The 137,312-nt window shown below is 41.0% G+C and overlaps 6 protein-coding genes across 14 annotated transcripts; 2 read left to right on the forward strand and 4 right to left on the reverse strand.

Annotated features, from left to right (window-relative positions):
* Nucleotides 1–3,932: 3,932 nt before the first annotated feature.
* Nucleotides 3,933–17,465, reverse strand: oprk1 (opioid receptor, kappa 1). 2 transcript variants are annotated; one of them, XM_054741641.2, is made up of 4 exons: nt 15,712–17,465; nt 15,289–15,629; nt 12,737–13,089; nt 3,933–8,194 (listed from the first exon to the last, which is right to left on the reverse strand). In XM_054741641.2, exons 2-4 carry the CDS (start codon nt 15,531–15,533, stop codon nt 7,656–7,658), a joined length of 1,137 nt encoding a protein of 378 aa, XP_054597616.1. In that variant the 5' UTR covers nt 15,534–15,629; nt 15,712–17,465; the 3' UTR covers nt 3,933–7,655. The 2 variants fall into 2 exon arrangements, with proteins under 2 accessions (XP_054597616.1, XP_015812075.1); XM_015956589.3 differs by having other exon boundaries at nt 15,289–17,465.
* A 7,502-nt stretch (nt 17,466–24,967) lies between these two features.
* Nucleotides 24,968–80,608, reverse strand: atp6v1h (ATPase H+ transporting V1 subunit H). Of its 2 annotated transcripts, XM_015956590.3 has the most exons (14): nt 80,469–80,608; nt 79,758–79,904; nt 78,890–78,989; nt 78,519–78,608; nt 78,164–78,277; nt 71,300–71,404; nt 69,274–69,321; nt 68,312–68,409; nt 65,525–65,717; nt 55,113–55,291; nt 54,729–54,854; nt 46,966–47,067; nt 42,876–42,989; nt 24,968–25,342 (listed from the first exon to the last, which is right to left on the reverse strand). In XM_015956590.3, exons 2-14 carry the CDS (start codon nt 79,859–79,861, stop codon nt 25,273–25,275), a joined length of 1,443 nt encoding a protein of 480 aa, XP_015812076.1. In that variant the 5' UTR covers nt 79,862–79,904; nt 80,469–80,608; the 3' UTR covers nt 24,968–25,272. The 2 variants fall into 2 exon arrangements, with proteins under 2 accessions (XP_015812076.1, XP_015812077.1); XM_015956591.3 differs by lacking the exon at nt 69,274–69,321.
* On the reverse strand, nt 47,076–54,722 carry LOC107383792 (uncharacterized). 4 transcript variants are annotated; one of them, XM_070541635.1, is made up of 3 exons: nt 53,558–54,722; nt 53,356–53,425; nt 47,076–50,956 (listed from the first exon to the last, which is right to left on the reverse strand). In XM_070541635.1, the coding sequence occupies exon 3, from the start codon at nt 50,553–50,555 to the stop codon at nt 49,746–49,748; it is 810 nt and encodes a 269-aa protein (XP_070397736.1). In that variant the 5' UTR covers nt 50,556–50,956; nt 53,356–53,425; nt 53,558–54,722; the 3' UTR covers nt 47,076–49,745. The 4 variants fall into 4 exon arrangements, 3 of the variants coding, with proteins under 3 accessions (XP_070397736.1, XP_054597626.1, XP_054597634.1); XR_001572794.3 differs by lacking the exons at nt 53,356–53,425; nt 53,558–54,722 and having other exon boundaries at nt 47,076–49,054; nt 49,306–51,380; XM_054741651.2 differs by having other exon boundaries at nt 53,356–54,722.
* Nucleotides 80,609–81,278: 670 nt separating the features above from the next.
* rgs20 (regulator of G protein signaling 20) lies at nt 81,279–99,438 on the forward strand. 2 transcript variants are annotated; one of them, XM_070541638.1, is made up of 5 exons: nt 81,279–81,581; nt 97,129–97,295; nt 97,910–97,984; nt 98,078–98,312; nt 99,111–99,438. In XM_070541638.1, the coding sequence occupies exons 1-5, from the start codon at nt 81,345–81,347 to the stop codon at nt 99,297–99,299; spliced, it is 903 nt and encodes a 300-aa protein (XP_070397739.1). In that variant the 5' UTR covers nt 81,279–81,344; the 3' UTR covers nt 99,300–99,438. The 2 variants fall into 2 exon arrangements, with proteins under 2 accessions (XP_070397739.1, XP_015812080.1); XM_015956594.3 differs by lacking the exon at nt 81,279–81,581 and adding an exon at nt 95,601–95,737.
* A 5,300-nt stretch (nt 99,439–104,738) lies between these two features.
* Nucleotides 104,739–110,607, reverse strand: tcea1 (transcription elongation factor A (SII), 1). Of its 3 annotated transcripts, none has more exons than XM_015956592.3 (10): nt 110,374–110,607; nt 109,030–109,092; nt 108,839–108,944; nt 108,219–108,321; nt 107,967–108,115; nt 107,819–107,875; nt 107,413–107,567; nt 107,177–107,323; nt 107,028–107,099; nt 104,739–105,149 (listed from the first exon to the last, which is right to left on the reverse strand). In XM_015956592.3, exons 1-10 carry the CDS (start codon nt 110,446–110,448, stop codon nt 105,141–105,143), a joined length of 936 nt encoding a protein of 311 aa, XP_015812078.1. In that variant the 5' UTR covers nt 110,449–110,607; the 3' UTR covers nt 104,739–105,140. The 3 variants fall into 3 exon arrangements, with proteins under 3 accessions (XP_015812078.1, XP_070397738.1, XP_070397737.1); XM_070541637.1 differs by having other exon boundaries at nt 107,413–107,562; nt 107,814–107,875; nt 110,374–110,606; XM_070541636.1 differs by having other exon boundaries at nt 107,413–107,562; nt 107,814–107,875; nt 107,967–108,112; nt 110,374–110,586.
* A 3,379-nt stretch (nt 110,608–113,986) lies between these two features.
* On the forward strand, nt 113,987–122,478 carry LOC107383795 (oxygen-regulated protein 1). Its single transcript, XM_054741626.2, has 3 exons — nt 113,987–114,961; nt 115,607–115,763; nt 116,890–122,478. Exons 1-3 carry the CDS (start codon nt 114,203–114,205, stop codon nt 122,097–122,099), a joined length of 6,126 nt encoding a protein of 2,041 aa, XP_054597601.1. The 5' UTR covers nt 113,987–114,202; the 3' UTR covers nt 122,100–122,478.
* Nucleotides 122,479–137,312: the final 14,834 nt, after the last annotated feature.

Genomic DNA, 137,312 nt, shown 5'->3' on the forward strand with positions numbered 1-137,312 from the left:
ATGTTTTAGAAAATATATTCTGAATTTATTACAGTTATTTTCTTGTATCAAATGACATAATAATATTCTGCAAAGACTATGACATGATTTTCCTGTGGAAAAATGTACTTACCTTCACAATTTTTTGCCAAAACAGTCCATGTGTCCAGAGTGATTTTTTTTGTTTCTGATTTCCTGGTGGGAGCATGGCAGATGAGGCCTGCAATTTCCTGACACAGTGCCATCTAGTGGAATTTTTTTAGTATAACATTACTCAACCAAGTGGTAGAGATGGCTCAATAAGGTTAAGTTAAGTTAAGTAATCCTGTCCATTAAATATGGTGTCTAAAAATATGCTACACCAAATGGTCATTAATACAAAAAAAGCCAACCTTCAAATAATTATGCTCAGTTGCACTCAATACTTGGTCGGGAATCCTTTTGCAGAAATGACTTCTTCAATGCGACGTGGCATGGAGGCAATCAGCCTGTGGCACTGCTGAGGTGTTATGGAGGTCCAGGATGCTTCAATAGCGGCCTTAAACTCATCCAGAGTGTTGGGTCTTGCGTCTCTCAGCTTTCTCTTCACAATATCCCACAGATTCTCTATGGGATTCAGGTCAGGAGAGTTGGTAGGCCAAGTGAGCACAGTAATACCATGGTCAGTAAACCATTTACCAGTGGTTTTGGCACTGTGAGCAGGTGCCAGGTCATGCTGAAAAATGAAATCTTTTCAGCAGATGGAAGCATGAAGTGCTTCAGAATCTCCTGATAGCTAGCTGCATTCACTCTGCCCTTGATAAAACACAGTGGACCAACACCAGCAGCTGAAATGGCACCCCAGACCATCACTGACTGTGGGTACTTGACACTGGACTTCAGGCATTTTGGCATTTCCCTCTGCCCAGTCTTCCTCCAGACTCTGGCACCTTCCGAATGACATGCAAAATTTGCTTTCATCTGAAAAAAGTACTTTGGACTACTGAGCAACAGTCCAGTGCTGCTTCTGCCTCTGTTTCTGGTTCAAAAGTGGCTTGACCTGGGGAATGGGGCACCTGTAGCCCATTTCCTGCACACACCTGTACACGGTGGCTCTGGATGTTTCTACTCCAGACTCAGTCCACTTCTTCCGCAGGTCCCCCAAGGTCTGGAATCAGTCCTTCTCCACAATCTTCCTCAGGGTCCGGTCACCTCTTCTCATTGTGCAGCGTTTTCTGCCACACTTTTTCCTTCCCACAGACTTCCCACTGAGGTGCCCTGATACAGCACTCTGGGAACAATTTGTTCAGAAATTTCTTTCTGTGTCTAAAGCCTGAGTCATGCTTCTGTGTCTGCTTCAGTGCGAAGACACGCACTACACACACACACACACACACACACACACACACACACACACACACACACACACACACACACACACACACACACACATTCTTGACTTCTCTCTCTCTCTCTCTCTCTCTCTCTCTCTCTCTCTCTCTCTCTCTCTCTCTCTCTCTCTCTCTCTCTCTCTCTCTCTCTCTCTCTCTCTCTCTCTCTCTCTCTCTCTCTCTCTCTCTCTCTCTCTCTCTCTCTCTCTCTCTCTCTCAAGAGAGATTGTGTGTGTGTGGGAAGTTAAGAATGTGTGTGTGTGTGTGTGTCTTGAGTGTCATGCAAAGAGGCACAGAGCAACACATTTACATTCAGCTGACTGAGTCCATGATCAAGAATTAATAAACATAAATGTTTCCATAACATTCCCTCCTGTTTATCCGAATAGGATAACCAAACAAAAAGAAGCAACAAAACAAAACCAAGTAAGGAAAATAAAAAATAAGTAAAATAATAAGAAATTTTATCCACTTCCATAATTGTCTATTTGCAGTATATCTCGTAAACCTCTGAATAGATGTGAAACTGTCAGAAAGTCTGATGTACAGCAGAATAACTTTCAGAGTCAACCTCAGCCAAAGCTGATCAACTTTAGCAAACACACAAAATACATTTTAAAGAGCAGGTTCCGTTTTATTTATTACTTTTGAAAATGATCAGTCACTGAGTATTTCTGAACATGAAAATAGTCTCCTACCCCTATTTCCTGCATTACCTTCTGATAGAAAATAGATGGGAAAATGGTCGGTTTTGAAAATCCTGACGAATCGACCTCTCGCTGTCACTTAACATTCAAGGACTCACCCATCTTGAAGGCTGTTGTTGATTTTTCCACAACATGGAGGAACTCCTTCAGGCTTGTGTTATTTGAGGAGCTAAAACATGTTGCAAAGATGGTGGTAGAGTTGCGTTGCTGTTAGCCAATCAGAGCGAGATGTCCAAATATCAGGAAATAAGACTCCAAATCTTGACGTCTTCTGCCACTCCCTCCTCTAGCTGACTTCTACATCCTCTAACAGGAGCATCTGAGCTTTTTCTCCCACAGGACAACATACAAGGCATACTAGAGACCACTGCAAATGTATATAAAATATGAGTAAAGTTGACCTTTAAAGACCTTGAGCTAAAATGAGGTGGCATTAGCGGAGTCCTTCACTACACTTAAGTATTGGTAGATTACATGCACTCTATGGGAGCAGAAGATAAACATTTCTTCATGTAACTGTCAAATATTTCCACCTTTGTGAAAAAGATTCTGTCCCTTGTTCCTAAAGATGCTCTGTCCAGTTATTTTCCCTGTTCTGTTTGTTTATTGAACCAGCCACAGCTGTATTCAATTACTTTCCTTATTATTGAGACCCACAACCAGTTTTAGCCACTTTATATGGAGTCATGATGGTAGACAAACACAGCATGCACATCCAAAACTGAGACCATGCTATGCAAGCTAGAATGCTGTGAAATATGCAAATTAGAGGATAAAACAAGTAAAAAAAATCCTGCAGTTGTAGAGGTAAAAGTAGTTTTTTTTCTGTTTTCATACACCATCGGTTCTTATTATTGGAGATTGCAACAAGAAATGATTTAAATATTGTGACACTGTCATCTGAGTTTTCAAATATTGTAAATATATAAATACAGCAGAACAGAGGGTTTGGAAAGTAAAGAAGCTCTTTAATTTTTCCTTCCATTGAGCAGAAATAAATTACAGTTCAAGTGTTTGAGAAGAATCAAACGTACAAAATCTGGCTGATAGTACGTGTGTTTCTGTGGTGCCAGCAGAAACACCTGTTGTTGAGTCGGTAACGTCTCGGTAAAAGTTATTTTACATAACCTTGAGCTCGTTCCTTCATTGCAAATTCCTCTGCAAGGCCAAATGTTTTACAATTTGTACAACGAGCCTTGGACATCTGCTGTTCATTCAAGACCCTCACCATGGAAACGCTGTTATAAAAGGAGACGAAAAACAGAATCTGCGGTGAGGTGGGTTACAATTTCATGGCTGATTTGCAAAATGCACTTCTCTTATTGGAACTCTCGTGGATATGATTAAGAATGGAGCTGAAATGAAATCCTCTGTGCTGTCTGGCTGATAAAGCAACCAATTTACAAGTTTTGCAGCTTTTTATTGTGACTCAGTTGTACGTTTATGAAGCATTCATTGACATCCAGATACATTAAAATATGAAAGAGGTTCAGGAGCACACGCACACACACACACACACACACACACACACACACACACACACACACACACACACACACACACACACACACACACACACACACACACACACACACACACACACAGTGTGGGTCAAAACTGAGTTTTTAGCAGATATTTTGTTCATGATTAAGTTAAAATATTATGGTACTAAATATGACGCAAGCTAAGTGGAATATCCTCACAGAGGCTTTGATATTTTGCTGAAACAACCTTACACACTTTGAAGCGAATACCCAAAAACATTCAAAATGGCTGTGGCTAATTGCTGAATATATGGAAGGCACACAAACAAGGCACAAGAACACCTTTGAGCTCTAACTACTGAGTTAACATCAGATTTAAGCAGATAAATATGTAAACTCAACCAAATTTTAAAGTTTATTTCAACAAATCCAGTTGAACTGGTCACTGATTTTACAGTTTTCAGAAAAAAAAGTCACATTTATTTTGCAAGAGTAAACATTTACATTGAAGTTGTGTAAATTCAAATTTTGTCACCAAAACAGCAATTTTCATCTGAAAATGCAGCCAAACATTACGTAGATAGCTGGACTTCATCTGCTGTCACAAAGCAGTATTTTCAGCATGAAAGCCAGAATAATGAGCATAAATGTACAGTTACGGATTTAACATTGAGACAAGCTGCTTAGATACATCTTATAATACATGCTTGTTATTGCCACAATGGCTTTAACCTTGGAGCCCTCTGCCCGTGTAGTTTCAGAGTTAAAATTTGAAATATGTAAAATGTTCTGCACTAGAAAATAAAACCAAATGACGCTACAGAAAATGAATACATATAAATCGTTTTTTAATGGGAAATATTATTTAGCTGGTAAAGGGAGTCTGTCACGCCCATCTACTTCCAGACCATGGGCCCCTGGAAGAATGAAAAAATTAACACAAGTCAATGGAGCTAAAAATGCTGTTTTCTAACTCTGCTTATTATGTGCCATGGATTTCATGTATGATGCCCGAGAAGAAAGCGCTGATTTTTGCTATTTTAGGTTTTGTGTGAAAAGACATGTAGAACTACAAATGCTCGTCTCACCATAATGACGTCATCGAACCAGACATGAAGCAGAACAGAGGGAAAAGGGCTGTAAGTTCAGCGAACTTCAAATCCTTCCTTCAGGAGGAAAGAACGACTATAAATTCGGCCATTTGGTAAATAGCAGCTACGCTAGAGGAGAGGAGATTCTGTGGTGATGTCATATATGTGACGTGCCGATGTCGGATTTGTAGTCATGCTAATTACAAACTTTTACAAGATGATAAATCTCAAAGTATGAGACTGGCCTGGTGGAAACACAGATAATTACTTTTCATTTAAATATAAGTATGACATGTGTGATCCAGGGTCTAAAGCAACACAGATTAGAAAATAGCTCTTTTAGCCCCGTTGACTTGCACTCATTTTTTTTGATCTTCCGGGGACCCATGAGTCGACCGCACAGGGAGGAGAATGACTCCCTATTATTTGAAGTCATTAAAACCTTTTTTCCTCACGTCATCTTGGTGTGCTTGGGGGGCCCCCTGGTGGTGTGGGAGCCCAAAGCAGTTGCTTAATTCTCATCTGCCTTGGGCTGGCTCTGACCATCCAATCATAAAAAAATTCCCTCCTGTAATTCAGCTGCAATTCACAGAGAATAATCCCTGAGAGGGGCTTGGATATTCTACCTTTTTAAAGAGCAAATACACAGCAGCATGTAAAAATGCTTAATGGAGTTAAAATGCAAGTCTTTTAAATAAATCCTTAGGGACATTTTTTTCATTCCTTTGCCTGAAGCTGCAGTTGATCTTTTGTGCACGAGAACAAAAATAATTTACCTTAGTGTGACAGCCTCTCAGGTAATACACAGGTCAGACAAACAAACAAAAAAACTTGTTTGTTTTAGTCAACATGATGATCTTCACGTCCAGCTTCCTAAAATATGAAATTATATACAAACATTTAGGATCTTCTTATCTTCTCGTAAAGTCATATTTACACTGAAATATCTCACAGCCATGAAATTGACTAATTAAATTAAATGTAACTAAATGTTTATTTAATACAAACTGATCCCACAAAAAGAACTAAACCAACAATGTTAGTCTGTCTTTTTTTTAAACATTTTAATTAATAAAATTTTGGTGAAATTTTAGTGATATGTCATGAATACTCTAATATTTAACACTGTTTATGTTTAAGGAAATAAGTGAAATGCTGGCTTAAATTTGTTGGTATGCATTAATATTTTATTGAAATTATTTTGTGTTATTTTTAATTAATACAGATAAATGTGATAACTTAACCTTAGATTAAACTTCTTAAATCTTTCTTATCTTTAGGGGTAAGGTAAAGGAACACAGAGAAGTTTCTTGCTCCTACTCCCTGCTGGTTGAAAATGGAATTACAACTGTCCTAAACAACCCTGCTGCAGCCTGCTCTCGCTAGCACTAACACCAAGCTAACACTAACATGAGTCAACTAATACTACAATAAATCACAAAGTAAAAAGATCCACACTGATGGACAAACATTTTTTATCCTTACAAGTCCAGCAGCAACAAAGCCAGGTCACCACCTGTCCATGATTTTGTAGCCTCCTTAAGCTCCCGTAAACTAGCATTGGCCGCATCAATGTTCACTCTGGTTTTAGCTCTTGGCTTCACCTCCAAAGAATTTACTCTCTTATGTTTACTTCCAGGCTCCACCATTATGCCAACAGAAAAAGCTAACTTCACGTTTTACTTTATCTTCTGCTTTTTATTGACAGTCAGTGAACTGAAAAGGCTAACTGCTAGCCTTACAGCCAACACGCATTAAGCAGGTAAAGTGCAGTATTTGGTCAGCAGAATGGTTTCAGTTATGAAACTGGTAAAGTTTCTCACTCAACCATTACTGGGTCAACGTTAAAGCTCTAGCTGAAACTTAAAAAAAATTCTAGCGTTAGTTTAGCGACAATTTCTATTGTTTCATTTTTCTTTAGCATCACAAACCAATTTTGTAAACAACAACATTTAAGGAGGCCAACGACTGTTATCACACGGATATCATCATGCAGTAAAGTGCAAAGTGCAATACTTAATTTTTATATCTCAAACATATATATAATTAACGTGCACTTTATTTCTATCACTGTCACACTGTAAATTCAATAATTGTTGTAATATTACAAACTAAACTAAACTGCAGACTATTAGATGTTAAATTAACTGTTTTGTAGGACACATTTCTGGTTTTCCAGACCTTTTAAAATGCTTTATACACATTCAACTCCCACACATATTCAATGTCTGGCCCAAGGACACCTTATGGGGGGCAAAGTCGGGGATTGAGCTACTAACCTTCTGATTGGCAGCTGATTGCTGTACCCACTGATCCACAGCTGTGCTATCAGAAAAGCCAATTATGTGTAGTTGTAGCAAAAACATGGTGGTTTTACAATATGAGTAGGACTGAAAACATTAATGTAAGGCTTTGGTGGCGGATAAAATGTTAAGCCACATGGGAGTTTATTAGAAGGATGATCTCTGTACGTCTGTTATTCTATTATTAATCAATTAATATCTGTTAATAAAACATAATAGATCACTGTTTAAAACTGCTATTTGTCTGATTAAAAAGTCTATATATGTAGGCACTGTACCTTTAGAGGGGTGCCAACTCCTGGTCCAGGAGGGATGGTATCCTGCATGTTTTAGATGTTTTCCTACTTCAACACAGATGATTTGCTTCAGCAGCTTCTGCAGAGTTTGATGAGCTGCTGAGCAGGTGATTGAACCACTGAATCAACTAAAACATGTTGGACACCGGCCCGCCTGGACCCCTGCTTTAGAGCATTAACCCACAGCTACATGACGATCAAATTATTCTAGAGTTAAAACGGTCAATAAATCATTGTTGGTTTTGGTCATTTCCTGGGATTTATCGAAACTAGGCAATCTGACTCAAATCGTTGGTTTTGGTCATTTCCTGGGATTTATCGAAACTAGGCAATCTGACTCAAATCGTTGTGGTGATTTGAGTCAAACACAGATCAATGGAGTCCTCCCAGCTTTGATAAGCCATGGAGGACATGTTCATGGCTAGTCATACCGGCCTAGGTTGTCTCATGTCCCCACGACCTTCGGTGGGGCAGGTGTGATCTCTCAGTGTGCTTCTCACCCTGCTCACCCCCTGACAGTCCACGTGTCCACGCCCTCCGGGGCAGCAGAAGTCCCTGAAGCAGCGTTTAAAGTTCTCATCCAGGAAAGCATAGAGGATGGGGTTGAGGCTGCTGTTGGTGTAGCCCAACGCCACACAGAAGAAGTAGGCCGCCATGACAGCGGTGGTCTCGGGCACATGGGAGGACAGCGCTTTGACCAGGATGAAGATGTGGATGGGCGTCCAGCAGACCACAAACACCGCCACCACCACCAGCACCAGGCGGGTGATCCGACGGAGGTTGCGGTCCTTCTCACGGGAGCCAGAGAGTAGGCGTACACTTTTCAGTCGCAGGACCATCAGCGTGTAGCAGACCGAGATGATGATAAGGGGCGCCACAAAGGCAAAGATGAAGACGCAAATCTTCATCAAGGTGTCCCAGTAGGCGTAGGGGTCGGGAAACTGCAAAGCACATTCTGTGGTACCTGTTGGTCATGGAGAAGTTACAGAAGCGTTAGAGAAGGTTTGGGCTTCAAGAGGATAAATGGAGCAAAATGTGAAAACGTGTTTTGAGACCAATGAAAACCTGACTTTAATCACACATTTAAAGGTGTGGTTCACTCGTTTAAACAATGCATTTGCGGTGGTCTCTAGTTGTAAGTTGTGTGAGCTGTACTCAGGGTGGGGGATTATAGCGGTGCATCATTTCCAGGAATTAGCAGTGACCCACATCACAGCTGAGCTTCAGAAGGCAGGATTTGGAGTCTTATTTCCTGATTTTTTGGAAATCTCAACTCGGATTGGATAACAGCAACACGACTCTACCACTGACTTGCAACACTGATGTTTTTTCTCCACAAATAACACAAGCCTGGAGGAGTACTGCTGTGTGCTGAAGTTGCTAATGCTAACTGTTAGCTTAAACAAGTCAGGACGTTCTCTGCTGTTTCCAGAATGCTAAACCGACAACAGTCTTCCTCTTCGTGAGTCAAGATGGGTGAGTCCATGAATGTTAAGTGACAGTGTGATGTAGATCTGTCAGGCTTTTCAAATCCCAGCATTTCACAATCTAGTTTCTATCAGAAGCTAATGCAGGAGATAGGTGTAGGAGACTATTGTCATGTTCAGCCTGCATGAACACTCAGAGCGACTGATTATAATCAAAAATAACCATCAGAAATTGGTTTTCAGTGATCCACACCGTTAAATTTGAAAACATTCAATGCATCTATACAACAGGTGTTCCCAAACGTACAGACGACCTCACTACTCCACACATACAAACACGCTATGTAAAAACATAATAGATATAAACTACTTTGGCCCATTCATGGCTATTATTGTCATCAGTAACAGTATAAATGTTCCATAAGGACTCATTTTTCTTTTTTCCTTTTTTTTTTGGTTTATGGAGATAATCTCAGGACCTCAAATGAAATCTTTCATCACCCAATTAGTTTGGATGGATTGCTGTTGTCTTAAAACGACTCCATTCTTCTATATTTTGCATCAGTTCATTCGAACGTTATTTTAAAAACACCTTAAATTGCATTTTTATGAGACATAATAATAAATGTCTGTTATTCTATGTGTAACATCCAGCAATGGTCAGTTTTCACCTAAAAGCTGACCTACATGCCACCGGTCACCGGCAGACATAAATTCCATTCTCTAAGGTGGATTTTACATTCTACCTTCCAACAAGCAACAAGGTTCGCAGAACCTTGTTGACATTTCAGGAGGAACACGATGTCAGCCTGTGTTCCTAAACAAAGCCTTCATTTGATAACACCGCAGGATTCCTCATGTCTCTGAATAAAGCTCATATGAGTTAATCAATCGTGAAATGGAATGAACAAATGTTATATGAAATGATCAATAATGTTTTGATTAATCTGTGCTTAAATTAATAAGGTTGATTCATCTGTGCTTGAATTGCTGAAGTTTGAAATGAATATTATTATGGTATGATCAGTAATTGTAGATTTAACAAGTGAATCATTATCTACACTCAGACACAAGGTTCATTAGAGATAAATTAAAATTAAGTTAAACGTCATGACACATAGATATTTTCTTAGCCACAAATCAGAACATCCTGCATCTGAAAGAGGTGCGACATTCTGAGGTTTGCTTGTTAACACCCCTTAACATGGCACGTCCCGGTTGGCCAAGAAATCATAATATGAGAATAATAAAATAGAGCTCACTAGACGGTGAGTCAGTTCTAGAGAAAGCTACGGAAAGGCCATCCGGAGCGAGCCCTCTTCAACCCAAAGCTTTCGACAAGCTAAAAGCTGCCTACAGCTGACACAGCAAAATGGTTCCTTCAGCTATTCAGAAACAGCTGCTCTAGACGCAAATGATTTCATCTATCTGTTGTGATCCGGGAGATGACTGGACCGACCAGGTCATACTGCGGTCTTTTCTACAACTTCGGTACCTTGGGGTAAACCCCCCACCCCCACCCCCGACATCTCGGATCCATAAGGGAGTATCCTCAGGAGTATGTTGAACGCAGCCAGATTGCGTCTGACGCCGTTTTGAAAAGAACCAACTTCATAGTTTAATGCAAACCAAATTCTTTTCACCCAGAACTCACTTTCTTCTAGATACAAGGTTCTGATAAACACACACCATTAAATCACCATACATAACATCACATCCACTTAGATTCATCCATCACAGTCGTCCTATTTAACTTGTCTTGTTTTTAATTTGTTTAGAAAATACATTTCTTATCTTTTATAAACCTGACTGTCTGAATTGAGATGAAGTGTGTTTGATCCCTGAAAAAGCAAAGAATCCTAGAATCTTCTGATTAAACATCCAAAGACCAAGCAGATTGATATTCTATATTTATATAGAATATCACAGCTTATTGGTCATAAGTAAAGGTTAAAAGCAACAACATTTACCACTCTACATTGGCCTCTGGTGACATTTGCTCTCATAAATAACTACAGAGAGAAAGTAAACATTTGACGACCACTAACGATTTTAAAGTGGGACACACATGTATTATAAAATTCATGCACATAGTAGCAATTGTGTTAGATTTAGGTTGACAAACCAAGCACGGTTCTTTGGATAGATCCTGAAATTCTCTAAAATTCTACTGTTGTGGATCACAAAGGTCTGCTAATCTTCCTGCCAAATCAGTTTGAAGCAGAACTTCTGTGCTATGAATGCAAAATCCCGTCAGGATGAGAGTTCTTCATCCATAAATCTTAAGGTCAAACTCATTTCATGAACTAACCGTTTAATAGCCATTCATACGACGAATTACCAATTTTCCTGTCAAGGAGCTCGTGCGCTTTTGTTAAATTTATAGAACATCTTGTTCATTGAATTGAGAGATAATTCAGCGATTATTCTTGAGTACACACACCATTTTATCTAGTCTGGCAACGCTCCATTGACAATTCTCGGTCGTGGGGCGGGTTCTACTGTTGTCTTTCTAACAATCTCCGCATGCTACTGGACAACAAACAATGCGACATACTCACCGCAATGGATGTCGTAAACGAGGCCGTCCGCTGTTAAAGAAGGCCAAAATACATCCTTTTTGTAAGTAAAGGACTTAAACACATCTATCTGCTACTGATTCTAAAAAATCCAAATAGTCCAAAATTGATGTAAACGAGCTGTTGCCATCTTGTTCCACTCTGTTGCATCATCCCACCCACCAGACATATAGAGGGCCCTGATTGGCCCACAAAGCTAATAGAGTGCTGTGACTGGCCCACCATTGAGGACCAATCACAGCACTCTATCAGTTTGAAACCCGTATAGAGAGCAGTGATTGGCCTGCCATAGTGCTACTGGGGTCCGCAGAAGTTCCAACGGGGCGTTCCTAGAACAAAGTTTGCAAAGCAAGAATTTGGTCTAGTTCACTACGCTATCTTTTATCAATTTGAAAAGAAAAACTTTTTGTAGACGATGAAGGTCTCTGCATCAGATGTAAATAAACCCATGAATTGGAAGAAAAGTTCAGTTTCACATATTCTGTGGACCCGGATACTTGAAATTTTCCAGGTAATCCGTTGCCTTAAATATTTTGAGTAAGAAGCACGCAGGAAAACAAGTTCAATGTACTTGAGTCCATAAGTTGAATGTACTAATAACCGAGTTACAGTAACTAAAGATACTTAGCTGGAACATTTATTAAACATCCATTTATTTAAGTCAGCTTGTTTATTAAGTATTACTGTTTTTCCAATTGGGCCAGATTGTAGATTTAAACCGACACCAAATAACGCCGGCAAACTCGTGCTTCACATGATTGCAGACAGTCAGTGAGTGTTGAACACAAGGAGCTGAGACCAATGCCTTAAGGATGAACCACTAATTTAATATTAACAGTAGAACAGCACAGTGGTCCCATTCCTCCAACCACCCTCCTCACTTTTGGTGCCACCATGACAACAACAAATAACTCCACGTTTGCAACACTGAACTAATAAATAACTAAGAACAAAACTACACAACCACCTCCCCACAATAAATACCCCAAAATAGAAAAAAAAAATAACTACGAAGATGAATTCCCACTATGGGGTTATTTTTTCTATAAATTGCAGTTTTAAGTTGACTAAACTCTGGTCATTTGAATAATGCTTCAAACATGGGGTGGAAAACTTGCTTGTTAGAACTTCAGTACATCTGAGTTAATCCTCTTAGTTCTGTGCTTCTCCGTTCTGCCTCTCAAGAGTCAGAGCTCCTCAATGACACCTGGTCCAAACTGGTGTGGACCAGGTTCTTAATGGGTGCAACCAAGCAAACTTGATTATTTTAAGTAGTTTGAGCTCAAACATATAGGTACAATAAGCTAGGCTATTAAAAAGTATAGTTTACTCAAATTTATAAGGGGTATTAAAAATTACACGTTTGTAAGTAATATGAACTCAGTTTGTATAAGTAGAGAGTAAAGATTGAACTTAAATCTCAATTACAATAAGAAAGGAAACGAAACAGCTCAGCTGACTCAGAATTAACAAGTAATGCTAACAATAGGGTAAAAGTACCGTTATTGGTGTTGGTGCTTCCCAGCACCATGGCAGGTATCCCAGCAGCTGACGACAGCACCCAGATGATCACATTTATGATTTTGGCTTTCACAGGTGTGCGGAAGTCCAGCGCCTTGACTGGGTGGCACACAGCCACGTAGCGATCCACGCTCATCATGGTCAAGGTGAAGATGCTGGTGAACATGTTGTAGTAATCGATAGAAATGAAGACCTTGCACGCCACCTCGCCAAATGGCCAGGAGCTGAGCAGGTAGTCGGTGCTCTGGAAAGGCATGGTGGTGGTGACCAGCGCATCAGCCACAGCCAGGTTGAAGATGTAGATGTTAGTGGCTGTTTTCATTTTGGTGTATCTGGAAAGGTGGGCGAGAAAAATCCCAGTGTGTGAAAAAAGTCATTTGTCTTGCTGAAATGAGCAAATCTTGTCCTAAAACATCTGCCACAGATGGCTCAAGTAGCTGAGTATCGTTCAGCGATATCACCCATGTTGTTCATCCCTAAATGATGACTGATATTCACCTTGGATTACTCAGGTTAAACCCTGGTGCAAATGTCCATTTTTTGCAATATTTCAGCTTAGACTGAGAGACCATCGAAAGCAGGGGTAATCAATTTCTGGCCTGGAGGACCGGTATCCAGCATGATTTAGTTTTAACTCTGTTTCAACACACCTGGTTTCAATCAGCAGGTATAATTAGCAGGCTTCTGCAGAGCCTGATGAGCTGCTGCAGGTGATTCAACCACTGAGTCAAGTGTGTTAGAGCAGAGAAACCATTAAAACATGCTGGATTTGGCCCTCCAGGACCAGAATTGAATAGCCCTGAGCTAAAGGCTCAGGAAGCTTCTATAGGAGTGTTGCATTCATTAGCTGTGCTCGAGTGTTTTGAATGTGCGGTTTCCATAAGCTGAAAGCCACATCCATCACAGTTATAACAAACAAAGGCTTGACAAATCTGGCTTTGCATGTTATGAGTCTAGCTCGTATACTAATTAAGTTGAATTAGACTTAAAATGAACTTTGGAACCATATTTGAATATTTTGAGTCTCACCTGTAGATGGTCATGTCTTGTCACAGAAACAACATTTGCCAAGCTTCATTTAGACTCACTCACCCTTAATTTATTTGGAAAAATGCTTTTTAAAATGTAATTGAAAGATCTAAAACCCACATTTTTTCCAGTTCTTTCAAAGAGAAAGATTTTCTGAATCTGCTGATAATCTACAATTCCAATCAGAAAATACTAAATAAACGCCAAAATAGTAGTGCTTGGTTGATTATTCCTTTGTTGAACGATGACCGCACTTTTCCCACAATAATAAAAACACTAACAAATATAAATAAACAGAAAAACACCCCACATGATGGCTTTTTTTTAACCTTGACTTATACTGTCAGGTGCATCATTAGCATGGAGAAGATGCACACTGAGCCACAACATAGTGGCTCTTCCTTCTCCTCATGCTGGTCATCAGTCAGACCCCAATCCTCAACCAGAATATGGTGAAGGTCAGCCAGCATGGTGGTGACAGTCCCTCTGGCTGCCAATCAGAGACCAGTCATGCAAACCTGACCGAAGCACACCTGGCACCACTCAAAGCTCAAAGCAGGAGAACATCACCTTGAATTTTAGCATTTGCTCATTCCATTGATGCGCAATCCTTACACAAGAAGTCTTATAAAAAATTAAGAAATAATTAACCAAACACTAATTGACCTCATTTGACCAAATTTTTATTTTATTTGTATAAATATTTGTTCATTATGAGGTTTCTTTGTTGTTGCTATACAATGTAATTAATTCATTTTCACATTTAATTAAAAAAATAAAATTATTTTATAATAACTCTTCTCTTTTGTGGTCTTCGCATCAACTTTTCAAAACATTTTGCTTAAATATAAGAATTTTTTTTCATAAACAGACTTTATCCTTTTATTCATATCATTTAATTGTTAATTATTGTAAAACATCAGAATAATTATTGTGGTAAACAAAGCAAAATGTTGTTTTTTGGGTAAGAGTTTTCTTCTCATGAAATAATCTTTTTAAATCGGCATTTAGTCTGAAAAAATAAATGTTCACAAAGTAAATACGTCACAAAATGAACTGAACTCAGGATGATGATCAGAATTTTTAAATATGATCAGACATTTTAAATCAGCACTGAACGATCTGAGTGAATCTTTTAACTGCATGAAGCAGAGCAGGTGACCTTTCAGAGGAGGAAACAGACACTCCAGTTGCTTTAACTCAGGGTGGCCAAGAAGAAAATAAGAGTCAAAGCAAAGAGAGGTAATGTTTCTAATACAAAAACAAAGAAACGCCCTCTAAAAGCAGAAAAATCCAATATATATGTAAATAAAGGCAATTTTCGCACAGAGCAGGCTTCTGGCCACACACATTTATGAAAGCAAAACAATCCTCACGCGCAATCACACATACGCACCAATTTCCCACATGCTGTTTGCACGCGCTCACCCTTTCTACCCCTCTTTTTTTACACACACACACGCACACGCACACCCACACACACATCAAAGAGCAAAACTCACCTGATGATGACATACATCACCAAACAATTACCCACCAAGCCCACCACGAACACCACCGAGTACACTGCGACTATGATGGGGATGATGGGCGACATAGGCTCGGGCTCGGAGTCCCAGGTCCCGTTCGGAGTGTAGTTGAAGACGTCAGATAAGCCAGGCTGCCAAGTGAAGTTCGGCACGCACTCACCGGACTGACCCGAAGGACACCGGTCCTCTTTGAAGATGTGCACCACGCCGCTCTCCATGGTGCTGAACACCGCTGCTCCTCCCGCCGCCGCTGCTGCGGAGCGCGCACTGACCGCTCAACTTCACCTTCCCCCCCAAAAAATACAGCCGACAATCTGACAAAATAAAAGTTACGTTTGTTGCAAAGGAAAAACGAAGCGCAAAAGACACACAGTGACATTAACTAATGCATCTCACCTCTTTTAATTCGAAAGTATTTTCAAAAAGTCCATTCAAAGAACTCAAGCGCGGTGGAGAGACGTTTTTAAGGCGCACAACCACAAAAATGAAAGTGGAAACAGAGAAATTTAGCAGGAACAGCTGGTTTCTGGGTAAGGAGTGAAGGAGGAGGGAAAATTCGCAGCTTGTGCCACCGCTGCGCGCCCGAAGGTGCGCACTGGAAGCCCGCACTGCTCATTCAGTGACATCAGAGGCTGAGCCCATGATATGACAGCCAGCAGAAGGGTTCAAGCCACAAGAATCACCATCAGCTGGAAGTGTGCTCTAACGTTTGGGAGATTCTTGCATTATTCTCACCCCTAAGAGTCCTAAATGTGACCTCTAGAACACCTTCACGCTGATTTGATCCCACTAATGTTTAGGTATTGGTTCAATAAGTTGCTAAGAGTAGAACAGGAAACATCCCTATAGGGAACTCAAGTTGCGAGAATTCTGAAAATATCTGCTCTTATATGGTCCTTGGAAGTTCTTGAACTTGGCGATGCAAAAAAGCTGGTTTGAAGGTTTCAGGTGGAACCTTCAGCTGGGGGCATCAGATAATTTCCAAGAACACAACAACTAAAGTAATTTTTAAAGTAACCAAAACAAACACTCAAAGGGAGGAATTCAGAGAAAACTCTTATCTTATAACTCATTCTTAAATTTAATTAATTAATTTCACTGAAAACAATGAAAAGCCCCAATTTAACCATAGATAGACAACCTCTTTCATGTCCCATCTTCTCTCCACCTCACCACCCTGCAGTAACCTCATCAACAAAAACACACCGTGGGTCTAGATGAAGAGAGCCCCTCTTGACTGAAACCCCGCTCCACTTGAACATTTTTTTAATTCCCTGCGACAGACATGAGACAGGTTCCAACCAGGCGTCATTAGGTATGTGCTTTTTCCTTCTCCTCCACTCATGCAGTTGCTTAGAGACCCACCATGGCCAGATGTTGTTTGAGTGACAAAGCCTTGCTGTCAGTGTGTTCCCCTCTTCAGCCTGCGTCCGCCAGAGCAAATATTTGATAGAAACTCTCTCCGAGGTCCTGCTTGAACCTTGAACCACATTGCTTCTTCGCCGTGCGAGAGCGACTCAGAGGACAGTAACGGTGTTTACCTTGAATGTTAATAATGGAGCGCCAAAGGTTTGTTTATGCACAGATACAATCAGCTCTGCTTCTTCTGGCACTCGAAGCAGCACTTTTTAAATCTAAATTCCAAGGGAGGAGAAGAATTGTAGCCCCCAGCAAACAAGGTCAAGGATTAGTACGCTTTTGTTTTGAAATTATTTTGTGTTAACAAAGTAAACTCCAGGTACTGTGGATGTAACTCGTGCTTTTGCTAAAATATAATAGAAAATCCACTTTTTGGAGTGCATGTGATACAATTTTCTCATGAAAAATACCCCAAACCCGTTTCTGGCTGCAGTCATGCATTTTCCAGTCTCAGCTGCAAGTTTTCAGATGTTTTGGAAAAGCCTCAAAGGAAACCAAGTGCGTCATCAGGCATTGCTCCTCCTGATTTTGATGTGACAGATGACTGCTTTACGCCTCCACCGGTACCAGAGTGGATATTCTGACAAATTACTTCTGCATTGGGGACAAAACGCCTCCGCAAAAACCACGAGTCCTGTCTACAAAAACACACGCAACGGTCAGCACAGGATACGTGTGTTAGGCGACCAACTACCTGTAAGAGACTAGGCAGCCCAGTGTTTAGAGTAATTACCTGGCATGCTGTCTTGCAATGACCTCACACTGGTTCAAGTCCCAGTTGCAGCAGCCACTTTTGTTCTTTTAGCTATGCTTACAGTATTGTTTTCAATCCTTTATCGGTAAATTGGCAAAAAAAAGACTAATCTTTCTTTTTTTCCTCACATTCATGCATTCATTAGCCTATGAATGCTGCACCTTCTGCACTGTAACTTCTCACCCTTTATCTTTGCCTTTTATCTGATTTTTTTAATCTGAATTGAATTTGTGTTTAATGTGTCCTAAATATATATGTGTATTTTAATTATGCTGTCACATTGATTTTGCTGTTCCAGCAAGTTACCATTTTATCAAGTTTCCTCTAACTTTAAAAGTTTTTTTTTTCAGAATGAGAAAACGCTCCATTTTGGAGCAGAAAATGATAAATTCAAAATCATCATCAATAAACTGTTTATATGTTTAAAAAGTCGTGATTTCCCTAACAGAAATGCTGCAGAATTAGGAAAAATAATGACCTAAAAAAGAATATATCAAACCTGCAATGTGTTTTCACAAAAACTAGAAAGGATCGGCCGTAAAAAGCTTTCTACTGCATTTGTGGTGAAGAGCAAAGACGCTCTCAACTTATGGTTTAATGGTTCTGATGTTTTTTTTAAACAAACAACAGCAAAAAAATAAATAAATAAAAATAGTTGGCTGCTGGAAATAACGCAAGCAGGAAATCTACTTAAATAAAGCTGAATGATGCACTGCCAGACATTAATAATCATTCCAGAGTTCAATGGGACTCCTGATGCGGGCAGTCAGCCTCCAAATCAAACGTCAAACCATTTATTTTATTGTATCAATTTGATTTTAACATGAAAGGTCAGGATGCACCCTCCTTTCAAATTATATTTCATTTTTAATAAACTGAAACAATAATCCAAAAAGTCTAAAATGTTGTTGGAAAATCAACTTAAAATCGTGATCTCAGGCTTTCAGCTGATAACGTAAATAACTGACCAAAAAGAGCACCAAACTGAACTCTCACTGAGGTTTGTCAGCATCTCTTGAGATCTGACAAAAGTATTCCATAAAAGGGGAAATACAAATATGATGTTCAGATAAAACGTCATCCCAAACCACTTTCCTGATAAAGCTCAGAGCGTTTCTGCAGCGCCCATCTGGGAGGACAAAATTGCATGCCATTTCATACCATTAGCACGGCCTTAATGTGTCACATGTGTTGGAGTGTTGGAGAGGTGTTGCTCACAGGACAGAAGGTGTGTTTTAATGCACTAAAACCAAAGCTGACTGTAAAACCGCTTCCTGAAATGAAAGTACATTCACAGGAACAAAACTTTGTTTTTCGCAGCATCTTGCAAATGCTGCACAAATGTTTGGGGAAGTCTTTGTAGGTTTTGTGCATCTGCATTAGGTCACATTCTCTCATCCTTCTAGTAGAATCCCATAAACGTGTGTGTGTGTGTGTGTGTGTGTGTGCGCGCGCATGCTTTTGATGTTCAGCACCTCAAAGCTGAAACGCAGTCAGAGACCAATTCACTGTTGTGCTTAAAAGTGAGTCATTGCCGAACTATTTGTATTCGGCACAGTCATCCATCAGATCACGGATCCTCGGGGCATGACACAGATTTCAGGGCTTTAGCAGATGTTAACAGGGCACCTGAGCAGGACAGGCTTGTGTGTGGACTTCTGGTCAAGGAGTTCGATTTTTAGTTTTATAAATCTCAGCGCGGAAACACTTTTCCTCTTTTGTGTTTTGATGAGTTTACAACAAAACAAGCACTGAATGAAACAGAAAAGCCTCTTGTTGCCAATTTATCATCAAATTTTGAGGTAGCTTAAATCAGTGAAGGTTTCTCTGTGACAAAATGAAGAGGAAGGTCTCTGGTTTGGGGAAATCAGACATCTAGACCAACTGTAGCAGTAGAATAAGATTTTTCGCTGCAGGTTCATCTAGCCATGCTCCATTGTAGCCTCAGAAGGTCTACCAATGCCTCAAACTGTTTTAGACTGGGCCAATCACAGCGCTCTGTAGAGAGATGTTGGGTGATCTTAGCTACAGACATATACCCCTGTATATGTAAACGCCCTGTGGACTGGCGCTGCCTATTGGAGCTGCCGTAGTGGCCAGCTACCGTCTTCGATGGGTGTCCATTTACTCCCAGTGCATTTATTCCTACTGAGGAAGGTTCTTACCCGACTAAAAAAAAACTAATTTTATTAAACCTTTTCGCAAAATCAGACATACAGTCTGGCATGATAGTTAAGATGTAATAAAAAAAAATAGTAATACAAATAAAAATAATCTCCCAACAGGTAGGCTACAAAAGTCCCATGTGATCTGTTTTCAACAAGTTGTTGCAACTGTAAGCTGCACAAAAAACAAGCACAGTTGCTCATCATGCATTCCTTCCAGCTCAAGAGAGGAATCCATCCAATATGGTGGTGATGCTGTTACGCTCCCCAGCGCCCAATGGGGCGTCTACGTATTAATGTCTATGGCCGTAGCACCAGAGCTGCAACGGACAAAAACTACAAAGATGACATCAGCCCTAGACGAGTGCTCACTTGAAAGTCTTTGGCATAAACTTTGGACGATTAAGATTTGGAATTTTCTGAGACATCAGCAGATAGAGGCACTTAAGTCCTTTATTTTGTAAAAGTATTTACTTCTTTTCCTTCATATGGAAACTGCCTCATTGACTGATTTCCATAAAAATGGATGAAGCCTAGTTTCTGCTTCTGCATCAGCTCCACAAGGGAGACACACACACTGACGGATGTTTTGCTCTCCGACTTCTCCGTCTCCTGGGGAGTGTTGCAAAGCAATTTCCCATGAGGGCAACAAAGGGTGTAGCCCTGTTCTGTGGTGTCCTCCTGTCATGTATCCAGTCCAAGATAGTTTATTTACTATTGTGTTTTTTTGTATTTCAGAGACTTTTTAACAGGGACAAATTTATCCCTCATTCTCCTCAACCCCCTGATGCACTCGCCACCTCTAAACCCACGTTTTCCGTAATCTCCATCTTTGAATAAAACACTTGTTGCGTATCTTTTAATTCCTCCAGTCACGGGTGAATAAGCGTTCATATGTTTAGAGTTTTTCCACGAGATATTCTTAAAGCTGCTCCGTGTCTGTCGCTAGATATTTTCAGCTCTTTGTTTTGAGGGCGCGATGGGGGTGATGTTGGCGAAAGTGCTATCCTGACCAATCCCAAGCCTTTGTTCTCTGTCTCGTTGGACAAATGTTTAGAAAACTGGGCTCGGCTCGCAGGGACGGATAATGGTGTTGCGTGTCTCCGCACCAACGCAGAAGCTTAAACTAGGCTTTAGTCACATTGTCCGTTGCTCTGATTGATCCTAGCATTATCTGATGTGTACAGAGACCATTTGAAAGCCAACTGTAGGCTCCCCCCTTACTAAACTCTGTCTATGGGTCGAGGCCAGATTACATACTTACATATAAGACCCGACTCATCTCTAATGGTTTGCTGATGATGCGGCTCTGTGTGCATCTTCAAGGGTCAGCTCCTCCAAGTTTGGGGTCATGGTTCTTAACCTGATGAATTTAGAATGCGTGGAGGAGGTCAAGCACTGTTTTTATTCACAAGTGACCTATAAGGATTAAGCAAAAACGTGCTCAGTGATAATCTGCAGTCATTGTGGAGAAGAAGTTTACAAAATATCACAACATCTGGATCGCAGCCTAATGAATCAAGAGGATCTTCGTCATTTGGGGAGAACCCGGACTAGAGCAGCAATTCCTCCACATGTAAGGAGTTAGCGGAGGTGGTTCGGTCATCTGATTAGGATACCTTCTTCTCATCACCTTCCTCTTCTCATCACCTTCCTCTGTAGAAAAGGAACAAGAGGCAGGCCCAGAACTATCTGGAGGAATCTCTGGCCTGGGTATATAGGGAGAACGAGGACTAGGTTTCGGTTCAGGATTTGTTATGTTCATGACCCACCTGTGAATAAGCAAAAGGCACCATTGTGTGTCAAATTCTTGCACAGTTATCAGCCTGTTCTGTATAAAAGTCAAACCCACCTCAGCTGCATGCTGACACGTTTGAGTGAAAGAGCTTTGGTATGCAGACATCGTTCTGCCTCACAGAGATCATCACCTTCATGTCCAGGTATCCAGATGGCCGGTCAATGCAGGTCACCCCATCCCAGTCTGACTTTAGCTTGTTTAATATGGGATTGGCACGATGTCAGTGGCAGTTTTGCTGTTGATGTTGTCACCAGAACAGTTTGTTGCTAAATGTTCCCAAAAAATATGGCTGCGAATGAACTTACCAGCATGGCTGAAACCCAGAGGATCCAAACAAACTGGGTCAAAAGCAGCCACGTATTTAGCGAGCAGCACATTATGTACTCAGATCCGTTTGGATGCTCTTGTAAACTCACTTGAGCGCATTTGTGGAGAACACTTTCTGCATCTCGACACCCCAGTTCTAATTAGCCGTTGCTGTCATCGTCATAGTCACACAGTCTGGTGACAAAAACAACACAGTCAAGTATACTCATCACTTTTTAGTTAGTGCATGCATAAATAGTCAATAGTGTGTTTTTAATTCACGCTGGAGGCTTTTCATTTGCTTTGGGCGAGGTGACGTCCTTCCAGATTAAATGATGGGCCTGTTGCTTCACTTTGCTTGGGGATGATTCACACATAGAGATGGTGTGTGAGACCCTGCTCACTTTTTACCCCTACGTTTATTCACTCACACCAATGTTGATGCTGCATGGTGGAAAAATCTAATGTTTAGTTTGTCTGCATTAAAATAAAGAATAAATGAGGCTTGATTTGTATTTGTATGTGTTATTAGCAGTTATTGTCTTTTTAAAGGTATCTAAAACCCATCTTCTGAAACAGCATTAAGCAAATAATGACAAGGACATTAAGACTTCCTACTGCGTAATATGAGAACCCATAAACGAGCAACCACTCAGCACTAAACCGGCTGATTATCTTTATCAGCAGCGATCTGATTGTGTCCAGAATCTTTAAAAAAAAACTCTCTTAAAGTCACATTTTTACTAATTCCACTTAACCGATCGGTTGCTTAAGAGGAGGGAGTTGATTCAATGCGGTCTGAAATGCTAACCTGGAGTGAAAGAACACAGCCCAGCAGGAAGGTAATTATAGTGCACCTTCGCTTGGCCGTGAGCTATTTGGAAAGAAGCTTTCAGATGAGGTAATTCCAGTGTCCACAAAACACCGCTGATTTCACAGCGTGACACAGAAGCTATCCGCATACATACCATGCCACGGAGGTGCAAAGCAAGAACACACACGGCGACTCCCCTTAGATGCAGGATTAAATGGAGCTTCACACTGACAGCAGAGTCTTGTTTTGATCGTCACTATGGGAACGGACAGTGTCTGACCCATGCTTGCAAGAGCAAAGGGATTTGATCGATTGGCCGAGGCAACAATGGTCTTCTTCAGACAGACAAAGATGTCAAATGCCTTAGAGGCTTGTTTGATTTTTCGTTTCTTCTTTAAGACTTTCCGGAAAACTTTCACATCCACTCTCTTGATGAAAAAACAAGCAAACTTCGTCATCTCTGGGCCAAACCGAGGCTGAATGTGCAGCACTGCCAGCACAAACTCCTTTTCTAGTCTGTTCCTCAGCCCCAGAGGGAAAATGTGAATGGAATAACAAAAGCAGCAGAAAGGGATTTAAAGTGTTTGCTTCAGGGTCTGGAGTTCACTCGGCTGGTACAGGTTACGCACCGGGAGCATCGCGTGCCAGCCTCGGTAAAGCCGTGTTTGGAGAGCAAAGCAAGGCCAGGCAGCTACAGCCAGATGTGATGAACCTCTACACAAATATTGACTTTACATGCGTCCCCATCCTCCCCAGCTCTTAGACACACAAAAACACAGATGAGTGGTTGCAGAGATGAGCTTGATTTGGATGATGGCCTGGTGAATGCTCCAGAGGCCATGAGGGTTACCACTGAATGGGTGGTCTTTATTTACCGAGGTTGAAACCCAGAACAAAGAGGAATAACAACTTGTCTGCTGGAAAGTTAAATCAGCCGTGAGAATTTAAGCACAAGTTTAGTTCTCGAGAACATTAGGACTCCCTGCTTGTGTAGCTTGATTTCTACAGAGGATTCCGAGTCGGGAAAAACAAGTCCAGGTTCCTCGTGGTGTTTAAACTTCGGCGATAGAGGCATCTGGAAACAGATTTCCCTCAGGCACGCTGCTGCCAGCCTCCGTGTCTGGCTTCCTGGTGCAAAACAGACAGTGGCTGCTGCAAATTCTAATAGAGTCCATGGAAAACGGTGCACCCCGGGGCAAACACCACACTTCGTTGATATTTGAAGTGGAAATATGAAAACAACATCAACAGCTGACAAATATTACCAATTCACATTTTAGTTTCCATTCCTGCTCATACAGCTGCATGCAAATGTTCTTCTATTTAACATTTCTAATTAACTGAACTACTGGTGTCGTTTTATAATTAAACATGTAGTCACCTACTCTTTGCTTTTAAAAAGTTCTTTCAGATCCTCAAACTCTGTTTTTGAAGGGGAATTGTGGCTGATTTAAAGAACGCCCCTACAACTACTTTACACGTTTACAGGCTCTGATGTAGAGTGGGTGACTAGCATTGTTGCCTCACAAAAAGAAGCTCTCAGGGTTGAATCTCAGGCTTTTCTGCATATTCACTTCACGCACACAAAATCAGCACTTGAACTTGGCCTAACGAGCGCAAAGAGCGACAGCAACGGCTGTTTCTTGGTTTAATAAAAAATCCATTCATGTCCTTTATAAAGCACTTATTATACAAAACCAGAAAAGGTTTGAAGCTGACTTTAGAGCTTTAGAAAGTCAAACTTCATATTGATTTAACAGCAGTCCGGATTTTAGTCAGGCCAATGCGGCATCTGTGAATCTGTCTGTGATCAAGTCTCAATGACATGCGAGCGACTCGTAAAAACTCATGGAAAGCTAGCTTAAGTGTAACCTGCTTCTCAAAGGTCCTGCTAAGATGAGAGCAATGACGGGACATAACCAGATTCCCTGAGGGTCTGCTTTACGGGGCTGGGTGACCCTCGCCTGGTTTCATCTGTGAAATACTGATGGTGAGAAGAGCTGGAGCTAAAGTCAAAGTGATCTGCATCCATCCGACCAACGGTAGGCATTGGATTAAAATAACACACGATGAAACAAATACTCCAGCACGTTTTCCAGAAAAGCCTTTGATGTAGCTGATTACTTGTACTTTAGGTACAGAGGAGACGAGCGTTAAATGAGCTACAAAACAGCTGTTTTGAATGTTCTTCTATATAAATTCAAATTCATCCCAAAGGCAGATGTGCACAAATATGACATCAAATGAACAAATAGAAAAATCTTCCATTAGAACTTTTCATTGTTGATTAAATTTGGTCTGATTTACATTAAATAAGTAGTCTTTGAATTCATTTGACTTGTTTTTGGCTTTTCCGCCTTCATGATTTCAAAAACTGAGACGCATCACATCAAAACCACGATAAACATCTTTATTGGAATTCAAACATTTTACAAGTAAGACTTAAATATCCTGCAGTTTTGTACATTTTCACAGACACAAAGAGCAACTTGAACCTCAACACGTCACAAAGCGCACATGAAACACGACAAATAAATCAGGTAACATCCGGGATCATTTGGGGGGTTGGGGTTGCTGGAGGCGGGAATAACGTCGTTTGATTTTGAATTCATTACACAAACCGATGCGCTGATTTCAGCACCGCTCCGAAGATCATCCACACATTAAGTCACAAACATAGAAGCAGAAGCAGAGGAAGAGCTCAGCTTCGAGCTGCCACAGTGGGAGCCTGCTGCTGGTCGGTGGACTGGAGCTGTCTGCCCAGATACTCCCTGGAAAAAAAACCAAACAACAGTTAAACAAACATCATTAAAAATGGCTGCACGTTTGCTCATGTAATATAAAACTTTTCTGAACTTTGAGGGATCATAAATTGAAAGTTAAACTGAGTTGTCATCAACTGTACCCCTCCAGCTTTGTTTTGTCATGTATTATATAAATAGAGTGACGCTGAAATAGGTCACCATGCGTTGTTGACTTGAGCCAGCATCTATAAAATTGATGGAGCATGAAGTCCCCAGTTTGCTGTGACTTTCTCATCCATTTACACTTCAGTTGCTCAATCTGAACAGAAAACACGCTGAACATAAGTTGGGGTGTCGCGTCATTCTTAAAAATTCACTACAATCAACCGACAGACCAACCAACGTATGTTTGTATGTATATATATTTATATACAGTTGTGGTCAGAAGTTTACATACACTTGTAAAAAATATAATATAATGGCTCTACTGAGTGTCCCGTTATTTCTAAAACTCTGATTTTTCTCTGATAGAGTGATTGGAACAGATACTTCTTTGTCACAAAAAACATTCATGAAGTTTGGTTCTTTAATGTCTTTATTATGGGTTAACAGAGAAAAGTGATCACATTTGCTGGGTCACAAATATACATACAGCAACATGAACTAGCAATTTTGGTGACTTAGAAACGTGTCAGTGAACTGAGCTTCATAGCATGGCCTCTTAACTTCTTGTGAGTGATTATGAGTGACTACAGCTGGTGACTTCTCTTAGGCCAGGTAAATAGGGCTCATTGGATACAAACGCCCACAAACGCTACAATGGGAAAGTCAAAGGAGCTCAGCATGGATCTGAAAAAGCAAATTATTGACTTGAACAAGTCAGGAAAGTCACTTGGGGCCATTTCAAAGCAGCTGCAGGTCCCAAGAGCAACAGTGCAAACAATTGTTTGTAAGTATAAGGTGCATGGCACTGTTTCATCACTGCCAAGATCAGGAAGAAAACGCAAGCTATCACCTGCTGCTGAGAGAAAATTGGTCAGGAGGGTAAAGAGTGAACCAAGAATCACCAAAAAGCAGATCTGCCAAGAATTAGAAGCTGCTGGAACACAGGTGTCATTGTCCACAGTCAAACGTGTTTTGCATCTCCATGGACTGAGAGGCTGCCGTGCAAGAAGGAAGCCCTTGCTCCAAAAGCGGCACCTTAAGGCTCGACTGAAGTTTGCTGCTGATCACATGGACAAAGATAAGACCTTCTGGAGGAAAGTTCTGTGGTCAGACGAAACAAAAATCGAGCTTTTTGGCCACAATGCCCAGCAATATGTTTGGAGGAGAAAAGGTGAGGTCTTTAACCCCAAGAACACCATGCCTACAGTCATGCATGGTGGTGGGAATATTATGCTGTGGGGCTGTTTTGCTGCCAATGGAACTGGTGCTTTACAGAGAGTAAATGGGATAATGAAGAAGGAGGATTACCTTCACATTCTTCAACATAACCTAAAATCATCAGCACGAAGGTTGGGTCTTGGGCGCAGTTGGGTGTTCCAACAGGACAATGACCCCAAACACACATCAAAAGTGGTAAAGGAATGGCTAAATCAGGCTAGAATAAGGGTTTTAGAATGGCCTTCCCAAAGTCCTGACTTAAACCCCATTGAAAACATGTGGACAGTGCGGAAGAAACAAGTCCATGTCAGAAAGCCATCAAATTTAACTGAACTTCACCAATTCTGTCAAGAGGAGTGGTCAAAGATTCAACCAGAAGCTTGTGGATGGCTACCAAAAGCGCCTAACTGAAGTGAAAATGGCTAAGGGACATGTAACCAAATATTAGCACTGCTGTATGTATATTTGTGACCCAGCAAATGTGATCACTTTTCTCTGTTAACCCATAATAAAGACATTAAAGAACCAAACTTCATGAATGTTTTTTGTGACAAAGAAGTATCTGTTCCAGTCACTCTATCAGAGAAAAATCAGAGTTTTAGAAATAACGGGACACTCAGTAGAGCCATTATATTATATTTTTTACAAGTGTATGTAAACTTCTGACCACAACTGTATACACATACACATACACACATACGTACATATACACATACACACTAGGGCTGGGCAATACGGCCTAAAATCAATGTCACGATATGTTGAAGATTTCACCACGAAAACGATAAATGGACGACAACTGCAGGTATGTCCAGAAACCAAAGTTGTCCACTAGATGGGGCTGTCCCATGTATTAAGGTGATTCAAGGTGTTACAGCTTCTTAACCCTCCCACCGTCTTTTAGAGGTGTGAATCTTCACTTGTCTCCCAATTCGATTACGATTATTGGGTCAACGATTCAATTCGATTCGATATCCCGATGCATCACGATTATTTCATATTGATTTGTTTTCATCGATAAATAGAAGATGTCAGATAATTGCCTTTTATTTACTTTTTTTTAATCAAAAATTTAATTGACACAACCTGCCATCCCTCAAAAGCTCTCCATTCACAACAGATTAGGACAAAACATTTTAAACATTTAAGAAGATTTAACAAAGTAAAACAATCTGTTTCCCCGTTCAACACCACACCTCAGGCTGAGAAAAACACGCTTTGCAAAAGCTCAACAAAATCTGAAAAAATACTGAGAACCTACAGGACACATAATGTAATAATAAAATCCGTAATGGGTTCATATATGAGTGTTTGATGTCTCTGAGCAGCTCTAGAGTCAAATATTTATGCCACAGTTCAAGTCTGTCAGAAATAACACCAAATGAAATGTTTGACTTAGTTATTTTATTTGAAGCCAGTGGTTAATTTCTGAAATGTTGGAGAATGAATCAAGTTATGTTTGATGCAGAAAATAATAAAACATAAAACAAATTCTACACTTCCAATAATATTTAAGATGTGTGTTTTATTCTTTCTGATAATAACAACAGCAGAAGGCTGTGGGCTGGATTAGGATTAAATTACCCAGCTGATGGATCTCCTTCACTAACCAGCTAACTATAAACCTTTCCACTAACCTGTCCTGTGTGACCCTCACCATGTGACCCTCATGTCCATGCTGTCTCTGGAGGAGCAGATAGGAAACAAGATTTCCTGTAACTTAAAATGGACCAAAGCTTCCTCCCAGCTTCTCTTTAAGCTGAATTTAACATCAGTTTATCTTCATGAAACAAAAGAATAAAGTGGAACAAGAACTTCTATCAAATGTAGAGTCCCGCCCGGGCCCTCATTTGTCCACCTTGCCACATTCTATTTCTCTCTCCTTTTAACTTCTCCGTGTCCCTAAATAAAAGAGACAGACGATCACGCTGCAGCTGCCATCATTGACCCCGCCCCCTCCCCAAGACCAGATCTCCCGGCATCACAACACTCTGTCTGACTGAGCGCTTCCATTAAATTATGAAAATAATGCATGTTTGGAGCATCGGTTTGGAGGAGCATCCTCCGATCCTCTCTCTTGTGTGAGCAGACAATGTCTCTCTCTCTCTCTCTCTCTCTTTCTCAGATGCTGTGCGAGCGAGCGGAGCGGGCCGCGTGACAACCAACTCAATTAACATAATTCACGGCCCAAATCCAACAGAACAAGTCGGGCTGATTTGGTTCCGGTTCGGTCTCAGGTTACAACTCCAGCGCTCAACCCTGCAGCACCACATTAAGGTGGAACCACTTGGTAAATGTGGAGGACACTCACTCTGACAGATTTGGATGCTGCGCTGGTGCCACCGTTAAAAAAACAAAACTACATTCCACTATAATCGATTATGGCGTACTCTTCTACGATGCGGAATCGTTTATGTCCGCATCCCGATGCATCGATTATTTGATCATTTTCCTCAGCTCTGGTGTCTTTATGGGTGACCCCGAGGAAGGTTGACCATTGAGCAGGATTGATGGTTTATCCCTCGAGGTCCACGTGGCAGGGGTGAGGTGGTGCTCACTCCTCAACCCTGCCACATGGACCAAAGGGATAAACCATCAGCCCTGCTCAATGGTCAACTTTCCTTGCAGGGTCACGCCCATTAGGACAGTGGGAGGGTTAAAGGAACATGAATGTTGCCAACCTACACAAATCTTTTAATTTTTTCATTATTAAAATTATTGTCATGGAAAAAAATTTTCTCGATAAGAGACAGAAATTTCAATAATGATACATTTTCAATTCATTGCTCAGCTGTAACACACACACACACACACACACACACACACACACACACACACACACACACACACACACACACACACACACACACACACACACACACACGCACGCACACACACACACACACACACACACACACACACACACACACACACACACACACACACACACACAGTTCGTTTATTATTCAAGGTTCGTTCAATATATTCTTGGTTCCGACATAAATATATAATAATTTTCAAAGATGAGTCAAGCAAAGTGTTTAAATATAAAATCCATTAGGGAAAAAAACTGCTTTTCTCTGGTTTCAAATATTCTTTGTAACATTAAGCTTACTTTCTAGAGCACTCATGAATAAAGACATGATGCATCTATGAGGGAAAAAAACAATTAAATGACTCATTTTTCTACACTTTGTAGACCATCTGTTGTCCAGGAGCAGTGCTTCCTGCCATTCCGTTAAAAACCTGTGCTTAATGAGCTGTAGAGTTACTGATAAGAGTGTAATAACGGCCAACTGCAGTTTGATTTGGCTATCTTCAGTCCACCTTAATATGAAAGCGAGTTTCGGAGAGGCAAGAACATGAGCACGTCTATGTCATTTGGACCAGGCTTCTGTGCATGGCTGAAATCTAATGAAAGTATTTAGAAAGGTCACAGCTCTCCTTCAGGTTTCTTCTTGACAGAAACATTTTTGGTCCAGACACTCAGCTTGTTGGAGCCAGAATTATCAAGGGCCTCTCAGGAGTCTAATAAAGGTAAAAGCGGGCCAATTCCTCTGATAAGGGGGAGCACTTTCACCTTAAAAAGCTTCACTCATCTCCTATTTTCCCGCTGGGGTTTTCCTGCTATTTTTCCCGGGATGGCACGTTGCTATGTTTACACCAAATATGAATCACAGTAGTGATGGAGGAACCGTCACAGCAAACAGTAGAACAGCTTTCCCTAAATCCTTCTTCCTTCTACTTTCTCAGATTCCTAAAACACTGACCTGAATTTAATCAACAGAAGATGTTTCCTTTAGAAAAGCACATGGCTGTACACCATGTGGCTTCACAGTTAATTAACAACAAAAAATGTGTTTGTGGTCGATCTAAAAGTCCGCCGTCCTCATCAGAAATGCTGCAGATCAATCCAAACCCATCTCAGATCAGGCTGGATGCTTTTGATCGTTATGTGACCTGTTCATGAGCAGTGCTGTGGTAATAGCTGAAGTTAAGGTGCAAAAAGCAGAAGGCTGCTAGGTGAGTGTTGTCACTGCGTTATTAACAGCAGATGGAAATAATTAGAGTCTAAAAGCGACTCGTGAAGCTTTTGCTGGCAGTCAGGGTGATGAATGTTCCTGCAGGCTTGGCAGGGGTGAATTGACTTGTGGACTTAAAACGCTGCAAGACATTCAGACGTATTTAAAGGAGATAGTGGAATTAAACGGCAGCAGCACCAGATTTCTCAATATGCATCAGAGAGAGTCAGAGCCTGGAATTAACTCCTGATACATTCCCATTTGTTTCAATAATGATAAAAGAATAAACACATCTAAGCCTTCTCTAGCCAGTTCATTTGCACATTGCTTGAAGGCACATAATTAAATGAGTTTTCCCTGATAAAATCTTTTACTTCATTACTTATGGGGGGGGGGGGGGGCATTTTCCTCCCAAGTGAATTTTATTAAGAGATAAAAAGAGGAAAGCTACATAACGTTACAGCGACCCAACCAAGCTGACAGATTAGTGGAATTAATGTTTAAAGTTAAAAGCTAAACATGCCAAAAAATAAAGCCTCAGTAAAAACTTTCCGTTTAGCTTCATGTATTCAGCAGACACTTTTATCCAAAGTGACTTACAAAAGCAACATGACAGTTATCCTAAGGTGAAACTGGAGGATTAGAATATGGTGCAAATGTTCATTTTGTTTCAGCAATTCAAAATAGACTGAGAGACCATCTATAGGCTCAGGAACCCAAAGCAGGTGTTTTGGATTCATTAGCTGATTTAGAGTCATACTATTCTAATTCTCTGACGGGTTTTTCCTGCATTCAAATTTGTGTGGCGGCCGCCTCCAGCTAATTTTGTGCCACCCCAGCCTGATTTCACTCTGCCCCAGCTCGGCCGGGCCGATTCGCCGAAGACAAAGGTACAGTTGCAGAGCTGGAGACCGCCGATGTACGTCTGCTGCTGCTGCAGGCTCACACTTCTACTAGAGAAAGCGCAGGCGTCAACCTGCGATCTCTGGTTCTGCAGCCATCAGACACTTTGGTTTTTCCTGCATTTGGCAAATAAAGTAAGTTTCAACTACCATCCCCTTTTACACACGCAGCTCTGTGGCTCATCTGAATTGCTTTCAGTGACACAGGGATGGTTATACTATGAGACATCCGCTCCTTTTTGCTCGGTGCATAGTTATCGTCACGACGGAGAGAATACACAACAGAGAAGTTAAGAAACTAGGAGGTGTAAAAAAACCTGCTTTTTAGGAAAATGTCTGTGAGAATGAGGAGAGCAGGTCTGAGTTATATCCTACAACAGCACTGTTTGGATCACCACACCATATCTGTCTTAATGCCACTTTATTGATACTTTTGGAATTTATTGTACATATCAAAGCAATTTGGGCCATTTTAATCATACTAATTAATAACTTTAACATATAACAGTTTGTTATTTTCCTCCCTTTTAGTCATATATATATATATATATATATATATATATATATATATATATATATACACATACATATATATATATACATACATATATATACATATATATACATACATACAGTCGGGCAAAAAAGTATTTAGTCAGCCACCGATTGTGCAAGTTCTCCCACTTAAAATGATGACAGAGGTCAGTAATCTTCATCATAGGTACACTTCAACTGTGAGAGACAGAATGTGAAAAAAAATCCATGAATTCACATGGCAGGGTTTTTAAAGAATTTATTTGTAAATCAGGGTGGAAAATAAGTATTTGGTCAATAACAAAAATTCAACTCATTACTTTGTAACATAACCTTTGTTGGCAATAACAGAGGTCAAACGATTACTATAGGTCTTTACCAGGTTTGCACACACAGTAGCTGGTATTTTGGCCCATTCCTCCATGCAGATCTTCTCGAGAGCAGTGATGTTTTGGGGCTGTTGCCGAGCAACACGGACTTTCAACTCCCTCCACAGATTTTCTATGGGGTTGAGGTCTGGAGACTGGCTAGGCCACTCCAGGACTTTCAAATGCTTCTTACGGAGCCACTCCTTTGTTGCCTGGGCGGTGTGTTTGGGATCATTGTCGTGTTGGAAGGCCCAGCCACGTTTCATCTTCAAAGCTCTCACTGATGGAAGGAGGTTTTGGCTCAGAATCTCGCGATACATGGCCCCATTCATTCTGTCCTTAACACGGATCAGTCGTCCCGTCCCCTTAGCAGAAAAACAGCCCCAAAGCATGATGTTCCCACCCCCATGCTTCACAGTAGTTATGGTGTTCTTGGGATGCAACTCAGTATTCTTCTTCCTCCAAACACGACGAGTTGAGTTTATACCAAAAAGTTATACTTTGGTTTCATCTGACCACATGACATTCTCCCAATCCTCTGCTGTATCATCCATGTGCTCTCTGGCAAACTTCAGACGGGCCTGGACATGCACTGGCTTCAGCAGCGGAACACGTCTGGCACTGCAGGATTTGATTCCCTGCCGTTGTAGTGCGTTACTGATGGTGACCTTTGTTACTGTGGTCCCAGCTCTCTGCAGGTCATTCACCAGCCCCCCACCCCACCCCCGTGTGGTTCTGGGATTCTTGCTCACTGTTCTCATGATCATTTTGACCCCACGGGATGAGATCTTGCATGGAGCCCCAGATCGAGGGAGATTATCAGTGGTCTTGTATGTCTTTCATTTTCTGATAATTGCTCCCACAGTTGATTTTTTCACACCAAGCTGCTTGCCTATTGTAGATTCACTCTTCCCAGTCTGGTGCAGGTCTACAATTCTTTTCCTGGTGTCCTTCGAAAGCTCTTTGGTCTTGGTCATAGTGGAGTTTGGAGTCTGACTGTTTGAGGCTGTGGACAGGTGTCTTTTATACAGATAATGAGTTCAAACAGGTGCCATTAATACAGGTAACAAGTGGAGGACATAAATGCTTCTTAAAGACGACGTTACAGGTCTGTGAGAGCCAGAGATTTTCCTTGTTTGAAGTGACCAAATACTGATTTTCCACCCTGATTTACAAATAAATTCTTTAAAAATCCTGCCATGTGAATTCATGGACTTTTTTTCACATTCTGTCTCTCACAGTTGAAGTGTACCTATGATGTAAATTACTGACCTCTGTCATCATTTTAAGTGGGAGAACTTGCACAATCGGTGGCTGACTAAGGCCCTGTCCACACGTAGCCGGGGATCTGCCAAAACGTAGATATTTTTCTACGTTTTGGCCTGTCATCCACACGAAAACGGAGTTTTTTTCACACGAAAACGGATCTTTTTAAAAACTCCGGCCAAAGTGAAGATCTGTGTTTTCTCCGTTTTGGGTGTCTGCGTGTGGACAGATAAAACCGGAGTTTTAAGGTCTGCAACGTCACTTTCCGTGACAAAAAAATGCTGACATCACGTGTGCGACCTGTGTTTACACTAGCCGACAGCATGGATGCCCTCAGAGCTGCGCTCGCTTTATCAATAGTCCAAGCGCTTTTTGCTTGTTTGTTTTTTTAAGCGGAATTACTGCTCCTTGCGGAAGACCACAGACGAAGGACGAGGTTAAGAACGGGGGAAGTACTGCCGCCTACAGGTCTGGCATGTCCTTAACAACGTATTTATCCGGGTACGTGTGGACAGAGTTTTTTTTTTTAAAATGAGGTGGTGTGGATGCAAGTTTTTGGAGGGGCGGATATTCGTTTAAAAAAAAACCCGGCTACGTGTGGACTAGGCCTAAATACTTTTTTGCTCCACTGTAACAGTTTACACCATCACCCTTATGAATCCACGCCAAACGGAAACCCACCAAATAAACACCTTCTATATGGTTTGTTTATATAGTTGATTTTATTTCATAAAGCATGTTTAAATATTGGACCCAAAACTTCTTTACACAAGTTCATTCCCGTTTAGAAAAACTTTGGTTGTTGCTTTTAGGTTCTGGGCTCTGATGTCTCAACATGGAAATTATTGTATCGTATTTGAAATAAAACTAATAATAGAGCCTAATTTTGGATTTTAAAGGTGCAATATGTAAGAATATAGGAGAATTTTACCCCAACAGTTTCTAATGTTTTTAATCACTTTGGAAGGAAAGTCACGCCGGGCACACACCGGCCGCGGAAGCGCCGCGAAAATGGGACCGCCTTCATTCGGCACCCTTGTTAAGCTATTCTATAGACCACATGGGCCGCCGAAGCGCCGCGAATCGCCTCGCGCCGTGCAGCGATCATTTCGGCATCAGCTCTATTTTTTTCGCCAGCCGCGGCTGACCTCTGTCTGGCAGGAAGTCAAACCTAGACATAAGAGGCAGGCAAGTAAATTTAACAAAATAAAGCATTTCAAAATAAAATTCCACAATAGTCAAATGTGTTCGTAATCAGACACTGCAGAAAAACCACACGAACACACATACACACACATCGAACTTGTGTGCGTGTGACCACGTGAAGGGGTGTGTGGTTTTGGGTGTCTTTTCACTGGAGCAAACAGGACAGAGAGGCAAAAAGTCTGAGGCAAGCAGTTAAGATGGATGACTTTAAATTAATTATGGAAGAAGAAGAAGAAGAAGAAGAAGAAGAAGAAGAAGAAGAAAAAAATATCATTTCTATAGCGCCTCTCAAGATAAAAATCATGAGGCGCTAAAGCTCAAAGTTGAGAAACACAAGGAGCTGTACGACCCCCGAAAAACATGGTTATTTACGTACCCATTTTGGAAGAAACTGCTAGGATACAGCTGCAGAATTGGAGCGGGTTCCAAGAGATTCAACTGGCAGAAACAACTCATCGCACGCACGCACGCACGCACGCACGCACGCACGCACGCACGCACGCACGCACGCACACACACACACACACACACACACACACACACACACACACACACACACACACACACACACGGCAAGTTAATACAGCAGTGCCGAAAATTGTAATTCGATGACGGCCGGCAAAAAGCTCCAGAGTTGATAAAAGTGGTTGCAGAAACTGAATTTTACCACAGGATGTCAATTTTACTTCATTACTACATAATGCACCTTTAAAAAAATAGATGGAAACATAAACAATGATCTGTTTAAGCTTTGGAGACAAAGTATACTCAGCAGAAAGTATTTAAAAGTTTATTTGCATCTTAGAAAACAGCTGCAATCTTCAGAAAAAGGCCAGCAAGACTTATTATATTTAGTTATATTTATATTATTCCATAAGTTGTATTATACATGTTAATATAAATTGGTTTATTTTGGTAAAAAACACAAACATGATATTTTTTTTACCTTTTAACATTTCCCTGGATGTAAAATTTGTTGTAATGAAAATAAAAAATATTTATTTACTTTTTTTTGATGGATTTTATAACATATTTAAATCAGCTGTCTTGTTTGGCAAAGAAAAAAACTGAAATGTAATATTAAAACTTATAGTCAAGGACGTAAAATTTGCTTTAACAAAATTTAAAATGACTTTTTTTTAATATATATATTTCTTTTTTTTTTTAATTGTCTTGATTCCGTTTTTTCATTTCTGGTTTTTATTTGGTTTCTCTGCCAGAACTTAGTTTACCCAAAAAAAAAAAAAACCTCCTTTATGAAATAATTTTGTTGATTCTGTTGAAGTGCAGTACTTTGAAAAAGAAGTGAATTTAGATTTTTTTTGTTTCTCTCACTCATGGTCTTGCTATTATAGAATCACAATGAGGTCAATTAGACCGACCTTATTGAATAACTTTTCAAAGCCTCTTAAAGGGCATGGACACATAACCGTGCACATATTCATCTCTGCTGTTGTCATGACAGCAGGAGCCTTCGATAAATAGGGATAAGAAGAACTCCTCATGAAGGCAACAAGGCAACCCACTCAAGGTGACAGGGCTGAGGTGAGCTGCTTTGAAAATATCTCGACTCTATAAAAGACCGTCATTGAAACGGAGCTCAGACATTTATTTCCTTCCTTCCAAAGAACCATTCATACGTTTGTTTTCACTGAGGCAATCAGTGTAGGCAGTAGATCATTTTATGTGACAACACAACTTTGAGACATGATCCACCCCCTCTGTCACATTACATATCCCCACAAACATAGACTTAATTAGCGGCACGCTAAATAATGAGAGTATGCGTGAATAACTTTGCATTGCTGTGATTGTTTTCTCCTTCAAACTCATCATGAGAACACAAAAGCCACTGTACCACTGCGCCAGAGCGGCGTGTCGCCCTCTCAGTTTGGGTTGGCAACAGGAGGTGTGGGTGAGTTAATATCTCACCCATGGTAATCTCTGTATCTTTTGTTCATTTTCGTTGATAAAATGTACGCTGATGTCATATAAACGGTAATCTATGATAGTAGGGCTGCTCCAATCTGATCACATGATCAGAAACTGGGCCCGATGATGTGATTTTCAAAGGGTCGGAATCGGGTGGAAAAGATCGGGTTGTAACTTGTAAAACAACAAATATGAGGTTTTTTTTAAAACTCATCCTGAGATTTTCAAACAGAATAACAATGGCTTGTTTTACTTTCAACAAGTTCCTCTACATCAGTAATCTTTGTTTCTTGGATGAACAACACCGTAGAGTCATTCAATTAAGGACAGACAGGGATTTCAGACACCATAGCATGCAGCTGTTAGCTAGCAAGCTAATGCAGAGCTAACATGTATCCTCAAGAGAGCTGAGATGTCTTTACATTCTGTATTTTGGTGTTATTTTAAACCGGACAGCAAAGGTAGAGCAACAGACTACTTTCGCTTTCAGTTTTTCCTGTCAGGCGTCGCCAAAGAGGCTCAACGACCTCCATTAACAGCACAAGTTCACAGCGTCAACTCGGATAAAAACACTGAGCCTGCCGACAGTGAAAGACATGCTAATGAAGAGAAATTATCCAAAAGACAATAAAACGTCTGGTTTTCTCAGCTGCCTGCAGCACCTGAGCTGACCGCAGTAGCTACAGGTGTTGTGCAGAGAACAGTGAGCCTGGCAGCCATGGCGCCACGTGCCCGCTCCGTCACAAAAATGCACATCAATCAATAACGAGGATGTAAATAATTTGAAATATAAGCAACAGCAATACATTTAAATTATATTCACATTTTTAACACGTTTATGTTTTATCAAAGTACTTTCTCAACAAAACGCTTCGTAGCAGATATAGGAAATAACAAATAGCTACAGAAAAAACTAAATATATAAATTAGGATAACTTGGATGGGTTTTCCTTTTGTGTTCTCAGACTCAGATCGAGAGGTGAGAAATCGGAACATCTAAGAGACAGCACTCTACTCCAAATCCTGTAACTCTTTCTTTATCTAAAGCTTCCTTTATGCAAAGCTTTTCTGTGTTATGATGCAAATAATAAAAAGGAGATATATACCTTACTGATGGAACTGAGCAGGGAATGCACACCTTTCTTTAAATCAACGTCCTGATAATAAACATCCATTTCTTCTTGTTAACCAAAACAAGACAGAAAACATTTTATGCTCCTGCTTATGAATTTATGTCCTCACTTTGGTGATTACGTTGTTTACGGGGCACATTACTTAGATGGATAAGTTGCACACAGAGGCTCGGGAACCTGCATGTTTTCAATAATGGCACACACACGCACACACACACGCACACAACACACACACGCACACACACACACACACACCTTTCCATCAGTCGCTTGTTTATTTCCTAGCATTTTGTGAGTGTCTAGACTGTGAAAATATAAAAGGAGTTTTCATGAGGCTGAAGTGAAATAGATCACCTGGAGCTCAGAGTCATGATGCTGCCAAATCTGAACAGATGATCACCAGCTGAGAAATGAAATCTCGACACCACAAAAGTCAAGTGGCCAGCCAAGGAAATCTGGAAGGAGTTACTGCTGTTTGATAATTAAATAAACGGTTGAACTTAAGAAAATGATGAAAGGTGTTGATCTAATCTGACGTGGTCCAAGACTGGCAACATTTTTGATCATAAATCAGGTCTGTCTGATGATTTTGTTTCTATTTTGAAAAAAGAGTTCTTCCTTAAGACCCCATAAACAACAACAAATGAACAATAACTCAATTTGATCGAACTTTCAACATGTTTGTGTTTTTTTATCCTTCTTAAAGCTGCAATAGCAAATCTGATAAACACAAACATGGCCATGGAACTCTTACCTCTCCCGTCGGCTATCATGCAAATGTTTTGTTTTACATGACTTTAAATGGTGTGTTTCGTTTTGGGACTCTAGTTTGTTTTAAAGTTGAAGTGGTAGCAGCCGGCTGTTTCTCGTTCTGTCACACTTGGGTTCAAGAGAACCACGTCATAAATTTTATTAGTTATTTTTTTTATCTCCACACAATATTTATATTTGTACGATGTTAGAACATTAACGTTTTGTTTTTCTTTTCAACAGCTGTGAAAAGTGTTTTAAGCCAGCCTGTTGGCGATTTGCCATTTTAGCTTTACATCTTTAGTTGTCGTCTTCGTGATTCACAAATCTTTAATGCCAATAAAAGAATAAAAGAATATTGCTATTTTGGATTTTTTATTGGAGAAATGCAAGACTTAAGCAGAATGTGAGTTTATTTCAGAAAAACCTCAAGATTTAGGGAGATGTTTGGAAATATAGTTTAGATTTTAGAAAACGTTCTTTCAATAAATCTGTAATCTACAAGGATTAAAAGAATATAGTCAACAGCTATTTCCTCATAAAACACAATATTCCAGTAGGTTTTGTGGTTTAGACGTGAAATATTTGGCTCAAATTAAGCCTAACTGAACATGTTTAGTAAATGTTTGGAGGTAACCACTACTGGTCACTTTGCAGACAGCAAGTAGTTTCCAAACCAGTTGCTATTGCGTGTTTTAGACAGTTTCTCAAAGGAAAAACGCTGTTCAGATACTGTTTGTGAGAAACATATAAGTCTGAAAATCTAACTCCTCGCTGATAGGTGCCGACTCTTAAAGGTGCAACATGTCCTTTATTTATATAAAGTAAAAATTCTACAATGAATCTCAAAACTGTCTATGGTCTCAATCATGTTGGATGGAAGGTTATACTGCAACATAATACATCCCCAGTCAGCTGGTGATGGGGTGAGGGGGTCTCCTTTCAAAATAAAGGAAGGAGGGACATAGCTACTGCTTACCATCAGTGAGTGTGGGGTTGTCGCGTCTCCTGCGAGCTAACACTGCTAATGTGAGCTAGCGCTGCAGCGCTGGAATTTGTAATTCAGCTTTGGCAAAAAGCTCCAGAGTTGTTTGAAGAAACAAAGCCAATAACAAGAGTAGGGCTGCAGCTATCGAGTATTTTAGTGTAACGTCCAGCAACGGTCAGTTTTTAGGTACTGTTTGACCATCCAACATCTGGTCAAAAAGGAGACACGAGACTGCATGTGTTCCCTTTGAATCAGCCTGCCTTCATCCCACCAGCTGGAGCTCAGAGCCTGCAGCTCTGACAGAGATAGTGAAATCATAACAATAAACATTCTCTCCTCACAGAGCACCCTTCTTATCTAAGTCTCTTTGCTCAAAGAAGAAAAGAAGATTTTAAAATTAAAGATGAACTTCCACAACTAATAAAGTGAAATAATCATTAAATGAACATTTGTTTATTGCTACATTTAATAATTATAAAATAATGAAATATTTCATGAATCTGTGCTCAATGAAATATGTTTCAGCATGTTTATTTGACCAGGTCATAACAATTGCACTCACACAAGAACAATGTAAGGTAAAGTTAAATCCCATGACACACAAATAACCTTTACCTCAGTTCAGAGCCTCCGGTGTCAAAGAGGGCGTGTGTTTCTGAGATTCTTGGTAATATCCCTCAAACTTGTCAACCTCTGGTTGACTACACGATCATACCATGAGAACATTAAACCAGATTACTGGGGCTTCCCCCCAGTGCTAGAGAAAGCTTCAGACCGGCCACCTGAAGCAAAACCCTCTTTAACCACCAAAGCTTTTGACACGTCGTCAAAATCTTTTCGCACCTGCAAAGCTGATAAAGCAAATGGTTCCTGCAGAACAAGCTGAGATTGTTTAGACTCCTTAAGAGTCCACCAGAGACCTGACTCTTTTCTGAATCAAAACAAAGTGTTTACAATCCCCTAATAAATAAAGAATCCTAGAATATTCTGATTAAAGTAGAATAAAGACCAGGCAGGGTGATATTCTATATTTAGATTGAGTATCACAGCTTATTGGTCAAAAGTAGAGGTAATATATTTATTTAGCTCTTAAAGCACTCAATTTACCAAACTCTACATTAGTATTTGAGTACTCTATCAAATTGTCTATTGATTAATCGAGTATTCTATTAGACGACGTTTCAAGTGAAACAAGACTGTGGTCTGCTGCTAAAATTATGAAAAAAAAAATTATAAAGAGATCAACAATATGTTTTAAATTGATGTTGTCTAGGTCTCTTTCCCACCTGATATTTACAGTTAATAATTATTTTATGGAACAAAATTTGACTTACATTTAATTAAAATATTAAGTTTAATATCACTCATCTTAGTCTAAACATATCTAAATATATCCATATATGATCAGGAGAATTAAATTATTTCAGTAACATGTTCAATAGTAATCTACTGGAAACTATATTAACATTTAATATCTACTAGTAACAATGTAATGTTTTTTAGTTATTATGTATGGGTTGGCAACATAATCCAGTCTAAATAGTATTCAAATACAGAAGCGTTTGCGAATTACATGCTACAGCGGCTTGCCGCAGTCCTATTGCTGTGTGTGGATCAGACTCGCTAACGCTCAGTAACAACAGCAGACTCCAGGTAGCTGCTGCAGCAGCTCTGCCCCACACTGCTGCAGAGATCCACAAATAAACAGGATGGTGGGATCTTTCCTTCTGCTTCTGGAGTTTAGTCATTCACAATCATCACCTTTTTTTCTGAACTCCACTTGATTGTGATTTGTGAGCGTGCCAAGCACTAGCTTAGCATTAGCCAATCTACCCATAGTTTAACTCTTGATCCCAAACTTTGGACCCTTTCTGCCATTTACAATAGTTTCCGTCTTTGCAGGTCCCTCTATTTTCCTCCACTAAACCTAGATTACAACACTGTGCACCAGTAAAATGTGTTGAGACTGTGGTGCGCACATTTAGCGAACCTTTGAATCAGTAAAAAAAAAAAAAGAATCGAGGAATTTGATAAATCGAATCATTTGATGATTCATTTCAGCCCTAAACAAGAGTGACCTAGAAGTTATTTCTTGTACCCCTAAGAAGCCACAGCATTGTTTTGTTTTACTCTACTCTAGTATCAGGTAAAGAAGTCTAGAACCTAGTCTTGAGCTAACAATGCTAACAGTAAAATAGAAGCAAAAAGTCAGCTCTAAAAACATCTCAAGCTACGTTTCCAACTACCAAAAACTTGATATTACAGTGACATGTGTGTGTGTGTGAAGTGAATAACGAGTCGATCGTGCCATTTTACTTCATTAAATCAGTCATTAAGAACAATAACAGCAATATACAACCACACTTCCTTTATGCCAGAGGAATATTACTGCAATAATTGTAGTAAATGCACCCTACCATAAAACACTCAAGAGTGCTAGCACCAGCTATGACGATGTATTTGTCTACTTACTGTGTATGACTCGTCTTTGCTTGTTATCTAGAATCTATTGTAACTGACAACAGTCATGAAACTCCCGGAACAAGAGACAAAGAGGTTGCAGTAACCAAATCTGACCACAGGATGTCACTTTTACTTCATTCCTACATATTGCACCTTTATGTAAGAAGTCAGATTAAACCTTCCTCTGATTTCTGCAAGAACCAACCAGCAATCATTTAAAATTGCATTTAGCTTTTGTGCATCTCCACATTTCTTGACCTTATGTGAAAGTGTGAGTGTCCTGTCACAGTGTACCGATTGATCATGCGCCCTGGCTACTTGGCCAAGGGGATGTCCCTTTGGCTGACTGGTTAGAGCGTATGACTCTCACCCGGGAGTCTGGGGATCGAATCCCGCCCGGGCCCTCGTTTCTCCACCTTGCCACACTTAAATCACTTCAAACACATCTCTGACCTCCAACATAAGCAGATGTCTAATCAGCCAGAAGAAATTAAAATATGCATGAGGGCCATTTGTGTGCAGATTTCCATCAAATAAAAACCAGAAATTCTAGTTTAGATAAAAGTTTAGGCACTTGTAGAAATGATCAATGATGCTACAGGTTTGTTCGTACCAGTTATGGACCATCAGCTTCTGCACAGCAAGCAGGGCGTTGTAACGAACTAGCTGGTCCTCGTGGTGCATGTGATTCATCACCAGCTGCTTTCCACCCAGCTGCTCGATCACCCTGAGATGGGAGATAATGGGAGAGGAAGAGAGAGGGGGAGAGGGAGAGATTTTATAGATACAAACAACACACGTGATATTTTTCATGTTTCAGGCCATTCAATGATCCATCATGTAATCTAATCCAGTCCAACAGAAAAATTCAGTGCATCTTATAATGGGCCTGCAGCCTTGTGAGAGGACATGATGTCCTGAAATGAAAAACAGAGCTATACAATGTTTGTGGAAATGAAGAATTAGATCTCAACAGGATAAGAAAAGCATAAAAAACTATGCGCATGTGCAGATATCAGCTTTGTTGCATGATCCCACAGGTGTTTAGTTACCTAATGAAGACTGAAAAATAAGACTGTGACCAAACCACATGATATTGGCAGAAAAAACACAAATAATCCCTCAGTTTGCTTTTCCTTACTCAAAATGTAAAACTAAATGATTCAATCTTCCTTTATTTTATTCAGATTATTGCAAAAGTTCATCTATTAGCAGGTTTTTCATCTGATAAATCACATTTTATTTGTGCAAATTGTGTAAAAACTGATGCATCTTTAATTTTGCACACATCTGAATGTTTTACATAGCAATGCATCAACATCTTGTATGCACTTTTCCTAAAACACAAGGTATCACCTCTAAAAGCATGTCTAGAACTCTGCAAGGCAAAGAGTGGAAATAGTTGACCAGTTTTGGTGTCTTTAGAATAAAAACATTGAGAAAATCTCAGCAAAGTAGACAGTCGACCAAAGAGGGATGAAAAAAAAAAAAAAACCCTAATGAAAAGATGACCAACAGAGGAAGTTTTTGTATAGAAGTCATTAAGGACAAAAGGTGAACTTATGGACTAGACCTTTCCATTTTTTCTTTGTTTCATAGTTGCTGTTCACACATACACTTCACAGCAGGAGCTTTTCTCTTGGAGATGTGCTCTCACAGCATGAACCAGGACAGAGGAACACCTGTCTAAAGCACCCAGAAGGTACAACGGGGAAATTGATGGTCTCATTTTCCCTCCACAAAACCCAACACCAAATATATTACAGCTAAATCAAAAACATGCAGATCAGCAGAGGAAAAGGTGGAACTGCAACTTTCACCAAATTACCGGTACCTCTCTGAGTAAATGGTGTGGAAAAGGACCTGCACACGCGTTTTTTCTTAGCCGCTGGACTTCCAGGAGTTTTACTTAGATGGGTGGTTATTTTTTCTAAAAATGATCAAAACAAAAACTACCAAAAAGAACCAAAATAAAAAGTAGAATGTGTGTGCCAATTTAAACAACTTGTTAAATCTAATGTTTTCCATAATATCTGACCGAATGTATAGTTTGGCAAAACGGAGAAGAGAAAATCACACTACGGTACAGTTTTTTAAAGCGGAGGTTCACTGAGAAAAATGGACTGGTTCCTTTTGGAATATAATTAGTCACTCGGAGTTTCACATGCTGGCTGGATGTGAAAATAGACTTCAACCCTTATTTCCTGTATTTCCTGCAAAACAAAACAAAACAAAATAATAAAATAAAATATAAAATAATATAAAATAAAATAAAATAAAACAAAAGACGAAATGCTCGAGTCAGAAAAAGCCAGGCAGATCTACGTCACACTGTAAAATTGGAATTCATGGATTTACCAACATTACCTTGCAGCTGCAGAAGGCTGTTTTTGCTTTAGCATCCAGGAGAGAGTAGAGCACGTAGCAGCTAGACAGAGCTAACTGTTAGCATTAGCAGCTCCACAACATGGCAGAACTCCTTCAGGCTTGTGTCATAAATGTTTCAGAGCGAATGGAGGTGATGGAAGAGTAGCGTTGCTGTTAGCCAATCAGAAGTGAGATGTTTGCATATCATGAAAACTAATGAGTAACCCCTTCTTTCCACTGGACGTGAAATTGGTGTGTAACGTAATAGCAGCGTTTTACCCGCAAGCTTATTGCCAACTTAGAGCTTTTCAGATGTGAAACGGGGCGAAAGCGTTCCACACCACTGGTCTCACAGTCACAAAATCACATGAGAATTGCTCTGATGTTCTACTTACATCAGCTATAAGGGTTTCAAAGGAAATGACATACATTCAGTTGCATATCACTTTTATTTTGAAAGTTTCCAGGTGTTCTGCATTGCTTTCCTGTTAGACTTCCTGTCTGGCCCAATCTAACATGCAGAATTTGACGTCTTTTGGAAGTGTAGTTTATCAACAATTGACTCGAAACCCAATGATGTCATCCCTTCGCTTCTGAGATGCATCCAAAACGTTACACTCACCCTGGATTCTCATGTCAGTTCTCTTCTTCGCTCTTCCTTCTACCATCTCAGGAATGTTGCTAAGCTGAGTCCCATTCTGTCCCGCTCTGAACTTGAGACAGTTATCCACACCTTCATCTCCTCACGCTTAGACTACTGAAACTCTCTTTTCACGTGTCTGAGCAGAACCTCCCTGAACCGTCTACAGGTGGTTCAGAATGCCTGTGCTCGGCTTCTGACCAAGTCCTCCAAACACACCCACATCACCCCGCTTCTCCTCCAGCTTCACTGGCTGCCAGTCAACTTCAAGGTTCATTTCAAGATCCTGGTTCTGGTCTATAGGGCCTTACATGGACAAGCACCATCTTACATTGGGGATCTTCTTAGTCCCTACACCCCCAGCAGGTCCCTGAGGTCCAGTGATCAAAGCCTAATGGTTGTGCAGCACCAGGCTAAAGACCAAAGGTGACAGATCATTTGCTGCTGTGGCCCCCAGACTCTGGAACTCTCTCCCCCTGAGCCTGAGATCAGTGGACTCCTTCAAAAAGCAGCTGAAGACTCACTTGTTCAAGCTGGCTTTTGTATGACCTTCTTCACCACTCTCTCTTTATTCTGCTCTCCCCACCTATTCCACCTTCCTCAGGATCCACTGATTTCCCTCTTTCCTGTTCACTCTCTCTCTTTCTTAACATTTTTTCTTTTAAATCGCAATTGCTTATTTTTGCTCATTTTACATATATTTTTAAACATTTTCTAAATGCTTTTTTATATTTTTACATTTTAATTTTTTGTTTTCGTGAAGCGCCTCGTGTGAGAGGCGCTATAGAAATGATATTTTCTTCTTCTTTTCTGCTGGTGGGAAAGAACCTGTCCACTATAACAGCAGCCAATTATCGCATAGTATGTTTCACGGCCATTTTATGGCGCTTCCGCATCCAGTAAGAATCAAAATCTCACTCACTCACTCACTCACTCACTCACTCACTCACTCACATTTCCTGAAACAGGAGCGCCAGAGCTTTTTTCTCACAGAAAAATCACCTACAAGGCATCCATTTACACTAGAAACCACTGCAAATGTGTTGAAAAAACCAGTGAATGAGAGCTTTAAAGAAAATGAACCATTCCTGTCAAAAATAGACAGATATACTTGTTGCCTTCACCTTTCATAATAAAAGCACACATCTCTCTTCATTTGTCTGTTAAATGTGTGGCAAAGTAAACAGACCTTCGCTTAATCCATGCTGATAACTCACTCGTGTTCTCATGTGATGATCGTTGCCATGAGAACACCTGTGTGTGTGCGTGTGTGTTTAAGGACTGAAGGTTTATTTTTGTTGCCATCTTCAGATCATACTACTCTGATTTCCCTCTGTATTTTTATGACATAAACATGAAGTCTGAGGCTTTTATTATTCTACAGGAACATAACTATGGTTTTACAGATTGCTTTAATGCTTCAGGTTTCCATTCATTTACATTCATTCTCGCCTCATATGTAGTTAGGGAATAAAAATGTGTTTTCTGATTGAAATATTGAATATTAACTCGTGTTTCTGGGTAGTTGTGATGGATTCTTTCTACACAGGCTTGATAACAGACTAAAAATAAACCCCGTTATTCTGGGGGTTTTGCAGCAAGGTTGTTTAAACACGACATGTTTTAACTAATTCACAACAGACAAATCAGACGGGTTTGGCTGAGATTTGAACAGTTTGAAAGGAAAGAACCTTACCGTTTACCACGTGGATAATGTCGCACATATTCTCCAACGTCGTGAGCTGCCACTGCGATAACTTGAGGGTCATCGGAAACCTCTAACAGCCTGGTCAAGATCCTTTTAAATAAAAGACACAGAAAGGACGTAGGTTAAAATAGTAACTTTAGTCTTAATTATTCTTTTAGCTTCTTTAGCTTTCAGAGAAACAAAAACAAAACATCAGTTATATCTGAAGGGACAGTTAGTTATTCCCAGATGTGGGCACTTTTCTGAGAAAGTTTAAATTAAGATGAAATGCAATCAAGATTCAGGAGAAACAAGACAAACAAAATGGGGGTAATTTAATCCCAGATGATGCTGAGATAACAGAGCAGACAGTGATGAGACAAAGATGAGCACATCAGAGTGTGTGACTGGACTGAGAAGGAACACAAATCGATTCTTTTATCTCTTGTGGTCCGAGTCTCTCGATTGGAAACAAAACCTACCAAACAAGGTGCCATTGTTGTTAGAAAAATTCCCAAAAAACAAGTGCTTAGGGAGGACAAAATGAGGTAAATGCTCTAAATTACAACTTTGTCACAGCCATGACTGGCTGCAGGGCAATCGAGTAACAGCTCCCCACCGAGCACAAGTGCTTTCAGGAGGAAGTTATTCGTAGTTTTCATGACGAATAGAAGGAGACGTGTTTTTTTTAAGTTACAGGCGAGCAGGATTGAAATCAGACTCAAGAATTTAAGTTTTTTCATCAAAACATTTTTTAAATGTTACAGAACTGGCTTAGAGACGATGTGTAGTTTTTACCTTTAATCTCTGGAAATATCCATCAAAATGCTGAAAATGAATAAAATGATGTTAAGTCGCTGAAAAACATTGGTGGCTTCATAACATGTAACTATAAATGTTGAATCTAAAGTACATAGGGTGCGGGTCTAGCATCTTTGGGCGATGCCATGTTTTCTCCTAGACAGTTTGGGGTCCTGTACCTGTTGATGATGTCACACAAGATGACTGGCTGGATGTACGACTTATGAAAGTTACATTACCATGTTCAAAAACATTTAGAGAGTAAGCAACACACATTTAATAACAAAACTGTTAAACTCTTTCCAAAACGTGTAAAAGAACAGAATAAAAAAAGAGATGCAATATATTTTAGCCAAGCGGTATTGCCGTAGTAATGATGACATCATCGGCAAGCGCAGGACCCCGAGCAGATGAAAAAACTAGCATCAGCATTGCTTTCTCTCATGGAATTAACTGAAGGGCCATCAAAGTCTGAGGAGTCACGCCGAGGTCGCATGCTTTCTGCTCCACAGGTAACATTTACCGTAATGATTTTAACCTAGCGACCGTAGTGTTGTAGTCAAGACCACACTACCCGAGATCAAGACTTTACAAGATCAGAGGCACCGAGACCGAGACAAGACCAACAAGACCATTTATATGAAAGAAAAATTATAATAAAACAAAAATATATATTTTTAGTTGTTTTTTATTTTTGTTAACAAATTGGTCTTTTCTGCATGGAATTACACCATTAATTAAATAATGAAATCACACCATTAATTAAATCAGCAATAATTGAACTAAAAAGTATGTCATGCCAAGCCTGAACATCATGTGATAAAACTTGTTGCTGACGACCTGAAAGTCCAGTTTCTTTCCATGAAAGCTAAGATTTAAGGAGAGCTTGGTTACATTTTTGAAACAAGAGGACTTCCAGCATTCTGTGACCTAAACTTGCACGGTGGGATCTCATGATGATGCCTCCTCTAATGAAAACCCTCTCAACTGGAGCAGAGGTTGCAGGAACTGACAGAACCTTCAGTGCCAAGTTGTGGTAATCTGACTTGGTTTTGGTACCAGAAGACCAGTGCATCATCAGTGTCAGTGTCCTGTGTGGCATCAAAGTATTTGCTTGTCTGTGTTCTGATGCTTGAAACCTGGCTTGAGCTGCACTTTTTGAGAGCTTTGTAGCAAGAAAGAAGACATGAGCGCTTCACTGGAGGTGAATCAGTTGATGGATCACTAGCTGCAGTTGCGGCTCCAAATTCTTCACCTTCACTGTCGATCAAGTCTTCAACCTCAGAGATCAAAGTGTCTGAAAAATACAACAAAATGGAAGAAAATGACTCAATTCGATAGAAAGACATGTAGTGAAAATGTTTGCAGGTTTGAAATAATTAACTTAACAATAAGTTGTTCAGAACAAGCTTATTTCCTAAAGGTGAATTACAAAGTCGGTATCAGAGGTTTAAAATTTGAAATTAAAATCTAATAAATACCAGTACAAGGCTAAATGAAATAAAATCAGTTTTGTTCTCTTGATGTAAATGTACCCATATATGCTACCTCTGAGTTTTTTCTTCAGGTCTTCTCTGAAGGTCTTGGAGATTGTTTCATTTTGCCCATGGGGCGACGGTGGCACAGGAGTTAAGTGCTCGCCCTGTAATCGGAAAGTTGCAGGTTCGAGCCCCACTCAGTCTGTCGCTGTCGTTGTGTCCTTGGGCAAGACACTTAACCCACGTTGCCTGCTGGTGGTGGTCGGAGGGACCGGTGGCGCCAGTGCTAGGCAGCCTCGCCTCTGTCAGTGTGCCTCAGGGCAGCTGTGGCTACATTGTAGCTCATCCCCACCAGTGTGTGAATGTGTGTGTGAATGGGTGAATGACTGATTGTGTTGTAAAGCGCCTTGAGGGGTTCCAGGACTCTAGAAGGCGCTATATCAAATACAGGCCATTTATCATTTACCATTTGAAACATCCAGATCAACCCAGTTTAATCCAAACTGTGGGTTAAGCATTGTGGCTGAACGGTTTCTGCCCCCCACTGTCTTTGGTCAGTTCTGTCTTGGCAAAGATTCCACTGAATCTTTTCATCAAAGACTGATGAAGGGCTTTTATTATAGGCCGACACTGTATTTGTGTCTCCTCCATCTTCAGAAGATGAGTGTTCAGGTCCAGAACAGTCGGTACCACCATGCTAATGGTAACAGCCTTTTCTCCCTCTGTCAGATCTGTCGCCTCTGAGAATGGGGCAAGAATTGAAGTCAGTTCCTTGAGCTGGTTCCACTCACGGGTGCTGAATACCACTTCTTCATAATCCTTGCTACACATTTCTGTCAGAGCTTTATGGTCCAGAGCTGTGAGGGCCTGCACTTGTTTGAAAGTGCTAATCCAGCGAGTGTTGTTTGCAGCTGGAATAGTCTTAGAAAAGCCTAATGCAGCCTCAAGCTCGTCTTTGAACAGTGAGCTGCTGTGAGTTGAAAAGTGTGACGTTTTGGCTATGGCGAGAGAAATGGCTTTAACTTCCTTCATGCCGCCATTCATAACTACTTGCAGGGAGTGAGCAAAACAAGAAAGACATTCACCTGATAACCAGGTAGGCTCTGTGTCTTCCCCAGGATTCATGTCTTCCCAGATGTGCTCATCATCACGGTTTTCCTCCTCACTCTCGCTGTCATCTGACTGCTGTTGCGGCATGTGAACTTTAAAAGCACACTTCATATTAGCAGCATTGTCTGTAAAAATATAACTGATCTTCAGACGGTCCACTATGTTCGCCTGAGAAACATCTACAGTCCAACAAGTAGGATTCATGGACATAGCAATCCCCTGACTTGCTGCACATATGAGCAGTTACTCCGAGGAAGGATTGAAGCCTGGGATCAGACCAAATGTCAGTAGTTAAGGACACTGCTGATGTTTTCTTCAGTTTCTCCACAACAGTCTCCTTAACTTGTTTTTCAAAACTTGGTATATATTTCTCAGTAATTGTTCTTTTTGAGATTGGTGTGTACTTGTAATCCACCGTATCAAGATCAAGAAAGTGTTTAAAATGTTCACTTTCCACAAGGGGCAGCGGCAGACAGCACCCATTTATCAAATCTTTGATAATGGTCTCAATGATTGCTTGCTGCTGTGGGGAATGTTGACTGTAGATTTCCACTTTCTGGGCAAAGGATGGGATAGCTGGCTGTATAGCATCTGCCTCGTAGTCCAGGAACCTTAAATTCAGGGAAAAATAAAATGAGGTGAAACAAACACCAAGAGAGCAGTAAAAAATAGTCATCACTCATCAGGCACATTCCAATGGATGGAGTGCAGATGATGGCTCTCTTTACAAATGAAAGGCAGCTAATCTCTGTTGTTTCCATTGCAACAATATAGACAATCTGCATCACTGATTAAATTAACTTCTGTTCACAAAGGAACATTTTGTTGCTTCCAACAATAAATCCTAACCTAAGACATTAAAACCACAATTAACAAGAAATCTAAGATTGCAGAGGGAAAAATGTGGGCCTGAAACAAGAGAGGTGTTGGAATAGAGGGAGATGTGGAATGTGCAAACAACCTAAACGGAGTTGACTCACCTACATCTACTCCCCTCATGCTTAGCTCTTCTCACCTTCACTGTACCCCCCCCCCCCCCCCACACACACACACACACAACTCGTCTCTCCCTGTCCCTCTCAGCTGATGACATCAGAAGTGAGTAAACTCCATCCCCAGACTTTCCACTCAGTGATTTTGGCCCTTATCTTTAAAAGTTTTTGTACACTCTTCCAATATAGACTATGAAGCATGCACAACTTAAACGCTTATGTAAAGCTTTCACAAAAGAAGTCTGTCATAAATCCTGTTGGGTGGACAAGTCTAGCTAACTAGATTCAACAGAGAGAACACATGAGGAAGCAAGCCTAAAGCTGGGCGGACACTGTGCGACTTTTTCACTCGTAGCACTCAGCTTCAGCTCAAACTGTACGACTTCCTCGCAGGGCAAATCTCACGAGTCAAGTGCTCACACTGTACGTCCCAGTTCTCGGATGAGACCTGACTGCTCACACTGTACGTCCCAGTTCTCGGATGAGACCTGACTGCTCACACTGTACGTCTGGTAGCAACATGTCGGCCCTAAAAATATGCTAAAAATAGCAGTTTTTACTCAGCACGTCAGACTGTTTTGTCTTGTTTTTCCTGTTGTCCTTCAGGAGTGCTGCAGGAGGACACACAGGGATTTATGGGGGTTGGATGAGGAAAACGAAATAAAGAAAGTAAATCTGTGTTTTGTGATCAGTTTCATTTGACATGAACACGACAAACACGCTTTCTTGACAATCTTTGTGAGTAAAAAAAATGTGCAGAAATAAAAACGAACAACGTGTGTTATTAGGGAAATAGCGGGCGAGAAGTGTTGATGCAGGATTGCGCATGCGCCGTGAGCGGTTCTGGTACGTTTTGGGTCGCAGCCGCTTGCAGCGCCACTTCAACTGTGCGATACCCTCACGAGGAACGAGCAAAATATCAAACACGCCAGAAGTCCGTGAGAGCTCACGATTGCTGATCGGTAGCTGGTCACTTGGTGTTAATTGCCTCTCGTAACCCCCTGTACACTACACGACGCTCAGCGCAAAACTCGCCCCGATCTCGTGGATTCTCGCACGAGTGGAAAATCGGCTCAAAAAAGTGAAAAAGTTGCACAGTGTACGCCCGGCTTAAAGGACATCTATCAAGCACATTCCAAACACGATGGCTATATTTACAAATGAAAGGCAGTTAATTGTCAGTGACTGGGTTATTAGTTTCAAACCAAGCAGCCGTAGCAGCCGGCCGCCATTTTAGATGGGTTTCCATTTGCCCCCAGTGCATTTATTTCTACTGAGGAAGGTGCTTAACCTCCAAACACACCCACATCACCCCGCTTCTCCTCCAGCTTCACTGGCTGCCAGTCAACTTCAGGGTTCATTTCAAGATCCTGGTTCTGGTCTATAGGGCCTTACATGGACAAGCACCATCTTACATCGGTGATCTTCTCAGTCCCTACACCCCCAGCAGGTCCCTGAGGTCCAGTGATCAAAGCCTACTGGTTGTGCAGCACACCAGGCTAAAGACCAAAGGTGACAGATCATTTGCTGCTGTGGCCCCCAGACTCTGGAACTCTCTCCCCCTGAGCCTGAGATCAGTGGACTCAGTGGTCTCCTTTAAAACGCAGCTGAAGACTCACTTGTTCAAGCTGGTTTTGGTGTAACCTTCTTCACCACTCTCTTTATTCTGCTCTCCCCACCTATTCCACCTTCCTCAGGATCCACTGATTTCCCTCTTTCCTATTCACTCTCTCTCTTTCTTTACATTTTTAATCACAATTGTCAACTTTTTTATTGCTCATTTTAAATATATTTTTAATCATTTTCTAAATTCTTTTTTTACATTTTTTGTTTTTGTGAAGCACCTCGTGATTTTTATCTTGAGGCGCTATAAAAAAGATCTTTTCTTCTTCTTCCTCTCGAACAACTAAAAATTATGTTAACCTCTGTACACAAAGAAAATGTATGTAATGTTTGTTGCGTCCACAACAATAAATCCTGGGTAACCTTAGTAGAGTTTGGAGTGTGTGGAGACCCACCAAATATGGCGGTGACATCCTTATGTTCTCCAGCCCCCAATGGGGCGTCTACGTATTCATGTCTATTTGCCTGAAACGACAATGGAAAGAAAAAGTTAAGCTTATTTTTCACTTATTGTCTCTATATGGGATAGTTGAAATTTACCAAGTCTTTTTATATGTCTCATTAATATTAAACACTGTATGGTAACTGTTAGCTTACCTGTCTTTGTGCTTCCTTTCGAGGTGACGGTAAAAAGTTGACGTCATTCCAGCTGTTTCGGTGAGCAGAGCATTGCAGAATTTGCACTCTGCCGAGTGTTTTCGTTTACCAAGTTCACACAGCTGCTGGTTTTCTTCCTGTTGTCTCTCCCCCCGAGGGCTTTAACACTAACTAAATACTCAGGGGGTGTGTCAGTTCGGTGTTACAGCATGCATATGGCAGCTGGGGGAAATTGTTACACTACCAATGACTTAAAATTACTATTAAGGTCTCGAGCGGTCTCGGACCCCCCACCCCCACCCACGGAGAACTCGTTCCCTCCAGAGAGCATGATCTGTTAAATTCTCAAATAACACAGACCAGCCATGATGCAAAGTCAGATTCCCGTCGGGCACAGGTGTCTTCAGAATTTGTGGATGAGGAACACGCTGAATGACTGTGGACTAGTTTCCATCTAAGATTTGATCAAAATCTAGCTGATACATGTGGTTATAGTATCTAAATAAAAGATTAGACTCAATTGGAAAATTCTAATCGACAGGAGATTAGGGGTGATGCATCCTCACAAATTGTAGGAAAATGACATATATGAACAAGAACCCAAAACATTTTTTCTGCAACTGCAGCTTGCAGCAATTGTTAACACCAGGGACCACCTTTAACTTTCTATAATCCATTGTTACCGGACATTGTGAATCTATTGAAACAACCCTCTGCACAATACAACGTCCACTGATAAATTATTGGAATGTAAATGCATCACAACATAATTTACATCATTTCATCACATGATGTAAATTATACCCGTTTTGTCATGAATGTGATACTGAAATAATCAAACATGCAAAACCTAATTTCAATCCCTCAAATGTAAAGACGTGGAAGAGTTTAGAGTTTATAGCAGCAGCGAAGACATCAAAGCTCTTGACAATCAAGACAATCCGCTCTGGGAAATTCGCACTATAATGTAAAAACGTACAGAAATGGTTTCTTTTCCTGCCAGTATCTCCCATCAGCCTGCAGCGAAGCCTAATTTGAGTCCTTCAGTGACTCAAGCCACTGCTTTCAGCAGCATTGTTGTTCTGTTCTTGCTAAAGTGTCGAGGTAGTAATAAATCAAGTTTTCAAAGGCCAAAGAGGAAATGAACACTGCACAACAGCCTATATCTTACTTGAGGAGCTCATAGTTCTTCTCGTTCAGCCTGATGGCGTTTTCACGCCAGAACTTCTCAGATTTGTGCACAGGACTCCACTCCAGGCGGCCGGACTTGAGCTCTGAGCTATACTCGTCGAACGAGCTGTTGGAACAAAACCAAATTAATAAAGAGGGAGGTCTTCTGTTCATTATTTTAAAAATGCAGAAGATACTTTTATCTAATCCTGAAGAGAGAAGTTAAAAGGGACACATTCATGTAATCATATCAGCATTCACTATTTAATGAAGTATTTATACACAAAAGCACAGAGTCCTCAGTTCTTAAGAATGTTTAAATATGCTGAACGATTCCTCCTCAAAATATGTCATATAAGTTCATATGTTGAGGTCCAGTGAGTACCTGAGATCCTGGACGCTCTCTCCCAGCCGCTCCAGCAGGAACTTGATGTCATCAGTGATGTCCTCATCGTCGTACTTCTGCTGCTCAAGATTTTCCAGCTGCTTCAGCACCTTGCACTGAATCATGGCCAGGGCGTACTCTTGGCGAGTCTCCCTCTCTGCAGACTTCTCCAGCAGATTCTGTCAAAAGCGTTGAAAGGTCGGAAAGAAGCTATCAGAACTGGTCCAAGGTGATGCAGAATTTATAGGTGACACTTTATCACACAAAACTGGAGCAATTTGTCAATTAATGCAGCAATTGACAATGTTTGCCTTGAGGTAGATGGTAGGTAGATTTTTTTTAGGATTCAATTTCCGATGTTATGAGTGCGAGAAAGAAATGAAACAGAGCTGCTTGTTGTTCAAGGTCTGAAAACCCTGTTTCTGAAGGAGAAAGTTTTTTCTTTCAGCTTTGATCAAAGCTGAAAGAAAAAACTAACGACAACATAAATCCTTCTGATGGCATTTTCAGCATTTTAAAAAGAGCAAAAACATAAAAACAAATTACAGCCTAATAAGATTCCAAAGTGGGTCAACCCCAAAACTAGCATCTGAAGAAGTTTTCTGACAGAAACTCCTGCTGAAGGTAAACAGATGTTAGAAATGTCCTTTGTAAAAAATAATTAACACACTTTCTAAAGATTTTGTCACCAGTTTAGTTGCAGGGAATGCAGCACTTCCTCTGCAGAGCTACATTTGAAGATGTGTTCAAGGACAACCAGATGGTGTGGATGATTTAAGTCACTCTGCTAGTCCCATGTGGTGAGCAGAATCATTTGCATAATGAGGACATTTGGGAAAACAAAAACACGAGGAATAATGTTGATTATATTTTTAAAAAAGCATGAAACTTTTACAAGTGATAATCCCAACTTCCTGCAAATTTACTGTGACACATGGGGACCCATTGGGTCTCAACATGACAATCCAATCCTCAAATAATCGTTGAACAGCTGTTCTGTCAAGAGAATCTAGTGTAAAATAAGGAAATTTTTAAAATCAAAAACCACTTGTCTCTTATTGTTAGTGGACGTCGAAAACTATTTTTGCACCAATTAAAGGGACTTTTCGGACTTTTGAGTTTTTATGCTCGCGATTGCACCCTCAGGCCAAAAGTGTAATGGCAGCTTAAATAGCAGGCTCGTGCATGAGATGCGCATGCTGTACGTGCACACTCCTTAACAAAAATAACAGCTGAGACAGTCCCGTGTATGTGTGTGTGTGTGTGTGTGTGTGTGTGTGTGTGTGTGTGTGTTTGTGTGTCCCGGAGGACAGAAGAACACAGCAAATTAATAAAAATAATGTGCCTCTGTCTCTGCAGCTGCACTTTCTTGTCGGCCGGTCGAACGTGTAGTGTGTGTGTGTGTGTGTGTGTGTGTGTGTGGGGGGGGGGGGTGACCCAGGGGACAACACGCAGCTAATTAATTAAATAATTTGGTTCCGCACCTTTCTCTTCAGCACAGCCGACAAACGTTTATGATGGGTCAGTCCTCCTCAGATCATTCCCTTCCCTTGCTTGAAAAATAGTTCCGAAATGAAAGTTGAACCCACATCTTTTTTATCCGTGAATTCAATGCCTTTCGGCGAGTCTCAAATAAAAATTTGGGCATCTTATTAGTGTGAAAAAATTGTCATTAATGTAAAAAAAACTCCAAATAACAAACTTTATTCACACCCGGAATCGAAACCAGGTCTCCTACATGAGAGTCAGACATCTCACTAAGTGAGCTAAAGCGCCAGTGACGTTCTTTGTATCTGTAACATTTATATCCTTGATGACAGCTGAAACAACGTCAATCCAAAGAACGGTTCGGAGCGAAAATGGCTATTTTGTTGCTAATTTGCAGGAAATATCTAGAAGAAAGTAGCTAAGGTCCTTAGAAATGTAGCGAAATTTGTCACTTGGCGTTAGGAACAGCAACAGTCGCCGAGTTGGCACTACCTCTCTCTCTCTGCTGCTAAAGCTATGGATAGCAAATGCTACAGGCTATGCCTGAGCGTAAACCAGGCCCCCACAATGGAGAGTAAATCTGACAATCGTCGGCATAGAGATGGAACACGAGGCAATTTTTACGAAAGATTGACCCCAGAGATCAAATAAATGGCAAACAAACGAGGACCAAAGATCGATCCCTGCGGGACCCCCCAGTGGAGCCCCTCCCAAGAAGAAAAAACATCACCTAGTTTAACCAAGCCCCCACAATGCGGCTCAAAAATTGAAGCAATCCCGGAAGTACCAAAATTGCAGTTCCACCCTCATCCGCTGGGGGCTGGTGTCAGAAACGAGCAAATCCTCATCGACTCCCATGTTAAAAATACCAATTTCACAGCAGAAATAAACATGTTTACAGCCTGGTTCCAAAACACAGTTTTGGTTTAAATTATCTAGTTTACACTCATGACAACTCTGAGTGGGGGTGAATTTTTTTCTCACCCTTCTGTTTAAGTGTATTAAAAGCCTAAAATTCTGTATAATTAATGAGCATCAGACCCACGTGACCACAGAGCTAGCTCCGTGGAAAGGCCTCAGTAGAGCCTCGGTCTGGCCTGGAAACTGCTCCGGGATTTTGAGTCTCTGTGTTTGTGTATTCTGTTTTGGATATTATTTGTGCAATTGTTGGACAAAATGACTTGCTGTGGCATTAATTGCACTAATAGAGCGCCCAAGGAGTCTCCACTTCATTTTTTTCGCTAAGTAAAATTATATTTATGTATTTTAGGTCACTGCCGAGCTGAGCTTAGATTTTAACATGTACTGTTTAACCAAGAAATTTAAATGTAATAGGGTAAAACCCAGTGCATTTAACATAATGCTGCACTTTAGAAAATGGGTTGAAATATAACATGCTGGTGGAGCTGGGTTCCGACTATCGGCTTGTAGAGCTCTCGGAGACCGATGTTTTCCACCTGTTCTCCCCTCCCCGCAGCTCAGCGCATCTCTGTCTGATCACGGCTTCTGTCTGCTGCGTGGGCTACCGGCTTGTGGAGCTCTGGGATGGAAACCTTTCCACCCGGTTCTCCCCAGCGGCAGCTCTGCACATCTCAGATCGCAGCGGCGCTTGTCTGCTGTGCGGCTGCCGGCTTGTGGAGGTCTCGGAGATCTCTGTGTTCCACCCGGTTTTACCCAGCGGTCAGCCCGGCGTATATCTGACTCAGAAGCTCTGGTGTTGTGCACAGTTAACTCCGGTTGTAGCTAGGTTGCTACCTCTGTTAGCTTAGTTCCCACCTCCACGTTAGCTTTGGGTTAGCTTCAGGTTAGCTTGTAGCTAGTTTGACCGGGTGTCGTCAGTTGATCCCAGCCTTACAGCCCCACTCTCAGCTCCACCTCTCTTCCCTTTTGTGGAATTGTCTGGGCTTGACGGAACCTGTGACACGGTCAAAATGGCGGTGGTGGCCACCTCCCATTTCTCCTCAAAAATGTGTTATTGGAGCCTATGGAAACCCATCGTCCAATATTTATATGTCGATGGCGTGAACGCACATGAAGCAGCCTGCTCGACCCGAGCATCTCTCTTTTTCTGTGATTTTACAGAAAAACAGGCAATCACAGTAAAAATGCCAGGGCTCATTCTCCAGGACCAGGGCATTGAAGGAGAATGTATGAAGAAGAAATTTATTATTTATATACATGTTTTGACTGTCAAACTTCCATAATGCCCCTTTAAAGAAAAACTAGGCAGTTTTGGCTTGTTTTAGCACCTCCTAGTGTCCATTTAGTAGAAGCAAATGCAAAACTTGTCTTCTCGCTGTGTGTTTGATGTTAATCTAACAGCTGAAATGTCTCCTCAGCCTTCATTAGTGTCCACAGGAGCGGTTCATCCTTAAATAAAAAACTCAGTTGATCTAAAACATGCAGGAAACGTGCTGCATCAGACCACAGTGCCAGTATGTCAAATCCATTTTTTTTTTCAAATCAAACAGATTGGACAGGTGTCGAGCCAAAAGTAGCATGCCTCTTGAAATTTGCATCCACTGTTGAGGAAAGGCGGAGTAGCCAGGTAACTTCTAAATAAATGTACAAGGGCCTGGCGACAGGGCTTAAATAAATTTCACAACCTATTTAGGATTTCACCTTGATGATGATAAATGGACGATAACTACAGGAATACGCAGGAATAAAAGTGGTCCACTAGATGGGGCCGTCACATGTATTATGTTACGTGACTCAAGGTGGTACAGCTTCTCAAAGGAACGTTGCCAACCTACAGCATCTTTTTATGTTTTCATTATCAAATTTATTGACATGGGGAAAATTATCTCGATAAGAGTCCGAAATTTCGATAATGATAACTTTTCAATTAATATCCCAGCCCTAAAATGTACTATTAACATGTTTGTCATCTGCGTGCTTCCTTACAAAATGATTGTTTATGGGTCACATTGATGCTTCTTTTAAACCAACAGCAAAATAGTTTAAGCACAAAAAAAAAATAAAACTCACTAAACCATTAGCCCCCCAAACGTGTTAAAAACATTTAATCACATTTGTAGTAAAAACAAAACCTTTTCAGGAGAAGCACAGATTAGAAACGTGTTCACATTCTGACTGTATTAAAAACAGCCTCATCACTCATTTGCAATCTGAGGTTGTTTCGACAGGGAATGCAAATTTCAGCAGACACGCTCTTTTCGACACAACACAAGCAACTCTGGCATTGCATGTAGAATATTCTGGCCACAGGGGGAGATGGGGCTGAGTGGCCTTTCGTTATCATGAAAGCACACAGCGGCTCAAGAAAATGATTTAAAAATAAGAAAAAGTTGATTTGTGTCTCTTTAAAGACAGAGACTCCTTATGGGTGCTTTACTAAAAGTCTTCAAAAGTCACAAGAGGTAAGCTGAACAAAGCCTAGTGTGAAACTAAAACAAGACACATTCCACGATATAAAGGAAAAAAATACAGTTTATAATGTGATTAATTTACTGAAGCAAGTAACCACTGCAGCTGTGAAATGCTGATGGAGACTCATAGAAAAAGAGGCCAGTAATTCAAGGAAAAAAAAATCCTATGAAATGGGTTTGAAAATCAGCGTACTTCCAGCTCATGTTTCAAACATGTAATCAAAGCCATTTATTACACCACTGTACTTGGACCAAAAAACCTACCGGAGCAAGACCGTCTGATGCAGCCGGGTCAGACAAACCCACCTTTCGTTAAAACATGTCATTAAAACGCCCGTATTCCCTCCAGCCCCAATGACTCCAGATGAATATATTTGAAACAGTAATGAAGATATAGCACATGTTGTATTAAGCATGTGTGTAATCATTTCCACAATGTCCCAGGGTGCAGTATCCCCCCTTCTGCAGGGCTGGGAATAATCTGAGGTGAGTTTCTAAACATATTCTTACACACGTGCAGCGAGGCTCCGTCGGACTCATAAGCATCTCCTAACCAGAAAGCATGCAGAGATAAATGGAGCTTTTATTTTTAAATGGATCAAATTTAATCAAAACAAGGTAAAACAGCCAACCTACGACCACAAACACAAGTCTTTGGACACTAACACCCACCACATGTTTTGAGAAATCTCAACATGTGGCATAAATATAAAATCCCTCATTTATAGTGTTCACTTGTCTAAAGAGCTCTTGTTTCTGTTTTCTCTTGTGGTCTCTTATTTGAAATGTTGTGAGTACACTTTAAAACACAAACGGTCAATTTTCGCATCAACAAGGTGATAGTTCAATCTGAACGCATGCATGCATTTAGAAGGGGTGAACAATTTGTGCTCAATAAGCTTTATTGAATGTAACAGGTTACAGTGGTTGTATTTGTGTCACCAGATGCAAAAAGAAAAAAAATGCTGAATAAGTAAAGATGCAACCATTTAACTCCACCCGTATTCTTCTGCTCTTTTCCCCTCCAAGCAGACAGCTCCACAAGGCAAAAGAGCAAAGGCACTGCCAGAGAAACTAAAACCCTTTTCAGATGGACATTCTGGAATATGTGCGGACAATTCAGTCCGGTTTCAGCTGCCTTCACACAGCAGGGAAAAGTTCCAGATGTCTTGGGGGGGGGGGGCAGTGCGGCGGGCGAACATGAGTCATTTACCCAAACAAAGCCATTCAGTCAAACATGGCAGACGAAGAGATAGAATTCTTCTCACTGATCGGACTTATGTTAAGCATAATTCTGCGCACACGATGACGCATAAGAGACCTGGATGATGAAGCTCAGTGGTTAAAAGGAATCATGGAAGAGGTGTGATGCGCTCCGTCGCGCGTCTAGGAGATGGTACCGTAGGAGGTGAGCTGCCATGGTTCGCCGCATGCTACAGCAGCGGGCTATCTAGGTGCACACAGAGTCCCCCGGTCCCCTCCTCCTCCCCCTCCTCCCTGTCCGGAACTCGACCTCACCAGTCTGAAACAGCCACCCTGTCCGTGACAAGTCCGGACCTGTTACCAGGGGCGTCGTCCGGTTTAATTACGGAAAACGTTATCCGGATGTTTGTATTCAGACAGAAAGGTCTTACGGACAGAGTCCTGAACATTTCCGTTTTTCATGGCCTGCCTGAAGGGGGCTTAGATGTTTCTGGAACACAAAAGAACCCATAACCATTGCAGCTGTTAACATTCCTGGTGTAAGCCGTTAAAGTGACAATGTGTAGTTTTAACCATTAATCTATGGAAATATCCATAAAAGTGTTGTAAGTGAATTAAAAGATGCCAAGTTGATGAAAAATATTGGCAGTTTCATAACATATAACTATAAAAAATCTGTTCTAAAATGCATGGGAGCGGGTCTAAGTCTCTGGAAAACGCCATATTGGGTGTCATGTTTCCTTCTACGGAAGCCGGTGAGGACAAAATGCATTACTGATTTGTAAACTTTCACCAATAATAAACATTGTTGTTTTACACATTTACCTCTTCACTTATTGCCAGTGATGAAAGGGAGTCTGATGTGTTTGTTATTTTGCTGGAAGTTGCACTCCCAGGGATTTTTGACCCTAATGGCCATCCGTTGGTAAGGTATTACTTGAACACAAAAGTAAAGCTTGTTTGCAATGATTAAGGTATGTACTGCCCCCTCTCATCAGGGAAAACGCACACTGTCACCTTAAACTAGCATTGCTTTGGCATTTGGTGCTGGAATATTCAGTCAAGCTGTTTTTATTCAAGACAATGTGACCTTAGGTTACCATAACAACTACACCTTGCTGTGTTCACAAGACAGTGCTGACAACATGAACGTATGCCTTACGTATACGTATGTTTTATACGTATGCCTCTGCGCTAGGGCTGCAACAACGAATCGATAAATTCGATGAAAATCGATTACTAAAAGCGTTGGCAACGAATTGCGTCATCGATTCGTTGTGTCGCACAACTCTTCCAAAGAGCCGTTTCAAGACATTTTGGGGGCCAAGGCAAAATGCCCCCCCCCCCCCCCCCCCAATAACTGGGCTCCCCAGAAGCCTCTGTGTAATTCATACCCTCTCCAGGAGTGTTAGTTATACAGTGTTTATAAAAGCCCCTCAGACATTACTGACATGTTCTAATATTATCAGATGAAAAACTAAATTATCAGACATGCTGTCTCATCTGCTGCTTTTCTAAACTTGCTAAAAGTAACAAAACTATTTGAAAGCCACTATTTGTGGATTCTCTGAAAGTTTCCATGGAGTGTGTGACAACTTATTTTTTTATTGATCCTATCGTCTAATCTCACAGCTGAAACAAGCATCCTTAATGATCTGTACAGGAAGCTTACAGATGCTGTAGTAAAACAAAAGGTATAATAATTTATTATTAATAAAACCTTGTTGCAGCACTAAAGCATAAAAATGAGATTTTGCATTAAATATGCAAAATATTTACATATGAATTGTTTTAGAGCCCTTTTATTGGCAGAATCTGATATTAATTTAGTTCTTACAAAAAATGGGTCCCAACGTGGTTTGTGTGGCGTTGCCATAGTGTGACGTCATAGGCACAGATCCCCTGTCCTCTTGTTTGGAAATGGAAATATGATCACCCTACATTAAACAAACTGTCCACCTGGGCTTTTGCGCTGCACAGAGACGCTTCGCTGCCTATGACTGAACGTCAGTTGAGAGTCAGTCTCATGCAGACTGACCAATGAAGAGAGGGCCTCAAGTTAAGACCCTCTCCTCATTGGTCAGTCCACACGAGGTGGGTCAAAGTTTACTCTGGGTGGGTTACGTGTTGTCAGGCATTCAAGTACTGAGTATATTTACTGCATATTACAGTAAAATATTCTGTATGTGACCACATATGGTGATCCTCGGGTCGTGATGATGGAGCCCTTGAATATTGTTGCCCAGGGTACAACAAAGTGTTAATCTGGCCCTGGTTCCGCCGTCACATTCCCGCAGAAACTGGTTGATCACACCGGGGCCAGACTACTAGCATGTGGTTTTACAACCACAATGTCCTCGGAAGAAAAACGCTTTTAAAAGGGAGGGAGGAGTCCTAACTGTTGCTGCAGGCGTGTTGTATGAGAGTGCAGTTATATACTGGTTAATATATTTTTGGGTTCAGTTGATTTCATGTGGCCTAATGTGAGTCTATTTGGGATCATTGGAATGATCAGCAGCATTTCTTGATGTGACTTTATGGCAGTTGCCCAGGGCATCATCACAAGGAGGATGGCATTCATTTACTTTTGTTTTATTTGGTATTTTTTCAGTCATTTTTGGAAATAGTGATCAATTTTGATTAATTCACAGCCTGTGTTTAATTACATTTAAAATAAATGTTGTAAGGTTATGAAGTTCATGGTTTTCAACTCCATACAGCTGGCCCTGGGCACAATAACACCGTGTAGAAAAACCAAGGTCGGGTTGTTCCTCAGACTGTTTACATTCCAGGAGAAGAGTCCGAAGGAGAAGAAGAAGCTTTACTTAATCAAAGTACTTTAATTGTGATTAAAATTATTAAGCAAAACAGATGTTGATCAACAATAATCAAGTGAATGATCTGTGAAATAAATATGTCATGAATTATGTTTAATGAAACCAGGACTACGGTGCAGACATACTGATCCTCATCTCCATAGAAACGCATGACACATGGTTCCAACCAATCAGAGCTTTCGGCTGCCGCAGGAGAATCTGGTGTTGACTTCAAGTGTCCAATCTACTTTACTGAAACTTATCAACAATTCAGAGATATAAAACAAGGCAACGCCATTTTAAGTCAGTTCCATTTTGACTTCAGTTCTATTCACCATCATCCTAAAGACAAGCGCAACCTGGCCGGATGCGTTTTCTTTAAACTAAGAACTGTGAAACGGGATATTTTCGTCGTTTAACAACCAGACGACGTCCTTTCAAAATAAGAGCACCGGCTGACGCCGCTGAACGGTACCGGGTCGACCCTCCAGACGGGCTTTGAAACGTTGTGATCGCTGCACCGACAGCTCCACCGTACATCCGAGGTTTCCAGACCTGGCAATTCCTGATCTACTTGGGAGACCCCACTGGGTACGTACACGGCAAAATAGCGGCTCATGTCATCACTTTATAAGCCTCGTGATATCTAGTCATAACAAAGACGACCAGATTCGATTACGTCATCCTAGAGAATCTGAACCAGACACACAGACTCACACACACGCACCAACACAACATCCGAATCCATTCTCATCCATCACAGAGTAGTCCTGGTAGATTGTTTAGAATTTATAATTCAGAAATTAAAGATTCTCAAACGATCCCATATCTCCCTCTTTTCTTGTCTCAAAGTCAATACAGAGTGTTTAATTAAACTCCCTGATGATAAAAACAGCCTATTCTTCTGTTTATAAAAGTGAACTACTAACAGTGTATTAAAATACAACTTTGGCTAGTTACATCACTTTGATTCCGTTACAATGTCAACAGATGAGATCAAACAAAACAGATGAGAATTGCCCTTAAGCTGTTTAACTTGGACCAAGCACTTTAGGTCACAGATAGATGTAGCTTAGGGTCTCTGTCTATACACCTTATAAGACAATTTAGGTGATGGCATGTTGTTTTTCTGCTATTGAACTGTTTTCTAATAATGTTGTGTTAAATAAAGTGAAGGAAGGAGAGAAATAACGTTTCCCTAGCAGTTTTTAAAAATTTCCCCATTTAATCCGATTAATCGTGTCGAGACCCCATCCGATTAATCGATTATCCAAATAATCGTTTGTTGCAGCCCTACTCTGCGCCACAATCGACATATAAAAGGATGTACATCTCACTTGCCTTCGCAGCTATTTTAAAAAGAAGAAAATGAAAGTGAGGGAGTATGAACCCCCAAACACACTGCATTCGTGTGTAGGGGAGGGGCACACAAAAAAAACAACAAACACACACAAAAACAAGCAGACCATTTGATGTCTGCAGATGGAACATGTGAATACATCTCACTACTGACCCTGAAGGCAGCCAGAATGATCCGTGTGACCTTCTCCTTGACAGACTCCTGGAGGATGTCGGACAGGGCCGGCACCACGTTGTAACGTCTCAGCTGTTCACAGAGCTGAGGACTGAAGGCCAGGAGCCAGATGCAGAAGATCATCTGGTACTGGAGCTGGAAGCCACACTTGTTGCTCAGCACAGCTGTGATACTACAACAGAGGGGGAAAAATCACATGGGTAAAAACTAAAATGGATAAAATAACCACTAAGTGGTTAGAAAAGGACTCACATTTATATCTAACACATGTTTACTCAGAGGAGCTTTCCCAGCTGTGTACCTACATGCTTCACTTCCATTATCTCCGATAATAGCCGAGGAAGAAATATTCAGTCTTCAGATAATGGATGAGCTGCTTTAAACATTAAATTACTGAAGTCCACAACCAGACACAGACCCACACATTTGCAGCAATAGCTTTTAAGTGCTGAGATGTGGACTTTGTAGATGGCCAATAATTATCTCAAAAGTTATGCAGCAAGGCTGCTTCTACAATCTGATCAGCATAAGAAACAAGTCAAAGATGGTGGGAATCATTTCTACTGAATATTTTTGTGACAGCATCAACATTAAAGCCTCTTATTACTCCTCAGGCTCAACTAGCTTCAACTTCTCTCTGCTTCTGGAAATGCGGCTCGATTACAACCATAAAGCGTATCGCTCATATGAAAAAGGATTTTCTTTTACCTCATCAGAATGGTTCTCCTTTACTTGTTTATCTTCAGCATTTATAATACGTTTTATTGTGTTTGACTTTTTTAACCGAATTTTGATGAGTTAAAGGTCAACTTTACTCGTGTTTTCAATACATTTGGAGTGGTCTCTGGTAGGAATGAAAGGCTTGTAAAGCCTGGGGCACACAGAAGACAAATGCACTGCGCCTCGGAAGCGCCGTGGTCTTGAGAAGCTGCTGCACGCTTCTTGAAAATCGCACGATAGTCACAACATCACGCGGGACATAAAACAGGAAGCGGAATGTTACTCCTTTACTTATGCATGATCAGACTTTCCATTGAGACTAAATAAAAATGGGTAAGTTTGCCATTTTATTGGAATATTTTAATATCAATAGTACTTTAAAGTTGCTAATGCTGTAATCAAGTAGCATTTATAAGCTCCTCGTCCAAGTTTTGGTGGTTGGGTTTGTGCTGTAAAGCCGTTGCGCGTTATAACGCCTGTTGTAAAGTACTCCACAATGTCGTAAACAGTTGCTCCACAGCACTTAAAACAGAAATGAGGCCTGTGTTAAGCGCCTCCGTGCGGACCGGCATTTCTGGGATATGGCTTTGTACTCAGTCTTCTGTGCTCCCCAGGCTTAAGTTGTTCTCTGGGGATAAAGGGTCCGATGCTGGTTGAGAACATATGAGCAGGAGGAGAAAGTGGCATAAGACGGCAGGATTTAGTCTTATTTCCTGATTATTGAACATCTTGCCTCTGAGTGGACTTTACCACCGACACCATTTGCTTTGCTATGTTGATGTTTTACCTCCACAAATAACACAAGCCTGGAAGATTCCTGCAGTGTTGTGGAGTTGCTAATGCTAATGGTTAGCTTCTACTCGCTAAACCAACAACAGCCTTCAAGATGGGCGAGTCCATGAATGTTGAGTGACAGTGACGTAGATCTGTCAGGCTTTTCTGAACCGAGCATTTTTCTGTCTATTTTCTATTTATTTATTTATTTAAACATAATTTTATACGGAGGAATAACCGCTTGAGATGAAACCTCTCGTTTTCGAGTGGGTCCTCGTTTACAACAAAAAGAACAAAAAAAGAGCAACAATCAAAAATCAAAATCAAAACATTACAACAATCATTTACAGACAGACACACACACACACACACACACACACACCCTCAAGGGCTCACAATACTTCACCCCACACCACACGACCCCAACTAACAAAGACAAAACTAAAGCAACAGCCAGTTGAACAAATACAATTAGTAACATATAGACAATATGTCTATCAGAAGCTAATGCAGGAAATAGGGGTAGGAGACTATGTTTATTTAGAAGACTATTTTCAAGTTCAGTCTGCATGTTAAATTCAGACTGATCATAAAAAATGGTTTCTCAGTCAACCTGCTCTTTAAATATTTTGCAAATTACAGATATTGTTCTATCATAAACTTTTTTCTTAGCATTAAATATGTAATTCAGCTTCAGCGGTCATCTTCTCCCAGCTCCTTCCTGTTTTTACAAGTTCTAATAGAACAGCAGCAGGTCCTTTTCCAGGAAAATGATGAGAAATGTCTCACCTCAGGTAATGAGACAAAGTATTAATAGCTGCTGTGAGTTTATCGGTACACACATCAAGACAATTATCCATGAGAGCATCTTGACCCAAGATCAGAATGTGATCAAACACGTAATCCGTCCTACGCGGTGAAGACAAGCCACTAAACTGTGGAGCTACCTGGTTCTTTCTCACCTTCGTGGCCATCATGCCAGCGTGCTGCTGGTACTCACTGTGCATGCACCCACGTGGTTCTGTGGTGACTAATGCCATCATCATAATGAGAAGTTTTGTTGTTTTAGATAACGGATGTCTTGTAAAAATATTTTTAATCAAATACTATTAAAAATAACTCCTATCCCAATCTGTACATTCATTCCAAACCACGAGGAGGACAGCAGAACAAACTTCAAAAATGACAAACTCTTGGTGACCTCTAGGGTGGAATTCCTGCTGACAGTGAAAAACGGCTGCAACCTTGAACAAAGAAGAAACCATCACTCACCAGGTGACTCCATCAGCTTCCACCCAGGCAAACCTATATTCATTGACCCTCAGCATCAGCTGAAGACACCCAGCAACACACTGGACGTACTGAGAGCTCTGAAAAAAAGACAAAAGCGATTCCAAACAGGAGAATGGGTTCTGGCTGCACAAGAAAGACAAGTACGTTTAAGGAGTCAGGTTGATGAGGAGAAAGTACAAAACAAACCTGCAGTCCACATGCAGTCTACTGTATGTGCACATCAACACATGCTAAAAATCACACAAAACAACAGCAGGGAAGAGTCCAATCACACCTGAGCAGAATGTAAAGAGAGATTGGAGAGCAGGAAGCTGAGAGGAAGAAATATTTCACATTAATCTGTTAATTAAGAGCAGCTCAATCACAGTTTAAGTCCAGCAAGAGATTCAGGCAGCAATGAGGACAGAAGAGCAGCTGAGCACAGGAGCACGTTACCTGGTTGAAAATGCACAGGAAAAGGAAATGATACGTTATTAGATGGCTTCCACGGACTCGTTTCTGAGCACACTTCTCAGAATAAGTGCTTGGAAAAGTACGGGAACACAAGATGGTGGGATGCTGCTGCGGTGCAAATGCCATTTCAATTTTCTCTAGTTAGTCTAATGGTCAAGGAGAGCGGGTTGGTCATGCGCCTTCAGCAGTAGAGGGAACTGGCCTCTGGCATGCAGTTTTCACTCGTACATTTACGATGAGCCCGTGGCAGCAAACACCACGCTGACTAAATGAAGAGTTTGTTCTGATCATATCGACAGGGTCCAAGTATCTGGAGTTATTCATGAGAAACAGGAGTGCAACAACAAGATGGGGAGAAAAATGGAGGACAGGAAAGATGCGAGTCCAGAGGCTGTTAATAAATGTCAGCTTCGACAAGCTCTGCTGGTTTCCCTTCTTTTTTGTTTTTGGTGCTAGAGTGACTACATATCCACTGCACTCATACTCACTTCACCGGGGGAAATAGTTCCTGCTCCTGTTTCTGTACCGTGTAGATTCTAATGGGAGATAAACAAAATAGGTGCAAAATCGTTCAAAAGCCATGATTGTGAGCTGAGTTTCAGTGGCAGAGCCACACAGAAAGGTGCTCGGCTGCAGGATTCAGGAGCAGCTCACCGATTTATCTCCATGATCGTAGGGGGAAATGAGCTGGCAACAAATGCAACTTCTAGTCGGTTAAGAGACAAAACTTACTTAAGTCAGCAGAAAGTTTAAAATGAAAAAAGGCTGTAAAAAGTGAGGATTTTAGAATAATTGTAAATCTGAGTTCAACACTGTTGCATTCAAGGTGATTTAAGAGACAATAAATCAATATTCATTTAATTTACCACCTGATCTTTAGTGCATGCATCACCCAAAGCCAAGCCAGCACTTAATGAGCAGTAATTAGACCATCATAAGATCTGACAAGCCTGCTGAAACCAAACATTAATGTATGCAACACATTCATTTAGATAATTGTTTAACTTTGAATCCAAACCACAGAACAAAATGACAAGAAATGAATAGAAATGATGAATTCTTATGACTAGTTAAAAAAAACAGTAAAAAAAAAAAAAGAAGAAATCTAAACTCAAGACTCTTAAAGCAGCTTTATTAACTTGAGTAGGGGTGGGTGGGCCCCCAGGCTCTGGAAGGCGCTGCCTTTGAGCATTAGGTCTGCCTTCACTGTCTGGTTTTAAATCTCTTTTGAAATCCCATTTTTATGACTTGTTTTTTAACTCAGCATGAGTCTCTTCAGTGTTTGTTCTTAAGCTTTAGTTTTTATGCATTTTTATGTTTTGTATTGTTTTTAATGTTTTTAAATTCTGTGAAGCACTTTGGTCGGTTTTATGCTATTGTAAGGTGCTATACAAATAAAGCTGCCTTGCCTTTACCGTTTTCTCTACATCTGCTGATATCTGTTCTTAGTAAAGCTGATTTAAAGTCAGGCACATCCTCTGGAAGCTCGGTGCTGTAGCAGAATTTAATTTAAAGGTATTTTTACTTTCACTAATAACGTCTGCATAATAAATACTCTAACTTAACTTTAGGTGTCTGACTTTAACACAAAGTTAAGATTGAACAGTTGGCTAAATTCAGAGTTCTAAAACTGATTCAGCTTCAGAAATGTTGTGCATCAATTGATGTTATTAGTGCATTTTAGCATGAACATGAGGTGGAAAATGTCTAGATATCAACCCGTTTAACCCTAACGCCCCCCAATGTCCCAAACATCTACAACCGTCCACATTCTCCAAACACAACTAAAACCACAATCAAACAGCCCAGATGGGAAACAAGGCCATTTTAAATTGTAATACATTAAGATACAATGATACTTTAACTTTATTTTAAAAGAGCATCTGGCCTTCACTGATGCCTGCTGGGAAAAAAAAAAACCTTGAACAAATTTAGTTGAGGACCCCTGGAATAAATAAAACAATAGACTCAATTTCCTAAATAGAATTTGAACTCACAACCTCCATCCTGTCAGTACTTTCTCACAGGGCTGCTCTTCTAAAATAAAGTTCAAGTATTATTTTAATGTATCAAAATCTAAAAATTGCTTTGTTTACAATCTAAACTGTTTGGATTGTAGCTGTAGCTGTGCTCGGGGAATGCATACAATCACTGACACTTGGGACATGAAACGCCAAAGGCCTCCAATTGGGAGGCGCCAGGGACCAAAGAAAAAAGGCCTAGGGCCTAAAGGGTCATGGCCCATAAAAACTGGCAATACACATTAACATTCGGCTAACCATGTATCTCCTACATAGCGGTATCAGCAATAGAAAAACCACATTTGTCGACCTCTAAACTAAAGCTTTCCAAATATATCTATGTAATGTAAGCGTACATGAAAGTAATAAGATTAATCTGTAACGACTGGTGTTATTTGTGTTTACAAATGCTATGCAAACAAAGCCACTGAGACTAAACTATGCTCTTGGTAGACTATTTCAAACCTTTTAAATAAAGTTGTCATTTCCATACCTGTGAACTGAGTTGACTTTTGATCCAGTTAAAGTAATAGTTCAGATCACTTCCCTCCATCAGGTCACGGCCCCAAGCCGCCAGTTTAGCGATGATCCTCGCCGCCTAAAACGATCAAAGAGAGCATTTCGTATTCAGGCTGCTTATGTCTGCCAACTACAGATATTTAAATCTTCCATAAAATGCAACAAGATCAATCCATAACAACTCCGTTTAACCATCACTAGTGCACATGTCAAATGAAACCCCACTGGTTTGAGCTAATGCCAATTATAATCATTTTGCATTACAGTTTTTTCTGAGGATGAGGATAACATAACTTTGGTTTGGCACTCTACACGATGAGGTCATTTTAGCTTCCAGGAACAAAAAGAAAAGATAAGTGTGCTCATGTCTGGAAGCACACACACACAGATAATAATGGCTTTTGTTTAGAAGAGATAGTCAAGAAAAAGAAAACAAAAAAAGATCCCAACAAAGATCATAGATTAACTTTTTCTAAAACAAAAATGGCAGATGATACATCTGATATCTAATAAACAATTTCAGCTTGGTAATCGCACCCTGTGATTAAACAGGAACAAAATCTGGCCTCTAATTTCCTCCTAGCCAGAGGAGGATGTGAGGAAACACTGGAGGCTGAAATTTAAAAGCCCGACTCAGCACGACACTTGGATCGAGTTAAGTGGCGTGTCACACACCTGGGGTCACATTCCGCCCACCTGCTGGACACCGTCTGGATGGCATTATTAATTAGACTGTGTGTGTTCTTTCACAGGTGTGTCCACTGAATGGTCATTCTTGAGTTGAAAAGAGCAGACGGGTCATTACTGGAAGGTTGTTTTGTGCGGAATTATTGATGCTGAGCTAAGATTAGAGAGAAAAACATCTGATGAAACATTTATAGCAGTAAACTAATACATCAAGTTAAACTATAGGTTTTATTTTTATATTCAGTGCACTTCCTCACTTCATCTTCTAGTGTCCTTTCCAGAAAAGACCTTCCTGTGGGTAAGTTTTAATGTCAAACTATAGATATTTATAGATCACAACTCACCGTGTACACAAACTATTTACAGCGCTGAGCTGCGGTCAGATTTATGCATAAAACCAAAACAAGAGCATGCTTGTATTGGGTGTGTTTATGTTTACAGAAAACATGTTTCTCACTGACGGACAGCTGCTGAGGAACTGTAAATAGCTTGAATAGCAGAATGTTTTTTTTAAATAGGTTGAAATAAGTGATGTTGGATTTTGTGTTTCATCTAGTGCCAAGCTTTTCTTTAGTCGCCATCTGAAACAACAACAGGCCAAAACATCAGACCACCCTGGGGAAATGTTCACCAGTAATTGATGATAACGAGGAATCATTATCTGTTAGTAAGATAATCAACCAACTGCTGCCAAGTTCCTAGAAAGCTGATTTCTATTTGCTACCTGATCTGTATGGACTGTTCTGTCCTGAGATGCTTCACTGACATTTACTTGTTTGTTTGTGGCCACAGCAAAGTCTAGTTTCAAAAGTGTTCATCTTTGGAGCGAAATGAAATGCTTAAAGGTGCAATGTGTGAGAATAAAGTACGAGTTCTATAATAAAATAATCCCAAAAAAGTCTAATGACGAAACATTTCCTTCTCATCTGGCAGCAGGGGTTGTCAGTTTATCTCCTTTGAAAGTATAAGGAGGAAGGGCATAGCTACTGTTTACCATGAGTGAGTGTGAGGTTGCTGTGTCTCCTGCGAGCTAATTCTGCAACGCCAGGATGAAAGAAGCTAACATTGAGCTCACATCGAGCTAACAATGTGAACGGTGAATTAGGAAAAAATAGACATCTCTAAAAATATCTCGAAATTACTTTTTCAATTAATAACAACTCAATATTACAGTGAAATGTTGGTGTTTCCTCTTGAAATGTTAGCCAGTGGGGGATGTGGGTGTGCTCCGTTTAGCTGCCATGGGTCTCCCGCAGGGAGATTTCGTAGCCGTGGCGCTGAAATTTCAACAGTGGCGCAATGCCACGCCTGAGCCTATGCAAGAGAAACACTGAATGTATGTGTCAAGTGAATATTGACTCCATCGTGGCGTTTTACTTCCTTTTATGAGTCATTCAGAACTATAACAGCAAGACGATAAACAACCATACTTTCTCAATGCCGGCGGCATATTATTGTAATAAGTGTAGTAAGTGCACCCTACTTGTTGTATGGAGTATAATCAGACTTGTTAATGTATGGAATTAAGTCTGGATTATGTCTCTCATTATGTGAAATCAATTCTAGGCTCTATAAGGTGTATCCGTGTGTGTGTGAAACCAAGCTAAAGGCCTGTTACCTTCTCTTATCATGTTTGTGTGTGTGTCCAGGCAGCCATCTAGCCCCCTGAACTGTGATGTCGTAAATTAGTGATGTACCTTCACTCTGCTGATATGGTCAAACGATTCATGTTGTGAATGTAACCTGTTTTGACGTGAACATATGTTGGGAGTAAGCTATCTTTTATCCTCTGTGGAGTTGGTCAAGATGCTATAACCATATAAATAAGAAATCTCGTCCAGCTAATGTTGGAGATGACCATTTGATCCTGGGCAGAGGAAGAAAAGGGAGGGGTAACCACACGTCCCCCCTATTGACCAATGGCTACGAGAGGAGGTGATGTAATCCCAAAGGAGAAGAAAGGAAAGCCTGCAGGAGGCACTGAGAAGAAGAAACAAGTGAACGGATGAAGACTGGGAGAAGAAAAGGTGACATTATGACATCCAAGATTTATGGTCTCTTTGGGGCCGTTGGAGAAGTAACAAGAAGAAGAGGAACACGTGACCATGAAGTCTGAAGCAGCAAACAAAGACATTACTGTGAGGGAGGGGACAGAGTGAATAAAATGAAGATATTGGGTCTGTTCAAGAGTTGAGCTTGATGGGATGAGTGAGAGTCAGTCAGTCATGGACTGAGCTTTTTGGAGAAAGGCTTTTCGGAATTTTTAGGAGAGTTGGCCTTTGATGGGAAGTGTATGTGAGGTACAGAGATGGAAAGAAGGAAGCTTTTGCTTTGAGCTTTTTGTCTGTGATAATCTGACCTAGTGTCGTTTTTTGGAGAGCTTATTCAGCTCAACTTTGCTATACCTCGGTTTATTGGCAAAGAGTTGTTCACTTTTTAACCCGCGTTGTCTGGGTTTTGTTTGGATTATTCTTCTTCTTTTCATCTGTGTGAAATAAAACCTAGTTCCTTGGATTCGTGGAACGAATAAAGGATTTACGAGTGGGGTCTCCTCCAATCGGTAACCGAGCAAAGGTGAGATGCTGGTTGTAAATGCCATCCCAAGGTGTAATTGATATAAGCCGTTTCCTCCATCCTAGGCTACAAGTAAAGTCAGTTGTCTCCTAAACATAAAAGGAACAGCTGGCAAGGGTCTTAATCTGAAGTGTACATAAGCTTCATGGACTGAGGGTGTGTTGTGAGTAAACTGAGTCTCCCTTGAGCTGCATAAAGTTGGTTTTGCCAGAATCAGAGTCTAGGTTAGCGGTGATTGCTAATCACCTTCTACAAAGTGCAGGCATTTTAAAGAGTGGCTGGTGTCACGCCCACGCAAATAGAAATACAAGTCAACCCTGAGACGTTAACATCTTTAGAAGAGTGAGGCTAGCTTGGGATGATGGCTTGTAACACTACCGTAAAACACTCGAGTGTTAACACCAGATATGACAATGTATTTATCTACTAATCAACTTACTGTGTATGACTCGTCTTTGTCATCTAGAACCTTCTGGTGCCAATTTGTATCGGGCAACAACCACGAAACTCACGGAACAGGAGTGAGCGTGTGATTGCAGTAAAAACATTTGACACAGGATGTCACTTTAAATTCATTCCTACATAATGCACCTTTAACATCCCATTTAAAAAGCAAAAATGTGCAAAATTCAAACAATATTCTTCAATTTTGTTTTGTACAACATAAAGCCTGTCCTAGAAGTTGCCTACAAACAGGACTGAAGGTTTTCTGGAGGAATGTTTGCCTTTCTCCAACAGCGCTTCCATGCTACTGCTTTCTTTTCTCAACTTAAACAACAAACACAACTAGCCGTCCATTCCATGTAGGGCTGAAAGATGTTAGGAAAAGGTTGAACAGCAATTTTCCTAACAGAAATTGCCATTTCGGTTCAATTCACGATTTTCTACAAACAAAGGTCCAACACTATAGCCTGTCAAGCCATGCTGTAGATTAAGTGAAAAGATGGTCTAGATTCTAATCTAGTACAACAAATCATTCACATTAATATTAACTATTTAATCATGCAATAAAAACAGTTAAAGCCATTAATATTTTCTCCCATTATTATCATATATATATATATATATATATATATATATATATATATATATATATATATATATATATATACACACACACACACACAACAAAAATATAAACACAACACCTTTGTTTCTGCTATGATTTTTCATGAGATGGACTTAAAGATCTAAAATTCATTCCAGATACACATATTACCATTTCTTTCAAACTTTGCTCACAAATCAGTCTAAAAGTGTGATAGTGAGCACCTGTGCTTTGCTGAGATAATCCACCCCACTTCACAGGTGTGCCACATCAAGATGCTGATCTGACATCATGATTAGTGCACAGGTGTACCTTATACTGCCCACAATAAAAGGTCACCCTGAAATGTGCAGTTTTTTGCTTTATTGGAGGTCTGGGGACTCAGAACCGGTCAGTATCTGGTGTGACCACCATTAACCTCATGCAGTGCAACACATCTTCTTCGCATAGAGTTGATCAGATTGTCAATTGTGGCCTGTGGAATGTTGGTCCACTCCTCTTCAATGGCTGTGCAAAGTTGTTGGATATTAGTGGGAACTGGTACACGCTGTCGTATACGCCGGTCAAGCACATCCCAAACATGCCATGTTTGTTCACACACAGGTGAAAACAAGCGGGGCACTAATATATTACTATGACTCACTCTGATTGGTTAAGGGTCAAACAAAGGCGTGTCATTCGCCTGAGGTAAGTTCCCTTTTCATTCAGAGGCAGAATTTCAACAGCAGAGCTGTGAATCGTGATAAAAAGGTCTCTCAAAAATGACAGACCGTCAGATGTGTAGATCGTAAAACGGTCTAAAATCGTCATATCGCCCAGTAGGGCTGTCGCGGTAACCGCAAAAATGAAATATCGCAATATGAAGAAGCCCACCGCGCTGCATCATGGGCCACCGCGATTACTGAACTTGGTTCAACTCAATGATGCATGTTGAGAAGGATGGCTGCACTGGTATCAAAACGAAACGTTACTTCGCTCCTTTGGGAGCACTTTGGTTTTCAGTACGTCAGCACTGCGCAGCCAGGGTCCTTGGCCGAGACAGAGCTGCCACCAGCGGCAAAAAAATAATAATATACGCTCGAAGACCTGCTGAAGTCCCGGACAAGCACTGCTTCTGCAGCCGTCCGAAGAGAGTTTGAGCCGAGCTGGAGCTCACTCGCTACCTGCAGGAGGAATGCATCCACCCTAAAGAAACCCCCCTGACATGGTGGAGCAACAACCGGGAGAGATTCCCTTTGCTCGCCAGAGTCGCACGCAAGTACGTGTGCGTTAGTGCAACGAGCGCACCATCCGAGAGGGTTTTCAGTGTTGCTGGAAATGTTGCCACCCCTCTCAGATCCTCTCTCAAACCGTATATAGTTATCATGCTGGTTTTGCTTGTGGGTAACAAGGACGTGACCGAGCTATAAATCACCGTCATTCGTGTGTGTGAAAGTGAAATGATAGTGCGCCCGCCCCCCCGCGCGCGCGCGCCCGGTACATGTAATTTTTTATGCTTGATTTTAAACAACTAAACAAAATGAGGACTTGTTTCTTATTTGTTAGATGCTGCAGCCAAATTTGCATTTAAAAGTTTAACCTCCTGAATTTTGTTGTTTTTAAGTTCAGTCGGACTCCGACTGTCGGAGAAACAAACGTTACTGCGATCTGTGTTGTTACTGCCCTTTGATCTGCATTCAGTAAAGTGTTATAAAAGAAGGCACGGCAATTTTTAACCTTTTTTAAATGTGTAAACATTATGTTTAGATAGTACTGCAATAAAAAAAGGGCTGCAATAATATCGCACACCGCAATATTAAGCCACCCTGAATCACCGCAGGAGGAATTCCTCAACCGCGACAGCCCTATCGCCCAGCCCTAGCTGTGTGTGGAAACATAAAACAGGAAAAATAACCTGAACATGCAGCTCTGTCAGCTGTGGAGTTCGGCTCTACTCTGGATGGTACACCCCACCCCCCTCCCCCGTGCTGGCTTTTGCCGCAGCCATAACACGGGGGAAAAACCCTGGATGTAAAAAAAAAAGTTACACAACTGATCCTGGATCAGTCGAAACCGCTAAAACCGCAGCTTTGATGGTCACGTAATCGTGCAGTGTTAAAATCACAATTACGGTCCAAAAACGATAGATCGTTCAGCCCCAATTCCATGCAACTAAAAGCATGAATCCTCAAAACAAGACCACTTTATTTTACAGCTCTAAGCTAGGAGCTAGGGTTGGTGGAGTACAGAACTGGTTTGCTGCTATGCTCTGAAATCTTGTCAAAAAAAGCCAGAATTAATGTTTTCAAACCAGTTGTGCTGCAACAGAATCACAGTCCAATGGGACAACAGGGGATTTGCTTGCTTACAGCCAGCTGACTAAACACAAGATTGACTTACTAATTCAACAAAGATACCTAAAGCTATCTATTTAATCTCTCCTGGAACTTTAACGTGTGATCAATGCACCTGATACACAGAATTATCTGTCTTGGTCACAGGTTTCCAAACTAACATTTGTGTTTTTCCAAATTCAAAAATCTCACTCACCATGTGGACAGTAAAGAGGTCCTGACGGTTCAGCATTGGAAGGAAGTAGGACCAGGGGGTATTTTTTGTCTTCTTGGCATAATCAAAGAAGATGATCACCCTCTGATGATTCTCCTAAATGACAATCAAGAGTTAAATTATTTTTTGGGGAGTGTAACACTAATAAGCTAATTAAATGAAAGGGAGAAATGTTTTTGGTTTAAACAATTAATGCAGTTTAATTTAATATTTTATTATTTAAAGATAAAATTAGTAAATCATTATTTAAATTAATTTAGAAGTTATCAAGACTGAAAATCCACCATAATTTAGGGATTTGTGTAAAATCCAAAACCCAGTGTTTCTGTCTGTGTACCTGCAGAGTGTCATCAATCAGAGTCAGGATGTACTGGACTGTCTGCTCCTTGGAGATGTGAGCCATCAAGTTTAGGAATGTCTTTGCACACTAAAAAAAAAAGATAAAACACAACCCTGTGAGTCCTTTGAAACCCTCAACAAAGTGTCTTTATTTAGCTGTCAGGCACTTGTTTTAGAAGTTTGTGTCAGCAACACTTGTTTTCAAGGTGAAATTTTAATGGTTTCTTTTGACATCAAGCAACAATTTTATAGCTTTATTGATGATTCAAACACTTAATGATCCATCAAGCACCACCATTTTCACGTTAAATGAGCAAAATATATCAATTAACTCTGATAATGTTCAGCTAGTGTACGAGAACTGTTTACCTGATGTCCCTCCTTGGTCAAGATCATTTGTTTCTCCTCCGAGTTGGCCTTTTCAAACTTCTTGATGAATTCACAGTCCTCTGTAGAGATCATCTGACTCCTACAAGCAAATAAATCATGACAATGTTATTTTAGAACATAGCTAAAATGATGTTTGTAAAATGTTGGCGTCAGCACATACTCCTTGTGACATTGATTTGTTGCTGGCATGCTGAAAATTGAAAGAGAGAGCTTGAAAAATGGTGGCAATTCACACAGACATGTGATCTGCTCTAGTAAAGGCAGCAAGGACGGTAACAGCTGGAGGTTGCAGTAAATCATGCTTACGAAAACCAGAATAAAAATGTTAAAGTGCAAATAAAAATGCACCATGTTCTAAAAAAGATTCTAGATAAAAAGGGAAGTAGGACTCAAGACAGTGAATCACAATCCAGGAAATACACAACAGCTACTTTGACATGTTGCAACGTAAAATATACAATATGCCATCAATTCAGGTTAATTTTTCAACCGAAAATAATAAATTGCAGCCAATGTGCACTTTCAAAATATGGACTTCTGTCGGATGCAAAATGAAAAATGTTGCACTGCATACTTTGGACATTTATCTTCACAAATTGAAAACTACAAATGGTCCTCACTAATCAACATCTCCACCCAAACTGGATTTTTCATAGATCAAGTTTAAAAAGGTAAATATTCTGTTAATTTTCATGTATATATTCCATAACTCAGTCAATACAATGCTGCTTAAATTAGTATTGAAATATAATGAAAGAATCAAACAATAAAAAGATCAAGGTAGAATAAAACTCTGATTAAACTATTTAACCAAAGTAGATCTTTAAAACTGTTTTAATGAACTTACTGAAGATAGGACTGCCAGTTGACCAGATTAGCCCGAACCTCTGCTGCCTTTGCAGCAATGATGTTGGTGGGGACTGCAGCGTCCACAGCCCCGCGGATATCCATCGTGTTCAGGATTTTCTGCAGTTTATCTGATAAAAGATTGCACCTGGAGAGAAGACATAAACGTTTATACAATCACAGACCCCGACAGAGGAAAAAACAACAGATTTTAGCTTTGTTTAGCATGAAACGCTCACAGTTGTAAAAACAGCTGCAGTGAAATAACTTAGTCTGATCCCAAATTAATATTAAGCTTTAAATAACAGTTTTACTTCATTTATTCTACTTAGTAAGATGACAAAACGTTCAGTAGCTGAAGCTAGTTAGCATCAGCAGGTCATGTTAGCTAGCCCAATGAATGTCACGACTATTTAATGGATTCTCCGTCGACTGAAATAAGATATTATAATACTCAAATAGCGACATTACTATATAATAAGATCGTAACATTATTTTAAACGTGCGACATATTCTAATTCAGCTGTTTCCGGACACAAAAGGACCGTTAGCTCAAAGCCAGCTCGAAACAAGTAGAAAGAAGCCTACAGATGCTAGCCGAAAGTAGCTTTGCTAATTTAGCATTCCGCAGACTGTCAAAATATGGTAAAATTTCAGAAATAAGGCATTGGTCCAAATTTGATCTGTTTAAAAACCGTGTTGAGGTACTTACCCAGCAGCTATGTTGTGCTAACAGCTGACACTAAGGACACAATGTCTGTCATGTGACAGTCATGCAGTCACGTGCTCTCCAATCTGCCTGCAGCCTGCCTGCCTGTATGTACAGTCTATTCTGGCCTGCAGGAGCAGTAAAATGAGAAGTTCTGATGTTCATTCACATTTTGAACGAGTTTTATCCATGCAAACACGTTTGTAAGATATGTTTTGTTTCTTCACCAAGTTTCTGCTTTAGATTTATAGAAGCAGCAGCAAACATCTATTTGTTATTAAAATGTAGTCAATTTTCACAATAAAATTGTGCTTAATTTTTAATTAAAAACTACAACTTTTTTAATTAGGGAGCAGTGTGGATTGATAAATGTCAATTTTAGTAATATATTTTAGACACCTTTAGAATTAAACCAACAAGCAAGGAGTTGGAAAATATTCTGGGATAACCTCAAAATATTTCTGAAGTGTATAAATATTGATCTTAATTTGCACGATAAATATTAAATATTTGGTGAGAATCCTAACAGTCGATTTGGTAATGAAAATTTGGTCAATAATTTAATCTGTTATGATACAAGAGAATCCGGAGCATAAACAAGCCCAAGTCTCACTAGCTTTCCTCTCTGTCCATCTAGTTGAGAGATTAGGACCTCCAGGCTTAATCTGGCCTAAACTGGTGATACGCAGTGAAGAGAGGAATCAGGATTGCAACTAGTGAGAACACACACCTAATCCCCTTATGCCTTCTCCCTTGTAAACACTCTTTGCTTCGCGAGAGTCGCAGATGCTGTCCCCCCTCGTGTTTGTCCTCTTGTCATTATGTCTTGTAGATCAGACAACACTGGAGCTATAAGAAGAAAGGAAGCGTGGATTTCTCATGGTTCCAAACAGACTTGGGCTTCATGCAGTGAGTGAGGCTCCCAGGTTAGAGCATGCCATGTGCTTGAGGCAGTGGGAGATCAGGCCCACGTCTGTGCTGCGGGGGATCAAACGGACCAGGGTCCTGATGTGGCGGTGCGTACAGGGATTTGCACGGGCCTGTCGCCAGAGTGTGGGCCTCCGAGTCAGCTACAATGCCCCGGACCAAGAAGAACAGGAAATGGTATGTCCAGAGGTATGGACTTTTATTATTTATCATGATAATCAATTTCAAATTGAAACGAGACAAGGCAGCTTTATTGGTTAAGCACATTTCATACACAGAAGCAATTCACTGTGCTTTCCATTAGTGAGAAGCAAGAACACTAAAACCATGTGATAGCACAATTAAAATGCACATAAAAATTTAGATCTAATTAAATACCCAAATTAATTGGTTCAGAATTAAGAAACAGAGAAAAGACAATTTTAAAGGGTGAGCAGTTACAGTGCAGAAGGTGCAGCATAAGAAATATTTCATAGTTAAAAAATGATTGCATTTGAAAACATGTTTTACTTTTATGTCTTTTTTCCTTTAACCCTTGTATTGTGTTAGAAAGCTGTTTACACCTGTGGTGTTAGTGGGTCCATTTGAAGCCATGATTTAAAAATGCTTGAAAATGCTTAAAATCACCAGTTTTCTTCAAATGTCGTTTTTCAGCTAATTGCTGGCTTAGTCCTCTCCCTGGGCTGCCACCTTACCGTGGTGGAGGAGTTTGAGTGTCCCGGTGATCCTAGGAGCTAAGTTGTCTGAGGCTTTATGCCTCTGGTAGGGTTACCCATGGCAAACAGGTCCTAGGTGAGGGATCAGACAAAGAGCAGCTCGAAAACCTCTTATGATGAATTATATAAATGGAAACCGTGTTCCCTCGCCCGGACGTGGCTCACCGGGGCCCCCTCTGGAGCCAGGCCTAGAGGTGGGGCACATTGGCTAGCGCCTGGTGGCCGGGCTTTCACCCATCGAGCCCGGCCGGGCACAGCCCGAAGAGGAAATGTGGGTCCCCCTTCCCATGGGCTCGCCACTCGTAGGAGGGGACAAAGGGGTCAGGTGCAGTGTGTGACGGGTGGTAGTCGAGGGCGGGGACCTTGGCGGTCTGATCCTCGGCTACAGAAGCTGGCTCTTGGCACATGGAATGTCACCTCTCTGGTGGAGAAGGAGCCTGAGTTGGTGTGTGAGGTTGAGAGATTCCGACTAGATATAGTCGGACTCACCTCAATGCATGGCTCTGGCTCTGGAACCAGTTTCCTTGAGAGGGGTTGGACTTTCTACCACTCCGGAGGTGATCCCATTGAGAGGCGCCAAGCAGGGGTGGGCATACTAGTTGCCCCCCATCTTGGTGCCTGTATGTTGGGGTTTACCCTGGTGAATGAGAGGGTAGCCTCCCTCCGCCTACGTGTGGGGGGATGGGTTCTGACTGTGGTCTGTGCTTATGCACCAAACTACAGTTCAGACTACCCACCCTTTTTGGAGACCTTGGAGGGGGTGCTGGAGAGTGCTCCTTCCGGTGACTCCCTCGTTCTGCTGGGGGACTTTAACGCTCACGTGGGCAACAGAAGTGAGACCTGGAGAGGTGTGGTTGGGAGGAACGTGCCCCCGATCTGAATTCGAAAGGTGTTTTGTTATTGGACTTGTGTGCTAGTCATGGATTGTCCATATTGAAAACCATGTTCAAGCATAAAGGTGTCCATATGTGCTCTTGGCACCAGGATACCTTAGGCCGCAGCTCGATGATCAACTTTGTTGTTGTTTCATCTGACCTGCGGCTGCATGTCTTGGACACTTGGGTGAAGAGAGGGGCTGACCTGTCAACTGACCACTACCTGGTGGTGAGTATGCTCAGATGGTGGGGGAGGATGCCGGTCAGACCAGGCAGGCCCAAACGTGTTGCAACGGTCTGCTGGGAACGTCTGGCAGAGTCTCCTGTCAGAAGGAGCTTCAATTCCCACCTCCGACAGAACTTCCAAAATGTTCCGGAGGAGGCGGGGGACATTGAGTCTGAATGGACCCTGTTCCATGCCTCCATTGTTGAGGCAGCCGACCGGAGCTGTGGTTGCAGGATCGTCAGTGCCTGTCGTGGTGACAACCCCCATACTGTCAAGCTGAAGAAAGAGTCCTATCAGGTCTTTTTGGCCTGTGGGACTCCAGAGGCAGCTGACGGGTACCGGCATTCCAAGTGGAACGCAGCTCAGGTGGTCGCTGAGGCAAAAACCCGGGCATGGCAGGAGTTCGGTGACACCATGGAGCAAGACTTCCGTATGGCTTCGAGGAGTTTCTGGTACACCATCCGGCGCCTCGGGGGGGGGAAAGCAGTGCACTTCCAACACTATCTATAGTGGGGGCAGGATGCTGCTGACCTCTACTCAGGATGTTGTGGATCGGTGGGCAGAATACTTCAAAGACCTCCTTAATCCCACTGACACGTCTTCCAGTGAGGAAGCAGAGTCTGGGAACTTTGAGTTGGGCTCTCAAATCTCTGGTGCTGAGGTCACTGAGGTGGTTAAAAAGCTCCTCTGTGGCAAGGCTCCAGGGGTGGATGAGATCCGCCCGGAGTTCCTTAAGGCTCTGGATGTTGTGGGGCTGTGTTGGCTGACGTGGCTCTGCAATATCGCGTGGACATCGGGGGCAATCCCACTGGACTGGCAGACCGGGGTCGGGGTGGTGGTCCCCTTATTTAAAAAGGGGGACCGCAGGGTGTGTTCCAACTATGGAGGGATCACACTCCTGAGCCTTCCTGGTAAGGTCTATTCAGGGGTTCTGGATAGGAGGGTCCGTCGGATTGTTGAACCTCAGATTCAGGAGGAGCAATGTGTTTATCGTCCTGGCCGTGGAACACTGGACCAGCTCTATACCCTTAGGGGGATCCTTGAGGGTACGTGGGAATTTGCCCAACCAGTCTACATGTGTTTTGTGGATTTGGAGAAGGCGTTTGACCACATCCCTCGGGGGTCCTGTGGGGGGTACTCCGGGAGTATGGGGTACCAGGCCCTCTGATGCGGGCTGTTAGGTCCCTGTATGACCGGTGTCAGAGCTTGGTCAGCATTGCCAGCAGTAAGTCGGGCTCGTTCCCAGTGAGAGTTGGACTCCGCCAAAGCTGCCCTTTGTCACAGATTCTGTTCATAACCTTTATGGACAGGATTTCTAGGCACAGCCAAGGTGTGGAGGGCATCTGTTTTGGTGGCCTGAGGATCAGGTCTCTGCTTTTTGCACATGATGTGGTCCTGTTGGCTTCATCAAAACGTGATCTTCAGCTTTCGCTGGAGCGGTTTGCAGCCGAGTGTGAAGCAGCTGGGATGAGAATCAGCTCCTCTAAATCTGAGACCATGGTCTTGATTCGGAAAAGGGTAGATTGCCTTATTCGGGTCAGGGATGAGGTCCTGCTCCAAGTGGAGGAGTTACAGTATCTCGGGGTCTTGTTCACGAGTGAGGGAAAACTGGAGCGTGAGATCGATTGGCGGATTGGTGCTGAATCTGCAGTGATGCTGTCACGTTAAGGGGATGGTTAAGACCCAAAAATGCAGATACCCAGGATGACTCGAGGCAGGAGTTGATGTAAAGAATAAATCCCTTTATTTGTAGGATGACAACAAAAATAAATCCAAAAGGCTGCGAGCCAAAAATCCAAAAGTCCTGGAGCACAGGACACCGAAAGCTCACCTAGAGCACAAAGTCTGGGGACGAGACAAAAGGCTCACACAGAGCACCAGAAAACGCTGACATACAAAACAACAATGGACCGACAAGACACTGAGACAAGACAGGGCTTAAATACACTGGGGCATAATGGGAGGATGATGAGCTGCATGTGTGAGGGGAGAGAACCAGGTGAAAGTGATAACTAATCAGGGAGGAGGAGCAGGAGATGACACCAGACCTAACTGGGAAAGGACACACACACACACACACACACACACACACACACACACACACACACACACACACACACACACACACACCACACACAAAACTGGAATAATAGACATATGGAAATTATGGTGGGGAGACTGAAGGAACACAAGACCTGAGAGGGAATATCTGGAGGGCTGAAGACCAGGGGACACAAGAGGAACACAAAGAGACACAGACACAGACACAGACCATGACAGCTGCGGGCATTGTACCGGTTTGTCGTGGTGAAGAGAGAGCAGAGTCAGAAGGCAAAGCTCTCAATTTACCAGTCGATCTACGTTCCTACCCTCACCTATCATCCATACCATACCATACCATACCATACCATACCATACCATAGTTTATTTATATAGCACGTTTAAAACGCAGCATGGGAGCTGCCCAAAGTGCTTCACAGGCTAAAACAAAACACGACCATTCGAAGGAACTAAAACAGAAGATAAAAATACCAGTCAAAGCAGATAAAACATGATGAATACTAAGAACACATTAAAACCGTGACACAATAAAACACTAAAACGAGTCACTGTCTAAAAGCCAAATCATAAAAGTGGGTCTCTAAACGAGATTTAAAAACTGCCAGTGATGGAGCCTGCCGAACTCCAATTGGCAACGAGTTCCACAGCTTTGGGGCAGCATGGACAAATGCTCGTTCACCCCGCGATTTGTATCGCATCCGCGGCGTACACAGCAGCAAAAGGTCAGCCGACCTCAACATGCGTGTGAGTACATATGGAGTGAGCAGGGCAGAAAGATAGTCAATAACTTAAACTGTACTCTTAAAATGACAGGGAGCCAGTGAAGATGTGCCAGGACAGGGGTAATATGGCTACGTCGGTGTGTATTTGCCAAGAACCTGGCAGCAGCATTCTGGACGACCTGCAGCCGATTCAGGGCAGAGACCGGAACACCAACTAGGAGGGCATTTGCGTAGTCAAGGCGAGAGGTAATGAAGGCATGGATGACTGACTCCAAATGCCTCCGTTTCAGGATTTGTCTGAGGCGAGTCAGGCGGCGAAGCTGATGAAAGCAAGACCTCACTACGGAGTTTATCTGTGGGGCCATTGTGAGTTCATCATCCAGCTTTACACTGAGACTTGACACACACTGTTTGGGGTTGAGGGTTAAAAGGTCACAAACAGGGTGAGAGCCATGGTGGTTGCGGGGGTCAAAAACAATAAACTCAGACTTCTCTTCAGTTAACTTTAAGAAGTTGGATGCCAGCCAGCCCTTCACGTCATTTAAACATGCAGCCAATCGCAAGCCCGCATGAACTTTGGGTATTGACCGAAAGAACGAGATCGCGGATACAAGTGGCCGAAATGAGTTTTCTCTGCAGAGTGGCTGGGCTCTCTCTTAGAGATAGGGTGAGAAGCTCAGTCATCCGGGAGGGGCTTGGAGCAGACCCGCTGCTCCTCCACATCGAGAGGAGCCAGTTGAGGTGGCTCGGGCATCTGGTCAGGATGCCTCCTGGATGCCTCCCTGGTGAGGTTTTCCAAAACAGACCCGCATAGATAAATGGTGGAATAAAGATAGCAAGTCATTATTTTTTTCACAAAACAAAATTTTGTTTAACCAGACCAATTAACCAAAATATTTAACCATAAAATGAACAATGATAAACAACACTGTGTGTGTGGTTGTGTGCGAGCACATGCACCTGCAATGACCATAAACTGAACATTGAAAATAATTTGGTGTTAACGCAGGTATGTTGTTCTGAATTAACCAAAATCTAAACAATGGAAACAATGAAAACAAACCATAATTTGAACTGTGTGTGTGTGTGTGTGTGTGTGTGTGTGTGTGTGTGTGTGTGTGTGTGCGTGTGTGTGTGTGTGTGTGAGTGATGTGGGCCATAACTGTGCACATTGGGCCACAATTGATCATCAGAGCAACCCATAGCTTTTAACCCTCTGGAGGCAGGCGTTGCAGACGTGCAACGTTAAAACCTGCCTACCTGGTTACTCCACATACGTATTTCATGAGCATTTTTTTTTAACTCAGAAGTACCCCTGAAGGACTTAGTCGTTCGTCCTTTTTTCAAAACTTATTTTGAGCCCGAGAGGGTTAAGTGACGCACACAGCAGCAAGTTTTCTCTGCCGGGTCATTTTAGACCCGTAATTTTTTTTTTCTGAGACATTTAGAACTGAATAAAATTGTGAAAATTGATTTTGCTGCATTTAAATTGTTGTGTCTGAGGATTAGATGACGTCTCATTCCAGGACAAAAAAGGAAACTGTACGTTTTACACACTTAAACTTGAAAACGGGTCAATTTTGACCCTAACACAACAGAAGGGTTAAAACCATCATTCAGGCAGCTCGATGGAACGATTTGGCTTTGTGGCTCCAAAAATAAGCTGTGATAACTCATTGTAGGTCCGTAGCATTAATATATTTAATTATGTCTGTTAACACCAGTGTAGCAACATGTCCCCACTCCTCAAACATCTTGATTTTTTAAAAATAAATACTGAAACTAAAATCAGTTGATGCACATGTCTTCCTTCTAGCTCCAGACTGAGCTTCGCGGGCCCATTTTTGCTTCTCTCTATTTACAGACGTACTTCCAGCCTAAACAAGACTTAAGGAGATTAAAAGAAGATAGTGTGTCTAGAAATAGTGTGACTCAAGCTGCTAGAATTCTAAAAAGACATGCAGCTTTAAAAAGCGCACAAAGGCTTCCATTTGCATCCGTGTGACTTTCATTAAGACGCATCGAAGAAACTGATTGTGAGAAGTTTGACAAGAAATCCTGATAAATGGATGATTAAAGATTTCCAAATGCTTTCAGCTGCTATTCACACGCAGGAAGGGCTTGGAAGGACCAGGAACTGCTCTCGGATGTGACTGGGAGGTCAAAGCAAGAGAAGACTCTGCTTGGGTCATCAGCATAGTTTACACACATTCCTGTGGCCAGACGCCTGAAGCTATTCCTTTCCAAAGTCAACCATAAAAGAAACATGCAAATCTATTAAACAAAATGTACCCTAATAAATGTTAATGCATGGGTTTAACAAGTAAAATTTCCAATCTGAATTAGTGAAGATGTCTTTTCATAACATGTTAGTCTGTAATGGAGGGGGAAAGCACAAGAGTCCTTAATAACGCTAACGAAGGTCCCTCATCTCTTCACAGGTGTTTTCACTCCTTCTCTCTGATTAAACCTTCATTCACACTGATTTTAAGAGGCTCTCAGCCCGCAGATTACGAATCATCAGGGTCTGTGAGCAAAGTCGATGTTGTCAGTTGCTGAGTATCTTGTCTTTCTCTCAACTCACACCCCAGATATTGAATGATTAGGTCAGTTTGTGTCTGAGTTTGCATTAAGTGTTCCATCTCATCTGTTGCATTCAGCTTCTAATATCACAGATAACATGGCCGTTATAATGGAACTATAAATGACAGGTTCTGAAATAGCACACATGTTCACCTTATTTTTAGAAAACTAATTTGTCTGAAGTAGATTAAACCACCTTCTTTTAATAAACTTGTGAATATGTTGATAAAAATAACTGCTTAAATCCTCTCAATGGGATGAAAAAAGCTCAGACGAGACATAAGTTAGATAAGAAGTGCACATTTAAGAATCCATCCAAGTTCATTCATCCATTTTCAGTCTCTTATCTGTGGTCGGGTCACGGGGCAGCAGCCTAAGTGAGGCATAGACATCCCTCTCCCCAGCCACTTGGGCCAGCTCCTCCAGGGGAATCCTAAAGTGTTCCCTGGCCAGACGAGAGACAGTCTCTCCAGTGTGTCCTGGGTATTCCTTTAGGTCTTCTCCCAGTTGGATGTGCCTGGAAAACCTCACCAGGTAGGCATCCAGGAGGCACCCAGATGCCACCTCAACTAGTTCCTCTCGATGTGGAGGTGCGGCAGATCTACTCCTATCTCCTATTCCAGATGGCTGAGCTTCTCACCCTATCTCAAAGGGAGAGCCCAGCCACCCTGCAGAGAAAACTCATTTAGGCCGTTTGTATCCCTGATCTCGTTCTTTTAGTCATGACCCAAAGCTCATGACCATAGGAGAGGGTAGGAACTTAGATTGACCGGTAAATCGAGAGCTTTGCCTTGCGGCTCAGCTCTCTCTTCACTACGACAGATCGGTCCAACGCCCGCATCACTGCTGACGCAGCATCAATCCACCTATCGAACTCACGCTCCATCTTTCCCTCACTCGTGAACAAGACTCTGAGATACTTAAACTACTCCACTTGAGGCAGGACCTCATTCCTGACCTGGAGAAGGCATTCTACCCTTTTTCTGATGTCAAGACTATGGCCTCGGATTTAGAAAAGCTGATTCTCGTCCCAGCTGCTTCACATCCAGCTGCAAACCACTTCAGCAAAAGCTGGAGATCACGTTCTGATGCCTCAGAAGTTAGACTCCAAATTTCCTGAGATTCAAACATAAAAATCTACTAACAAAGACTTCCACATCCTGCATCTGCACTTTTCAGGAACACGTCCAGGAAGAATAAAGCGAAAGTTTCCAGGGTGAAACTCTGCGAGGCTCTAGAACAGTTGGTCCTGTATGGTACTAAAATGTATTTAAATGAGCTCTTGATTGCTGTATTTATTTCTAAACGATTGCGCTAAAGTTTGGAGTCATTTTGCATTAAAACTTGTTGCTTCAAGTTATGATACTGATGTGTTCTTAGAAGTTAAACTCAACCGTTTATGAATGTGATCACAATGATTTAGATACTGATTGCACACTATTAAAGTGAGTCTGACATTTACTGTCAAGAGTGCACCTTGATCATCACACCCTAAGGAAACAGCAATATTCATTAGCATAGCATGAATGGCAGGGGAAAACACCCTACCTATAATTTAAGATCACGTTTGCAGCTGTGACTCAACAATCTTCATCTTTAAAGTTGTTACATGCACCATATACGGTGTGTTGATGTGTAAATGCTGCAGCAGTGATTGGATACAAAGTAAATCCTCTCTTCCTTCAAGTTAGGTGGTGTTTTGAATCATATTAATCACATATAGAAAATATTTTATCCTCCTTGTCATACAGCTCTAATCTATCTCACCTGTGTGCTCAGATAAAGTCTCTTCTTTACTCTGCATTGTGACCTCAGTGCATTTTAGGTCATACATTGCTTTGCATGCACTGCTCTCACAGACTTTTATTGTTTTGGGATCTTTATATAAATGACGAGGGGGTAAAGATGTGTTGATTATTTGGACACTTCCTAAGTAAATGCCTCTGAGAATTATTAATTTGAAAAGAAAGTAAATATGATCTCTATCCTTGTTTTGAAAAAGAGCAGATTCATGTCTAAGTGAGTCTATTACAAGGCAGTAATAGACTCGTGCAGAAAGTAAAAGGGACGGGATTCCGTTGAGGCTGATTCTTGTGCTTCATCTTGACCTGATGTACAGCTGGGGTGACTGCTGGGGTGATTGATTTTTCTGCTGCATCAGGAGTTATCTTAACTGAGTCTCATGAATGCACAAGGTGTAAATAAAGTAGATAAAATGGGGTGTCACAGTAGAGCTTACAACAGGCAGGTACTGAGCGCACAGCGCCATCTTGTGATTATATGATGCACAGCAGCACACAGTGAGCTGAAAGAAAAATCTGTGATACGAGAATGAAAGATGGTGAGAAAACATAAAAGCAAATTTGATCTTAAAAGCTTCCACACGCTGTAAGATTCCTAAAATACGTAAATTTGAAAGGCAGTGTGTTAAAAATGATCTTTGCCACTAAAGATTCTCAGAAAATTTGAGGCATCCTTAGTCAGTACTTGATGATTTAACCCAAAATTATGTTAGTACTTCAGTTACCGCTGCCTTCAGGTGGCAGTGTTGTCTTTTACATTATTACAGGTCACAGGTAGTGTGGATTGATAACAGCATGTAGAAGAACCAGATAACCACAGGGAGATATGGGAGCAGATTGAGGAGAAGCTGAGCGAGAGGAAGAAATGCTGAGGCTTTCTTATTTTATTGGTTCTGACTTGGAGCAAAATCTGGTGACACTTTAATAAGGGTCCTTTTATTAACATTAGTTAATTATTAAGCATTAATAAACTATAAAATCAATATAAGTAATGCTTTACTAAGCAGGCTGCATGGTGGAGCAGTTGTTAGCACTGTTGCCTCGCAGCACGAAGGTTGCAGGTTCAAAACTCTGTTGCGGCCTTTCTGCGTGGAGTTGCGTGTTCTCCTCATGCATGCGTGGGTTTCTTCCGGGTACTCCGGCTTTCCCCACAGATCACAACATGCGCTATAGGTTATAACTTTTACGTCGCTTTGGATAAAAGCGTCTGCTAAATAAATAAACATAAACATAAGCAGCCCTTTGTCCTTAACTTATTGACACTTAAAAGTTAGAAATGTTGAGAACATTAATAAAGGGACCCCTTATTTATTAATGTTTAATAATGCACTAACTACGTTCAAGAGATGCTATGAAACTTTTTCATATTTTAAATAACTTTCTTCAGCCAGCATGTGCTGAAATGTCACTCAGACCCCCACTACCCTCTGTGGCCAGAATACCGCATTTGCCACTTCAGAGTGCCGGTCTGGTCTGTCTGACTAGAGCTGACACACTTGGTGTGGTATTCTGCTTCCACCACGTTTGCTGCATGTTTTAGACATTGAAAAAACAAAAGATCAACGTACAGCAAGGAAAGGAATTTCACTTTTAGTTCTCCTACACGGACACTAGGAGGTGCTAAAAGCAAGCAAAACTGCCAAGTTTGCCTGCAATAAAAGGACCCTTATTGTAAAGTATTACCCAAAATCTATATTAGAACATTTTACAGGAAACTGCTGTGCAGTGGATGCTGTCTTGAAAACAGGAATTAGTAAAAGACCACCAGTTTCACCCTAAATACATTAGCCTTCAAAAGTCAAGCCTTGAAAAAGAACAAAAAGTTATTTCATCTATTTCTCATAGATGAATATGTAAACATATTTAAATTAGAAGCAGCAATTTTGTGATCATTTCATAAATTCCTGTTAATTAATCCCCCTGGCTTTCAAATGTAATGTTTCTTTTTCCACACCTACCCAGCCACAGGCTAGTAAACATGCCCAAATATCCTGATTAAAAAGAGATATTTGCTAAATTCAATCAATCAATCAATCAATCAATCAATCAAAGCTATATTTATAAAGCGCCTTCCGCGACCCTGTCGGGAAGCCCAAGGCGCTGAACATGGTACATGAGAGAAAGAGGTAAAAACATTAACGTAGAAAGCAAATGGGTAAAACAAGAGATAAAGAGACCGATGAAAATTAGGGAATTAAAATCAGCATAAATGAAGTCCTAACTCATACACATTCAGGGAACGCCAAGCGGAGTAGGTGCGTTTTTAGGCGACTCTTAAAGGCTGGCAGAGATGGGGATAGCCTGACTGAGGGTGGCAACTGGTTCCAGAGTGACGGGGCTAGGACTGAGAAAGCTCGGTCCCCACGAGTAAGACACCTAGAACGAGGGACAGCGAGCAGGCCTTGGTCAGAGGAGCGTAGAGTGCGTGATGGGGAATGTCTGTTCAGGAGCGTGACCAGATAGGGGGGAGCACTACCCTGGAAGAAATTGTAAACAAAGACGAGTAATTTAAAGTGTGAAAGATAACAGCAAGCCAGTGCCAGTGCAGGGAGGCCGGAACCGGACTGATGTGGTCCCGTTTCCTGGTCCCAGTCAGAAACCTGACTGTGCTGTTCTGCACATCCTGTAGGTGATGACTGACACAGCCCTGCATATAGAGAGTTGCAGTAATCAAGCCTAGAAATTACAAAAGCATGGAGTACCCGCACCAGGAGGGCTGTCGACAGCATAGGCTTGATTTTTGCAAGGTGTCTCAGATGAAAGAAACTGGACCGGATCACAGAGTTGATGTGAGCATCAAATTGAAGCCCAGCGTCAGTTTTCACCCCCAAACTGGTGACAACTGGTTTTGAGTAGGGAGAAAGAGGGCCAAGATCAACGTAACAACCCACAGCCCTGCTGTTGGGGTGAAAAACAATGAGCTCTGTCTTTCCCTCATTCAGATGCAGATAGTTGGTCATTAGCCAAGACTACATCTCGTTAAGACAGGACACAAAGGACTGGATAGAGACCTTTCTCCTGACACAATGGAGAGTAAATCTGACAATCGTCGGCATAGAGATGGAACATGAGGCAATTTTTACGAAAGATTGACCCCAGAGATCAAATAAATGGCAAACAAACGAGGACCAAAGATCGATCCCTGCGGGACCCCCCAGTGGAGCCCCTCCCAAGAAGAAAAAACATCACCTAGTTTAACCAAGCCCCCACAATGCGGCTCAAAAATTGAAGCAATCCTGGAAGTACCAAAAATTGCAGTTCCACCCTCATCCGCTGGGGGCTGGTGTCAGAAACGAGCAAATCCTCATCGACTCCCATGTTAAAAATACCAATTTCACAGCAGAAACAAACATATTTACAGCCTGGTTCCAAAACATGGTTTTGGTTTAAATTATCTAGTTTACATTCATGACAACTCTGAGGGGGGGTGATTTTTTTCTCTCGCTCTTCTGTTTAAGTGTATTAAAAGCCAAAAATTCTGTATAATTAATGAGCATCAGACCCACGTGACCACAGAGCTAGCTCCGTGGAAAGGCCTCAGTAGAGCCTTGGTCTGGCCTGGAAACTGCTCCGGGATTTTGAGTCTCTGTGTTTGTGAATTCTTTTTTGGATATTATTTGTGCAATTGTTGGACAAAATGACTTGCTGTAGCATTACTTGCACTAATAGAGCGTCCAAGGAGTCTCCACTTCATTTTTTTTTTGGTAAGTAAAATTATATTTATGTATTTTAGGTCACTGCCGAGCTGAGCTTAGATTTTAACATGTACTGTTTAACCATGAAATTTAAATGTAATAGGGTAAACCCCAGTGCATTTAACATAATGCTGCACTTTAGAAAATGGGTGTAAATATAACATGTTGGTGGAGCTGGGTTCCGACTATCGGCTTGTGGAGCTCTCGGGAGACCGATGTTTTCCACCCGGTTCTCCCCTCCCCGCAGCTCGGCGCATCTCTGTCTGATCACGGCTTCTGTGTGCTGCCGGCTTGTGGAGCTCTGGGATGGAAACCTTACCACCCGGTTCTCCCTAGCGGCAGCTCTGCACATCTCAGATCGCAGCGGCGCTTGTCTGCTGTGCGGCTGCCGGCTTGTGGAGCTCTCGGAGACCTCTGTGTTCCACCCGGTTTTACCCAGCGGTCAGCCCGACGTATCTCTGACTCAGAAGCTCTGGTGTTGTGCACAGTTAACTCCGGTAGTAGCTTGGTTGCTACCTCCATTAGCTTAGCTCCCACCTCTGCGTTAGCTTTGGGTTAGCTTCAGGTTAGCTTGTAGCTAGTTAGACCGGGTGTTGTCAGTTGATCCCAGCCTTACAGCCCCACCCTCAGCTCCTCCTCTCTTCCCTTTTGTGGAATTGTCTGGGCTTGACGGAACCTGTGACACGGTCAAAATGGCGGTGGTGGCCACCTCCCATTTCTCCTCAAAAATGTGTTATTGGAGCCTATGGAAACCCATTGTCCAATTTATATGTCGATGAGTTTAACACAGAATGTCCTGTTGTGGAGATACGATCTAAACCAATCCAGAGCAGACCCTTTGATCCCAACCCATTGTTCCAAGCGATCAAGCAGAATCACGTGGTCAACCGTGTCAAAAGCTGGCGTCAGATCTAACAACAGAAGCATCTGAAATTATCTGATGTGTGTAGCAACACTGGTCTGACTCACAGGTCAGATTTAAATTACTTCACAGACAAACAGATATTCCTCTTAAGATAGTCATGTACTGGACGGAACAAGGAACTGCAGTGTCTGCAAGAAAATATTAAATGATCATCAAAATAAAAGACGGAGAGCTATCATTTGGTTTCTGTAGATTTGATGTTTTTAGCACAGAAAGGGACACCAAAAGAATCTGATGCGGGGATTAAAACGCAGTGGTTCATTTATTGCACTTAAATCTACAGATTGAATTTAACTAAGTCAATATGTGCCTCCTCTGTGTTTAGCTGAATTCGGTGATCTTTTTGGTGGTGCTGGTTTCAGCACCACGGACAGCGACTTCTTTCAAAGCCAAAATCAGGAACGATTTTTTTTCTCAAACACCTGGATAACATTTGTAGATGATCTCAGCTGGATTTGTGTAAAGAACCCAACAACTCTCAGACCACTTTTCTGTTTAATCATGCTCTCAAATTTAGTTTTTGGCCCATTTCTTCACAGGAAACGGACAGAATTCAGACGCTATCTGTATTTTCCGCTGTGTGGGTTGGGTTCACTCATCACAGGGCTACTACGAGTTGAAGGAAAGACGCATGCGTACTGACTCGAGGCAGCCGGTCGGAGGAAAAAAAGCCTTATGTTCCATCGGATGTAATCAAGGCAAAGATTTACCTTTTGTCGCTGTGCATACATGCTGAAATTGTAAGTACTGGTAACAAACAGATGTCTGATTGAACGCGCTTATTGAGAGCGAGCGTTTCAGCACGTTTCCTGGTATATATTTGATGGCATGTCACTATGTAGCTGGCTTTGAACAGATCTAGGCTGTGTCTTTTCGGTGGTTGTCCAGGGCGATGAAGCTCCACGGTCCTCGGAGGGTCTCAAACGCGAGGCGGCCAAACGAGTTGGAGCCATTTGGCATACCCAGAGCTGCTGTTGGTTTTAGTGATGGGGGTTATTATCAAGATTTATTCTCTGAATGGATACGACCACCCCCACCACCCATTTCATCGTCTATCGTTGAGCCAAACCAATGCGCGCTGCATCTGTGTCATGCTTTGAATTAAATGCGCGATATTTCGTAGCATTTTGGCAAAAAATTAAAATAAATAAAAAAGACGCGCAAAGATCCGGGGCTGAATTCCAGCTGGGAGTGTGAGCGAATCTGCGGATCCATTTTAGAAATGACCAAATGTGTTCATTGATGGGATGTGATGGAACAAGAGCGATGCGCTTATAGATTTGGAAGCTGTGCCTCCAGGCCCCCTCTCCCCTCCAGAAAATGTACCCAGTAATTATTTATTCATTCATTTTTGCATGGCATCGTGGTGTCAGGTAGTAACCGGATGGTGCCGTGGGTTGGAAGTGACAGCTTATTACATAAATGATCTGACAGGATTTGGCAGAGTCTGACCTGGTGATGACACATTTGCTAGAAGTCATTCTGTGAGCTTAGCCTGTCTATTCGCATGGGCCTTCAATCCACCAGGGATTTATTCTGAAACTGCATATTCCACCCTGGTGTGGTGGGAGTTTAAATCCTATAAATAGTCATATAATTACATGATGTTCAATTCCTTGTTCCTGAATCCAGGCTTGGAATTCCTGCTTACTATCAGCAGTTTTGCATACATAAAAACCCATGATGAAAAAAGCATGCAGAGCCGATATTGCCTGGAATATAGACATTTATTTTTTGCAAAGGGATTGAAACAGAACAAAACTCTGCACACCCCCCCCCCAGCAGCATTCCTTTAGAGTGGCATGCCAGCACATGAGCATCAGGTGCACCACACATAACAGACATGTGTCAGATGTGAGAATAATTTAAATCAACAGATTTGTCTCTCAGTAAAAGAAATGAGGTAGGGATGGACTGATCGTCAGGATTTCTTGATGCCATCACCTCTGCTGTTACAGCACACCCAGTGCTCCCCCTTGCCACACTCGTCGCTCTGGCAGTGATTCCCATCACACTGATGCATCACAGGCCGAGAGCTTTTCTTATGAGACAAAATCTCAGTTACATACTATTCCTGACATCAACACGCTAAACTCATCGCCTCCCTCTCCCCCTTCTCCACTGTCTATAGCCCATGGGATCAGAGCGGATGGAGATGCGAAAGAGGCAGATGTCGGTGCAGCAGGAGTCGGCAACGGGGGGAACTGCACCAGCCCAGCAGGACCAGCTGGGCCAGGCCAACCCACGAACCTCCAACGCATGTTGCTTCTGCTGGTGCTGCTGCTGTAGCTGCTCTTGGTAGGCCTTCTCCAACCGTGAAACTCGTTTGTTCACTATAGGCTTAGCATGGCCGACATCACTGCATGCAAGGCAGCACAGCCTGAGCCACTCTGTCTCAACAGCAGGCCCTCAGCTTCTGTCTCACACTCTCAACAGATTAGCATGTGAGCCGCGGACGTTAGTTTAGCAACAGCCACATTACATTCATGAAAGATCGAACACCACCCTTGCTTTGCATGCAAGCTCCCACAGTTCTGTAGTTCTGTTCTGCTTGTATGTTGTTTGCATGGTGGATATATATATATATATATATATATATATATATATATATATATATATATATATATATATATATATATACATATATACATATATAGTTCAAAATAAAGAAAGCAGTCAGGAAGCCGCATTCCTGTGAAAATACTCTGTCAACTTAAACCTGCACAAGACACCAAGATATTGATGCTGCAAATGTGTTTCTTACATTCACAATGAACTGTAATATCATGTGATAAAAGATTAATGAATAGAATATGTCTCTTTTGAAGGTTTGCATTGCTTGTTGGCTTCTTAATCGTTTTCCGTAATGGCCTTAGATGTAAAAGCTTTATGTGTTTGTCTCTGTCCATTAGGAATGAAGACCGGGATGATAAGAATCGAAAAGCATCATATGACATCAAGGAAGGGACCTCAGACTGTGAAGAATGGTTAGCTCAGATCGCAACAGAAAATCACTTCCTGATATAAATGTTTTTTCACATGTAAATAACTGAATCCATTGTTTCCTATTGTCTGTGCAGCCCTAAGCCCACGCTGGAGGACGTGTGCTCATGGGGGCAGTCGTTTGATAAGCTAATGAGTTGTCCAGGCGGGAGGAACTCTTTCCGACAGTTTCTTTGCACCGAGTTCAGCGAGGAGAACATGCTCTTCTGGCTGGCATGCCAGGAGTTTTGCAACGAGACCAACAAAAGTGTGATAGAAGAGAAGGCCCGGGTCATCTACGAGGACTACATCTCCATCCTCTCACCTAAAGAGGTGTGGCAGCTTTGTTTTGGTATTTGTTTAAGGATGAAGCTCCGTATTATTAGATGAATGTCGTGATGCATGAATAAATGGAAGTTTTCTAGGCAGTTATAACTTTTCACTAAGAAAAAATGTACTTAGTTTTGTGTACAAGTTTAACATTTAGCCAAAAGAACTGTGTCCCCAACTTCCTTTGGGGTACATCAAGGCTCTGGTTTAAGACTCATTCCCCTTATTTAAGACCAAAATATTGAGTAATTAGAGCTGCCGAGACATAAGATTATTAAAAACCACAGTGAATTTTATTCCTAGAATAGCAGGATATCTTGGCTCAACTTTGTAATCACATTTGTATGTATTTATCTTTGTTATGTCTGTACTGTGTTGGTTATCCAATTTAATTTTTTTGTGGTACACAGAGTGATTTATTTTTCATATAATTCATAATTTATTTAATGTTTTAAAGCTTTCCTATTCATTTTTGAAAATGTTTGATTTTCTACCTTAAAATGAAACATATTAAAATGTATACCGTTTACATGTCTTATTCTATAAAATGTATGTAGCTCTCTTTTTTAAATAAGAATTTTAAAACAACTTTGACTGGTTAAAGCCATAAAAAAGGAAGCAGGAACTTCAGTTTTTAACTGTGCCTTGACAAAGCTAAGCTTTTTTTTCTTTTTCTAACCATATTTTATCCTAATGTAGATTTAAGATATTTTCTCATAAACATTAATTAAAAAAAATGAAACATTACTGTCTTTGAAAAAGATACTGTTCACTGTAATGTTTTACCCTCTCCACCTCCAGGTGAGCCTCGACTCCCGTGTGCGTGAGGCGATTAACCGGAACATGCTGGAGCCCACCTCGCACACGTTTGACGATGCCCAGTTGCAAATCTACACACTAATGCAAAGAGACTCGTATCCCCGCTACTTGAACTCCCCAGCCTATAAAAACCTGCTCAACACTCTGTCAGAGCAGTCCCCTGAATCTTAGGGTGGTGATGACCTGTGATCTTTTAACTCTCTCTCTCCCTCAATCCACGCCTCCTCCTTTGTCAAGAAGAAAAGCTTCTTTAGATGCTCAGTGTAGGATTACATGAGCCAGGTCCCAGACCTGGCCCCTCCCAGGGATCTCAGCACTATTGCGATCTGCACCTGACCGAAGACACTCAGGTCTTAAAATCTCCCGAGGGCTCGACATCACAAGTACTGCTACAGATCAACATAGCAAAACACTCCAAAGGAATATGAATACACTTTAATTCTGGTTTCTTTCTTTTGATAGAAATAATCTATTTTATTTGTGTTCAGAGTTTTTTATGGTCTGTTGTTTTTTTGTATTATTGATTGGGAAGAGGGAAATGATTACTACTGTAGACTAAATACATTATAAATAACTATATATATTATAGTGGGGCAAAGATTATCTGTCAGCCACTGACTGGACAAGTTGTCCCAGTTAAAAAGACAAGAGTTCTGTAACTTTCATCATACTTACACTTCAACTGTGGGAGACAGAATGTATAAAAGTTCTAGTAATTACATTGTATGATTTTAGTAACGAAAGATCACCTCAATACTTTGGTTGGCAATGACAAAGTCAAACCTTTCTTGTATGTCTTCACAGACTTCTCCCTCCAAAGTTCTGCTATTGGATTGAGGTTTGGAGACTGACTAAGCCTCTACAGAACCTTGGAATGCTTTTTGTGCAGCCACCCCTTCGTTGCCTGGGTGATTTGTTTGGTATCATTGTCGTGCAGGAAGATCAAATCAGGTTTCATCGCTGATGGAAGGAGATTTTTTTCCACAAAATCGGACGATACACGATGGCTAAAGTCATCCTTTCCTCAACACGGGTCATCCTATCCCCTTTGCAGAAAAGCAGCCCCAAATCATATAGTTCCACCCTCATGCTTCACACTGGGTGTTCTTGGGATGCAACTCCACATTCTTCCCCCTCCAATTATGGCGAAAGGGGTTTGTATTCTAGAGTTTTACTTTGGTCTCATCTGACCTCATGACATTCTCCCAATGCTCATCTGAATCATCCATGTGGTCTCTGACAAATTTCAGTTGGGCCCAGACATCTGCTGGTTTAAGCAGGGGGACCCTTCAAGTGCTGCAGGATTTTAATCCATGACAACATAGTGTGTTACTAATAGTAGCCTTTGTTATTGTGGTCCTAGTGATGTTACGCTTGAGCGGGTGGATTGATTCTTTTATAGCTTTATTAAAGCGGAAGTGTCGCTGTAGACATCTTGATGGCTTGCTTTTCGAGAGTAAGATCACTAACTTTCCAAAGCTTCCTGACATCAGGCATGTATTACGGGTACTTTGCGCCAATCTTGATTTCAGGGCGGGGTCGTTAGAAATATTGTCGCGACCAGGAACGTTTTTCTGCAGAAGCTTTACCATAGACGTTGTCTACATGGCTTTTGAGGCAATAGTCACAATATGCTTCACAAAAACAAATAAAAGCAGAACAAGTGAAAATATAATTCATGTCAATGAGCTTTACAGTTGCTTGGTGAGTGTAAGGATCTGCAAATCCAAAGCAAAATGTCCCCCTGGTCTTTGGGAATATTTGCTTCATATGGGTTCAGCGGTTTGGAAAGCTTTGGTTTCTCCATGACTTTGTGGTTCCATCCCTCTTCAGGTTATTTACCCCCCCCCCCCCCCCCCCCCCACTGGGCTGGATACTCACTGTTATCAAGGTCATATGTACTCCACAAGGTGAGATCTTGCATGGAGCCCCAGGTCGAGGGGGATTGTCAGTGATTTTGCATTCATTCCATCTTCAAATAACTGCTCCAGATGTTGATCTCTTCTCACTTCACTGGTTCCCTTTTGTAATAGCTCCTCTTAGTCTTGTACAGGTGTACAATCTTGTCCCTAGTGTCCTTAGACGGCTCTCTGGTCTTGGCCATGATGGAAGTTGGAGTCTGACTGTTTGAAGGTGTGGTCAGGTGTCTTTTACACAGGTGACAAGTTCAAACGGACTCCATTAATACAGGTAACAAGTGGAGGATACGACTTCTTAAAATTCATACAATGTGACTTCCTAAACTTTGAACATTCTGTCTCTTACAGTTGAATGAAAATTACAGACATCTCCCGTCTTTTTAAATGGGACAACTTGCACAATCAGCGGTTGCCAAATGCTCTGTTGCCCCACTGTATGTGTTTGTAAATAGTTTAAATGACATTGTGGGTATTTTACGTGGAAACGCCTGGATCTATTTACTGCGTATGAAAATCAAAGCTCGAGTCAAAGCTACGAGTTAGCTCTACTTGCAGGAAGCTTTGTGGGGTACTGTTTAATCTTACCTTGGTTTTTACATCGTTTGATTTATTTTTTGTTACCCAACTTCACACTTCAGCACCTGTGGCAGCGACTTGGCAACTCCAATTCCCGTACCTGCGTGTGATTGTAATTACTACAAGTGTGGAGAAGCTAGAATGGCTCTTATCACAGGATGCAACTTGCTTCCATGAGAAATCAGCGATAGAGGAGAGTTTTGACTTTTATGACTCAGTGTTAATCACAGACGATTGCATGTTTAGGACAAAATTAGCTTTTTCATGCCTCAAAGGTTTACTGCTACCAGAGAAAGTATTTTTATTTTGTATTATTTGTTTAAATACAGCAAAAATACATATATAAGAATTATATCCAGATGTATTGATGGAGTAAACAATATTACACTGTCACGAAATGTATGAAATATTATTACAAATATTTTATCTTAAACTTTATTTCATATGTCTGCAATTTTCCTGTAAGGTTTCTCTTCTTTGGGTGCTAAAAATGGCAAAAAAATGAGAACCACAGGCAAATACTATATTGATTTTAATTCTTATTATCTTCATATATCTATAGACTTTCAAATGCAGTTGAACATTATTATATGATTGATGATGTTGTCATACTAAGTGGATTTAGAGTGAGTGGATACCACTTTTTTCATTATCCTGCCACAAACAAGTGTTCTTCACAAGCTGTCATGCTTTTGTTGTCATTCTCCATTTGCACTTAAATGTCTTTTTAGTTCCGTCAATCTGACGGAGTTTTAGCTTTTGGGAAGCAATTAACAGATTAAACAAAAAAGCAGCAATTAAACCCTCAAGTTTAGCAATAATTACTACAAAGTTTGAAAGAACGTAGTAAGAAATTACAGACCTGTTAAATAAAGCAAAACATTAGACATTTATAATAAAACAATACATGAATGGGAGTTATTTTGGTCAGGACAGGTTAGCGGGAACACCAAAGCTACCATATAAACTGTGTTTTTGTGTCTGATGAAAGCGTTTCCATGAAGTAAAATTGGAGTTGCCATGCGTTAAATACTTGTAGTATATAGTTTTATTTGAATTACTATGTTGCCTCACAAACGTGTCACTCAAAGACAAGATCCTCACATGGGGAAGTGCCTTGACATTCAGTTTTCTGACATCTTTCTCATGGGCAGCGGTTGTTACTGGAAAATCGTCTCTGTCATTGGCCAAATTAACACTCAAGTTTCGTCCTGATGCTTTAGTCTTGAGTACACCAGTGCTCTGTAAGTGGTAACAGCACGCCTTTTTGATTTAATATTTGTTTGAGAACAGAGATCTGTGAACAGGGCTTGTTGATCGGACTTTTGCCAACGTGTGCGCTCTTCACGGTGGCATTCAGTTAACTTCGTATGTGCAATCTGAGATGACGGCTTTGCCGAGCCTCACAACAACAATCTAAGCCGATGGTTTGGAGTGATGCCTAGAAATGTTGTTTCTTCTTTTGTTTACTATTCAAAACGTGTCGTTTTGCTCTGAGTTTACTCAAGAATACATTTTTCAAAAGACAAATAATGTGAATGTTTACAGTATATGGTTTAGGTTTTTTTTTCTGCTACTCTCCCAAGAAAATAAAGACTTGTGGGCATTTTAATTAAGATAAAATAAAGCACAATAATTTTACTTATTCTGGAGTGATCTTGTCATTAACAATAAAAGTATCTCTTACATCTTGGTAAGATAAGTTTAGGCCAAAATTAATGGAAGATTTTGATCAGAACTGGCAATAAAATCACCTGATGACAGAGGAAATGCTGGCAAATCTGGTATTTTATGTACACTTTAATAAACAAAGGGCCCCTTTATTAACATTACCATTGTACTATTACTATTCAGTGTCCTTAAGGTTAGGACAAAGGGCAGAGAAGGGGGTGTCTGCTTAGTAATGCCATACATAATATGGTTCACCAGTTGTTAATACATTATTTCCTAGTTTATTAATGCTTTATAATGCACTAAGTAACATTAATAAAGGGACCCTTATTGTAAAGTGTTACCTATGTATTTTAAATGTGATTTTTACCTGAAGTTAGGACATCAGTTAAGCCAATAATGTTAAATATTGGACAATTATCTATTTTTTATCTATAAAACACACATAATTCAATTCCACTGCCATGAATACATCACCATTGCGACATTTAGTGCAACATTAGAATAAAATTTGAGGCCACTTTTCTGTCCCTCATGGACTAAGGTGATTTTTAATATATGCATGCTCCTAACAAATATCTGTATCAATTAGATTCAGTTTATCATGAAGCACTGGGATTTATTTATTACAGGGTGTAAAGGTCGTACACATTGTTGCACTCTGTTTAATCTAGTCCAGTGGCCCTCATTAGCTCAGCGCAGGCTAACCAGGTGGCGACTATTTATATATATAGCCATCATCAGGATGTTGCCTCCTTATTTATGTAGGCTTGGTTGAACTCCTGTAATGTTAAAATTTTATGTTTTTACTTTCATTGTTTTAACTAACTGTATTTTTTATATGGAATTTTTATGGCGGCCTTCTTGGCCAAGGCACCTTTGCACAAGAGACTTGTTCTCAAAGGATTTCCCTGGTTAAATAAGGGTTAAATAAAAAAAATAAACGTATCAAACACAAATGTGTTGTAAAGTAGTGAAACACAGTGTGACTTTTTCCAGCTGAGCAGCACAATAAAAGCAGTTTTCCATCATGCTGGCAACATCAAAAACGTTTCTCTTTGGGCTTTTTTGTATTTTTGGTCACTGGTCTTTCCTCTAATGACACAACAAATGAAATCCCTTGTTCTTGTGTGACTGGTCTGGGCTCAGTTTGGGTCGTAAAAGGTGGTGCAGCAGCATGTCAGTACCGAGTGTTTGCACCTGGAAAATTACAAAAGCCTCAGAGAAAAGGCGGAACAACTGCGCTGCTTCCGTGATCCGGCCAAGGACATGATGGTGTCTGTAGACGGCTTCATATGCATACATCAGCATTCCCTTTGATGTGATGAATATTCCATCAATTACAAAAGTAAAACACCCACACACACAATCTCACATCCTCCAGGCATTAAAACCACGTTACAGACTGAAGGTGCATCTGGAAAGGTGACTCAATTAAAAGCCCTTCTTTGTAATCAAATGGATTATGTTTTATTGGGGAATTAAATAAAAACATTGCTGTGTCAGGAAAGCAAAAAACATTATGCAAAATCTTAAAACTACATATAAAAACGCAGATAAAAGACAATGAGACAAGAGTCCTGGGATATATGACAGTGATAAACAACTAATAACAGTAAACGGGCTTCAGAGAGGGCATTAGGGCACGTTACAATAAGCTTAATCTATAAACAATATATTTATTTCAACGGTAACCGCAGTGGTGCCTTTGTATAGGAAGTTGAATACAATGCACCACAGGAAGAAAAAAAAAAAAAAAAAAAAAAAAGCTCCAATCCATCGCAGGAGGACAGAAAACCTGGTCCAGGAATTTTGCTACTTGTTGGAGTGGATGATGGCAGCAGATTCAGCAGAACTAGGGCACGAAAAAAAAAAAAGATTTACTCATTTAATGACTCCTACATTCACCAGACAGAAATGTCAAAAGGCTTTACCAAAGTTGAGATCAGTTTTAAACATTTTGCTTCTGCATTTTCAAAAAGATCTAATTGAGTTTTTGAAATAGAAATCAGATTTTTTTTATTTTACAGTCTGACGACTTCCCGTCTTTGTTTTATTTTCGTCTAATCTTACGGGAAACAACTAAAATAAATACTAGCTGGATACTTTCATCATAGGAACTTTTGCCATGTTCTGAAATGATAAACAGAAATGTAAAAATCCACTACAAAAATCTCAGATCTTAAAACCTGAGAATCAATTCTGCTTTGTGAACGACTACGTTCCAGTTGTTGGTGGCTGCTGTCTGCAAATTCACAGCAAACGTTCAGAAGTACACGACTTACTTTCATACATTTCTAAAAGTCCATTTGCTTCAAGCGTCTAGGCGTGTTTCCACTGTCTGAACTTCAGGGTAAATTTACTGGATCTTTCAGGCACCTTTATTTCACCAGGCCAGCCTAACAGCTGTTTTCCGGCCTGTTTTCAGAGTACCCGGTCAGGGGTAGGTACTCAGAATGGCTCGGTTGAGTTTCTTGTGAAGTAGAATGACTGCGAAAGAAAATAAGCACCGATCACGCAGCTTTAAAACCGTCTTTACTAGGGATGTTCCGATCACGTTTTTTTTGCTCCCGATCCGATTCCGAGTCACTTGATTTTGAGTCTCTGCCGATACCGAGTCCCAATCTGATGCTTTTCAGAAAAGCATTAAAATAAGAAGAAAAAACAAAAAATGTTTTAGCAAAGCATTAAAATAAGAAAAAAACACATCCAAAATGTCCTTTAAGTTTCACTTTCATTTTTTTAGGAAGTACACCAATTAAAAACTTGTTTATATTGTGAATATACTTAAAAGTAGCAGGGTTGCTTTCATCTTAAGTTGTTTACTCCCTCAATATGCAGCGGTGAACCGTGTTCACGAGACGGAGCAGGGAAACACCAACAACGCAGTTGGCTTGTTTGAAGGCAGCGAATCATGAAGCTGTCCAGTATGTACGCACACATTACAAGTGTCTGTATCTCTGCCTTTGCTGTCCGGTTTAAAATACCACCAAGCTGCAGATATTTTAGCTCTCCTGAGGAGACACGTTAGCTCTGTGTTAACAGACTTGCTAACAGCGGAACTTGGTGTCTGAGTCCTTGCCAGCCGTAAATTGTTAAGATGTTACTGTGTTGTTTTCGTACGAGAAACAACTATTATTGATGTAGAGGAACTTATTGAAATGAAAACTAAGCCATTTTTATTTAATTTGAAAATCTATCTCAGGATAAATTTAAAAAGCCATGTTTGTTGTTTCAAAAGGTTAAATCTGATTTATTTCTCCTGATTCCGATCCTTTCAAAAACACGAGATCTGGCCTGATTTCCGATCACGTGATCGAATCGGAGCATTCCTAGTCTTTACTAAACTCCCACCATACCCAAAAACATGGCAAATTTCCCCCACGATGATGTAATTCACAAGGCATTATTCTGGTCATTGAACGCCACATTTTACATCACGCAGCTGCTCTCGTCCTCAGAATGGATTAAATCATGATTGACAGAATAAAACTTTACTGTTATTAATGTTACTGCGGACACTTTTTGGCGCTGATCAGTGACATCATTCACTGCTGAAGCAGTAGCGATTTGCTGACATCTGTTCAAAGTCCTGAAAGGGCTTAATTTTTATGGAGACACAACAGCTGAGAGGACAGGGACATCTCATCTCTTGCTCAGTTTCCGCCTCTAAGAATTTACCCTCAAGTTCTGATAATGGAAACACGTCTCCTGAGGAAAGCCTGCAACGTACCTTCCATCTATTTCCACACTGCTGGCAGAAAACAAACGTGGTCATCGGCTCATCAGCACTACGGGTTTGAACCTGTGAGCAAGCAAACAAACTGTAAGTTACAGTAGTTATTAAAGCATAATTTATTCATTTAAGTTCATTAAACCTACCTGTGTGTAAGTGCAGTTCTTCCCCTTGCATTTGCCACAGGTGAACAGATCAGTCTGCGTTCCTCCGGTGGTGGCCATCTGGTGGTCCCGGACAGCTTCTTTGGTCAAATTTTTCCTCATTTCTTTCAGCTCATCACTGGCCATCTCCTACAGAAAATTACACAACAATACTTCTAAATATGCACATCTATCACACGTTTTTAGTGTTGCAGAGCGTAACTCAACAGCAAGCGAACCTCTGCGGTCATCTTTGCCATCCGCTCTGGAGTGACACTCCCACATAGCACAGTTCTCCTTAAATTAGGATTTTTCATGTCCTTCAAATTTGAGATTCGACTTCGCACACGGTTCTTGTATTTCATGTCTGTGTTCTTAAACTCTTGGTAGATATGTGAAAGAATGTCAAGGAATTCAAAAATAAAAAGAATAAAGCTTTCATTGAAGAACATAGTTTAAACCTACACAGGGCACAATGCAGTTTCAGGTGTAAGAGTATTAACAGATTCATGCAAAGACATGTTTTTGAAAAAACTAAAATAAATGACAGATAAAAAATTATATATATTTTTTCTATTAGGAGCATGACAACGTCCCAAAGCCACACAAACAGCCACTTCTACTAGTGTTTGTTGTTAAGGATATATTCTTCAATCTGCGCTCCAAGCTCCTCACAGTCGGCACCAATAGCAATGTGATCGTCTGAAGATATGAAAGGAATAAACATATCAAAGAGAGGAAATCAAGCTTCAAAAACAGTAAACAAAATATGTACGTGACGCTATGTCTATACCTCCGGTTTGTAGCGCATTGGCCAGCATCTCTCTGCATTTGAGCCTGATAGAGTCAGAGGTGATCGGGGCGCGAGGAAAAGTGTTGTTCAATGTGTTGGGAGCAAGTTCCGAGGATTCACTCTTGCTGCTGGAATTACTGCTGGAGCTGCTGTAGAAAACACAATAACAACCATTCCAAACTGGTTTAAACTAGTTTAAAAAAAAAAAAAAAACAGACCTAAAAAAAAATAAATATGATGTTTTCTTCTGACCTCTCTTCTTTAGCCTCTGGACTTCCCTGTGAGGGAGAGACAACAGGTGTAGTTTGGTCTTTCCTTTTTTCATCTGAAGGTTTCTCTCCACCTCCAGGTTCATCTGAAGTGACAGAAATAAGTAAACAGTTAGTGATAGAAGTGAAAACAGTATCCGTGAGGGTAAAATGTGAAATGCACCGCCAATTTTATGGACCGATTTTCATGGCTGATATCTAGAAGTTTTCCACCTTATTTTCATGCTAAAATATCACTAATGACATCAGTTGATGCACAAAATGTTTGAAACTGAATATGTTTTTGAACTCTGATTCAACTAACTGCTCCATCTTAAATTTGTGCACCTCTCAGTGTTAAAGTCAGACATCTAAGTTAATTTAGAGTATTTATTATGCAGATGTTATTATAGAACGTTAAAATACATTTAAATTAAATTCTGCAACAGCACCGGGCTGCCTGGTGATGTGCCTGACTTTAAATTAGCTTTACTAAGAACAAGTATCGGCCGATGTATAATAAACAGTAAATATCGACCCGATATATCGGTCTACCCTTAGTCTGGGTGTCATTTTCACACATGCAAACATTTAATTATCAGTAATGGAAATCAAAGCAGTTACCCAAAAGCTTCTTCCATGATTTGATCAAGGACTTGGCTAGAGATGTCACTTCATCATCTGTGCTTTGTTTACGGATGGCATTAACAGACATTCCAATTCTGGTGGACTGTGGGAAGACGTGTCAATGCGTCAGTACTGATAAACATCAGCTATGATCACAGGGATCTCTCTAAATGAACAAGAAAGCAAACCTGAAGAAGCTCCAATGTCATTGGGATATTCCGCAACTCCTTCAACAAATCCAAAGCGCCGGCCTGCAGAGTAAAAGCAGGAGGAAGTTTCAAGAAAACATTGTCTCTTCTTACACTGAATCTTTTCTCCGCCTTTCTAGAAATACAGATCAATTCAATTTAACTCAAGGTTAGTGTTTCAGATAAAGGTTAGCCTTCCTAGGATGTAATATGAAAAAATAAACAACCAAGTTATTTTTTATTTGAAATGAAGTAATAATTGTTTTGTAAGAATAATCAATAATTCAAATGTTAATGGTTTATTTACTAATGCAATTTTAACTAACTGTTAAACTTAACTATTATTTAAACTAACTTTATTTAGTCTGGCTTGTCAGACTAGGAATAATGTAGTTTAAGGATTAATATAACGTCTATAGTAGTTCCTTAATTACAGAAACATAACCATTATGTAGCTAACACTGAAGTGTGGATTGGAACACATCACTATTGTAATAAATGAAGGTGGTAACAAATGCTGTCAAAAAATTAAATGTTCCTTTTATTTCAGACATTACGTAACAGTAACTTGAACTTTTGTGTTGAGATTGTTGTTGTTTGAATATGGCATTTAAATATGTCCCTTCATGCTCCACAACACTAGCCTGGCAAGCCAGACTAAATAAATGTATTATTTACTTTGCAAAAAGTAAAAAACTTTGCAAAGCAAGAATATGGTCTAGTTCACTAGGCTACCACAACACTGCTTATAAAGCATTCCTTTGCAGAAAGTACAAATAAACCATCAATTAAAACAACTGGCGGATTGGTTACAAATACAGTTAGCTACAGGTTCATACATGCTTTATGCAATAGCAGAGTGGTGGTTGTGTTGTGCTAGGCTAAATGATACGAACAAGCAACTCTGGAAATAGTTCCTTGCTTTAATTTTAAATAAAAGCACCACCTATAAACTACAAGTGCATTTCCTCACAATCATAATTAGCAAGCATTTTAACTTGCAGCATGGCGTTTCGTTGCTGGGATTTTCAGTTGGCTGCAACCTGGCTAACTTCTAGCGACGTAAACAGAGTTACAGTAACAGAGGCTAATTATCTACAGTTAACTGGGTAATCACAAAGTTCAAGTTGCATCTTTCTAACATGTTATTGGAGATAAATACGTATGTTGTGGTTGAATTACTACCACATTTAAGTAAAAACATGAGCAGAATTTGTTCACGATGACTGAACAGCTAGGAAGCTACATTAGCTTACAGTCAACCCCCATGACATCCATTTAGCACTGGAGTTAGCTATGCTAGCATGTTTAGCTAACAGCATTCATTCCTCTGAGACATCTCACCCCGTTTTTCTTCTGCGCCATTTTATCCATCTTTTTCGCGATTCTGATTACCTCCTCTTCCTCCTTTTTGCCCATGCTTGCTGGTCGGACTGAACTTAAGATTAAAATGCAAACAGAAACAATAAAATTTGCGACAAAAGACCACGCCACTGAAGAGAAAGCGGCTGCGGAGTCAACTTGGCGGCGGACCGGGGACCGCAAAAGATGTGTCCGCTGTGTAGCAGACCCGACTAGACGATGCCCGAGTCCGACACAAGATCAAGGGAAGTTAATCAATTAAAAGCAACGATGTCCATGACAACATCATCTCCCACAAATGGTTACTGATACAAACAGCCTTCTTACTGTATTAAAAAAAACAAGTTTTAAAAAGCAAATCCTTGGTAAATTTCCCAATCTCTATATATTAATGTTCCGTCAGTAAAGCAAAATGTCAGTTAATATATTTGCTTGTCGTTAGATGGCGGCAAAGCGCAACATTTATTGGGAAATAAGTTTCAGAAAATATTAGAAATATTAAAATATGTAATTACAATTAAATTCAATTATTATTATTATTATTAGATTATTATTATTATTATTATTATTATTATTAGTAGTAGTAGTAGTAGTAGTAGTAGTAGTAGTATTGTTGTCACGTTGCGGGTGTAGGAGGCAAAGATGCAGGATAACGTAAAAATGATTTTAATAACAGAGCGGGAACGGCAGGACCAAATACAACGCTGACAACTAACACAGTGATCTGACCAAGACTGGTACAAGACGGGAGGTATAAATACACAGGGAAAATTAGGAACACATGGGCAGGTTAACGAGGGGCAGGTGAGAACAATAAGGACTAATCAGGGCAGGAGAGAGACACAGTCAGGAAGACAGGGACGGATCGTGACAATTGTTGTTGTTGTTGTTGTTATTATTATATGACCACTACGATTAATTAAACATGCATAATGATTGGTTCAGAATTAAACAACTGACTTTTGTTTTGTTCATTCTTTTTAATATTATCAATTGTCACAAATTTACAGAAATAAAAAAAAATCATAGCAAATTATGTCTAACAACTTATATTTATTTTATTAGACTATTCTTAAAACACTATGTTGCCATGCTGTGGAGTTTTCCACTCATAAAATTATGTAAAACATCCATCCATTGTTTTCCGCTTATCCGGGATCAGGTCAGCGCCTATAGCAGAGAGGCCCAGACTTCCCTCCCCCCAGTCACTTGGGCCAGCCTCTCCGGGGGAATTCCAAGGTGTTCCCAGGCCAGCTGAGAGACATATATCTCCAGCTTCTTCTTATGGGTCTCTTCCAAGTTTCACCTGCAAGGTGTCCAGGAGGTATCCTATGACCAGATACCCAAGCCACTGGCTCCTCTGGAGGAGTACTGGATCTACTCCGAGCCCCTCACAGATGTAAAACATTAGCTATATTTATTATTCATCTAAAACAACCTGAGCAGTCATTTTCGAAAAAAAAAATGGTTTTGCTATTGCATTTTAGATGGTCCATGTTATTTTGCTCTTCTTTTAATTTGTGTCACCTTGGTGGAAAAAGGAGCCCGGCTCCACCTATAATGCCAAATGAATTGTTTTAACATGTGATATAAATGTTGAGAGTTATTTTATCTTCAAGCTTGACTGTTAGGATAAGCATATCCTGAATTGCTTTATGCAAATGTAAAAAATGTGTACAAGGCATTCTCAAGTTGTTGGTGGTGCAATAATTAAGTCATTAGAACTTTAGGGGTTGTTTAGAGCGTTTAAACAGAGATGTGGTTATTGGCTGTTCATCATTACAATTTATGGAGCAGTTATGGTGTAAGACTTCAGAATTGTGAAGTTTTATTTGTTTATTTTTGTTAACTGTTGGTTAAAGAGAGAGCTTGGAGATTTGAGACAATTTGACATGTGTGACCCCCAGCAGACACCCCCTAACCTCCCACACGCCACACGTTAGTAGCAGTTCTTACTCAGGCTGGGGCTGCTGGGAATTGGCACTGTGCCTGGTGACTGAAAAACTGTGACACAGCGCCAACCAACTGAGGTATTTAGATAATCTGTCTTCCTAAAAGGCCTGGAATGAAAATCTACCATCACCATGGTTAAGATAGATTATGTTAAAGGGCTGCACACACACTCTACTGACAGACAGTGTGGATTTTTGCAGGACTTGTGGCAATGCCGTGTGCATCCTGAGGTCTGATGGTGGAATTGCTGATACCTGCTGCAGGGTAAAAGTACTCCCTAAAGGCTTTATTCTGCCACGTGCTGTCAGCAAGTGCGCAAAATCTTTCAACTAATCCCTATTAGGCCAAGAACTCACAAATCTGATTACACTGGCTGCTCACAAATTCAAAATAGTCTCTGAGGCCACCTGTGGTCTCTGGACAGAAAAAGATTTGCCATGCTAACTTAGACACAATGTTTGTTTCTATGAACTTTCACCATTTTCTTAAATTCCATGGGCTCACTTCAGTGTTTCTGCACCTAACCATCAACCCCGTTTAATGTTTAATTGTTTTATTGCAAAACATAATGAAAACTTTATTGAGTCACAATGTGAAAAAGCGTATAAAAAGCTGATCTTTGGAGCAGAATGTATAGGCGAATATAAAATATTAATTTTTATGTTTAAAAAAACAAAATCACTGCCCTATTTGTGGAAAAATCTCCATGAAATTATTCATTTTTTAAAAGTCTAAATTTGAATTTCCAGTTAGTAAAGTTAAAATATATTTCTTCTTTCTTTCTCACCTTAGATGCTGATTAGGTATTAGTAAAGATTAGGCAAATTGGCCGTGATGGTGCCTGTCTGCAAATAGTTCTCCAATGCTGCTGAGAGGCTTTGAGCAGCCCGTGCGGCAGTAGCACATGCATGCTTTGTTGCTGCTATAATTAAGGAGAAATGGCATCTTCATGGTAAGCTTTGATTTATTACATCAGACGTTGGTTTTTATTTTTAAGCAGATATGATTTTTTTTTCTGGTTTAAAGGAGCATTAAACCTGTGTTCACTTTTAGGTGGAGAGTCATTGCCTTCATCTTGTTTTTGCTCCAGCGCAGATTTATTAAAGCAAATTAGAAAGCTTAAATTTCTCAACAAACCAACTAACTTTCTGCTTTGACACAAACATTTCTATTTTTAAAATCCAGTCACGCTCATCTGTATTTAAAAATGATCAGACAAACCCTGCTGAACCTAACGCGGTCTAACTGACCTTTACTGTTTCCTAATTAAGGTTTGTTTAAACTACTCCATAGTCTTCATGTTCAAGAGTATGGGTTGTAATGCTTTAGTTGTTTTTTCATCTTATTTTCATTAAGGAGAAAAACCTAAACGACATCATAATGCAGCATTTTCTAAGTAAGTTGTTGTTATATTGATGTCATCATTACTTTACTTGAAGGAGACCATTAATATTTGTAAAGATTTCAGTTTTGAGCCACAACTAAAACAAAATGAAAGGTGAAAAACTCTTATTTTAGTTAATCATTGCCATAATTATTAGTGTGTGTGTGTGTGTGTGTGTGTGTGTGTGTGTGTGTGTGTGTGGCACGTGCACACACACACACACACACACACACACACACACACACACACACACACACACACACACACACACACACACACACACAATTTTTTTATAAAAATTTTACCCAATGATTTTTCTTTTCACACTTTTCTTTTTGTTCACACACTTTTTTCCAGCTAATTGTTTTTATTTAAAACAATAAAAAAAAAAACAAGTTCACATGATGGGAAGTTACAGGTTAGAACTGGTTTTACATACAAGAGGGGGAAAAACCCCCAGAATTTCAGCTTAACATGAGAAGAAAAATATCCAGTGACAGTATTCAAAATGAAAAATTGCAAATCCCTCTCCATCTTTTTGTTTCCCAGCCACTTCCCCTCAGTATGAGCAGCACCTCTGTCCAAGACCCCCAAGCCCAGGGCCTGCCTTCCAGTAGTGGGCCCACCTCACCCTCCCGACCTCTACAGCCCTCCTCTGAATCTTCAGTGTCTAAAAAAGTTTGCTTCTACAAAAGCGGTGACTACAAATTCAGTGGCCATCGTTTGATCATCACTGCCCGCACCTTCAAGACGTTTGATGCTCTTCTGGATGCTCTGTCCAAAAAAGTGCCTCTGCCGTTCGGAGTAAGAACAATCACCACGCCGCGGGGAACTCACCTTGTTAAAGCTTTAGAGGACTTACAGGATGGGGGAGCTTACGTGTGTTCTGATCAGAAACGGGTGAAGCCGTTAAACCTGGATGAGGTGAACCGGAGACAGGTACCTTGGAATGCAACCAGACTGCTCAGCGCACGGCGGCGAAAGCGTCAAGGACTCCGATCTGGTCAGTTTGAAAGAGGGAACAATGCAACCAGCAGGCCAGCAAAGATCACTGAAAGGGTGGCAGTACGGACTCCGAAGAAGCTTGTAGTCATCAAAAACAGAGATCCCACCGTTAAACGCACCATAGTGCTGCAGAGGAGAACTGCACCAACATTTGATGCTTTGCTGGATTACCTGTCTCAGATCCTCCAGTTTCCAGTGCTGAAACTTTACTCCACCGAAGGCAGAAGAGTGAGTAATTATTAAGCTGTATCTGTCCACCCTTCACACACACATCATCAGAGACCTCAGACCCTACCTTAGGGTTAGGGTTAGACCCTCACAACACAGACCAAAGCCTAGTAATTCAATTTAAATAGATGGTTAGATTTCACTTGAAAAGACATTGGACAGAAAAACTTAAATTATGTTTAACTGTGCTTGTAAGATTACAATTGCAGCTTTACGAATCCTACAGATGAAGGTAAATATATGTCAGTTTTGTGAATTTAAATAGCAAAAGACATTTCAAGAAGTACTAAGAAGTACCATCAAATAGCTCCTGTTGGGTTACTCATCTAATCCCTCAGCCTCGGGTTAAAGATCACAGGAACTTTTACATTTGGTCAACACTTGTAATCCATCTTTGGCTGGTCGGTTTTAAAGCTGCAATGGCAAATCTTCAAAACAAGCTAGCTTAAAACCTTTTTTCCTGCCTCTTAACATTCTGAAGTTGTATACGGGATTGACTCACAAGGCATTCGTTTATACTTGAGACGACTGTTGAAAAATGAATGAACTTGTCTTTGAAGAAAAAAAGCTATTTTAATGTTTTAGATAATAGTCAAGATTTCATGGTGTCCTCTGAATTATTACTTTCCTCCATTCTTATTCCAGATTGATGGTCTTGCTGCTCTCATTCTGTGCTCTGGAGTTGTTGTGGCAGCTGGAAATGAGCCATTCAGATTAGGGAATTACAACTTCCAAAGAACGGGCCAGATTGCTCAGATCTTGTTTGTGGAAAATGTGGAGCCATCGTTACAACCTAGTATCAGTAAGTGTGGAAATGTTCTTGGATAATTGATAAATGTGACTGATTAGAATTTCATATGAATTCAAGAGGACACATCTTCCAAAATTTACCTTTTGCACCCTTTTGTGCTGTCTCGTGGGTCTCTACTGCCTCTATGAACACTCCAAATGTAAAAAGAAAAAAATCCAACCAGTGTTTGGTGTTAGGAATTATGTGACTAAAACAAGCCATTTCAAAAAGTCTCAGTTTTTGATTTCACAAATGGAAAAATGAGCATAGAACAACCTCTCATGTGCAAGTGTGCTGCTGCTGGAGGAGCAGCTGCTCTACTCCGATCACCCCATCATATTGGAGCTTCTCAGTTTACAGTAGCCTGAGAGGGGGGTGGAGTAGACGTGGCCAGCTCCAGGTGGTTTCCTTAAAAGCGTGATCCACTGAAAAACAATCTTTTAATGATTATTTTTGATTATAATCGTCACTCTGAGTTTTTCATGCATGCTGAACATGAAAATAGTCTCCTACACCTATCTCCTGCATTAGCTTCTGAGAAAAAATAGATGTTGAGACTCTAGGATTTTAAAATTCTGACAGATCTACGTAACACTGTTACTTAACATTCATGAACTCACCCATCTTGACTCACAACAGGGAAGTCTGTTGTTGGTTTAGCATGTAGGAAATAGCACAGGACACCTCAGTAGTAGAAGCTAACCATTAGCATCAGCAACTCCATTACATGGCAGAATTCCTCCAGGCTCGTGTTATTTGTGGAGATAAAGCATCCATGTTGCAGAGCAAACAGAGTCAGTGGGTGTTGCTGTTAGCCAATCAGAGGCGAGATGCCCAAATATCAGGAAATAAGATGCCAAATTCTGCCGTGTTCTACCACTCTCTGATCTGGCTCACTTCTAGCTGTGATACAGGCGCACCAGGCATTCATTCCCTAGAGACCAATGCTAATGTTTTAAAATATGAGTAAAGTGCCGCTTTAGGTTATTTTGTCAGGAGAGATTCACATGATAATTGATATAACTAGTCTCAAATTGTCCAAAAAAAAACCCAAGAAACAATATTTATATAACCTTGTTCTCTCTTTGTCTTCCACTTTCTCCTCACCTGCATTCCCATCAAACAAATCCAACCGCAGAGAAGAACAAATCTTTCTCAAGTGGACGAGACTCCAGAAACTTCTCCCTTTCATCAGAGCGATTTGTTGTAAACCAGATAAACACGTCTCAGAGTGGAAGCTTGAGTGGCCACCAGCACCATCCCAAGAGATCATCAGAAAAAGAGTCTCATCCGCTTCAGACATCCACGGAAATGTATGAAAACGAGGGGAGAGACGTTGAGCCCGGTGCTTGCATTGTGCCTCGAGATGATGACATCGAGAAGTCCTTCTGTGTGAATCCAGACGGCAGCATGACAGTGGAGATGAAAGTCCGCCTGACCATTAAGGAGCAGGAGCTGCTTTACTGGACGACCACGCTCAGCCGCTCCAGCCTTAGCAGGAGGAAAGTCTGTACTTCTGGTTCTGCCTCTGAAAGAAACTCACCTGACTCGAACAACGTCATTGCCAAAGACTCCTCGAATGTTCAAGAGGACGAAACAAAAGAGGACAACTGCCACAATGGGGCTGTCAGCTTTAACGATGAGCAGACTTGTAAAAGCTTCACTTCCACAACTTTAGGGAAAGCTACAACAAGGCTGAAGCGCACTCCTACGCCAGGTCCCCGACACGTTAATAAAAAGACGTCTGTCGAGAGCGTGAAGGTGGTTACAGAGACGGGGGTTCAGGAGAGCACCAAGGGACATTATTCTTATACGGAGAGGACCAGAGATGGTGAGACAGCTGAGGAGTTCTGCATTGTTCGACACAGTAGCAGCAGCAGCAGCAGACCCATGGCCAAACCTCGTACAACAGCATCATCAGGAGCGAGCAACGAGCGCTTCTCCACGAGGACTTCAGGGGAAGCCGAGGTCCTTCAGATTCAGAACAACGGAATGGAGGTCACAGAGACGGTGATGCATATTTACGAAAGTCAAGGCTGTTACGACAACTACTTTGCAAATGAGGAATACAGCGCAGATGCAGCTTCTTTACAAGCCTCTCCTTCGGTGGCAGAAAGCAAACCGTCCACAGACTCCGGGCCTCTCTCGTCCAGCAACGACTGCGATATAGATTGTAACTGGCAGCCGCCTAATGCTGAGTCACTGCAGAGGCAGAAAGAGGAGATGCTTTCACTGTCATCAGAACCAGAGTCGCTGACACGTCAGGTTGCAAACAACCCGTCTCCAGCACTGGAGAACAAAGCTGTCAACACACAAAGTATGGAGAAAGTCAAAACAGAAAACACGGCAACAAGCATCAAAAGGAAAAAGATCATCAGCTCAACAGCTTCTACAAACAGCACAGACAAAACCCGGAAAGAAATCCGCTCCTCAAGGCACAGTAAACATTCATCTACTGATAAGATGAGCAGTGATGCCAGTGTTGGGAAAAAGAGCCTGAGCTCATCAGAGAAATCCAAAAGTGTTTTAAACAGTAAAGGAGAGGAAAAATCACACTCGAGACCATCGATCAAAGATCAACCAAGACCCCAAAAGGGTTCAGCCTTATCTCTACCATCTGAAAATGTTACAACAACCCCGCCTAAGAGGATAAACACGGTTAAAGCTGCCGGAAATGATAACAGCCTCAATGTAAATTCTCCCATCGGAAGGCCTCGGATCAAAAAGAACATGTCAGACATTTTACCAACAAAAAAGTCCTCAGCGTCAAGCACAAGGACAATTGGCAGGCCCAAGTCTCTGATGGAATGCCAGCAGTCACCTCCCAAGCTGAATGTTGAGCTGAGTGAAAGTGGATCCATTCCTTCTCTCAATCCCTCACCTTCGGAGATCCACCAGTACGTCGAGGACTGGTTAGAGAAGGTCAGTCCGAACCCTGCGCCGTATGCAGAAGAGCTGATGGCAGACGACGCTGAAGCTCGGACAAAGGTTGTGTTTAAATTGGGTGATGACTCTGAATCAGAGGAAGTCACTGACCACCAGACAAATGTCAGTGATGCTATGAAGAAGTCCTCTTCCTGTCTATCGGTTCCTCTTTTTCACGAGGGCCCAGCAACACCGCTGCTGCAAGGGGAACAGAGAGCACGAGGGCTGTGTGTTTCAATGCCAAGTGTCAGAGCTGACCCACTAACACACGAGAACAAGCTCAGGCTGCACAAATCCGCAGAGGCGATCGGTCCAGATGAAAGTGCAATGTCTTTATCTAACATGTTGAGCCCCAAAGACAAGATGAAACCTGTCCTCCAGCAGCTTTGCTCGTCAATTCAGTGCATCAGAAGAACCAGCGACGCAGCGCCCACGCTTCAAAATTCCAGCAGCCTTCCCAATTTCTCCACGCAAGTCGCCTCCGTGTTCGGATCGTCGTGCAAAGCCTTCCTGTCATTTCTGTCTGTGATGACTTTGAAAGACAACCTAAAAGGCTCCCCGCCAGCCGGAGCTAATCAGTCAAGAACCACGTCGGAGGCCATGTTAATGATGGAATCCCTGCAGAAGATTTCCACCATGGAGGACGAAGAGAAGCAAAGGGCCAGTCTGACTGATTTGCAAAGCAGAGCGTCATCTCAGTTCAGAGAGAGATGGAAGGATTTCCAGATTATGAGAGAAAGGTTTGAGAGCGAGCCGCTCTCCCCCAGAGTTTCAGAGACGGAGTTTGCTCTGGATGTCGTTTCTGAAGGTGGGGATCTGTTTGAGGAGCGTCGTCTGGGTCTGGATGAGCTGATGGATGAGCTGAACATGCCGCAAGACCTCCGGGAGGAAATCGCCTCGACGATCCAAAGCTTCTACCCGGTCGACGAGAGCACCTTTGTTGAGACGGTTAAGCACGAATCAGACTCGGAGGAAGACGTGGAACTGCTTATTGGTGAAGATGAAACAAAACTTTCACCAGAGGCCGACAGTTCAGCTGAGGACCTAAATGAAGCAAGAACAGAATTTAACGGGTCAGAAGAATCAGAGATAAACAAGCCGCCGAAAGATGAGGAAGTAGAGGAAGGAAATCCAAAAGAGAATGAAGAAAAAGAAGAATGGAAAAGGGAAGAAGGTGTTGTAGTGAGGTTTCTTGAGAAGGCAGGAAATGATGAGAAGCAGAAAGATTGGGAGGAAGAGAGAATAAGTGGTGGAGAATCTGATGAGAAAGGAAGAGCAGGAATAACAGAGGATGAGGAGGTCATGAGGAATAGGTTAGAAGGAATAGATAAAGATCAAACTGAAGAGAATGGTGAAGGGTTAGCAGATGAAACAGGACATGAAGGTAGCGTAGAAGATACGGATGAAAGAGAAGGTGCCAACGAGACAGAGGAGGAAGAAAAGGAAGCAGAAACTTTAATCGATGAGAGTCAGGAGGAAGGGGACAATTTTTCTGAGGATGTAGAAGAGGAGGAGCGAATGGGGAAGGGTGAGCTCCACGATGAAGATGAGGAAGAACCTTTAACAGATGGCAGGGGTGAGGAAGAAGGAGAAAAACTATGTTATGTGGGTGTAGAGGAGGAAGGAAAAGGTGAGAATGACGACAGAGATGAGGCAGAAGCTTTAAGTGATGAGAGTCAGAAGAAAGTAGAAAATCCTTGTGATGTAGAGAAGGGAGGAAACAGTGAGGAAGATGAAGAAACCATAGAACATGAAGAGAAAGAGGTGGAAGAAAATGGCCTCACAGAGGAGGCAGAGGAAGGGACTGATGAAAAGTGGAAAGTCAGTGAAGAGAAATGTGAGGAAGCAAACAGGGAGGAGGGCAATGACAGAACTGATGAAGGTGAAAACAAAGAAGAGGTGAAGCAGTTAATGAAGGAAGTTATAGAGAGAAATGTCAATGAGGAGGAATTTAGTGAAGAATACAAAAGTGAACAAAAAGAGAAGGACGACACAGAAGAAGAAAGGTGTGATCAGGCTGAAAAAGACAGAAATGTTCAGGAAGTAGAATCAACAGAAGAAGGGGAAGTCATAGATGAGTTAGGGGATGAGGAAAACATGACTGTAGATGAAGAGGAGAGGGTCAGTGATGAAGAAGAGCGGCCTTCAGAGCACAGAGGCAGCTGCCAAGGAGCAAATCTACAAGATAATCAGGAATCTCCTTCCCAGTATTCCTCTGAAGGCCAGTGTGAGGATGACAAAGGCAGAGACACTGCCCACGAAACAGATGAAGGAGGGGAAGAGCATGAAGCTGGAAGCATCAGTTTGTCCCATCCAGGAGAAATTTCCCAGGAATTACTTGACTTTGTGAATAATGCCCTCCAGTCCCATTCCCTGGTGTTCACATATGACACCCAGGGGAACTTGAGGATAGTGACTGACAACGCTCGAGTTGTACAACCCAAACAAGGCATGATACCAAAAGCTGGGAAGGACAATTCTTATGGTTTAAAATGTCTGCCAAGCCCGATCACGTCTGATTTATCTGATTACAGACCGGAAACTTCAGGAAGTGGAGGATATAAAACCCAGGAGTCTGAAGACATTGTTTCAGAGAATGGAGAAGATGCTCCAGAGAAACAGTCAATCAAAACTCAATCATCATCCAGGACTGAGAGAAGGAATCAGAGACGGGCTGTCTCAAATGTGTCTGCTGTGAGCAGCTCAGAGGCCTTGCAGAATTCCAGTATCGGAAGTGTGAGGAGTTCCAGCGATGCCGGTACTAAGTCTTCCAGGGAAGATCTCTCCTATTTCAGTGCTGCGAGCTCACTAAAAGCAGAAGCTGAAGCACAAAATGCACAAAGCAACACCGATGGTGTTTTGATTGATCAAGGGAGGTGGCTTCTGAAGGAGAACCACCTCATACGGAAATCTCCTCCAGTCTCCTTGGGAATGTACAGGGATTTGGACAGCACATCCGTAGACACAGCTCACGGGAACATGAGTGAGGATTCCCCGCCTTACACCAAAACCCAACACGACCCCCTCGCTGCCATTTCCTCATCGGAGCTCGAGGAGATGGCGAAGCCTCTAACTCCAAAGTGCACCTACTACAACATGCCTCACGGGAGTGACTCCGACCCGTTTTTAGACGACGTCAGCGACAGAAGTGTGAAGCTCGACGCGAGCAGCGTGAAAGCACGAGGCTTCAGGGTGTCGCCAGCTGTCGACACGTCTAAAACTTGGACAAACAGAAATGGAAGCCTGTCGTCGTTTGCATCGGTTGAGTTCAAAATCCCAGACAGGAAGGTGCATCCTGAGGGTGAGTCATCAGCTGTGAGGCAAACAAGAAGGACATCTAGTGGAGAGCAAGGTGCATTACAACCTCAGGACTCTCTGGAGTCATTGCATTTGAGATGTGGTCAGTACTGCCCCATACTGTAGGAGCTGGACTCTGACTGTCAACAAATACGCTGTTCTGCTAGTTTTTGAGGGACTGGTTTTATTGTGTTGCTGCTAGAAAGTGATTTATTTTATATAAGCATACTGTTGCAGAGGAGAGTTGTGCCTCTGGTGTTGGTGTTGTCAAAAATATTTTTATACAAAAAAATAAATTCAGTTGATGCTGATAAAATTAATGTTTCAGCAAATTAAAAACAGACTTTTTACCGACTCTGAGTTTCTGACTGCCAGTTTGTACATTCCTGATTTAGATGAAAACATCATTTTTTCCCCCTGTATCAGTCAGAGAAGTAAATCATGTCTGTATTTATGTTTGTTTTTAGGAATGTAGCAAAACGGGAGGATTTAAAAGTAAAGAGGTAACTTTAAATATTGGTGAAAGGGTTAAAAATAATAGACATTATACTTATTTTATCAGTAAATCAAACTGGAAAAATCTAACCGTGCCTTCATTCAAATATTTAGATTTAGATTAGTTATTAATACACAGTAATTTGATTATTACTGTAAATACTTAAGAAAGTTATATGCATGCAATACATTTCAATAATCATGAGGTGTCTTCTGTCTTAGAAAATCATGTTTCCCAATTCCTTAACTCACTTAAAGGAAAACTGAAAACCATTTTTTTGATGAATATTTTTGATTAAACTCGGTCACACATCTCCTTCATTAGCTTCTGATAGAAAACAGACGGTGAAAGTCTGTCACACTGTCACTTAGTATTCATGGACTCACCCATTTTGACTCATGACGGGGAAGCATGTTGTTGGTTTAGCGTCCAGGAAACAGCAAAGAACATATTGGCTATTAGAAGCTAACCCTCAGCATTAGCAACTCTACCACATGGCAGAACTCCTCCAGGCGTTTGTTGTTTGTGAAGATAAAACATCAGCATTGCAGAGCAAACCGAGCCAGTGGTGGCATTGCATTGCTGTTAGCCAATCGGAGGCGAGATATCCAAATATCAGGAAATAAGATTTCTGATCCTGTTGTGTTCTGCCACTCTCCCCTCCAGTTAACTCCTCTGCTGACAGGTACTTCTGGGCTTTTTTTTACTCAAGTTTGACTTACAAAGCATTCTTTCCTAATAGAAACCGCTGCAAATGTACTGATAAAACGAGTGTTCAACACCTTTAAACTCATTCACTAGAGGTAGGACCTCACTAGAAGAAGCAAGTTATTATTATTTTCTCAAGAACCATGGCCTCAGATTTGGAGGTTCTGATCATCATCCCAGTTGCTTCACACTGGGCTGAAGACCTCCCCAACACACAGTTCTATGGTCACAGTCTTAAGGAGCTAAACAGACCACGCCAACTTCTAAATGCATTGTTTTAATCAGGTAGTAAAAACTCATTTTCACACATAGATTGACCATTTTTACATACTTTTATTCGAATAATATATTGTGAAACATGTCTGGAGTATTTTATTTGAAAGTTGTATTATTATTTAATGGTCTAAAGTACTTACTTCTAGCTGTTGTTTCTTCTCAGTCTGGTGTTATCCTTCTCAGACGGTTGAGAAAATGTTGTGTTAACCCTCTGGAGGCAGGCGTTGCAGATTTGCAACACTTAAAACCTACCTACCTGGTTACTCCACATACGTATTTCATGAGCCTTTTTTTAATTCAGAAGTACCCCTGAAGGACTTAGTTGTTCATCCTTTTATCAAAACTTATTTTGAGCCTGAGAGGGTTAATGTAACTAATGCCTCTGATGCAGTGAGGAGAGACAACTGATGTGATCCTCCCTGACAGATCAGCTTTCAGCACGAGTGACAAGAGGGGACAGAAGACAGATAATTAGTTTAGACAGTTTGCCCTATTTTTTTTAGATAAGGGTTAGGGTTTCATGGCAACGAGAAAAGAAATTTAGCAAAAATGTCATCATGGTGTATTTGCACGTTTCCTCATTCTCCTCTTGACCCAAACAACCCCTAAAAAGAACGAGACAAAGACACGAGGAAACAAAGACATGGAGGTCTTTACAAAGTGGCCATTCTGGACTCTTTCCAACAGGATTTTGCCAGTCACCATGGAGATCTGGAAAAACAACCTCAGCTGTTTAATTCCTCTGTTGTTGCTGTAGCCCAGAGGTATTCAGTGGAAGCTTCTCTGAAATGCACACACATCTCTACTCAGTCCAGTTTGCTCATCGCTGACGGGAAAGGGCAGAAGAGATCCACAAAGCCAAGATTAAGTTAAATTAAAGTGGTCATAAAGAGGCTTTACATTGGGAATAATTTATCGCAGCACTAAACTTTTGTGCATGCTCCTTCTGCAGAAAGAAATAGCTTTAACACAAACACTTTTTCTGGATAGGAGCAGAATGGTTCTTTCAACACCTAACATGCTAAATTCACCAAGAAAATTCAGTCTACTAAAACACTACATCGTAATCATGGTTTTATGAAGCAGGTTTCTTTTTTATGTCTTTATTCAAGAGAGATTCAGGGAAAGGCCTAACGCTCCTGAAAATCTGCTTTCAAGTGACTTATGTCTGTTTTACATTTGAACAGATTTCTCAGGTTTTTACTTAGCATCACATCCTGAAAGAATCTGATTACTTCTGGAAAAAAACAAAATGTCATCATCGCCTCCTGAGCTGTGAAAATGTCCATTCGGAAACGCTCCTAGTTTGTAAAAATTAAACGATCATGGTGTTAGTGTTCTGGTCAGAGGTTCATTGTTCTAGATTAGTCTCCTGTGACACAGATTGTTATTTCACCCCAGACCCCCAATCATTCAGCACCCAGCACACCTGTCCTTCACCTTTTGAATCCAGCTGCTCCTCATTCTCCTAATCACCATGTATGTCTTCAGTTCCTCTTAGTTCCTATTGTGCATCACCATGGCTTTCCTCTAGTATCCTCTGACCCCTTCTTTCCACTGGACGTGAGAGCGGCATGTAACAAAATAGAAGTGTTTCATCCCCAAGCTCCCTTCCAACCGGGAGCTGATCCCATAAGGATAAAAATCACGGGAGAATTGCAACACCAGGCGTGATTTCAGAAGTTCAAACAACCCCCTTGTTTGAGATGAGCAGCGCCTCGCCTGGAAAAAAGACGAGAGCAGATGACGCAGTCGGACAGGTTTCCCTACATGTAGCTTGCGGGCGACGATGTCATGGTCTGTATCTGCCCCTTCCTTCATGTGCCTCCTGGTGTTTCTCCATCCTCTCTAGGTGCTCCTTTTGTGTCTTCTAGCGCCCTCATGTGTCGTGTCTGCATCTTCCTCATGTGTCTCCTGGTGTTCCCCATTTGCCCTCTAGGTTTCCCCCCTCAGACATCCCTTTCCCAGGTCCTGTGCTCTCTTGGCCCCCTCTTAGCCACACCCCTGTTGTTTCTTTCTATGGTGTTTTCCTTTAGTGTCAGCTTCCCCTTAGTATATTAGTCATGGTTCACGCTTTCTGGTCTTTTGTTTTTCTCTTAGGTCATTTTACTTTGTTACAGCCTTTCAGCATTTAGTGTGTTTTTCCCACCAGTGTTTTCTTCCTCCTCCCTGATTCAGTCATTGCCTTCACCTGGTCCTCCTCCCACACCCCACACACCTGCAGCTCATCTCCCACTCATCCTCCCTGTGTATTTAAGCCCTGTCTTGTCTCAGTGTCTTGTCGGTCCATTGTGTTTGTATTCTGTCAGCGTTTGTTCGTGCTCTTGGTGAACGTTGTTTCTCCTGCTTTGGAGTTTTGGACTTTAGGCTCGCTGCCTTTGGATTTATTTTGTTCATCCTTCAAAAATAAAGGATTTTACTTTACATCATCTCCTGCCTCGTGTCATCCTGGGTTGCTGCATATTTGGGTCCTAAACATCCCCAAAACGTGACAGACGACGGATGAAGATGTCGCATTAGAATTCATGTTTGTTCAATTTTTCATTTTAATTCTGGTGCCTGTGAGCAACTGAGACACATTCTAGCATAATATTGTAGACATGTGCACATGAAGATGTGACTGTAATAATAAGTAAAGGTCATCAGCTGTAGAGTTCTAGTGTGCTCATAGGAAACGTTACAAAAGAAAACAAATCACATTTCTCTTTATGGCCTATAGTTGTCATCATCATCATGATTTACAGAATACATGTGACCAACTAACATTTCGCATTTTGCTACCAGATGTTTGGGTCAGAATGTGAACCAATCAAATCTTACATCAGGTGAGACATGATGTGGAAATCCAAGTCAAGTCCAAGTCCTTAACTTTGAATTTTCAAGTCATCTGTCCAACTTCAATTTAATGACAATGATAATAAAGGTTTCACAGCCGGTGGACAGCAACTGCCGCGCCTTGCTCCAAAATCTGCGGCCGCCTTGATCTCATGAGGTTATTGTTGCCTGTGTAGGCATGACAGTGCAAGTCGGCATTAAGTCGGACACAAATCTAACATCACTATCTGTCATGCACTGTGCGTCCATCACCGGTGATCCAATCTGCACAGAATTGGCTCATCTCTAACACGGCCAACAAAAAGCAAGGAAAACAATGGCAGCATGTATCCCAAAATGCCTGTGGCTCTTTTTCTGTTCTGTTTACATTGGTTATGGGGGTTTTACATGTAACGTTTATTTTGAAAGTTTCCAGGTGCTTTACATTACTTTTATGCTTGACTTCTTGTCTGGCCTGATCTCAACTGAGTTTGATGTGTTTTGGAAGCGTATCACGTAAAAATTAGACTTGAAACATAATGACAGACAGCACCCACTTTACACTTACTTCTGGTGGACAGGAAGCCATGTGCTGTAGCTAACTGCCACATGGTACGTTTTGTGGCCATTTAGTGATACTTTCTCCTCTTGCGGAAGGAAGGGGTGACTGTTACTTCATGTGGAATATTTATTAGTTAGATTGTGTGCTGCCTTGTCAGCCTTTTATTTAATTATCAAAATTATTTAACATTTTCTGAGTCCTTGTCCATGTCTGAAGGTTAGCTTCACTTTCTATCGTTGAACTTAGAGGTGTGACCAAGTCACTGCTTTGCGAGTCACAAGTAAGTCACAAGTCTTTCCAGTCAAGTCTTGAGTCAAGTCCAAGTCAAAGAATACCAAGTCCAAGTCCAAAGTCAATGATGTGGAAATCCAAGTCAAGTCCAAGTCCTTAACTTTGAATTTTCAAGTCATCTGTCCAACTTCAATTTAATGACAATGATAATAAAGTCCAGAAATAAAGCTTCTTAAAGCTTCGTTTATTTGCTCAAACAGCAGAAAATGCAACTGAAACTGATTATAAACAAAGTGCTGCTGCATTTGGCAGTAAAAGATCAAACCCAGAACAAGGAATGATTTATGATTTTTGTCCATGTCGTGCCACTTTTGTGCAAAAATATTAAATATGTTCAAGTCATCATCAAGTCAACAGATACAAGTCATTGGCGTTCAAGTCCGACTCAAGCCGTAAGTCTTTATAGATTTTATCAAATCAAGTCAGAAGTCATTAAAATAATGACTCAAGTCTGACTCGAGTCCAAGTCATGTGACTCGAGTCCACACCTCTGCTTAAATCAAAGGAGGACAGAAAAATATCAGTTATACAATATGTTTTGGTTCAGTTTTCATTTCAATGCCAATGTCATGTTTATGCACACATGTCTACTCCTACTACCGAAATGTTCAAATTGACTTTTGAAAACATCTGAGGACGGTAATGAATTGGGACAGTACACGGATCTTAAACACAAAACAACAAAAATACAAAAGATGGATCAAGGAAGCGATAGAAATAAGAAAGACATGGACACAAAACCATGAACAGAGATGATGGAGTATTCAAATTGGATCACGCATGGGACTGTGTCATCAGCAAGGAGGACGCGGGCAGTAGATGGCCACATCGTCCTCGGCTGCCCACCGATAAACGGAAGTGACGCCACCAATACCGCCGAACTCTGATAATGACTAGACGCATCATCTGAAAAAAAAGAATAAAATAATGAATTGTACTGGGGAGTTCAAGCTCCAAATAAGGTAAACAGACCTTTGATGATGAGCTGACTATCACACACTGAGTCCACAAAAGGCCTCTCGAAGCTGCTGATGAGGATTTATTGCACTTCTTTGTCACCTTTAGATTTTTATCAGCGTTCTCTTGGTGTTCTCTGGCACATTTCTCTGAAACCCTCGAACTTATCAATCTCCTTTGTCTTAACAAAAAGGTACATTACTAAATCAGATCTAAGGAAGAAGAAAATGCCACTTCTGCTGAAACTTCATTTATAATGAAATGCTTAATAAACTTTCTGCAGCTGTATCAGTCTCTTTCTCTGTTTCTTTCCTGGTAAATGTTGTTGTAGATGATCGCTATGGCGACCAAGAGTGAGAGCTGGTGATTCACCATCATGGGAGGTAAAACAAAGGGATCTTTTTGTAGCTGAGTGCCCGAGGTTTTGAAGTGATGACAGGCAGAAACAACTTGCTTCTCCCCCTCATCTACTAACAAGCTCCCTGACTCTGAACAATGTTTGGCCTTATTGGATTTTTGTTATTTCAAACAGTTCATTTGATATAAACTGTGATCTGAGCACCACTGGATGAAAGGGTGAAGCAATAAATCCCAAGAATTGACAAGAATGGGAGCTATTTGGCCCAAATTGTAGTGCTGGTAAACACCAGAGCTACAGACAATAATAACAGCTGGCTGTCTGCATTCTGCTGCTGTAGTTAGGTGACAGATCAGCAATATACAATCCCTGCTCTGTCTGTGTCAATCCCAGCAAACCCTAACAGAGTGGGTTCATAATGGGCCTGGGGGCAGGAATTTTCAGCTTTGGACAGTTGCTCTTTAGTGTTTAACACATGCTAATCTTTTTGACTCTATTTGGATATTTTAATTTAATCTTTTGGAATGTGATGATATATAATGTTACATGATGATAAATATTGATGATAAATGATTATTTATATTTGATAGGAAGACAAGACAGCTTTGTTTATACAGCACATTTCCTACGCAAAGGCATCTCAATGTGCATCACAGCAGGGAAATTACAAATTAGGATTTATGATGATGAATTTTGATATTAAAATATATTTGGTGATAAATTATGATAAATGATCATTTTAGATTATATATGATGATATACCATGCCATACCACTTTTATTTATTAAGCACTTTTAACATGGCATTTACAGCCAACTAAAGTGCTGCACATAAAAAAAACCACACACACATAAAAAGCATAAAATAGTCACATCTAAAAATAGTACAACAAAGAATGGTCAACCAAACAAGATATAACCATAAAAACAGACCATGGATTTAAAAATATGATGATATTTGATTTTATATGTAAAAGGTTTAATTTACATATTATTTCATGAACCATAAGACATGAGATTCCATAGAAAATATGAAATCAATCTTATGGATCTTTGGGTACTTTTAACCAGAAGATTGGAACTTTTTGAAACGATTAGTTCTGATGGGAGTGAAGGTGATGTCTTCGCGCTAAGCTTTGATTAGGATATTCATAAACACATAAGACGCCATTTTGTCGCTCCACACATACCCTTAGAATGAGACCTCCGCACAGATCCAGAATGCCAGGTCCTTGAACCCCTCTTTTGGTACCGGAGCCGATGAAACAGCGTCAGCAGTACGACAGACTAATCTTTGGATTGTCTCCAGGTAAAAAGCGACAGCTGGTTGACAGCATCAGATGGACTCGGAGGGTCAATAAGTTCAACTTTTATTCTGAAAGGAACCGTTGCTTGGTTGGTAAAATGCAACATATTTTATCCAGCTTGTCGTTGGTTCTTTCGGCTGAAGAGGAAAGTTACGGATTGGCCACTCCGACAACTTCTGTAGAACACTTTGAACTGGCGTTAAAGATGACGTGGTTATGTCACGTTGTGCGGATGGCTAGGACCCAAAATGCAGATAACCAGACGGACGAGGCAGGGGTGGAAGATGAAATAAATCCTTTTTTAGGAGGAACAAAACAAAAATAAATCCAAAGGGCTGGAAGCCAAAAATCAAAAAAACCCAAAAACCTGGTGAATAGAAGAAAAGCTCACCTAGAGGACAAGAACTCGAGAATGAGACACCAAAGCTCACACAGAGCACCAAAACAACTCAGACAAACAAACAATGTACCGACACAACACAGAGACAGGACGGGGCTTATAAAGACTGGGAGGAACAAGTAGGGAAACAGGAAGTAGGTGTGTAGAGTGAGGCTGGAGGGAAGTCAGGTGACAACAATTATCTGAATGGGGAACAGTGGAGGGCAGATAAAACTAAAACTAAAAACACAAATTTGAACCTAAAGACTAAGGGAAGGATTCACACACATATATACTGAGCTGGGGACAAAGAGGCTGGAGCTTCAACTGGAGGGGCTGGGGATGACCTGAAGGGCTACAAACAGAAGACACATAAATGAGACGCAGACCAAGGACACATGAGGGCGCTATGAGACACAAAAGGGGAATCTAAAGAGGGATGGAGAACATCAGGAGACACATGGGGAAAGACGCAGACACAGACCATGACAGGGCATAGTTTTATGCTTCGGATGTTTTGGTTTATGGTCGAATGAAAAGATGACAGATTTACCAAGCACTACCAAAACCATGCCTCCGTCAGATCTGGCAGATTCTGATTGGATCAGTAAAAGCAATGTGTCTTGTCTTAACGCTACGTGTGATCAGTCTCTAGTGGAAACATTTCAAGTTATATTACTTATCATATTCTGTAACATTATAATATCAAGCAATTCATATTTTTATTTCACAAATTGGTTCATATTTTATTATTGACTAACACTTTGTTTGATTAGCTTATTGAAAATAGAGTTCTTTGATTTATTAAAAAGAAAGAGTCCTTTGTATTCATTCTTCTCTTGGGCTGGAAAGGAAAACAGTTAGAAGCAAATGCACAACCTTGAGCAATATCTCATGCAGATTAGTTCTTGCTGAGGAGAGGTGGAAATGGCTTTTAGGTGGAAAACAGTCATTTCATTCTGTTACATATCCCCCCTTTTCAATGGTACTGTGGTTCGTACAGAGAGCACCTGGCGTTGAATAAACCAGAGTCCTAAAGCGACTCCGACGATAGGGGAAGGTGCAGTTCCCCAGGAAGAGGCCAAAAGTGGTGAGGTACGAACCCCATTCCGAAGAACAGTCTAGCATGATCCCTTTGGAAGCACACAAGTTAGCAGATTATCAAGATATCCACGTGGAGGTAATAATTTGAAGCAGGAGCAACTTTATATATCCACGGGTAGGGAAAACTTCCAAAATAGTATATTGATCTTTGTAATTGCACTTATCGTTATCCAGTGCAGGAAAGAGCAGCAGGTAGGTCAGGTCTCAGCTAGCGAAGTATTCCAGCAACTATGCCGGAATCCACAGATGTCCAGGTCCTACGAGCCGTAACACCAATCAGGAGGAGTAGAATCCGATGACGAATCATAGGTCCACCCCCAGGAAGCGAGGATCATCGACGAAACTCAGCAGAGGAGAGAGAGCACAGCACAGGGCACTTCAATGTAGACACAAGAAAATGGCGTCTAATGCAAATTAATAAACAAAAAGAAACCTAGCACTGTGAGTACCTGCATGTACTATGTGAAGCAATTATGTGAATTAGCGTTTTAAGTGAAGAAATGGATGCAATACACGACGTGTACTGGAAAAAGTGGTGTGAAAAGAATAAAATTAATAAAACCCTATACTGCGTATGGGAGAAATCACTGCACTAAGTAAAAATATAATCAGCATGAAGGGCAAAAATGGTCGTAGCCCATAACTGGTAAATTAACAAATTTAATCATAAAGTTTTCAAAACTTAATCACTGTAGTAAAGTTCTATAAAAAGATAGATATATGAGTGTCAAAGAGCACTAAAAATGTAAATCAGTGAAGTCAGTAATCAACCTATATGTGAATGTACCCATAAGGAATTACGATTAGTGGGAAAAAAAAATTGGATAACAGCAACATGTGGACTAAACCCATCTACTGTTAACTACCTGATTACCTAACTTCAGGAACCCACAGCATGTTCATCTCAAATCACCCAAGTTTGCACGTCATGTATAAACAGGAAAGACAACCATGCACACACACAAACATAGACAAACTTGTGTAACTCGAGATAGAGAGCTATGGAACCGACGAGGCGCTAAATCACCCCCCTTTCGAAGTCGGTAAGTTGTTGGTGGTAGCATTGACCAAATTAGTGGAACCCTTTTGCAGTTTGATTTGGTCCCTGTGGACCCATTTATAGATGGGCTCCTTGTTTGTTTGGGTAATCTTGATCTTATACACGACTGGAGAGAGCTTATCAGATATCAGGTATGGGCCTGACCACTTCGGCAAAAGTTTCTTAGCCAACTTCCCAGAGGTGTTCTTGGTGTTACCAGTTTTAGGACCTAAAATGTAGAACCAGGCCTTATCACCTATGTTGAGATCAGAATGTGAGGCCTTCTGATCATAATAAGTCTTCCTGCCCTCAGCTGATTTCTCCAGATTAGTCTGTGCAAACGAGAACACTGCAGGCAGATGGTTCTTCAGGTCCTGCAAATATTGTTCGCTCGTGTAAGCCGGGTCGGCCTTGGACTGAACTGGCTGGTACAGCAGGTGAAGTGGCAGGGTCATTTGTCTACCCATCATCATTTCAAACGGGGAGACACCAGTAGACTCATGAGGGGTGGTCCGTATGGCCATGAGGACCAACGGAAGCTTCACATCCCAGTCTCGGTGATTAGAGGACTTCATTTTTTCACCTGTATTTGGAATAAAATTTGTTTCTCGACTGTGAGGAATGCAAAGGAGTTTTTCATCTCTAGGGGTATCCTCCTTGACTGGCGGTTCACCTAACAGGTGAGGTGCTGATTAAACTTATCCCATCCTCAGGTTAGAAATGATATCAGATGCTAAATACCATCCTTTGCTACAATTAAATTAATTGTTCCTTCAGCATAAAGGGAACAGTTTATTATGGTGTGTAACTGACAGCATGCAATGAGCCGGAACGGGAGGGGGTTGGAGTAAATCAGAAGTCTTCCTCTTTGTCTGCTTGAACTAATTTTGGTCAGAATTAGAAGCTCTGGATTTGTGGTGATTGCTAATACTCTCCACAGAGTAAGAGTGTTTGTTGGTAGCTGGCATTGTCACGCTCACTACATCGATTACAAGTCAAACCCTGAGATATTAGTAAAATCTAGAAGAGTGGAGCTAGCCCGGTATATTGGAATATTTTCATTTCACAAATTGGTTCATATTTTATTATTGACTAACACTTTGTTTGATTAGTTTATTAAAAATAGAGTTCTTTGATTTACCTATTAGACCTATCTTTGGTCTGGGAGGTGTAACATATCATGATAGCCTTTTAAAACATTTTAAAGTGTTACAAGAGGAGATGAATGCATGAATTTAAAGTTCATGTTTGGAGACCAACCTTCACAGTTTGGAGGCTCACGCTGGTGAGGAGACACCGTTAGCTCTAGTAACACCTGGGCTCCCAAGGCTTATTCTGACAGGATGGACGTTACGGGACCCTTCAGGATTCCAGTTGGATGATTAGAGGATAATTTAGGAGGATTGGAATGAACCAATTGATTTCAGTTGTGAACGGTTAAATGAGTGAGTGAACCCACCACCAAGGATGAACTCTGCTAACTTTAAAAATCAGCTGCTCTAAATAAGCATGAAGGTCAGAGAGGAGCTCTAGGATGGACGTGGATAGAGGAACTGTAATGTAGAGGTAAAGTAGGGCAGGGCCATCATTAGCAGCTGTCATACGGTCCATCTGAAATGTTTGACTTTCATTTAGCTTGTTATGTGACAGGTTAGAGCACAGTCTCATGTTAGAGTTTTGTCATGAAAACATTGAGATACCTCACATGCTGATGGCATCTAAAAAATATTTTTTTCTCAAAATAAAGAATAATTTTAAGCACAACTGAAACCTACAATCATAGAAAAACCTCGTCCAATCAATGTGCACGTCCTGTTCTCACTAATTGTATAGAAATCACTCCATCAAATTGTGTGTGTGTATGTGTGTGTGCGTGCACATGCGCACAAGCGAATTGTGAACTGGCGTTGTGATTTTGCACTACTTAGATGTAGCCATTCTTACGCTGACAAAAATGTAACTAAGTAACTTTTACTTTGTGTACATTTTATTTATGATACTTTTTACTTTTACTTGAGTAAAAATTTAGGCAAGTACTTTTACTTGTACTTGAGTACAAAATTATCAAAGTATTGGTACTCGTACTTAAGTAGGACATTTTAGCACTCTTTCCACCTCTGGTCGTTCCACAGATTTTCAAGAAACTCCTGAAGACCCAGCTCTTCAGAGAGCATCTTCTATACCAGGACCATCCCTGCACCCGTTCCCCACTCTACTGTCCACTCCTTGTTCACTTCCCTTTATGATTGATTATGCTGCCTCACTGCCACCTAGGATTGGCTGAATAGTGTTTGTTGTTAGCCTCAAGGGCAACCTGCTGGCTTCATAATGACTTGTAAGTCACTTTGGACAAAAGTGTCTACTAAATACCTAAACATAAATGCTTGTATATGATGATAAATGATGATTTATGATGATAAATTATATTTGATGATAAATGACAACATATGATATATGATTGTAAATAATTATGTATGATATTAGTTGATGATAAATGATAATATATGATATATTTGATAATAAATGATGATAAATCACCATATTTGATGATGTTTAATGATTTATGATGATAAATTATGATATTTGATGATTTGTGATGATACATGATGATACATGATATATGATGATAAATGCATTATTCCCAGACCAGGGAGGATCTATAATTCAACCAGCAAGTTTTGAGTCTGCCCCAGGGTCCAAGTGGGACGTGCCTGGAAAACCTTCAGAGAGAAGAAACAAGAGGCATCCTTAATCAGATATTCAAACCACCTATCTTGATGGTTTTGATGAGGAGGAGGAGCCATGTTCTCAGCTTCATCTAGTTTATGGAGCTATCTCGACAGCTGAGCCCAGCAGTCACCCTACTGAGGATCTAGCTCCAATGGTGTCAGTGCAATATTGTTTGTGGTCATTATTTTGCACAAGAAGCATGGAAATATAATTATGATGTAGTGACCTGCAAATGCGCCAAAATCTGGCCTTGATGTTTAGGATGGCTAATTTTATACATTAAAATAATTCTGTCTTAACTTCCTGTGACTTGGCATCTACTTAGCATCAGCTTCTGGCATTGTGTAAATTTATTTTGTTTATCTTTAACTTGCTATTACATCTTCTAAAAATCAAGTTAAAACTAGGAATCCTTTAATAGGAAGGCTTTTCAGTCAGACTTGCATCTTGTGATAAGACACTTCCTAAGATCTTATGCTCCTGAAACAGCAGCTTCACAGATGTAGACACACGAAAATACCTTCAGAGCTTAAACACACTCCTGATGCTCCGACTTACCACATTTCTAAGATGTGGACATTTTTTCTACTCCTGACCGTAATAATGATGCTGAAATATCCATACTTTATTATTTTACCACCTTATTTTGCAGCTAAATAATTTGCTTTAATATTTTAAGTAAAAACAAATGAAACAAATGTTTCCTAAAACTGCAGCTTCTCTACCTTTCCTTTAGGCTCAAGTGGCTGACAGATCAGAGCTCTCTGTTTATCTCTCGCCATATCTAAAAAAAGAATCACGGCAAGTTTAAATCATTGCAGCCTCCCACATCTCCAGGGCAAAAAATGTGAGTCTCTGTCAAAGAAATGTTTGTGCATTGAACAAACATCACAAACCCAAAGCAGAATCCACAGCCTGGTATTTTCTTTATATCTCTCAGATCTTTAGACACCGAATGTCATCGGTTTGGAGGTGTAGAGTGTCACAGGCTCAGCTCTTCTCCAAATCACTGGATATCAGCAAGTCAGCAGCACCAAACTGGCTGCTCTGTGCTGGGAAGAGCAGAAAAAGCTCACAGAAAGATTATTATCTCTGACATTTAATTTATTATCTGTTGACAATCATCATAACTGAAAACTAAAGTGCAAAAACATGCTCCAAAGCTCCTGTAAACATGATCTAGTATGAGTGACTTTGAGTTGCACCTCGATGTGACCTCTGTTCAGTGGTCAAGCTGTGGTTTTCACATATTTTACAGATTTGTTACTTAAGAAAAAAAAAACCCTCACAAGACGAGATGCCTCTGCACCACCCTCAGAGGAAACTCATGCTCCCAATAGCTGATTGATACTTTCTGGGGACACGTTGGTCTTGTGATACAATAAAATTCACCACCTGCTTAAAAGAGAACAAGCGTTTAAATAAATAAACTATACAGATCAATGAGCCAACTGTTGATTCAGATTAGCACTATCATAATAACACACTTAATAAAATGTCAGGAGCTTAATGCATGATGTGGAGGACTGAGAATTGTGTTAACCTTTTGACCAGAGTGATAGAGAACATCTCAGCCCCTAATTATTCTATTGAAGCATGCGCTGATACTAAATAAACAAATAAGCAATTAAATAAAACATTATTAATATTGCCCTAAATGATTAAAAGAGTCTGTGTAAACATTTCTTATTAGAAGTTAGTAAAGGAGATGTAAAACTCACCTTCTTCACCCCAGTGGCGATTCTACATCGAATTACTCCCCGGGCGAGGCCCCCTTTGAGCGCCCCCCCCAACCGCCCCCCCCCCCCACCACCACCACCACCACCACCCCACCTGCATGAACACACGCATGTTTTCTACAAACAGGCATGTTTTATTAGAACGACTATTGAACATTCATTTTTCTAAGTTGCACATATTTACATTATTTACTATGAAGTTGTCAGAATGTAAAGCAATATACATTATTTACAGTATCAAAATATATAGAATCAAATATACAAAAACAAACAATAACTAAATATTAAGAATATATGAACATAATAGATAATAAATATTGTAAATAGCAAAAATATTTCACACATAACAAACTAAAGATAATCACTACAGCATTGCACTTAGAAAACACAAACTAAAATTAAAACCTAACCTTGATGCAACGTCATCAATAATGTCATCACATGAAATCTGCTCCCCTACTGAGTGATTGATACTAATCAGAGCCAGGTTAGTGAGCCGCCCCTGAAACATAGGTGACCTCAGGTATGACTTGATCAAGTTTTGAAAAGCTCCTCTCAGCTTGAGCCACAGTGACTGGCA

Source organism: Nothobranchius furzeri, chromosome 11 (genome assembly GCF_043380555.1).
Source record: "Nothobranchius furzeri strain GRZ-AD chromosome 11, NfurGRZ-RIMD1, whole genome shotgun sequence".
Classification (NCBI taxonomy): Eukaryota; Metazoa; Chordata; class Actinopteri; order Cyprinodontiformes; family Nothobranchiidae; genus Nothobranchius; species Nothobranchius furzeri.

Bases quoted from the DNA above. Each gene is read 5' to 3' on its own strand.
- atp6v1h (XM_015956590.3), bottom strand. From the start codon at position 79,861: ATGGATATCCGCGGGGCTGTGGACGCTGCAGTCCCCACCAACATCATT. The intron at 68,410-69,273 runs GTGAGTATGAGT...TCTTTTTTTCAG, and splicing joins GAACTATTTCCCCCGGTGAA to AGCTCTCAGTACGTCCAGTG. The intron at 65,718-68,311 runs GTGAGTGATGGT...CCTCTGTTGTAG, and splicing joins GAAGCTGATGGAGTCACCTG to TATCACAGCTGTGCTGAGCA.
- tcea1 (XM_015956592.3), bottom strand. From the start codon at position 110,448: ATGGGCAAAAAGGAGGAAGAGGAGGTAATCAGAATCGCGAAAAAGATG. The intron at 109,093-110,373 runs GTGAGATGTCTC...TTTACTCTGCAG, and splicing joins TGGCGCAGAAGAAAAACGGG to GCCGGCGCTTTGGATTTGTT. The intron at 107,876-107,966 runs GTATAGACATAG...TCATATCTTCAG, and splicing joins CAATGCGCTACAAACCGGAG to ACGATCACATTGCTATTGGT.
- LOC107383795 (XM_054741626.2), top strand. From the start codon at position 114,203: ATGAGAAGAAAAATATCCAGTGACAGTATTCAAAATGAAAAATTGCAA. The intron at 114,962-115,606 runs GTGAGTAATTAT...TTCTTATTCCAG, and splicing joins ACTCCACCGAAGGCAGAAGA to ATTGATGGTCTTGCTGCTCT. The intron at 115,764-116,889 runs GTAAGTGTGGAA...ATCCAACCGCAG, and splicing joins ATCGTTACAACCTAGTATCA to AGAAGAACAAATCTTTCTCA.
- oprk1 (XM_054741641.2), bottom strand. From the start codon at position 15,533: ATGGAGAGCGGCGTGGTGCACATCTTCAAAGAGGACCGGTGTCCTTCG. The intron at 13,090-15,288 runs GTGAGTTTTGCT...CCACCTTTCCAG, and splicing joins GTGATGTATGTCATCATCAG to ATACACCAAAATGAAAACAG. The intron at 8,195-12,736 runs GTACTTTTACCC...CATGACCAACAG, and splicing joins AAGCACCAACACCAATAACG to GTACCACAGAATGTGCTTTG.
- LOC107383792 (XM_070541635.1), bottom strand. From the start codon at position 50,555: ATGTCCATGAATCCTACTTGTTGGACTGTAGATGTTTCTCAGGCGAAC.
- rgs20 (XM_070541638.1), top strand. From the start codon at position 81,345: ATGGTTCCAAACAGACTTGGGCTTCATGCAGTGAGTGAGGCTCCCAGG. The intron at 81,582-97,128 runs GTATGGACTTTT...CACTGTCTATAG, and splicing joins AGGAAATGGTATGTCCAGAG to CCCATGGGATCAGAGCGGAT. The intron at 98,313-99,110 runs GTGTGGCAGCTT...CTCCACCTCCAG, and splicing joins CCATCCTCTCACCTAAAGAG to GTGAGCCTCGACTCCCGTGT.